The sequence below is a fragment of the Melanostigma gelatinosum genome (assembly GCF_949748355.1).
Source record: "Melanostigma gelatinosum genome assembly, chromosome: 14".
Taxonomy (NCBI): Eukaryota; Metazoa; Chordata; class Actinopteri; order Perciformes; family Zoarcidae; genus Melanostigma; species Melanostigma gelatinosum.
In genome coordinates this window covers 19394961-19496083 of record NC_136647.1, presented here as the reverse complement: position 1 = coordinate 19496083, position 101123 = coordinate 19394961, and the positions used below count along the sequence as shown (strand labels likewise).

The 101123-nt window shown below is 44.7% G+C and overlaps 2 protein-coding genes across 4 annotated transcripts; both read right to left on the bottom strand.

Annotated features, from left to right (window-relative positions):
* Positions 1-1685: 1685 nt before the first annotated feature.
* On the bottom strand, positions 1686-19859 carry ints2 (integrator complex subunit 2). 2 transcript variants are annotated; one of them, XM_079282813.1, is made up of 25 exons: positions 19605-19859; positions 18569-18877; positions 18298-18436; positions 17573-17675; positions 17217-17330; positions 16058-16188; positions 14150-14320; positions 13023-13243; positions 12774-12899; positions 12468-12539; positions 11563-11677; positions 11030-11098; positions 10113-10247; positions 9824-10000; positions 9326-9440; positions 8477-8581; positions 8054-8218; positions 7132-7333; positions 5799-5924; positions 5504-5705; positions 4998-5288; positions 3361-3468; positions 3069-3174; positions 2533-2709; positions 1686-2286 (listed from the first exon to the last, which is right to left on the bottom strand). In XM_079282813.1, the coding sequence occupies exons 2-25, from the start codon at positions 18859-18861 to the stop codon at positions 2105-2107; spliced, it is 3645 nt and encodes a 1214-aa protein (XP_079138939.1). In that variant the 5' UTR covers positions 18862-18877; positions 19605-19859; the 3' UTR covers positions 1686-2104. The 2 variants fall into 2 exon arrangements, with proteins under 2 accessions (XP_079138939.1, XP_079138940.1); XM_079282814.1 differs by lacking the exon at positions 19605-19859 and adding an exon at positions 19298-19430.
* Positions 19860-21367: 1508 nt separating this feature from the next.
* med13a (mediator complex subunit 13a) lies at positions 21368-86394 on the bottom strand. Of its 2 annotated transcripts, XM_079283900.1 has the most exons (31): positions 86057-86394; positions 85839-85941; positions 78712-78946; positions 71052-71220; positions 54244-54389; positions 48078-48278; positions 47761-47955; positions 47475-47637; positions 46109-46219; positions 43537-44292; positions 42327-42537; positions 39162-39192; positions 38397-38518; positions 37973-38063; positions 36373-36584; positions 35839-36035; positions 33016-33938; positions 32393-32560; positions 31692-31915; positions 31400-31589; positions 30761-31181; positions 30370-30601; positions 28626-28817; positions 27559-27782; positions 26391-26533; positions 26099-26257; positions 24732-24920; positions 24090-24232; positions 23640-23804; positions 22741-22841; positions 21368-22475 (listed from the first exon to the last, which is right to left on the bottom strand). In XM_079283900.1, the coding sequence occupies exons 2-31, from the start codon at positions 85902-85904 to the stop codon at positions 22343-22345; spliced, it is 6513 nt and encodes a 2170-aa protein (XP_079140026.1). In that variant the 5' UTR covers positions 85905-85941; positions 86057-86394; the 3' UTR covers positions 21368-22342. The 2 variants fall into 2 exon arrangements, with proteins under 2 accessions (XP_079140026.1, XP_079140027.1); XM_079283901.1 differs by having other exon boundaries at positions 85839-86394.
* Positions 86395-101123: the final 14729 nt, after the last annotated feature.

Sequence of the window (101123 nt, the reverse complement as noted above, 5' to 3'; positions counted from 1 at the left end):
ATAAACTCCAGAACGGAGTAACCGGAGGAGCTGCTGAACAGAGTTTGACCCGCCTAAACCTCAGGTGTCAGTGCTGGGGGCGGAAACATGGAGTCAGTGTATTCAGTCAACACAACATGATCAAATACACATCTTAACCGTGAGTTATGCCCTTGTATTTCAGTGTTTGCTTGTCATTCTGAGACCATGTGAAGGAGAATAATGTATCAAATACTGATGAATGCATGATCATGTTCACCAATTTATTTATTTGGGAAAACAGGTATAAATGTCTGCATTTATGTAGCGCTTTTCTAGTCTTTGCGGCCGCTCAAAACATTTAAAAACTCATGACTTTGTAAGTTACTTTGTTCCTAATGACTTCTTAATTTCTGGTTTAATGATAATTTTAAATGCTAATGTATTGGGGTCCTGGGAGACCACAGTCAAAGGCACCCAATTGCAGCAGTTGTAGTTTTAATCGATAATCGTCTTTTTTTCTTCAGATGACATAATTACATGACAAATAATGCTTTGAGAATAAATGAGTTAAGATTGGCTGTGCTGGTTGTTTGTCACAGTAGTCCTAGTATGTTAAATGTGTTGGTATGACGAGGGATACAATAAGGGAGATAGAGTAATTGTAAAAACCAACATTGGCCTCAAGTAACTATCACTGTTTATTCTCAAGAGGAAGAATGATTTTTTATTCAAACAATCTCCTAAATATATGAGTTCTGCTCCTGATATGAAGAAAAATGTTTTCTTGCACTTTCTTAGATTTTACAGTTTATTTAGTTTTCACAGTCAAAAGAGCAGCTGGCAAAATCTGTGTGTGTGTGAGGGATGAATGAAAAATAATCAACCCACATTCTTTTTTATTTGCTATTGCCACATTGTTTTTAAAGGACACTATTCCCAAATATTTCATCATGTCCAGCCCATATCACATCCATTAACATTCCATAAGGGCAACTGATGTGTTACATGAACGTGGGAACTCCTCTTCAGGGGACGCCGCGTGGTTTTGGTCCGTCTCTATTTTCAATTCAATTCAATTTATTTTGTATTGCCCCAAATCACAAATTTGCCTCAGAGGGCTTTACAATCTGTACACATGTGACATCCTCTGTCCCGGACCCTCACATCAGAACAGGAAGAACTTCCCCAAAAAACCCTTTAACAGGGAGAAAAGAGGGAGAAACCTTAGAGAGAGCAACAGAGGAGGATCCTCTATCAGGACGAACAGATGTGTGATAGACATCATGTGAACAACATAACCCTTCCGCTACTCTCCTCCTCAGAGTTAACGCGTGTCGAGTCTAATGTCGGTTCGCAGTGACATTAGCTAATGCTGACGTCGAAATTATCTCAAGGATCACAAACTTTCAAAAATCGCGAGAACCAGGGACGTGCGGGAGAAAACCCGAGTACACCGTGAACATAAGAGCCGTCAACGAACTCGTCCAGACCAGAGACTGTAAGAGGCTAAACGGGAGGCCAAAACACGAGCGTCTGAGTCTGGAAACCCACGAGAACAAGACAAGTTTGAGACCAAATACAGAGCATCTGGATACCAGACGAGATTTAGATTTCCAACCAAGTGATAGATGGACACAACCCATGCATACATGATGCAGAATGATGACCCCTTTGCCCCAAATAAACCTCGTCAATGAAAGGGTTTCTTTGTTTTACTACAAACAAACGGTACAAAAGCTCTTTATTTCAACATTTTCCATTTTCCAGTGGCTGAGAAAAGGTCACAGCTTAGAAAAATATGCCTGTAAAAAGATCAATAAAATGAACCCATTCAACATTTTGTATTTAACTTTCTACAAACTGGCAGAGCACATGAACATACATTTCTAAATAAATTGCAAATCATGATTTATTTACAGGGTGTCAAATGGTGGAGAACGGATTCCTCAGTCCAGGTTGAACATGGATATCCATTACAACAATCATACACTGCCTAAAAGCAAAGGACATCGGCCCATGTGTTCAAGATGAATGAATGCGTGTTGACAATAGCCCTCTCAGCAACACAAATGTCTTTCAGAGGCAGTGTTTGGAGTTGTTGGTTAAAGTCCAGTCCCCCCCTCTTCCTCGAGAAGATGTGTGTCTATAGTCCATGAAGGGTGGAGCTAATGATGTCCATGAACGTGGCCTCTACACAGTAGCAGAGCTGGACATCAGGGTCAGCGCCACCATGTTCCTCTGCTGTCCTCTGGGGTAAAGTCAGCTTGGCGGAACCTCCTCCTGGAGCCGCACCCCCCTGAGGCTTCTCCTTCAGATAGTGCAGGCCTGAGGCAGGAACATGACAAACGTCTTATTAATGTTCCAACTTAAGCACTGTTAGATCATCATAGTCGTTTCTTATTCCTGGATCGCTTTCTTTTCTTTTACCGGGACATTCTTATCCGTTTTATGTGGTCTAGCCCCATGAGTCGGTAAAGGTCCCAGTTATTTACAGTGAAGGTCAACCAATATTACCTCATGACAAATTGTACACGGACGAAAAGCCCCCCCCAAGTGACGAACTATACTTACGTGCGATAAGCGGGTCAACGTCCCTGGCTTTGGTGGCAACATCGGAGGCACAGACCTGGCCCACTTGTACTAGCAGACCTGCGACGTCGTCATAGAGCGGAGGGAAGGCCTGGCAGAAGGCCACCAGGCATGGCAGGATGGGCATGAAGAAGGAGAACCGCTTGGCACGAGTCAGCACTAAAAAAAGAGAGAGAACGCACGGTACACAAAAGAACTGCGTGAACAACGAATGCAGTGGCAAATCGGCTGATACACAGCGTGCACTTATGCAGTGGAGAGAGGATGCTGCACTAACAGCCGAAGGACAGATGGTGGCAGCCAAATATAGGGATACAATTATGAAGACATACTGTATCACAACAGCTGATACAGACTGCACTGCGAGGTACGGTATACAGCGAGTCTACTGGAAGCAAAGTCAATGATTGGGACACAAAAAGTAGATAAAAAAAAAAAAAAAAAGGTATGATGAGTGAAAGAGGCCAAAAGCATGAATGTATGAGATGTAAAGACAAGAAACTGTTCAGTTCACTGACCTGTGAGGAGGGTGCCCATGACACTGATGGCCAACCTGGCCACACTGAGAGACTTGGGTAGAGCGTACTGGGTGCACAAGTACGACAGCAACTGGATTGCAAAGATCTGTGTGGACACACAGGTTCAGAACAGCTACACACATTTTCCACCACATCTTTATGGAGCAAATATGCAAACAGAGAGCACCCAATAGGCTTTAGAAAAAACTAAAGATGTATGTGTAAGAGAGGCTCTGGCACAAGCCCAGGGCCAGCAACGATTCAAAGCCAGGAAAAAGAGGAGAGGACTCACCTGCTTTTCCAGCTGGGGCTGGGCCAGCAGCTCTGGGATGAAGTCCAGACAGATATGGATGGAGGGGATGCCTGCCACAGTTAGAGGCAGCAGACCTTGAGGGTAACCCTGACAGAGAGAGGCACAGAAGACGGCGGAAGCAGGAAATATAAATCTTAGAACGACGAATGGAGGGATAAGGAATCCACAGTAAATTCAACCAAGTTATCATTTAAGCACACACACGTACGTTTAAATGGAACACGCGTGTGTAAATACAAATGCACACAGCGGCTTCTGCTCGGCAGTGTGGATTGGTGGGTGGGTGGATTAGAGTGACAGAGGGGGATTGGTTTGATGAAGTTCACCATATGGCTGTCTGCTACTTTTGGGAGTGCTGCAGTCACTTACCACTAATGCCACGGCAGAATGTGATGACTAATGGGGTCAACATGACTCGGAGGTATTTTCAGTAATGCGGCACTATCCACCAAACGACTCACACAAAAGGGTATTTGCATGATCACATTCATTTCTAACGGCAAAAATTTGGAGGGGAGCAAGAAAATCTAAGGCTGCAGTAATGTGAGAAGAAAGAGGCTGACGAACACGTGCCCGTTAGCTTTTGATTCAGACCTGTCACAACACTCAATTATCAACTCATTTCAATTGGCTTTAACGGCATGACGGCCGACGTGCTGCCAAAGCACAATTATGACGATGAAATACAGTGAATAACATCAACAAAAGCTAAATAAAACGGAGCGAAAAACTAGTGAATAACAATTTTATATAATAGAATAAAATGGAAAATAATCGGGTACTTTTGTACGCCTCTTCTGTAGCGGAAGGAACTGACATATTTAGCAGCAAGCACTGCTCATTCTTTCTTCTGAGGGGTCATTTCTCCCGTTCTGCCAGACTTTGGAAATCAGGGCAATTCTCTTCAGATGTTGGGAAGAGTTCCTCCCTGATACTTCTGTCGGGACATTGTGTTGGAAAGTGTAATTCTGTCTCTACAGCTCATCACAATGACAGCACAGCCCGTCTTCTCTGTGTCAGACCGTCTCTCTTGACAGACTGTGGTGACTCAGTCTGTCTTGTGCCCCAGTATTCTGTCTGTTTAGGGACATGTATATGTTTCCAGTTTGTGTTGAGTGTGTAATATGTCATTCCAAGTGATGAGTTTTGGTTTCGCGTTTTCTTTGCACCGAGAGAATAGTTTTGCAGAGCTCTGCATGCAGGATTTCAACTCAGTTGTTGTCCAATCATTTTGTAGGAAGGGTCCCCATATCTCACTGCCATAACAATGCAATCGATACTATAACTGATTTACATATTTTGAGCCGTGTCCGAATTGGAATTTGGATATCAACTGAACACACGATGACATAAAAAGCCCCGTTTGCTTTCTCTTTGAGTTCCTTCACGGCAGAGCAGAAGTTTCCAGTGAAACCAGTTAGTAAACTGGGGTAAGTCGAGGCATTTGTCTGATCTATTATCAATGTTGAGTTATTTCTCTGTAACCGTGATCTTTTCTGGAAGATCCCTCTCTTTTATGTTTGTGACTCTGTAAACCTGCCAGCCTTCTGACTGTCACAGCGAAACAAAAAAAGATCAAGTGTACAGTCCACTTCATCGTCTTCCCGTTGCGTTACCTGAAAGTGGACCAACTTGGCGATGTTAGGGTCAGCAATGAACATCTGATGCAGCAGACAACAGATGAGACATTGCACTTCCCTCAAGTCACTGAGTAGGCCTCCCTCTGGCTCGCCGTCCTCCACGCCCCCTCTGGCTCTCGGCCCCAGGCTTCTCCGTTTCGATTTCCCTGCCAAGGGGGCCCTAATGCTACTCAGCAGGCTCTCTGTGTTGGCCCCCAGCTGCTGCTGCTGCTGCTCTTCGGAGGTTGGCAGACACACTTCCAGGAGAATTTGAACTGCTGCGCTGTCCTGAGGTTAAATAGAAAAGAGATGTTGCCACGGTTAGACGTGAAAGATAATCTCTGACATATTTGTTTGGTGCAATTTCGAGCCATATTATTTCTGCACCATGCTTCACAAAAAAACCCACGACATGAGATTATGAAAAAGAGTCCTCTAAAAAAAAGTGAAGTCTGAGTTTGTGCGAGAGACAAAGTGTGTCTGTGTTGGTGGTTCACACACACCTGCGCAGCGAGGAGGGCGTTTTTCAGCTCCTCCCTGGTGACCTCGGGTGTGTCTGGCTGTCCGGGCACGCCCAGGTTTGAGACCGTCTGGCTCTGCCGATCGAAGTCAGCCGTCTCCTTCAGGTGGCAGTGCAGGTAGGCTTTTGAGGCCAGCAGGTAGCCATTCAGCATGTGAAGCACAATGTCCATCAAAGGAGGACACCTTGCAAAACAAATGTTTATAATTGAACCTGCTATTCTATTTGTACTGAAAGTGTGCCCATGTACGGCCCTTTAGAACACGTCCCGTAGTTACCTGTACACCCGTTGGTCACAGCGCAGCACGATGAGAGGGTCCACCATCAGGTCGTTCTGAGTGTATTGCTGCTGCCTGAGCAGCTTAGCTGAAGGTTGGAGGGCGTTTACCGTCATCACCCACAACCTGCAACACAGACACCAGTTTCAACTTCTCCCCCTCATCACTCCTTTGCTGCTGCTTGTTTTTGCCCAGCGCTTAGAATAACAAAGAATTAACATTTGAAAACAGTGACAGCTCATAAAGAGACATTATTGCAATTTTTAAAAGATGATCGTAAATTGCTGGTTGACAAAATATCGTACTCATCCAGATTAGCGAATCATAAACTGTCAGCGTTTTTTTCCCCAATGGATTTATTCTATTTTGATGCTTCTAAAATATGAGACTCACTTCAGTAGGGGTTTGATTCAGTTCCTCACGAATTAGCCTGTGGCAGCTTTTCACCCTCAATCTCTCTTATCAGACCGATGCTAAACTATGAACAGCAGGGTACGATGTGAACGCCAAGCCTTCCTGCAGCTCTCCGCATCGGCATATATCAGTGGATCTGTGTGAAATTTGACACTGCTCCCTCCCTGCTGGGTAAATCAGAGCCCAGCCCTCTGCAACATTCAATACTATGAGAGGGAGTGAGGAAGAGGAGAGTGGAGGGGGCAACAATCCCTTACATCTCCCTCATGGAGAGTCTCCCTCAGTTTTCTTGCCCTGAGCTCTTCTGCTGACGGAACACTTTTGGATCGATGGCATGTCTGCTCAGAGCTTTGGGAACTGTGCTCCTGTGGGCCCCGGGGCAGAGTGAGGGTCGCCCTTTTCTGTCCAGAGAGTTTGCTCAGGCTGACAGAGTTGTTTGGCTCAATACCTCTGATCTATTCACACAATAATCAGTGAGCGAGCAGCCTCGGGTGAAGGCCAACAACTCTTGTTCCACAGGTCTCCCGTTAATCCATTTACCGAGTCTCACAGCAACTTTACACAGCCACCAAGTCAAGCGCTACGGTTAACCTTTCACTGAAAATACATCGTTACAAATCTAACCAGCAGGCAAAAGTATCACTTAATTCATGGATTGGATATTTATATTTTTCTTTGCCTTTTTTCTTATTACATTCAGCAAAATATGTCAAATGCTGATGAGTGAAGACAAGATACTACATCTGGACTATTGATTGATTTTGAGCCCCAAAGCTATATGCACTAGGTATATCAATGATATGGATCTCATGTGAAACTTAAGGTAAACTCATTTAAATTCCAATTACCACAATGTATTATTCCCATGTAGCCGTTTCTGTCCTTTGACACAACATTGAATGGTGTCCGGAGCATGTACCTGCGGGGCATCACAGTGTTGAGGCCCATCCAGAGCTTGTTAAGCGTCTGCAGTATTCGGCGGGGCACAGCGGGCTCCAGCAGCAGAGCCATGCTGGCTGTGAGGGCCTCCGCATAAGGGATCAGGTCTCCAGGTGAAAGCAGCGTTAAATGCTCCAGGATCCGCATCAGCCTGGGACTGCTGGATGGTAACTTCTGGAAGGCTGGGGGGGGGGGGGGGGGGGACAGCTTAATTCATCTTCAAATATGAACCAAATGTGCACATTGACATTAACAGAAAAAGGAAACTTCTGGATCATCCAATATACAGTTACAACATCTGGAAAACAGATTTTCTTTAGACTTAATGGTGGTGAGAATGAAATGAAACGACAGCAACGTTAACCTTAAACCTTCATCTATAAAGAAAGTGTCAATTCACAGTTGTGCATAGTTGCATAATAACAGAAAATATCAATTTGTAAAGGTATATACACACACACACATTAACCTGCATACTGGTGTGAAACCGATTATCTGTCACACGTTTGTATTTTGTCAAGAATCGCTCAAAGAAAAGCCAATTACAGCATAATCCTGTAAACCTGGAAGGATTAACTGTCGAGATAAGATCTCAGGTTGATAATGGCTTGCACCCGTAAATCTATTACACAATAGTAAGCGTCTCTTCCCCATTACACTCAAACACTGCTCTCTTACCTACACAACCCCGGCTCCTCGGTTACCATCGCTGCTCTTTAACCAGCTTTACTCTGAGCATTTTCTTTTCAATCTCAGTTTACATTTGAATTGCATCTATAATCCAAAAAATAATAATTTGTTTCTATTTACCTTATGCAAGGTCAATTTTAGCAAAGGCATGGGGGCTGAGAACTACCAGCCTGAACCCTGTGTCTTTCAGCCCTTATTCCCATCCTCCTCACCCTGGTGCAGCTGGCTCTCGGTGTATCTGCAGGTGTTGCTGGGGAGCATCATCTTCCTCAGCAGGGGCAGGGTACCAGTCCCCTCCTCTTCACACACCCAGTCCTCCACGAGACATAGATGGGGGTAGTTGGTGGCCAGCAGCCTCAACAGGGAAGAGTGCAGACCTGGGAACAGGGAAAGAGAAAGACGGGTTATTTGTAAGTCTATTACCCACAATATTGTAGTGTATTTTACTTTTTTGTGTGTTTTTCCAAACATAAGTCTTATTTGTTTCCAACAAGGGATGATCGTTCACAATCTTTATCACTTCCCACAAAGCACAGCAATTACAGTTATCCCTGCAATCTTGGTGTGTAACCTGTGTGCACCTTATGCAATACTATAACAGTAAAATAAAATGTGGATTTAAGTCCATGTCTCACCCCCTAGCTCCTGCTGCAGTCCCTGGGCCTGTGTAACCAAGTACTTAATGGGGATCTGGTCCATCAAAGCTGCAGAGTACGACTTTGGCTTCTTCTGCATCAGGGCTGAAAGAAGAAGAGGAAAACGTTGAGTGAAGCAAAGAAACTACAAGACAGGAAATAGAGGGTGATAACATGAAGCAAGAAAAGGACAAGCCGGAGCATAAGTGTTTTATTTGGCAGTGTAAGGACGCCAGAGCCACTGTGCCGATGCGTTAAGAGGAGCGGAGGTGATTTTTCATTGACGTGGGTTCATTACCACTGCTGATGGGCTTCATTACTCCTTCCTTGAAGGCTGCGGGAGCACTTGGGTAAACACAGCAATTAAAGAGATGGGCATAAACTCTCACATAAATCTGGCCTAATGAAGGGCAAGAGGAGAGCTCGTCATGGGAGAGAATAAACACTGAATAGGCTAACTGCTAATGCTCAATCTAACCTACAGCTGTCCGAGTTAGCTCAGTTCCCGCAGCCGTTGTACTTGGCTCTTTGTCAGCCCTCCATTTATTCTCTATGAAGCCGCCAACATTCAGTGCCAAGAGAGAAAAGGATGAATGACTGCATAGCCAGAGTGAGAGCATCTCCTACAACTTAACAGAGGACAAAAGATGCCTGTCTCCTCTCGCCGGCGGACAAATTCCCTCTATCTCACATACAATGCCTCCTTCATCGGAGGAGATGACAATGGATGCACTTTAGACAGGCAGAAGAGGAGGAAATAAGAAATGGAAAGGAAGTGAGCCGACAGCCCAGAGGGACGTCTGGCACAGCGCGGTGGTATATGGGACACAGTTATTGTCTTGTACGTACCCAGTTGTTTGGTGCTCGCCAACAGGTTCTCCTCGTAAGACAGGATGTAGTAGAGGATGAGGAGTCGGGTGGTGATGGAGTAGCGTTGCCGTCCTCCTCGACTCGCCTCCCCTTGCTAACCAACAGCAAAAGAGAAGCAAAACAACAGCTACAGGTGCGGGACAGGCAGCAAAGCAGGGCTCTGCATCGTCAGTGAATGAGTGATGGATACATTCAAAACAATGAATATAAAACCTGTTTTTAAATACAAAAAGAGTTTTAAAGACAAAAAGAAATCTGATAATAACAGCAATATCCTTTAAAGAGCCACTGAAGAGAAGGAACAAACTCCAGTAATGCTGGTCAAGGAACATGTTGTTCTAATGTTCTAATACTCACACACACTGTCAGAGATCATCAAAATTGCATTTGAAGGATTAAGAACACACCACTGAAAGAAAAAAAACTTTTAGTTTCAGGTTTTTTTGCAGTTTCCGTGAATCCCTGAGGCAGACTCACCCCCGCAGAGCTCTGGAAGACATTGAGGATCTCCTGCTCAGTGATGGGCTGGTTGGTGGCCTCTGGGTTGGCCTTGGATGCTGGAGTGAGGATGGAGTTGATGTAGACATCGATGAGGGGAATCAGTTGGGTGTGCATGGGGGTGGTTGTCTCACAGAGCTGGCGATAGATCCAATCCTGGAAGACGCACACAAGGACAGCACCGGATGGCAAAATTCATAAAACAATTAAATAAAAAATCTGAATAGACATCTACCCGTCATTGAGCCACCGAGCACACATGTCCTACCTTGATGGACACTTTGTGCTTGGTGAAGGCTCTGCTCCGGAGCAGCTGGTAGATACAGTGAATTGGGAGGAATCCTGTGATGTTGGCACTCAAGTTGTTGGTCACTGCAACCCTCACCGCATGTGCTGTAACCACCTGAACACCAGGAAATAGAAAAACAACTTATTTAAAAAGCAACAATGGAAAATACACAAAGCACAGCTACAAATTATGTACAGTTCAACGTCACATTTTAGTGAGAATGCGCACAAATTTAAAAGTAATTTTGTTCTGGCTGCTTCACTGCCTTCCTTTCCATCTGCTACTGAAAGTATGATAAGGTGAACATTCTTGATCGCTAATTACCATGAACAACATACGTGTAAGCAAACATAACTGACTGCACCATATGATGATTGAGGTATCCATGCCTTTACCCAAAACTGCTGTTTAGTGTTAAAAAATACATGAAAGTGATTTATGGCTACTTTCAGTGGGTCATTTTCTTTAATTTTACAAATTGTTAAATCATTTTAGAGAGTTTACAGTAGCTCTCATTAGAGAAAATAATTGATGGTTGATGATAATAAAAGATCAAAGCCCTGAGACGCAAGTGAGAAAAAAAAGAATTCTGGTGATCAATGTTCGAAGTCGGACCTGAGTTGTTTTCTCTCATGTGATTAAGATGCAAGAGCAGTTGAAGAATTATTTTTGCCAGGATTATCGGTCTAAGTTTCTGATTCAATTATCTTATTTTTTCTTCCATCTGTGAAACAGTTTTCCTGGGATCATTTTTCCATCTTTAAAACAAGGCAAATATCTGTTTTTGGTTCCGATAATTTTTTAACTAAAATCCGACACAAACTAATAAATCACTGAACAGTAGAATCAGCAGGACGAAAATGTGCATAAGGATTTATGGATGACAACTTATGTACCTGTTCTGTGAAGATCTCCTGTGTGAAGATCGTCTTCATCTTGCTTAGAGAGCTGGGCTTGATAGCAATCTGTAGAATAAAAATATACAATACAATACAATCAACAATGGTAGGTTTACTGTGAGTGAAAACAACCTGCAGGCAACAGTGATGGTATTTTGTAATTCCCTCTTTTCATATTTCATAAGAAGAATTCTACATGGCAGGCGCAACATTGAATTGAGAGGATTGCCCTCGGGGTGGAAACAAACAGGCTCTAAATCCAATTACATTACACATCTTAGTGGAAATACACTGAGACAGGAAAACTACTTAGCACACAGGCAGGAAACAATAGTGCACTGAATCAGAAATAAAAGAGCAAATTGGCCACGGGGTATGGCGTGTGTTGGTAGATATGTGTGTGTGCTGCGAGTGTTTCATCAGTGATATGGTCTCTCTATGCTCCACTGCTGCAGTGGAGGAGTCGGGCCAGGAGCTGGTCAGCCAGACTGATGTATTGATCACTGCCTCCCTCCCACCTCCCACCTTACCTTCATCCCCAAAGTAGAGCACACCAACTCAATAATGGAGCTGAGCTGGTTGCTATGGAAATACATGGCAACCAGTAATAGCATCTCTCCAAAAGAAGCGGCTACGCCTGCAGCACTGTAAGGAGGACACACACACACACACACACAAGCAGAGTGAGAAAAGACACTTAGACTTGTCGTTAATCCTGTATGTTACAGGACAGAATCTTTAACAAACTGATTCGACTAGTGGCATCAACACACACACACCTTCTCCCATCAACCTGCATCCCTGTCATCGCCCATAAAGTCACTTAAGACACACGCATTCATATGTACTGCTGCAGTTATAAGTCATCGTTAGGACAGGCCATATTAACTTCACTTTAACAAACAAAAGCTTTGCTGAATTTATGAATCCCATAATAATAATAATAATAATAATAAGACATTTGCTGAAGGCAGCAACACAATGCCATCACAATGCTAACAAGATCAAACGATTGAAAATATTAGACAGTGTTTGTGTTATAAGGAGCCTTGTCAAAATGAGCACGTCTGTCAGAACTACAAATCATTTCCTCAACATGTTCAAAGAATGCTAAAGTTGCTTAATGCTGCATTATAAGTCACTAATTACTCAGTAAAATGAACCATTCAATCATGAATGAAGTCATGATGCGAGCACAGATGTTTTTACGTTTTTGTTTTAGAGGTTTTCAGTATTAAGCAGCTGTGTTTCATGATTTATAAACAGCTTCTTTAGTTGGTAGAATATTTTAACTTTTTTTCTGCTGAAATGCAAACTGCATGCAAAACCCAGAGACACCTTCCAATCAATTATTGAATAATAAAGACACTGCTTCTTGAGAAATGGTGTTAATGGATTAGATATACAGTAGGTACAAAATGTACGTCGGACATACCTCTCAAAGTATTCCTCCTCTTTGATCATCCAGCTGAGCCACATGACCATCAGCTGCTCCTGCTCTGGAGTGCTGGACACACACACACACACACACACACAGATAATAATGCTCACACTCCATGTAACAAGGTGTTCAACTCCAAAAGCTACAGAGAAGAGTTCTGGCTGGCAGCTTACGTTGGCAGAAAATCAAAACTCAAAACCACTGTTAATTGAATAGGGTTTGTGATCCAAACCTACTGATTTTTTTGTGTGTTTGCCGAATAAAACAAAGGCTTCAATAAGACAGTCTAGCTTCATGTACCTGACCAGCGTAGGGAAGGCCAGCAGCTTGCAGAAGGACAAAGAGACAAAGCGGACGCCGGCAGGAGTGGCTGGGGGCCGGCTGGTCATCAACTGAAGGAGCTGCTCTGCCTCTTCATCTGTGGGTCTACAGAGGGATCATATTGAGAATACCATCATTAAGACATGAATGTTCTAGAGGTTAAACAAACTCGCTGACTATGGGACATTTCTAATCTAAAAACTAAACTCTGCGTCCCCTTTGACCTACCTGAGGCCGGCGATGCCCATGAGGGCACAGTAGAGCCGGAGCAGAGCGCTGGCCTTCACCACATGCTCCTCTCGGAGGCCAGAGTAGCCTGAGCTGACCTCCTCTTCCATACCGCCGTCATTGGGCACGTGGGTGCTGCGTGAGCGTGGCAGGATGGCGACGAGCTCCAGCAGCAGCTGTCTGCGCATCTGCCACAGCACCGAGCTGCTTTCTCTCTTTCGCTGGCAGCACAAAGGGAATGACATCAGTCAGCTGCTGCGCCTCACTTACACTTGGGCTCCAACCAGTGAATGTTTGGCTTCGTTTATGATAAATGACAAACATAACAGGTTTCAGTACATCTCCCCAATGCTGCGGAGAGGCTTCTCTACAGAGCTGAGGGAGAGTCTTATTGTCTACACAAGAGAAGCAAACAAACGATCGCATGGAAGGCTGATTGTCTCTCCGTCTCCATGAACTGCCATCAGATGGAAATATGCATGATGCCATGTGTATTTTTGTGTCATGATTTAAACATGAGCATAAATGTAGGACTATTCAATTCAAGATGTGAAAATTAAAACAGAAAATAATGGGGGTGAAGAAAAAACAATGGGCAAGAGAATGTATTATGTCAAGGAGGGTCCTCACAAGTATAGAAAGAGAAACCTACATGTTTGAGAATGTGTCCATGTGTTTCTACACTCCGGATGATGACATGACATACACGTTAAAAGCCCCAGCTTCATCCTGACTGAGGTGAAGCTTCTCCCACTACTACATACACACAACATGAACAGAATATCTAATCAAAGTCAAGTCATAAATCATGGAAACAACTAGTTTGACTAAACCCCATTACATCCAGCAGACTCCGATGAGGTGTCCGCCCTAACACGGCGAGACTCTTGTAACGCGCAGCGTGAATACACCACAACATCTCGTCCTGTCAGCTCACTCCAGCCTCTGCTCAACATGCTGGAACTAAATGATCTTTGCGGATCTTACTGCATCGCAATCGTCTCGGTGTTAACTTACCAAACTTCTTCTGCGACCAGTTTAGCGTCTACAAAGTGTTTGTGTGCGTGTGTGTGTGCGCCTAATCAAACAACAATTAATGGAGTACAGAACAAAGGCTGCTCCCTCACCTGTTGTCCATTGCGAATGAACATGCCGAACCAGGTGCGGACTTTGCTATTGGTACCCAGTAGCAGACCGCTGACATAAGAGACGAGCGGGCTGACTGCCTCATCTGGTGTGTCTGGTCTGTAGTCCAGAGTCAGAGCCACCCCCAGACCAGGCAGGTGACACTCCTCTACCTGGGAATACACAGAACAAACAACAACACTGTCAATTACATCATGTTCTTAGTAAATGCTTCTGATGGCATACGTTGATGTTGAAAAACAAACAAATGACACGCCACACTGTAAATTGGCATCTGTGTTTTGTTCTACAAGCCACTCTTTTAGTTGATGTCTTCTAGTGTACTCCACCATCAAAGTAATACTTCATGTTTGAGCTACTAAAACAAAAAAAGACTCAGAGTACAGTATGTGGAAAATCAAATATTTTGCATTTTTGCTCGACAGATAAGTAATTTTTAAAATAGTTGCTGATTAATTTTCTGTTGATTGACGAATGGTTTTATCTCTAACACCCATCAGTCTTCAGCATCCTTTGTCCCTTGTCCCTGCATGTTACCTGCTCTTTAATCCGTCCTCAGGACCGTTTTGAGCAGTATAAGTATATAGAGTATAAGTCCTACTGATGCGCTCTTCAGGAAGGCAGTGAATTTTTACTACCTCTTGGGGCCTCGTTCGATAACTGACCTCGTGCTATAACCTTCTTGAGAGTGAGGGGGGGGGGGGGCAAGAAGACCAATTTCTCCCTCTAGGGATAGTATCACAAAGTGTACCACAACATATATCAGTGAAGGTAGAAATCTTTCTAACCCGTGTTTGTGAGAATATAATGTTTCTGGCTAAACTGAGCCCATCACTATTCAATTAATGTGCTTATTATTTTCTTGATGAATCGATTAGTTGCTTCGTCGATGAAATGTCAGTAAATTGTAACAAATGCTCGTCTTAATTTCATGAAGCCCAGCGTGTTTGTTGTGTGAAAACCCAAATAATAGATGAAGTTTTCTATCACAAAAGACAAATAATCCTCACAATTAAGATGCTACAACCAGAGGAAAATTGACAGTCTTGCTAAAAAAAAGCAGAAACTTGATGACACGATTTATATCTGCAAAACAGATTTTTTTTTGGCCACTTGGGGAAAAAACAGCATTGTCATATCATCATTTTTTAAGTTAATTTGGCAACATTATCATTCATTGACATTGTGTTTGCATCCAATAGCTATCTAAACAGCTAGCTAATGGGAAATATCTGTCTCTTTAGCTGCTAAATCCTCCACTTTGGTCACTGAGTCTGTCTGCTGTCTGCTGCTGAGCAGGTAGTGTTGGTAACAATAAAGTTGTGGCTCTAAATTATTGTCTGAAAGTTGCTGTAAAGCTTTGTAAAGGTGCGGGGAGCTGCAGATCTCGGTGATAATTCTCTGTTGACAATGTTTGAAATCAAAATGTGAAACCTGTGACAATGTGATCATAAAATATCAATTACAGTCCCTTTAAAGCCATTATGTTCAGCGTTTGAAAATTCACGAGCGTGGCACTTCTGAGGAGGTATAAATGGAGAGGCTGACTTAAACGTCTTAGGTGTTGAGAAGCTGCGAAATCAAGAAAATGAAAACAAGTTACAGCAAATACTTGTGTCGAGATCATACTTACTGTTTTTATGCAACCATGTTTTTGCAAATAATTGACAAGATTCTAAACAAACATGTAACAAGTATTACTTTTAGTTTACACAAGCCTGATTAATGTGAACAGAACAGCAGGAGGAATTCAGCGCACATGCATCTCAAGCAGAGCACAGCCGCTTTGATGGATTCTCTCGGCTGGAATGGATCAGCTTTGGGAGGAGGTTATGTATTAAGTAGGAGGCTGGTGTTACATTTGTGATTGTATTAATAGTGTGACTGACCACCATAGCTCTGATGTTGAGGGCCTGTGAGGGGTTCATCTGACAGAGCTGCCTGAGGGCTTCAGTCCTGCGTCGACCGCCCACACTATCCTCATCCTGACGCTCTCCATTCTTTATCAAACCTCGACAAACTGCAAAGACACACATGCACATTTAAGGAAACAAGCAGCATAGATCACCCTTAGAAATAACACAGTGTTAGAGTTTCCTGAATTTGTATATTTTGATACTCCCATTAACAACATGCTTACTGAGTTGTCCCAGAAAGTAAAGGAGATATTATACAATCAACACATTATAATGTTATGTTTGCTTTATAATCCTTGCGTAAAGGCAGTAAGACTGTATCATTTCTCCAATGGCCAAGACATGTTCCTCCATAAATACCCCGAACTGTAGAATCATGACTCATGTATTTGTCTGTAAATAAGATTGAACAGTCATCCCACGACAGCACTGCCAGAGCCTTATCTCACATCCCCTTGTACTGTCCCACCGCTGACAGTTTAAAAGGAAAACTGCTCGTGGTTGGTTGGGACTATGGCATGCACTGAAGTTCCCATCTCTGCCACTTCTGGATGATGGCATGTGCCAGAGGAGTCAGTGCAGTTAGGTCTGGTAACCAGCTCTTGTTCAACATGACAAACCGTGATGCTTCTAGACAGAGACATTTCCCACACGTCACCCTGAGATCAATTCATTTCACTTTCAATTCAGGGAAACAAAGTCTTTTCCTGTAACAGAGCCAAAAGGATGTTGACTGCTATGTTGATCTGACCCTCTTTGTGTTATTCAGGAAGCACTGGAGACGGCGGGCATTTTCTGATAAGGAGTCTCTCAAAGCACACACACAGCACAGAGCAACACAATACTGTCCATCAATCAAAAGACAAATACAAACACCCTTGGATTGGACCAGTGGTATGCCTGGAATTAGAGGGGAAACAGATAAACTGGGAAAGAAAACATGATGGCAACTCAATAGTGATCTGCCTATAACTATTATGAAGCTATCACAGAACGCTTCAAAGGTAACGTTAAGTACAGTAGGAACACTCACTAACTATATGAAGCTCGTACTGGCAATTAAACAGACACTCTACCTCACACTATCAGCAGAAAGCATGTGCAGTGCTGCGAGACGGATGATTTACTGTACCTTCATTGAAGCTGTCAGGGACGTTGGCGACCAACAGACACAGAAACCAGTCTCCATTGCGGACATGCAGCAAAGCCTCTGCCACGTCCACGATGGGGAGCAAGGAAGGCAGCTCTAAGAAAAGAAATAAACACATTCATTTGTCAACTGCAGAGGACAAAAATCACTGAGGTGGGATATTTTCAGGCTGGCTTTACCATTAGGTAGTTTTGCTAATCTACAGCTAATGATGCAGCTAATGTTGGCTTATATAGATAGATATGCATGCGTGTACAGAAGCCATTATACTCAGCACCATCCCACTACCACAGCACATTTAAGGTAAAACTACAAAGAAGATAAAAGGAGTCGGGTACCTGCTTGTAAAATGCAGAGGACATCAGCGACCTCGTCCAAGTAAACGGGGCTTTCAAATAGTTCAGAGGACTTTAAGAAAAACTCTCCATTTGAGTCGACCACCTGAGAAACAACAAGGGAATGGGAAACATGGTGTGGATCAATCATCCGAGTCATCCTATAAGATGAAGAAGCGAGTGTTGAAGGGCAATAGCAGTACAAAGAAACATCATTTGTCAGTTAGTGTGAAAGCGGGAATCATTTCAGATGCAAGCTTAAGCTTTGATGAACAGGTAAAGGAAGCTGTGCAATCCTGTTCCTTTCATCCAAGACCCATCTCAACAAGTAGTATATTTTCAATCATTCAGTATTTTGTACTAAATCATTCGTGCTTCAATTTCCTTATATTTAGACAACTCTGTCTCTGTATATTCAGGCATGAATGGCGTCTCCTCCACATCTCTATACTATACAAAAAGCAACTGCTCAGACGGGCCGCTGAAACCACCAAATTGCCCCATTTCTGCAGCGTCTTGGTAACCTATCACCAGAGATAGCTTTAAAAACAATGGCTAACATCCTTTGGTTAGCATCATTTTGCACATATCTTTGACTTTTCTTAACATGGTTTTGGTATTCACTTCATAAGAAAAATACATGAACCATTTTGTTTTTACCATTCAAGCTAACGTCACTTCAATGTCCTTTGATGTACTGAACCATGTGGGGAGACCTCGTACCGTACCTTATTCATGATAGCCAACAGTTCACTGAGGGTTAGACGGAGTCTCCTGAGGGGATCACTGTGTTCAAACTCCAGGGTCAGGCCGTGCTGTAGCTGTGACACCAGGATGCTTTCTCCATTCGAGCCGCCCGCCTTGTGCCTGGCGGAAAAGACAGCACATTGTGTATCGTTGGACAGCTGTTTTTTATTGAACAAAGATGATGAACAACAGAGGCACCTAATTCTTAATAAGATAGTAATACTCATGTCACCAGGTGTATGTCAGATTTACCTGAGCTGCTGCTCTTTTCGTGCGTCCTGCTCCAAGGCGTGAAAGTCCACAGACAAAAGCGCTACGATGGAGTTGACAGCTTCCACCCCGGAGAGCAGGCGGAGGATGAGCTTCTTGTCTTGTGCCCAGGACTGGCTCTGATCAGCTGGGGCACACAGAGCCATCCTCACCAGGCAGGGCAGCAGCAGCCTCAGCTCAGGGTCACTCAGGGCAGCCAGCCCACCCACATCCACCTTCTGCATGGCTTCAAAGGCATAAGAGCTGACAAACTGCAGCCCTGCACTGTCTGCCATGTCTCTGCAACTTAGCCTGCACGGGACAGGCGAAGCAGACAATTTAAAAGGAAGGCACCTGATGGCATATGAAGCAAATAAAGTATACAGTCTTCTAGTCTGGGCATCTTGAGTGGTATGAGCAGATGCACCGATAGCATGGTTTAGCAAACACTACATATACTTTAAAACAACTCAGAGTTCAGCTGACAGAAGAAGCAGAGTTAACTTTCTTCGTGCCAATGCATTAATTTCTCATCTTACTAACGCTCGTAAATATCTGAATCGTACGTAATGTCAAGTCAGTGCATGTTCCCATAGTTTTGGTTGTTCATTTGCTACATAATGTAAAGGTTGTTAGTATAATTATAACGTTGCTAACAAAACAAAGTGTAGGCGGCTAACTAACGCTAATGTCAATGCTAACTAATACTGGGCAGGGAACACAATAACTTACGCGCAATCTTCCCACCCCAAGTCAACACATTATTCCGATTCATGTGTAACACTTAGTCGCGTTCAAAAGCAGAAGCAATATCGCAAGATACAGCCAACTCCAACTGTTAAGCTAACAGCTAACTGGCAGTAGCTAACACTCATTCACTTGTCAGCTGCTGTTTGAGCGGCGCATGCTACTAGCTAGCTAGCAGCTAGGCTAGGCTAGGCTAACTGGTCATAGGATAATACTCGCATGTGCTGTCTGGACCGTCTCTGCCGTGTACACGTTCAACGTAAATACAACAATACGACACGAATCATCTTACCTCAATTCTTAGGATGATACTTAAAACTAAATTTCACCACAGAGGCCTCCAGACCTCGGGCTGTGTTGTGTACCGTCAGCCTCTAATGTTATTGGGAGTCCAAAGCCAATGACTGAGAGAGAAGCTCGTCCTAGCTGTTCCGGTAGCTTTATGGAAATGTGTTTGTTTTTTGCAATGCTCAGTCTATTATGGTTTCCGTATATCCACTTGTATCTCATCTGTAGCTACAGTGATTACTATGTCAGTGTGACAGTGAGGGAGCCGGTCTAATGGGCACTGTGGAGCAGCACTGACTGACAGCACTGACTGGAGGCAGTAACGTTACAACACTCCCGGTGATGCCTCGACTGCAGGCGGGGGTGCGATCAACATGGGCTGGGCAATGTTGACACATTACACGAGTGGAATAGAACAACTTATTTCACATGCACAACAAAACAGTGGCTCCAGTCGTTCGGCTCTTTGAATAATGCAAACAGACCTCTTGCTGTGTGAAGATTAATTTCTGCACCATAAATAACACATGGAAAATAGACAATGTGGATACTCGCTGGTTATCTTTTCCCTAAGCTGGCTGACAGCCCTTATATCCATATCTGGTTCCGGTGCAGATATTCATATATTATAATATCATTGAAAGGTCATTGAGTGTCAAGTACATTTTCTTAATTATATATGATGTGACGTGGCATATGTTTTACAGTTACATGAGAGGCCAACCAATTACCTCTGTCTGATTACAGTTCTCTCTTACATTGTGTAGAGTTTTACCCGGCCAGTCACTGACATGTCAGGGTAAATTCCACTCCGTTTTCAAGGGCACATTGACAGCAGTTGCTCAGGGATGAAGGAAAGCAGAGCGGGACCTCTGTGTATTTAAAGGCCGCTGACAGCGAAGAAAACTGCAGCATATTCTCAAAAGAATGAATTGCCAGCTGCTTCAACACGACCTCGGGGCAATTCAGCAATTTACACGTTAAGATATCCGACTCTGTTTATTATGCATGGTTATTCCGCTGCCTTTCCCACTCGTGAATACAAAAGTGAGTGTGATAACAAGCTTGCAGACTCACTGTATTGTAGAAGCAGATGGTTGCTGCAAACAACCATGATTTCTCAAAAAGAAAACATGACAACGGACTGGAAAATAATTTTCAGGGTTTTATTTCAAATTCAATGTTTTATTTCAAATTGAATGTTTGAATGAATGAATTTTCTACACTCAAAAGACCACATACATTTTGATGGTCAAATATCTCAAGCAAACAATTATTGGCAAATATGCAAGGTTAATAGCAATAGCAAAGCACAGCTCAACCTGAACCTGAACAGGAGAAATTCAGACAGTAGATGCTCCTCAGTGCACAAACACTGTATGTCCAATGGGCAGCCATTCATAGCTGGTTAGAGTTCATTTACACCACACATTTACTTTCACACTGAAGTAAAATGGGACTGGTCTAAATGTATCCATAACCAATCTGAAGTGGTGCCAAAAGAGCCTGACCTCAGCCAATCAGAGTAAGGGAGAGGTATAGTATACTTTAGGGATGTGCTGAAGGAGACACTGCATGTCTGCCATTAAGGCAACTGTTCTCATGTTCTCACCTAAAAAAAAAAAAAAAAGGTCACACCTGAGGTCAGCTACCTCCAAGAGATGCCAATAGTTCTCCTTCCACTCCACTGTTGGTGTTCTTGTCCAATTGCACATCACTGTCCTTCTCCCTCCCCCTCCCCAAAGCAATAATCACAAGCACAGGGAAATAAGTTGACGCACTTTATTCCTAAAACAGAAGCCACACCACCAACTGCTGGCATGGCATTCATATATAATTATTTATATATATTGCCGTTTGGTTTTTGTGTCTAAATGTGTGGTATAAAATACTATATACAACAATGTACCTCTTTATTTGAACACAGTGAAGTTCATTGCTGTACAAGTCCTCTGTAGCTACAGCTTTGCTGTAAGTCGTCCATGCTCAAAGGCATGGAACATAATTCTCCACTCTCATTCTTCTGTACATTGTGACAATACAAATATTCTGTCTCCATTACAAAAAATAATACTCTAAAAGCAACCTACTGGGACCTTGTTTCATTTTGAATGGGATTTGTTTTCCTGGTTGTTTTGTAATTAAGACGATTACATATATCTTAAACCGATTGCTTTAAAGCAGGAAGGTGATATAAACCTTCTCCATTTTTTATATATATAAAAGAGGTTAAGAAATAAGACAAATTATACATTTAAAAACGTACAATAAATAAGATAGATGCAGGCATTTCAATTGGATACTATTTCATCCAAAGGAATTTCAGATCTTAAAATCAAAGATCCATTTTTTCCACGATCAAATATGTCCCTTTTCTTCCAATAACTTTACAAATAGACTTGTCTCTCCGGTACACACTGGCCAGTGACTGTGCTGCCATGCTACATACCATGACATCCAATCTGTCATTCTCTCACGTTCATTAATTTGCGACTCAACTTCTGGTTCCCCCCCCTCATCTTTATTCGCTTGTCTCTTTGTGCATGTCTTTGATTCACACGGACTGGACCGTCTCAACCAGTACCAGCCGTCTAATCCCATCTTGGTGCAGGATCCAGCTCCGTACGCCCGTCTGGTTTCTTGCACTTTCCTTCAGTCTTGATGAAAGCTCCCTCTCGAGTCGTCGCTTTCCTTTTTCTTTGAAATGTTTCCCCTACATCCCCGCCAGCAACAGGCTGTTGGCTACAACATGTTCATGATGAAGTTGTACATCTGGTTGAGCACCACAAAGTGAATGGGTAGACACGATCGTCGGTCCTGTGTAGCCGGGTCACACGTCAGCCAGGAGAGGGCGTTGTACTGCTCCAGCACATATCTGTTCAGGCACACATCAGAAATGCATCTTTAAATTGGAGGTATTTGTCGGGTGACACGCTGGGTTTAAAAAGATTAAAAAATAAAATAAGCCTTTATTTTTTCAAAATGATCCTGGGCCATTTCAATGCTCATGAATATCGTCAGTCAGTCATCATTTGTATCAAAAAACAACTTCAGCCTGAATGAAATCTGCAATACAAACCCCCACTGAAAACACAGTCAGCGGGTTGGTCGTGGGATTGCGTGTGTGTTCCGGTGTTTACCTGAGTACATCTGAGGTCTGATTGGAGTCGAGGGGATGGGAGTGTTTGCTGTGCAGTAGTTCATCTGATTGCACTGAAGACACATGGAGGTGCAAAGAGGCCTGAGAGAGGGAGCCAGGGGAAATGGCATCATAACAAAGTTATTAACCTTTTATTACATCTCATGTAAATAACTCCAGTTCTTTTCACAGAGCGGTGACAGCAGCAGAGGGGATATCCGTGCAAATCAAACCTCTGCCGTCCTCTTGTATCTAACATTTTTCGGTTACAGGGTTCAGTTACCTCAACAACACTTGCTGGGGCTGAGCTTCAAAATGCCACAGAACAGGTTAGCGGTTCATTTACAGCTTACATATTAATAACTGCATTTTTAAAAAGGACTGTTGTGGTTCAATGGGGAGTTGCGTGCGGAACTATTTCTCGGTCGGAGGCAATGGCTTCCTGGAGTCTTGTTGTCACAGTGAGGTTTCCCGGCAATCAGCTGTGAATCCATGAATCATACCATATAATCCCTCGTAAAACCATGCGTGCCATTTTTACACGACTGTTTTTATACAAATTAAACAAACAAGACATGTTGATAAGTGAGCTTTTAGAGGGGCTGACAGGTTAACCAGGCTAGCCGCTTCCCTGTTTCCAGTCTTTATGCTAAGCTAATCAGATGCTAGCTGAAGCATTACATTTAACAGACAGACATGAGTGGTACCAATCTGACCCTCAGCAAGAAAGCATATTTCTGAAAAGTAGTGAATATCCCTACAGTTAGTTATTGTTTTGTAGTGCACTACGTTGATGTTTCCATTAGGTTGTCTTTAGTGTAATTTAGTCTTCACTGTGTAAAAAGGCAGCACTACACGAAACCCATTAAATAAAGACGTGAGAGGGGCGGAGCCTGCTACCTTGAGGAAGAGTGGACACTGGTTCTGAGCCTGCGGACAGGCTGACCAGAACCAGTCAGGTAGTGGGCCGGCTTTCGCCGTGGAGACAAAGTAGCCAAGTGCCAGAGGCTGCTGCAGGAGGTTCGGAACCTCTTCATGAGACTCCATACGGTCAGTACTCTGGCCCTGTAACAAGGGAGAAACTCAAGGTTAGCATTGTGTCCATGTGTCGCATCTTTTAAGATAAGATAAGATAATCCTTTATTAGATAAGATAAGACAATCCTTTATTTAGTATTTTGTCGTGTCTTCTGATAAGACGATCTAATGTTGTTGTATTCTGACTCATTTAACAACATACAGAGGAATGGGAGACATGGGGTGTGACATCAATCCAAGGCTGCTTTCAATGTTGCAACATAGAAGTATACGGAACACACCGTGGCCCGTGTGCATGTACGGCTTGACTCACCTTACTGCCATCACCCCCGTGGTGGTAATGAGAGCCAGGGGAGTGTACTGGTGAGGTGTTGGGCGAGATGTTGATGATGTCTGGGTCCACCAACTCGTTCTCCTGGTCCAGCAGGTCAAAGATCCCGATGGCATCGGACCCATCTGAGGACAACAGGAGAATAATTCAACAGGTCTGCACGGGATGATGTGGGAGGATTGTTATGAAAGAAATACACTCCACGCGTCTCTGAAAGCATCGAAAATACTCTTAACGAAAATGTCCCCTCACACATACCTGTGAGCCAAAATATGTATTTTTCTGTTGCAATATACATTTCAGAAGATATTATTTGGACATTCTGCTAGTTACTGAATAGGGAATGTGAGGGACCGTGCTTAATATTACTGTCATTAAATACATTTGCACTCAGGAAATAAGCTTAAGACGCATGAGGTGCTGTAAAGGCACTAAGCATGTACGCACACACTACCCGGTACTTCTAAACAGACTCTTAATAGCCTGGAAAAGTAAACAGGAAGGATTTGGGAAAAATAGTACAGATTAAAAAGGGAAACACAGTAATGGCTACATTTCCCTTTAACATCTGTGGCTTCGCTTAAAGTCCAACGACTGCAAGACCGATGAAGGAGCCCTACTGACCGTTGGTGGCGTTTAGAATGTCGATGTTTGGGTCGATGTTGGTGTAATTGGAGCTGGCCACTTGGACGAAGGCGGACGTGGGGAAGACCAGGATGTGGGTGCAGGAGGTGTCCTGTGGGGTGTTTAGCTGGGACGTCTGCATGTTCAAGGTGGTGCTGCGGCCAAACACTGAGCCTGTCGACACAGAGTCTAAAGGGAGAGGAGGAAGGAGAGAGCGACCGGTCAATAAACAGTGCGGCTAAGAAGACTGCAACTAAATAAGAATGCTTGTCAAAATCCTTTTACCTACTGCGGGTCAGATCTTTAAACTGGTGAAGCGTCATATAACTCTCAAAGGAATATAACAAACTCTGCTGCCAAAGAAATGACTCAAACGTTACCCTTCATCAATCTATATACACTCAGTTGTAATAACAACCAGAGTGGCTTGGTTCTATAGCCCTTGTGATTTGTTTAGCAGCAGCCGTGAGCTAACCAGTGGGGCACGCTCACATGCACTGAAATGCACGTGCAGCCGGCCAGGCTGTGTCAACACAGCAGGAGAAGCTCTGATAACAACACACATAAAGGAAGAGCTCGGGTAGACATCCCTCCACTAGAGATCTAAACATAGAAAACAGTTGTCTACTGCTATATTAATGTTCAGAATGTTACATACAGCTCCTTTAAAAATATACAAGGACCATCTTCAACCGAGCACCAAGTAACAACTTTCCAATTGTGATTAAAATAAAGTCATTTTTAAGTACAGCATACAATTTCATGACTGTTGAAGTATTAATGTCTTAATTTTACAATTCACATCCGCATATGCATTTCATAATCTAACTGAAAGAGCCATTACGTCTAGAGCCAGCAACTCTCTTGAGTTAGTGTTCCACGTTACAGTGATGTAACCCCCCCCCCCCCCCCGTCATATCCATCTGAGTCTAACACAGCCTTGCTAACCTCTTTCAGCTTAAAGAGCTTTTTTAGAAAGGAGATGGCCTCAGCCCGGCATCGCTCAACACAATCCTGGTATGATGCACTGACAATCCCCCACTCCTTTCCCAAAATAAACCCATTGATCTGGCTCTCCATCACACCGCATTGAGATCAATGGGCATCTGAGAGGTCGTGCTTTATGAGCAAAAGGTACATGATCTTCCCTGCCATCAATCTGCCCTGGACAAGGAGGAGACATGCATTGTGATACGCTGCTGCCATCCATCACGCTGCACACTCTCACCCAAACACACACACACACACTCACACTCAAACAGACATGAACACACCTTTCTTAGAGGAGTAATCGACTCAGATGAGAAGTGCATGTCAATACAGATAGTAAGTGTACTGATAATCTGTCATTTGCACACACACTGCACCTGGCATGATGATAAATGATCCCTGGGGCTCCATGGCAACCAAGCACACGCTGAGGATGCTGGGAGTATCCGAGGCGGAGATGCCGCACATTCGACACATTTCCTTCAGCCGGCGACTCAGTGACTGGAGGTTTCTCCTGCTCAGCAGAATACTCCAGTCTGGAACATTGAGAGACGAGAGCAACAGGGATGAATGTGACACGCTGGTGTAAAAAACACCCGAATGTCTTGAATGCTTTCTTTTTTTGGTCATGAAAAAGCATTTTAGCATCATATAACTAGTCCTCCTTACCCTTTAACTCTCCGTGTCCTATCCTGCCCAGTCGGCCAATCACCACCCTCCAGGGGAGTGATGTCATCTGCACCAGCCCCAAGCACCAATCCCACAGCTTCTGCAGGCCGAGCCGCCGAACAGAGCCCTTTTTCCTCCGCGCCCTGCGGGACACGCATCGACTCGCATGTCAAAACCACTTGTCAAAGTATGCAGAACAGACATGCAAGACAGGGAGTCAAGTGTACATACAGTGAGTTTAGCTGCTAGTCACTAGAGCTGGTTTAACAGTTTGTGGAGGCAGGTGAAGGTGAACCTCTGGAATTTGAGGGCCTGTGCAGAGATCATCCTTGACTGACAGCTGTGTGCTTTGCCTCTCAAACCTAATTTACACTTGAGTGAGAAGTGTCATTTGACAGCCGGCTTGACATAACTGACGCAGACACATTTTAAGTGTTGGTGACAGCTGCCGTGCACCTTTTTGTAAGGTCACACACATCTGCTGTGCAGCTGTGTGTGAATGAGGGGTATTCACAGAGAAAAATGAACCGATGGAGGATGTGGAGGATGATGGCAAGTGGGTTTTTAAAAACCACTGGTTGAGTGCTACCGGCTACACAGACAAAGATGGACCAGATTTTTAAAGATACTTTCACAACAACCACACTATGAACAAAACACTTGCGTGACATGTTTAATAAAGCAGTTTCACAATGAAAATTGGTGTTTTGCCGATGCTGTGGGAAGCGTGTATCGTAAAAATTTGGCTTGAAACTGGATAAGAAAGTTCATTTATGACAGCCTCTGGCAGACAACCACAAGGCTGCTCATACGCACAGGGGATCTGACGCCATCGACAGGCCACCAAATAAAACGGACCATTACCGTGAACAAAACCATCAAATTTCTCTAGGTTTGAAAATTGCTGGGAACATTTGGGATAATGCAAGTACACAACTCAACAAAATAGATAACATAGCTTGTAGTTTTTACACATTTTAAGGTGGAAAAGTTACACCTTTAAGGAAAGACAACTTGAAACTCTTTCTTGACTTCTTCTAGTACACAGAGTTTAATAAGCTCAGTACTCGTGTGAGGGTTGAGTTGTGTTCAGTGATACTTAATGATGGTAATAAAAGACTTTGAAGCTGGTAGGTTTAAATATCGTGCAGGTGGGTGGTAGTCATACCTGTTGGGCACATCGATGTTGATGATGCAGGTCTCCAGGAGTTCCCCATATAGGTCAGTGCATGTAGCCAGGATCCAGCGTTGGTCGTGGGACAGACAGTATCCGACAAAGAGCACGTTGTATTTCTGCGATGCCTCCCCAAACGTCTCTCCGAGCTCCGTCTGCTTGTCCTTCACTGGTGCTAGAATGAACGGGGGTGTATACAGGCGCAGATACTCCGGCCTCTGCAGATTGGGAGGGGAAGATGTTCAGGATAAAAGGATTTAGTATAAATGTTCAGCCCTTCTAAACAAATGGAGAAAGACTGGACATGCTCCAGATGTATTAAGTTTCTGCATGCATGCCTGGCTGGCTGCTGGACTTTCACAAGAGCAGGACATCTTCTCTTTCAATCCAAATTTCTGCTCGTTAAGAGCCAAGCTGACCCAAACAATTCACATTCTAGGCATCTTTACAAGCAAATATGTTCGGTGTGACACTCAAATTGTCCTATCCATATCCCAGTCCTCCCAGCCAGGCAGCTCAAGGTTCGCTAGTTTGTCAAAGGGAAAGGGTAGCGCTGGCTGGAAGGAAGGAAGTCCACTGAATAAGGTCCTGATCTTAAGTGCCCCTTTGTCTAAACCTGGAGTTGAGATCCCATTATGGAAGGTCTCAGGGAGCTAGCCAAGCAGATAATGGAAAGAAAACTCTGTAGTAGCAGAGGGGTTACAAGTTCCCGTAGTCCTGTTCCAGAAGAAACAACTCTGAGGATGGTTAGCACTAAAAACTCCATCTCATTGCCTTCTTTCTCTTCAGTGGTAAAGTGAACACAGCCGGGGGCAAAGGGCTGGGTCACATCAGGTCCGGTTCATTATTGGCACGAGAGCTGAAAGCAACTGAAATGCTGCTGCGAGGGCCACAGCGTCAGCCTCTGTTTACTCGCCTATCGATCAGAGTACAACGCTAGCATGTTGCTGATCAGCTGCAACCGCACGCCGGAACAACACCTCTCCGTCTGCTTTACAGATGGATCATGTCAAAACAATCAAGAGTGCAACTGCTGCAACTTGACTACGCGTTGCATTTACCTCTGGGCTCTTCAGTGCGGTGTCGATGGCCAGGCCCGGGCCGAAGCCCGTCAGCGACTTGACATTGGTGGAGGTGGGCAGCGGCCGTCGGCACTGAGCGAAGACGGAGAAGGCCAGAGACTTGAGGTGCTGGGCGTAGATGTGGCGGTCTTCACCTCGTACTGGCTGAAGCAGGTACTGGCAAGGGACAATCTGAGGGGAAAAAAGACAAGTTGTTCGACAAGAGACACTCAAACAACGCTTCTCTTAATGCAATATCTTGCTACTAGTTACTACCGGTACTCTAGTGCTACATAGAGACAAGTGGCAAGTGTACATAAAAGAGTCCGGCAACATTCAAATTCACTTCATGTCTAATTCTCAGGTGTGCAACTTAAAATATACTTATCATTTGCATAAACGTTCACTGAGTGACCAATATATAAAACGCTCTGCGCACTGCAATGCAATCCCGTACAACTCAATTAGGGCTGCTCCCTAAATGTTGATGAATTGAATAATCAGTCCAGAAGTTGGGCGAGTTAAACCTCATCTCGTCAGTCGAATCGCTGCCCTTTTTTTATTGCTGCGTCATTGTCCAGAGTAAAGCAGGATAACACAATGACAACTTGTACAAACAGCCACGTCTCAAACCGACGTAACTACAAATCTAACGAATGGAAACAGAGACGAGTGATGGAAACGGAGGCAGGGATGCAGAGCAGCGGGACTTCTTTTGGTTTTGTGTGTTGTTTTTCTCATCACAGATGATGTACGAAGGAGTCAAACATTTATGGTCAACAGAATAATGAATAGACAGCAAATAAGTGCCTTTCTTCCATAGATTTTTGCTGGAAGACCCAATGACACATCCGTGGGCTGAACTCAAATTTAACACTAAAGAGTTCCTTTAAAAAGTTATCACTTTTCCAAATATTTACTTTTTGAAACCCACAAGAACCACTTTTCCCATCGGCATGAATTAGATCCACCACACAGCACTTCTAAAACACAACACACACTACCCATGTCAGAAGAAACCATGTCACTTTTAAATCTGGTTCGCCGGTCACTGCAGTCATTTCCTTCTTCTGAAACAGTGGCGACGATCACCAGGAGCGAATGCCATGGGGTTACTTTTACTGGTGTGTACCGCTGGCCAAATTACACACACATTGCCTCTTAAGTTTCCATATGACCACCGTCAGCACGTTAGCGTGTCTTTCACGACTGAGCCTGTTTGTGACCGGCATCGACAACATTATCTTCTCTTCACTCGTGCTCTGTGAGCGGAGAGGTTTAGCCCCACAAAGGATATTAAATGCAGAATGAATATAGTGGAAACGTTGGGCTAGTACACTGCTTTTGTAGCTGGAAGAAGTCATCTGAAGATAAATGTGTACGTGTACTTTGAATATAATGCAGTCAAACACAACACTCCCAAAATACAACCATGGAACTCTATATATACACAACACTTGTAGAGCATTGTAACTTTGGTAGTATCCATTGCTGTTGTATTGCTTTCCATTCCATTGTTAAGCCGTTTGTTTTCTGGTCACTCAGGGTATGATGGTAATCATGGACAATTTACTGCTTCTGATGATGATGGATATGTCAGCAATGATGCCATTGAGCATAATCTGTTAAACATTGAAGAGTCATTGACACGCTGACATTGAATACACAATTAATGCATTTCCACTTATGCCTTCATGATAATGAAATACAATAAAAATGTGGCTCTCCTGGGAACTTCGCTTACCTGTACAGAAATAGAGTTGCGGATGTGTGGGGGCAGGAACTGAAGCATCTCAAGGTAGCAGCGCAGCAAACCCAGCGTCCACACACTGGAGTGGGCCGGCACTGGCCCTGGGCCACCGTCGGCCTCCTCGTAGCTGAAGGGGTCCACGATGTAAACGACTATGGCGGGTGGATACGTGATGGCGTGGGACTCCCCATCTGTGGGCACGCCTATCTTCTCTCGTTCCAAAGTGCTGAGGAAAGCACAAGGAAGATTACACACAGTATTATTAATACAATCTGGCATCGCCTCAGCTCTTCGTAGATCAAAGCTCCCTGTGACGGACTGTCACTTAGTACACAACACTGTTTTTTAGAGTTGAAGGTCTGCAGCCTTGTGTGTATTGCGGTACCTTTCAAGAGGCTCTGTGGGCCCCTGGGCCTGGCTGCTGGAGTTGTCCCCTGAGGTGCCAGTATTCTGGGTACCAGCCTGCTGCCCCAGCTGTCCACCTCCCTGGCCCTGGGTGCCCATGTTCCCAAAGGGGGAAAAAGAGCTGGGCTTAGCAGATGGTATGCCGCTGCCAGGCTGGCCCGAGGACGTCACCAGACTGTTGGATGACGCGGAGCCGTTCCTGGGCCCACTGTTGCTGCTGCTGCTGCTGCTGCTGTTGTTGTTGGGAACGGAGGAGCCCGCAGCGTTGACTGAGCCCTGCTGGCCGACTGAGCTGGAGGTGGAGCTAGACAGTTGTGTGGATGGGGACTGGCTGGACGATGGTGGGAGACTGGGCTGTGTGAGGAGGGAGCTGTCCAATGGCTGTGATGCGAGGTATGGGGCTAAAGGGAGAAAGCACAGCATTGGACTTCCATTAATGCCATCAATCACTATTTGAGAAAATGAAAACATACTGCATTGACTCCATTTCAACTTGACCTTCTCCTTCACTGACTTCAAGCTCTCGTTCAAACAGTCAAGGCACTCCAGCTAGGCTGAGCGGCCGTGTAGAAAGAAAAGAAATGCAACAGTAACCCCGCAGGCTGTAAATAAAACGTACCGAGGTTGTGGCGGCACACTTGTGCATAGAGTTTGAGCTTAGTGAAGGCGTCGCTGTTGCTGCTGGCAGCCTTGAGGAACCAGTCGCTGACTGGCTGATCCACCAGGTTCTTGGCCCCATTGCCTCCGACGAGGACAATGCCATCGGGGTAGCCTTTGGAAATGGGTCGGTGCTGGCCCAGTCGACATGACTGTAGAAAAACAGATGGAAAAGAACATGAGTGTGTGAACTGGTACATGAATCACATCTCATAAAACCTAAGTGCGTAAACACCCTTCTTCAGAGTCCCTACCTCGTAGACAGCGGTGAGGTCTCGGAAGAAGCCCTTGGCGCCGCTGAGCAAGGCCTCGTTGTCAGGACAAACCACCAGGTACCCAATGTCCCGTTGGGAGCCGAAGGGATCCAGCAACAGTTTCTCCCAGTAGGGCAGACCAAACGGAGACAGCACCACAAAGTCATACTCGTAGCCCACCAGGAAGGTGGGGATGGGCAGAGGCTCTGGGGACTCGTCTGTGCCTGTGGTGGTGGTGGTGGTGAGATGGAAGGAGGCCAAAGAGGGGAAAAACCAAAAGTGTGGAAGGAGGTCGAGAGAAACACAAAGAAAGAAAGAACAGTGAGCGAGTGCTGTTTACAGGTGAGGTGTCAGCCACCCTCCCTCCTTTTTTCACTCTCCACTGTGCATCAGAATGTGATGTCGCCGGACCATCTGACAGCTCCTCCCAACAGAGCTGACATCTGGACCACAGCAGAGGTACCACACTGTCTATTGAGCTGACAAAAATCCAGAGTTTTTCGACCCCAAGACTCTCATTCCAAATGTCACCACACACGAACACCATCTGCTGTCATCACCCTCATAGTTTCGCTAAGAAACCTCCATTGCATATGTGGTGCAAAACACGGATTCACTAACTTTTCTACAGCTAAACTGAATGGTAAAAAAAACATCAGTCAGAACTGTGTGGATAAGTGGATAAACTTCCACAGCTTTACCGTAAGAGCCCCGTCCAGCCATCTTGTGGAACTGCTGCCAGGTGAGGGGACCCTGAACGCCCCACGACCTTATTGTCCTCTTCTTCTGGATTGCGTCCTGGAGCACGGGCTGGAGGGACATCAGCACCCGCAGCACATCCTGAGAGCACAGCGCACTCACCTCCACCGCTGGAGAACAGACGAGTAAAGGAGACGCTTCAGATTCCATCACAACATGAGAAACTCATCATACACAGGTAGCACTTAAATGAACAATAAGCATTTATGTTTCTCAACTGATCATAAGTGAAAATACTGAATTACTATATGTCAATGCATTACAAATTTGAAATCACAGCATATAAAACACGAACAAATTCAGTTCAATGTAGTTGAAGATGTGCATTTAGGGAGATTTCTGATGTTACAAGTGCTGTTTCATTTGGTTGAACAATATTTTCAGTTGTTGAATAAATTATTTGGAATATTGCTTTCTTGCAGACGGCCTTTTTTTCTTCTTTAAAAAAATAAATAAATAAAAAAAAAAATCTGGCGAAAAATCTTAAACGGCCTGAGAAAACATAATTTGGAATCCAACAGCCTTTTTTGGCAAGCATGAAAACCTAGACTGCCACATCTCTCACCGTTCTGTTTGGCCCAGTGGTGGAGGCAGGTGCTCTTCACCAGCGCCTCGTCCACCTTGCCGCCCGACATGTTGTCCATGAACTGCCTGCCGTGCTCCAGGGCCATGTAACAGTCGCTGTGGTAGTCCCTCTCCTCCACCCTCACGCAGGGCGGCACGGGGGCCCCGCTTGGCCCCCGTGTCACGATGTCATGCTCTAGGATTGAAATGGGCGAAAAGGGGTTGGTGCACTGGTCCTGTAGGAGGAGAATAACCTCATCTGGGACACGGTCACCCCTCCCTACTCCAGTTCTTTCTAGCGAGGAGAGCCGCAGCGCCTCAAAGCGCTTCTCCGCCTCTCTGCTGACGTCTGAGCCGCGGCCGATGATATCCAGCTCGTCCTCCAGGAAGAGACCCGAGCCGTTGCCGTAACGCCGGTTGACCACGGCGCTGAAGCCGCAGCTGCAGGTTTCCTGAGCCTCGCTGACGGGGTCGCTCAGGTACACGCCCACATCAGCTCCTTTTATGTTCATGTTACACACGCAGATGCAGCAGCTGTCGAAGTTGCAGTCCTTGAAGAGGTTCATGACCGACTCGGAGAGGATGAGGGTGACGTAGAGGCTGTGGGCCTCGGGGATGGAGGGTACGGTGGCCGGCTCTACCGAGTTCAGCGGTCGGCAGGTGGAGGGGGTGGACGCTGGCGAGTACAGGTCGGAGTTCTCGTACTTGAGCGAGCCCTGGACGCTGGAGGGGCCCCGAGGCGTGCGTGGGGTGCGTGGTGTTCGTGGGGTGGGGGCAGAGAAACGCGGGGTGGCAGGGGAAGGCAGGATGCCAGCACCACTGTTACTTGGTGGAGCACTGTTGGACATGAAAGGCGTGTGGGTTTGAGGGGTGTAGGTCTGGCTGTAGTCCTGGTCCATGGTGCTGCCCACACTGGGGATGTTACTGAGGGCAGAGAAACAAAAGGACATGAATTAGAAACTAAAGAAAGAGAGAGAGCGAGAGCGAGAGCGAGAGAGAATGAGAAATGGGTAGCGAAAAAGAAGCAGCAGAGGGAGGGAGAAAGGCATTCAATAAACATTTCAACGAGTGTCCCTCTGAGGTAAGGGTTATTTTAGGTCTGGCAAGCAACAGTGAGGAAGCAGGGAGAGAGAGAGTGCAGGGAGAGAGAGGGGAGGAGGGAGAGTGAGCACATCATGTCCCTAGCTGTGGGGAACAACTCCTGGCACAGACCTATTAGAAGGAAGTCCCAGCACAAGGCTCTCTCCTGCAGCCAGGCCACGTTTAACATGGGATGCAGACACGCATGCAGCACAACGTTATACGATCTTTACCAACCACTCTCTGGACATTAGTCAAAGTACAGACACCTCTCCTCCGCCTGCAGAAGCAACGCGTCTGGCTTTTCTCATAAGTCAAAACATTTTCCAAACATGACCACAGCTGAAGAAATGAGTACGTAGTTGAAAGGCCTTGTGTTGTTCGTTCAAGAATCGAATGGTTTGTAGTGCAATGAAATTCAGCCACACACACAAAGTGAGGCTGACACCGTTAAAGCTAAAATAAGAAGTGCATCACGAAGATCATCACTGCTCATAGCAGCAAGATTAGATATAGATCACTGGTGAGCCTGACACATTTTAGATTCCCTGGCGGGTGAATGAAATGCAGTATAATATGGTAACAGCTGCACATGCTGCGTCCAGTTCCCACATTTTTGTCTTAATTCCTGTGTGTGCGTGAAAAGTAGCAGAGGTTCATGTGCGTGTAGTTAAGAGGAACAGTGACGGATATAATGGAGACTCCAAGCTGCCATGAGCAGTGAGGCGGCATGGAGCCGCTGTGGGGGCCCCAACTCACCACTCCAGTGATAGTCCTCATCCTCAACCAAGACGGCATGTTACACTCATTTCCCTGCTCCGCCTGAGGCAGCCATGCATGGGAAATTGAGCAGCCTGCTGAGGGGGTGTCCGGGGAGAGACCAGAGGGTGTGTGGACAGAAAGGGAGCAGAGTAGGAGTACCGGTATATGCTTCTGTGCACACAAAACGTAAAGAAAACAGCACCAGGCAGCACAGCCTTGGCTTTTTCTTCTGCAAGTCTAAATTAGAATGCCTCAGTAACCAGATCATCATGATAAAATGATAAGGAATCTTTGAAATGAGCCAGATAGGAATTACACGGAAACAAGGCATGTAAACGAGTGTCAGCATTGATATCACTGGAGTCACTTGACGGGCTTCTGTTAAGCTGTGATTTAAGTGGATCATTTCCCTTGTTGCACGGTACTGCCTACCCAGTTGTTGGTACTCTCTTATTGAAGCGAGTTTCTTTTTCCTACATAGAGAATAACGGGGCTGACATCCTCCATCAAATGCCATCCCGCCTCCAGCTCTCAACAAAGCTCTGATGGCTTCTGTTGTATGGTGAGATCAATATTGTTGAGAAAATATTATTTGCCAGTCGAGTCAAAATGTTTTACGAGATATTTAGCATTTCAGTGTTTGTGGTCTCAGCCTCAACCATGTCATGTGCTACTTCAGTACACTCTAGGAACAAATACTACTGGGACCACTACAGAAAACTTTAGATGAACATTTCACATTGACAATATAGACACTACCACTGACTGTGACTATGAGGCTACAATTTAGCATATTGACCATATTCACGGTCCAGGACGGTATGTGTGCACATGATTGGGACGGTACCACCTCCTCCTCATTTTGAGCCGGTAAAACAAGAAACCCTGGTTAAAGATCTCCGTTGTGTGTTACCAGCAACACGTGAAGATGGCAAACAGCCACTCATTAGAAACCTCATGGGAAAGCACGACAGCAGCATACCTGTCCTTGTTGAGGAAGGTCATGACAGGCACGGGGTTGAGCATCTCCCTGCCCATGGTCCAGCTTGGTCGGTAGATGCAATCCTCTGGTATTTTGACCGGCGGGAGACACTGGCTGGGTAATGTCTTCAGAGGGGCAAACATTGAGCAGCCGACGAATGGCTGGCACAGATCTGGCTTGTACACAAACGAATAGTCCTACAAGACGGAAGGAAAAGAAGACTTACGTCAGGCAGAGAAATGAGACTTTGCTACCTTATATTCCTATAAACTCAAACATCCGTGGCAGCTTCTTCTCAATAACTGCAGAACTGGGAGGGTTTAGCATGTCGCTGTGCTCCTCATCTGAAGAGCAGCCTCTGACCACGTGTGAGCTGGTTAAAAAATGAGCACGGTGAAGAAAACCCATCAATCAATAACTTCACTTTGACTTCTGACATCTATTGGTTTGGGCAGTAAATCCGACCTATTGGTTGAGCCAGTTGTAATCCGCCACTGCAATAAGACCTGACAGATTTACAGAGTCTAGACCCGCCTTGATCTCAGCTGGCTTGGGACTGCAGAAGCTCTCCTCCACCTCGATCTTAAAGTGGCCTCCCAGAGACGAGTTGCCATCCAGTGTGGACATGCCCGTGTGGTGCTCCATGCTGCCGTACTCCTTGCTGCACATGTTCATGGGCGAGTAGCCCATGATGTGCTGCTCTAGGGAGGGAGGCGTGGGAAACATCTGGTGCAGGTCTGCCGAGCCTGGTGAGAACAAGAACAAGGGCCCATCAAAATATGACATGGATTGTAAAACGTGTGAAGTGCAGAAGATGTTTCGAAAGTCTATTCCAACACCCACAGCACACACAGCTTCCACTGCTAAACTGCTGATAATGAGATAATTAAAGTCTGTTTCCAATATATTAGATTAAAATAACAATGTGGATGACTTCATGTAATCTTAAATTGTTTGTTACTACGGCTCCAGTAGAGATGCATGCTGATGTATGTTTTCTTGTTCTGCAACCACATATGACAAGCAGCTGTCATTATAGGCGGCTGCCATGTAAATACAAAACATATGAATAATTATTAGACACACTTTAAGCCCGACAGGCGTCTCGCCCACGACCGATGACATGTTTACATAGTCTGTCACAGTTACCCTGGCATGTTCCTTCGCATTTTTTCATTTTCTTTATATATATGAGCGAGATTATTCACAGGGCCCAGCAGAGCTGTTTATGCAGAGTCAGGAGCGCCTTTTTATATTGCTTTCACTTCCCCGAGATCATTCTGCTCTACACGAGAGGGACACGTTTACTGGTGAAGAGACGTACATCTCGATGTAAAGATGGCCAGAGACTGTGTGTGGAGCATCCAAGGCCTCAAACTCGAAAAACACGTTTATTGCGAGGTGCTTCCAGGGGGCTCACCAAACACAACTGATGGTAAATGGGCAGAGTCTAGTACTGCTCAGCATCTGGTCATTAAAATAAAGCAAAATGGTTGATCTGAGACCAATTTGCCTCACAGTAAAATATAGACTGTCCTTAAATTCTCTTTAGCTCTCCATGTGCGTCCCTGAGCTCAAACTTAAGAATAAATAACTGAATAAACAGAAAAAAATAATGTCTGGTTCAGTTGTGTTCAAGTCAACAAATAGGGTGGAACATTGAGACTGTGGTGTTAGCATAGAAACCTCACAACATGGTAACAAAGCAGACAACAAGACAGCAGGTAAAGGGAGACTCAGCTGAACACTGATGCACTGTGAAGTTAATGACAGCCATACTTTTCACCACTAGGTGGCAAAGCCAAGAGTGAGCACCACTGATGCTGGAGTAGTGAAAGCTTTAATCTTATTTCGTGGATTAAAAGGACATGATGCAGTTTCACTTAGCTTTAACTGTGAGCAGAGGGAATACTATGCTTTAAACTGAAGTGGCTTCTGGCAAAATCCTAGTGTCCCATTTCTTAATGTTCAAGGGGCTAACGGGTATGACAAATCTGATTCTAGATTAACTAGATTTGAGCTAAATCCATCCCACATCGAACGGCACATCAGTGTTCAGGGAAGAGAGAGAGAGAGCGAGAGAGCGAGAGAGAGAGAGAGAGACATCAGTAGACACAGATGTAGAGATACATACTAATGCAGGAGACAGGGTCCAAAGTGGATGGCTTTGGTTCCTTGCTGCCAAATTTCTCATCCGTTCCATTCACTGGTCGCCTGGAACCAGGCTGTGGACAAGAAAAAAAAGTTTTTTTTTTCTTCTTTTTTTTAGCACCGGACCATTTTGGTAACTCAAAGTGTCAGTTAATAACACTGCTCACACCTGTGGGGCCTCCAAGTCAGTATCACACATGACAACTTCTTGGAGCAACTGGTAAGTGGGTAGTGAGAATTGTCAGCTGATGATGGGCAGAGTGACGACACTGCTCTGGCACATGCACGCCAGAGGGGACGGACACATACACACACACACACACACTCACTCACACACAAATACTGTGCCAGAACACGCTCTGTGTCATGAGACATTCATTGCACTGGAAGAAAAGGTCTCTACTAACCGCCAGATCATCCTCATCCGAATTGAAGAGGTTGTCCAGATCGTTGATGGACACCACCAGGTCCGTCTCGTGGATCAGGCTGGTGGAGGCCATGCGGTTGGAAGCGGCCGCCCGCTGAGCATCTGCATGAACAAACACGCCGACTGTTAACACTTCAATATGAACAAGTAGATATTGGGGGCTAGAGAATAAATATGAAATGCTTCCTGTTTCAGTGGCAAGTGTACAACAATGCAGCTTATAACAAGCTAGAATATTAATAGGCAACGTGTTGCTTTGGCAAAGCTCTTCTTCAAACTTCACAATTCAGAAGGTTAGTGTTGGATTATCACTATTGGAACAGGATGAGCCCATATCAGCTGAGCATACAATGGACTGATAAATCACAGTTTGAACCTCTTCAATGTAGTAACCCATGAGGAGCCTGCAGAGGGCCCAAAGAAAAGCCGCGTCCCTAAATATTTAGAGCTCAAATGCACCGTGTTGTGGTTCAATGATGATCAAATGTCATTTATACATTTTTAGACCGGAACACGAATTCAAATTTGACGGGTATAAAAACAGTATTCTCCCCTGTCATGCAACAATGTAGAGATGGTGACGAAATGTAAGTTTTAATAATCAAATTCTTCTTTTGGGGGCAAACTATTTCAAATGTAAATAATTCATTTGGTGTCTGAATTTTCCAGTTTTTTAAAAAAATCTCTGGTAAAATAGTTATTATTAAAGGAAAGAAGAAAAACATCGACATCACAGGTTCCTCACCATCTGACGGACCAGCTCCTTCATCTTCACCCTGTGAGGAAGAAGAAAGGCGGGAAAGGTTAGGAGTGACGAAAACAAACCACACGAACCCAAGCAACCAGACGGCTCCATCACACAGTGATTATTGAATTAAACAATGCTCAGAATGTACGGTCTAGACCAGGGGTGCCCAATACGTCGATCGCGATCATTTGGGGAAGATATTGAGGTTGATTCACTCTCCTCACAAATTTCAACGCCGTTTCACCTCAACTCGTCTGGAGTGGAGGATGAGATGTTGACACTGCAAGCTGACATAAAGCTGAAGTCCAGGGCTCATGGACAGTTTCCTCACAGAGGAAAAGTCCCCAAACATGAGGACATGTGATACCTTCCTGACTGCATTATTCAGCTCTACTCATTTATGTGAGTCAGCCTTTTCCCACATGAAGAACATTAAGTCATACACCGTTCCACCATGACTGATGATCATTTGAAGTCTGCTTGAGGCGGATACCAGCAGCTACTGTCCGGACTATGCAACTCTGGCCAATTCCATTCAGTGCAATCATCAGAGTAAGGTAACGACCAACAATGTACAGAATTGTATTGTGCCATAAGGGCTCATGCAGTTATGCAAGGTACGCCAACATATATTGTAAATATAAAGTATACTCAGTGTATATAAATATATATTCAGCATTTTTAATGTAGGTAGATCATTTTGACATAGTAATTTTAAAAGTAGCTCGCAAGCTGAAAAAGTGTGGGCACCCCTGGTCTAGACAGACACATTGTTTATAATAATATAACACCGGTCCCATGCCGATGAAGCTTTTTCTTGTGCTTAATGAGGAGCCGTTAGTGAGCAAAGTCTGCTCCATTACGGTGTTAAAATGTGGGCGTGTGAAATCCTTTGAGCCCACAACTGTGATTAAGAACGAGACAAATACATTTGACTGGACCCGAGTTGGGATTAATCACAAAACAGAACACAAAAATATCAAAGGGGGTTCCTTTCTCCAATCAAGGCAAACATACCAATAAAATATCATAAATAATAGCCATAATAAAAGGAGAAAATTGGACAGGAACAGAAGAAGAGAGGTACAGCTTGCCTCTGCTGTGGCAAATGAGGTTCCCAGTGTGGATCAGAGCAAAATCATGATCCAAGGAATGGCCTCTTAGGCTCCCACCCAGACATCAATATCTGGGAGGGCTGGCCTTCTGTCTGTGTGTGTGTCTGTGTGCTCTCTTATGACGGGTTGTGTGAACACTGTGTGCTGAGCAGGTCTAGCTGGAGAACAGGAATGTTATGTCCCCGCCATTGATTTCATTACGCTCCAGGGTGTTTCTCTGAGTAACGCAGGCTTTAATCCGTCTCAATTAAAAGGACCAATCCACAGCAGCGCACAACATCTGCACCAAGGCCACAATCTATAGGTGGTAATGATGCCTTAACCCCTTATCAATAACCTGGCCTTGGGTGGGGAAGTGTGCACGTGCGGAGCCTTAACATATTGCAAAAGCTTGTTCGACTCCAAGGCTGCCTGCATGAAGGCCTTCCATCACCCATTTCCTCCATCTCACTTGCTTCCCAAAGGCTTTTTTTTTCTTCCCCCAAGCACGTATCTAGCACTTCATAATTCAGCAGGCTCTGACATAGGTGTACCACTTCTGTGCAGTGGCATATGATGATCCTCCAGCGCAACACGTGTGTCACATGGCCCTCAGCAGCAGAGTCAATAACTTTCCAGTCGGAGGATTTTATGGTCTGATCGCTGGAGATGCTCATTTACGGTTCACGCTAGGTTTCTGTACTCCGCAGTGAGACACTAAGTGGTTTAAGAGTGTGCTGAGCAACGGCTTGTCAAGCTGTAAACACACCTGCATAAAGGGCCAAAGTGGTTCGGAATAAATGCTGGAATCTTAAACCTTTACCTTGATATACTAAATTCATCAAGAGGAAATTCTCTTGGTGCTCCAGGTTTTTATTCTGCATGAGCCAGGCAGGAGGTTAAGTATCTCAAGTAAAAAGTTACACACACACCACATAAAGCAGACAGTGGAACGGCTCCGCTGCACAGACTGCTCTTCTGGGACTCCCCCCTCCACTGAGAGCTGCCTTCACCCTTACATTCCAGCAAAGACCGGGGGGACAGAGGAGAAGGGATATATTTGAGTGTGCTTTTTCAGCTTAATGGTTCAGTGAGCCAGGTTTGTTGCCGCGGTTAGACTCCAGGCTCTGTGAGGCTTGCTGCAAACATGCAGGCGAGGAATGAACACACACTCATCGAATCTCCCTTTCAGCGCTGCGGGCGCTGTGCGGCTAACAGGTGGTCCTCGTCTGGAGCCAACAGCCCCCAGAGGCAGATGAATATGGTGGGAAGGGGAAGGAGGAAGAAGGCGGCAGATCAAATAGGAAAACTTAAAAAGGAAATTGGACAGGCAAACTAGTTGGTGTTCCTCTGGGCTCAAACAACAATAGAGATCCAGGGATAGCTTCCTGTACTGTTAGACTTAGGCAGTGAAAGCGGATGTATGCAGAAAGCGGCCGTACTGTTTAGTATCGCAGAGGATGCTGATGGCTGATTTTCTACCTCGCCTGCTCACAGATCTTAAAATCAGCCCTCTTGTGCCTTTTTTACCCCGTGCAACGAGTGAGGAAGGTGTGAATGAAGTGGGTACTCTCCATGTTGCCTTTCAGCAAGACTTGTCACGGTCTTTTTTGCTGCTGATTAAATCCAACGGGGTGTGGCTGCAAACTGGATTGAGCGCAACCAACTTGGAACCGGCATTGTGCGTGGCTTATTTGTTGGCATAGCCGAGTTCAAACAGCAGCAGACAAACATTTAAAATATGCGGGTGCATCAAAACCTGCGTGCAATGAAAGATCTGATTGTGTTGTTAGAGATAGAGTTAAATGAGAGTTGTACCAAGGTAAGGTTTGCCAATATAGGGAGGTACTGTACCGCAGTTTGTTTTTATGGAAACAAGTGGCAAAACCTGTTTTCATGTAGTTGATCAGACACACGTAGGAAAGCGTGTAATAACTCTTGGCCAGAGCAACAATAAGCACGAGGGACCATTTTAACAAGGAGGTACAATACATCCATTCGATACTGCAAGGCTTTGAGGAGTGACACTCCAGCTCAGAAACATTCTTCACCCCTCTGCTTGGCTTACCTTGTGTTTCTTGCCTGGCTCCCGCTCCCCGCCCGCCTTATCCTTCTTGTTGGAGAATGTGAACTTGACATCTCCTTCCTCGAAGGCGTAGGGGTCCACCTCCGGCTCGCCGTCTGTTATGGCAGCCGACAGGTACTGGTTCCTCCTGGCTCGATACATCTGGACACGTTCTTCAGACACCTTAAGGGACCAATTAGATGCGGACATCACCCTGGGAAGAAGGAAACACAAGAGGTGTGAGGACTCTGCAGTAGTGTTAGACCACTATCAGAGATTTACAATTCACAGGCAACAGACAGTACCCAACAGTTCCACAATGTACACTCGACGAGCTACAACGCAGATCATTTGAAATCAATATGCATCGGTCCAAACTGAATCGGTTTCATGAAGCCAATTTGTTCTCCGGACAAATTTACACACGGTGTGGATTATCAAGTCTCACACACAGGGGCACAGACAGGACACAACTGTTTTCACACCCACTGTGTTGCCAACTTTCTCACAGGACTTTGCAACTTTTGTTCTAAAAGAAAAAGCCACCAGCGACAAATTGGGTGACTTATTCAGACCATCAGTGAGAAAGCAGGACTACGTGTATTCAAACAAATCGTAATGAAATTCATTCCCATGATGCTGCTCAGACTAACTGCAGTGACCGGCACCTTCTGCCAACAGCGCGGGGTCTCCCCCACTCATCGGTCAGTAGATGGGAGTTAATACAATACTCACAACCTTTACATTCTTGTAAATAAATACTGAGTCATGAATATTTTTGGATAAATAAACAGTGTTAGATGGATAATAAATAGGCTAGTTGACCTAGGCCTACATACACAGTATATAATTATGTCAGACTCATCTGATATGTATAAACATACAATTGAATTTTCCATGAAAGAAAAGTTATAAAAATGTTTGTGTATGCTTTCAATTATAATTCTGAAAGAGAAAGATAATTGCATCTCTTATTGTAAGATGTCAGTCTGATCAGTTCCCAAATAATACAAAGAAGAGTTGTAATTGTGTTTAGAAACAACTACTTCAAAATGATTCTTGCTTTTAATTTGGCCAACAGGAACATTTCCTCAGCCGCTCTGTTTTGGCCTCATGTTGCCAGCTATCATGTGTCGGAGCTGCTACCGCGTTTATCTGCAGAAACAGAAATGGCAGCGGTTGCAAACAACTCTGACAGCTGTCAAGCACTCACTCTGTGACCGACACCACGTTGTCCTGCGACACTAAGGGCTCGTCCCTCAGCTTGTCCCATGGCAGCAATGGTGTGGGCATCTCGGCTTCTTTCCTGCGAGGTAGGTTGAATAACCGCCACGGTGCGTGGGAGCCGTCCTCCTCCAAGTTGACCGCCGTGCCCACATACACAGTGGGCTCCGGGGGCTCGGAGTAAGTCGAAGCTCCGTGGTGGGAGTGGGAGTGATGGGAGTGGAAGTGCTGATTCAGGCCCTCTGGGCCTCCGGGTTCCTCGCCGCCCCCCTTCACCCCGACCAGGCAGGGCTCCGGGGGCGGCTGGTAAAAGTGTTGGCTGTTGGGGGTTGAAGGGTTCTTCATGCCCTCCCCTGACTCCTCGCCATGCTCGCAGGGGTGGGGGCTAAGTGGTGGGGGTTGGGGAGAGTTGACCAGTTCCGACGACCCAGCGCTGACGCCCCCACTGTGTAGCTGGGGGGCTTTTTGGATGCCGGACACGTCCGTGGAGCGCATACTAGGGAATCTTCCTCCGTCCTGGCCCCTCATGGCTAACCTTTGGCCAGCTGTTGCCTCGGCCTCTATTGACGCATCATCGCTGGTCAGGCTGCGATGATGGAAAGGTGTCTGGGGTCTTTTCTGCAGCTTGTCACCTTTCTCTGGCTTCTCTCCCCCAGCTTTGTGCTTGGTAGGAGTCTGGGAGGGCTGGCCCGACGACGGAGTTTGGCCTGGGGTGCTGCCTGTTCGCTGCTTCACTGACTTGTATCTGCAGAGAAGAAGACAAACAGGAAAAATAGGGAGACTATGAGGCACCGGTGACACCAAGCAAAACAGCAACAGAGACAGTACATGAGAATGTTTCATTGTCGTGATACGCAGCGATCTTGTGCAGCTTGTGTAAAATCTCCTTCTAAACCCCTTACATCTGCTTCGTCAAGAAACCAACAAGCAACTTAATCCTCTCACCTGCAACGTGACAGCCCCACGTATTCATCTCCAATCAATTAGCACGAGTGTGAGACTGTCTGCAACATCTAATCCACTATGTGGATGTGTTTGTTTACCTTTTTACAAAACATCCAAAAAGAAAATCAATAAAGCAAACAACCCAAGTGCTGACAGATGAAAAGAAATACCTCATTCTTAGCTCGACTGCCTATTCGGCAAGTTCAAATGAGGCTGCTCTGATGATACATTACACTGGAACACAGTACAACAAGGCTTCGCCGTGGTCATCAGGATCTGTTGGTTGCCGTGTGGACCACCTCACCTGAGACCACCTGACGAACCAAGCCAGTTGGCCCACCTCCTCTTACACCACCGCCGCCTATCTCCTGGGTCAACATCAGTGTTTCTTTAGCCTCTCCGTCGCGGGGCCGCCGCTCAGCCTGCTGCCACGGTTGTACATTAGGGTGTTGGTGAGGAAGCTTTGTCTCTTTGATGGCCAGGGCCCTAGCGTGTGCTGACAATTAGATGTCGAGATAAGCACACACACGGAAGGCTTCCATCTACGAAACAAAGCTAATGGCCAATAAAACTGGCAACGCACACAGCTTCCCATATCTGTGTCGCCAACGTGCTGGGTGGCTTCCAACTAATTAGCACGCTCCAGCTGACTGGCCCGATTCCACTCTGCGGCCCAAGCCAGCTCTCCTCTCGCTCAGTGGGGAAAGAAAGAAAAAAGCCTTGCGCAAAAAATTCCCAAATGGAAGTACGCCCACACTTGCAAGGTATCAACCAATCAAAACACACGGGAAAACTGTTTAGATCGTACTTGCTCATTAAGCATGAATCTTAACTGTGTTTCAATCTATTGGATTTTGGACAGTACAGGCACCTTTTATAGACTGAACAACTAATCGATAAATGGATTAAACTATATCGATAAATAATATATAAATTAAAAGACTACCGTAATCAACAATAACAATTATAAGTTAGTTGCGGCCCAACTGAAGGATGCAGGTTACAGCTGATTTGCCGTTTCATTAAAGAAAGCTTCAAAGAAAGTATTTAAATCAAAATGTGATGAACAATAAAAACAAACATACTGCTGAAATCAAGCTTTTGCAAGTGTGAGGCTGACTGTAGAAAATGGTCATGCTGAATAGAGGTGTGAAGGTGGAAGCATGCACAACAAACAAAGAATATCATTGACGGTACGGTGTCAGACTCTCGTGACATTTAAACGTCATTAAACATCTTTTGAGCCAATTCGTCAACGCTGAGAGCAACGCGCGGGGTCCTTTCTACACCGCAGCGTCCCTCGAGTGCGCCATCAGAGGTCAAGCTGTTCTTTCTCCCTCACGTTATTCCCATCAGTGCAAGAATAGAAATGTCTGACTTACAGAAACACACCGCCCCGGCAAGGCTGTCACTTAATACAAAATAGTGATGAATTGAAATAATATGCTTGTCAGACTAGACGTGGATATAACTGGCAGACAGTTTACTGACTGTGGCCCTCTGTGCCGGTGTTCAAAGCTCCATAGACTGTGCTGGACCTCTTTGAAATGTCTTTGAGCGCACGTATGAGCAATACCTGCACATGCTGTACAATATCCACGTGGTAAGTGACTGACCTGGAACAGCTGCAGTATGACCTCTGTGAATGCTCCACAAAATCCCAGGCTCCCGCTTTCTCAGCCCGCTCTTCCTCACAGGTACCGTTGGTTGCGGCTGAGAACTTTCGCCTGAGGAAGGAAGGAAAAAAACAACACAATTCTTAAATGGCTATTTTTGTCTGTGAGCATCGCAGCTCTTTAGTCATGTGAACAGACTCATCCTCTTTTTTTCTCATTTTTTTCAAAATACAAATCCTAAAATTGTGACACCAAATCCTAAAAAAGGGTGCACGACCCTTTCGGCCGTTCCTTTGGTATACAGTGGTGATTGGTGAGAGCTTGGTGCCGAGGCCGATTTCATCGCCCTGCTTGCAGCAATAATATTTTGGCTGACAAGCCCAGCAGCTAACACCAGCCGACATCCTGTGCTTGGTCAAGAGGCAACAGACCCCGGGTTGCTCCCAATGTGTCAGATTCACTGATGGTGAATAACACAAGAGACCATGTATATGTGTGTGTGTGTGTGTGTGTGTATATATGTATATATATATATATATATATATATATATATATATATATATATATATACACACACACATATATATATATATATATATATATATGTGTATGTATGTATGTATGTATATATGTGTAGGTGTAGGAAAAGTACACCGAAAGGCAACAGGGTTGTCAGGCACACAGGTCAGTGAAAGACGAAAAAATAAAAGAGACTAAATTCAGGGAAATGTTCAAGTGTTGACCAGCTTCACTCCAGTGGGAAACACGCACCTCATTCAAAGTTAATTCCGATGTAATTAACCAAACATTGGCATCTGGGCTTGTGTTGAACCCTGAACCAGTTCAAGTAGTTCTGTTAATTGTATTGTTTTTTTAACTGAAAATTAAATGTCAGACTTTCGAGGAGCACTTGAACACTGCTGCACAACCGCGCTCTTCTTTACTCGCCTTGTTACACCAATAACTTGTGAATGCTCGTAAAAAAACAAGTACCGTCAGGAGAGGCTGGCTGGCTCTACTGAGATGAAAGACTCAGCAAATGGTTTGAACACACTGTTGATGATTTTACAGTGCACCAATTAAGTGGGAAGACGGGCAAGTAGCTGTTCTTATGGAGGTTGTTTTGGTATCTTGCTTGTGTGCTTCATTTACATAAACCACAACCCTCCCACCTCGTTTTCTTTTCAAACTCTCAATCCCTGCTCACTTTCTGATGTTTTCCCAGATACAGGGAACTCTCTCAGCCTGTTTAATCTAGCGCAGCCCCGATCAATACACAAAGACAATCGTTTGGGTTCAACTTTCATTTGAAGCAGGGCTGATCAATCCGCTCTACTTTCCCCCAGAAAGAAACAAACAGACTTACTTCTTCTGGGCTCGATTGATATTGCACTCTTGCCAGACGCGCTCCACTACCTGACTGGCTTGCCAGCGTGGAATCTTGCCCCCGTGGTGACTTTTTCTGTCCACGCTGAACGCATCAGACGATGAAGGCATTTTAACCCACTTCTGGGCCGAGTGAGAGTCCACTGGGGAAGGCAAAGAGCAGGGTTAAACAGACATTTGACAACATTTCTTAATGATGAATCAAATGAAAAGCAACCCCGGCCCTTTATAGTCTTTATAAATTTACGCTGTGTTTACACCACTACCTGTCTGTGCCTCCTCAGGCGACGTGGGAGGGGTGAGGGTCACCAAAGACATGGCGGGCTCTCGCTGGGAAGCAGGCACTTGGTGGCCACCCGGGTAGACGGCAGTGCAGTGGGAGGACCCCACAGGGGCCACAACGGGGATGTCTGACTGGGGCACCAGCACAAGACAGGCAGGGTACACCATCCGCACACCACCTGCACATGCAGAGGTGAGATGTTCACGACACCAAAGCAGTCAAAACCAACGCAGTGGCCTCTACATTTAAAACAGGTCCCCTCACCAAAGATTCATCTCAAATCATATTGCAAAAACTGACCTACGAGGACCTCCACAGAGGCCAGAGAGTCATCCTCCCAATCCATGTCCTCCGCTTTGTCCTCCGACATGCCATGCTTGGCGCTGGGGCTGATGGGATAGAACTGGTTCCACTCCTCAATCAGCTTCTGGGTGGGCGGGTCTGACATCTTGAACGACTGACCGGTCAGTGTCCCATTCAGGCCGAAAGGACTCAGGATCACTAGTCAGAAGGAAAGGGTGGGGAGGAGAAGAGAGGACGGCGAGACAAGACAACGTTAGTCAGCATGAGGACATCTTAAACTCACTCATCCCTCTCACAGGACGAGATATTCTTCAGGTGAGAGGGCGTCATATGCTATTCAGATTCTAACACCTCAATTTAGGATTTGGGATACTTCTTTTGTTCAACACTGTTTCCTTTACCTCCTGCACTTCCCTTTTCTCGTTCTTACTTCCATTAATCTTTCCTCTTCTCCTTCCAGCTTTATATATTTTTTAAATCCTTAACTCATTTCTTTTTAAAAAATCCAAATTTTTGCTCACATTTTGAACCTTTCATTCCACAGTCCTCATTCAGCCTTCTTCTTCCGTTTCCTCTTCAAACTTTATTTCTACCATTTCACTCTTTACCTATTTTCTCCCTCCTTATTCTCCTACCTTGTCCAAATTCCTTCCTATCATTCGTCTTTCCTTATGCCCTTTCCTTAAGTTCTGGCCTTCAATTCATACCTTCTTACTTTGCATATTTCATTCTTCTTTCCAGTTTCGCTATTGCAACAATCTAATTCTCATTTTAATCATCCTCCCCTTCCCCTTCCCCCCCCCCGTATGCTTTCATCTCCGGCCGAATCAGCAGCGACCTTTCCAGAGCGCCGCTGGACCGAGCCGGTCCCGTCTGACTCGCCAAATACTTAGAGCGCAATCCAGACGCCAATTATTGGCAAGCGGCGGCCTCTCAGAGCCCATAAACAGAGGCTTATAAAAAGGGCGACTCCTCAGCAAACACACTTGACTGCACAGACATATGAGAGCACACAGAGAGCCCATCAGTCTGCCTGTGGAACAGACCTCCATCCATCAGGGAAGGTAGATAGTACCATAAACGACATACATAATGCATGCATATGAGCATGGAAACCATATGCATATCATTCTTAGATTTACACACCAAGTGTGTCTATATAAATAAATAAATAAATACACACATGACAAACACACAACCTGTCGACTTGTTACGCATCCATTCTCTCTCTCTGTATCATGCATTTGAATGTGGAGAGGGGGAATAGAAATGGTTCTACTGTATGAACAGACTGGTTGTGTGTGTGAGTGAGCATTAGTTAAGGTCCCTCTCTGTGCTGCTTCTCTAGACTCATTACTAGACTGGATGGCCTCGGTCCGCTGGTATTGAGCCTGCGGCAGGACCAAAGGACAGCTCCCACGATGGGAAAATGGCGGGAGTCAACGGGGTGACAAAAAAAAGAATGACATGCATTACCTCCCAGAACCTACAACACTTAAAAGTTATCGCAAAAACAAACATGGTGCAAATGTTTATACCATGCACTCACTAAATATAGATACATTTGGCAACCTCGTCGCTATGTCGTAGTTTTGATTGGTCGTGGCGGAGTCCACCATTCCTAGGCAGGATTCAGATTGTCTTCCTAAGTATGAGGGATTCAGTGTTTCTATCTGTTCCATTGTGATGTGTATGTTATGTGCCTCAGTGTTATACATGTGCTTGTACTGTAGGTGGGTTTGTTCTGCCTGACGCATGCTGCAGCCTGTTATGTCTGCTCTGGTGTCGTACACTTTTCTTTGCTTGTATGTGTATTGGTTTTATCTATACGTTGCTGTCTGTTTGTCTATGAATTTTGATTCCATTTTCAGTTGAAATTTTGTAATTTTAGGCAGCCGATGAAAATTAGCCTCTCTGGCTCACTTACAGTGCAACTGTTGATTGGTGTGCATTGTCCCTGCAAAATAAATAAATAAAACAAACAGCGGATCAATCCAGCGCAATTGTGTCCCGTCAATGTGGGCCTCAATGTTTACCGTTCACTCTCTCAGCACCATACACCAACAAATACATCTCTCCCGTTGTATTTCCGACAAATGATTTGCTCAGGCTGTAGCATTAAACCGCACTTGTTGTTACCATGGCAACCACCGGTGTCACCAAATCAACCAGGACTGAAATCTTCAGGATCACAACATTAAACGGGGAAGGTTTGGAAACGATGAAACACTTCTGGGGGTGTTAAGGTCGTGACTGGCAGGTGTAAGGAGGTAGTGGAGTGAGAGCACTGTGGAGCATCACCAGTCAAAGGCTGGTGCTCAGAGACACAATGCATCCTGGATGCCCACAGAACGCACTGTCTCAGCAACAATGAACCCGCAGAGGCAAGGCAAGTTTATTTATATCGCACATTTCAACAACAAGGTAATTCAAAGTGCGTCACATAAAACTATTAAAAGCATCAAAACATAAGGCAAAAGAAAAGGAGATTTAAAAACAATTAAGGACATTCATTAAAACATTAAAAAACAGTGCAAGAAATAAAATGCAGTAGTAAAATGCAGAAATGCAGGAAATTGATGAATATATTAATTGAATGTGGTTCAATTAAAGGCAGCAGCAAACAGAAAAGTCTTCAATCTTGATTTAAATGAGCTGAGGGTCTCAGCAGACCTGCAGCTTTCTGGGACTTTGTTCCAGATATGTGGAGCAGAAAAAACTGGGAAGAACAAAAGGTTACGTTGCGGCACACAACAACATCCAGCTATGGTCGATCATATTAACCTTAATTAAATTCAACCCAACTTTTTCCCCCCAGTTTCATTTCTCACCGCGCACACACACACACACACACACACACACACACACACACACACACACACACACACACACACACACACACACACACACACACACACACACACACACACACACACACACACACACACACACACACACACACACACACACACGGCCTGAGGCCAGTTGTGGAAGAGAGATCAAACGCAGCACAATTATGGAAATGATTTACCGGTTTCCCCCATAACATCCCCACCGCTCCATCCGCTCTGGTTCTCTCTCTCTCTCTGACGGTGAGCCTATCTCTGGCTCCCTGAAGACATGTCAAATGTGCTCAGATCAGTGTAATGGGCTGAGAGTTCATTACATTCACTCTGCGCCCTTTTATGAGGTCACATCCTAGAGAGGTCTGCCTGCCGGAGCGCTCTGCCGCGCAGTAAACCAAGCTTGGCAGAGGCGAGGGGTAGGGGGGGGGTGTCTCGATGGATGAAGGGGGATGGAAGTCAGCCCTTCCTTGATGCCATGCTTGGTTAGCCAGGAGGAGATGCACTGCGGCGGTGAAAACACACACACCTGTGTATTGACACTCGGTGTACTCAATGACAAAACACACAGACTGTGCTGAACGTAAAATGCGCGCGCACACACACACACACACACACACACACACACACACACACACACACACACACACACACACACACACACACACACACACACACACACACACACACACACACACACACACACACACGCACACACGCACACACGCAACATCGACCCTCCAGGGGTGCCTCAGGGTTTTACAGTTTGTCCGATCAAAATGAGAATTTTATCATTTTAATCGTTAAATTTCAAGATCGTCAAGCAATTCTACTGAAGCGATGTCATTGGACTAAGGAGCTGTGTGTGTCTTTATGGAGGAACGTGACATGAAGATTTTAAAGGCAAAAGGACATTCATTGACCAATAAAATGAGCCATAAGTAACTATCGACTAGTTGGTGACTGGGGAGCAATGTGATCATCCTAAATGTCCAGCAAACCCCATCACCGTCCTTACAGCAATCCATACGCCAAGATCCAATTATCGTTTCATTTTTATCCAAGGCACCGGTCTTTAACTAGACGGGACATTATCACCTCCCTTCAGGAGAGCTCACACAGTTAATGGGTGGGCTATAGAGGAATCACTGTGGTGAGTGGAGGAAGAGATCACCGTTATTACTCTGGAGGGGGCGTGAGGGGAGGAGAGGGCTGCATCCCGTCTATTTAACCGAAGATGAGCAGGTAAACTCATGAAGTGCTCCTTTGTCAGTTTTTCGAAGCAGCATTTCTATTTGGAACCACAATGCGTGTATTATCTCGAGTCTGGCTCAGGCGGCATGTTGTTGTTAAAGGAATACTTCGCCCGCAAAATAACTGTTACTCACACCGTGTCACCTGGAATTCGCGCCTCAGCAAGGGTTACTTCTGACAGGACTTCAAATAGTTAGGTTTTAACGAAGATGTACGAGTTTGTCGAGCAAAGCAAAGTTTTCTTCAAGACTTCAAGGTAACGAGGGGTGAGTAATTGATGTACAAATGGTCATTTTGTGGGCAAAGCACCCCTTTAAGTCAACGACAGGGTCCACGTCTGTGACATCGGCTGCAGAGGGAATGAGCACATATACGGACAAATAATGCATGAGGGATATTCATAGCTCACTCTGTCACGAATACAATCAGGGTGATTGTGTTGTTCAGAGAGCTACCTATTTCCTCCCCTCCACAAAGTAAATGGTTGTGACATTAACATTTGCTTGTGTGAGAGGAAACGAAAGCAAACAATGGTTTTGAGATTATATAGTGTTTGGTTTAGGGCGGGGTAATGAATTTAGAGCCAATGATGGAATATCATTAGAGCCAAGCATTTTTATAGCTTCACGCCGCCATAATTTAAAGAGACTACAGAAGCTTTGCTTTTTTTTGCTTAACTGGCTGCAGGCCAATCCGTAATGAAAGACAGCCTGACAGAAGATTGTACATACATTATCTTGGCAACAGCACCCAACACAGCACACACACGCGCAGCTTAAGACATTTAAAAAACCTACACTCACGCTGAGCAGTTAACGTTAACATGAACAAATTTTAAGAGAAATGCTTGTGAAGGCATAATTCTCTTATCTACTTGAGTATATTCCACCTTATCTCCGTGGGCCAACAGGCAGTGTGCTTTGCTAAATAACAGCCTGAAGTTATTTGGAGCAAAGTGGGGTCCTTGAATCCTGAGGATTAACTCGTGTTTTAGAAGATGCTATTTCTTAGATTAATCGCAAGCAGTAATGTGCGTACGAAAACATGTCGAGCTTTTCTTTTTCTACTTAAATTGGCGTGCTGAAAGTAAACGTATTATCAGCACGGCCACTAGAATACAACGTTACCTGATGTCTGATTAGCATACTTATACTTTACTTTATTTTTGTTAGCTAGGCAAAAGCCATTTAATTCACAGCTGATTTTTCAAATGTTTAAAGTTCATACTCTGACAGCTGCTGTGGTGCCAGCATGAAGATGATTCCCATATTCACAGTTTGGTCCGACTGAGCCATTCTGCTTGTCAAAATAAATGTTCGCGTTTGGTAATTTATCCCTAAATGTATTTTTACTGGGCCGCAGTGTGTCAAGTATCCTCCTCAGCTAACCCGACATTTTAGCTCACATTGGAAATCACAAAAAAAAATAAAGAAATCTATAAATATGCTACCGTTTGAATGCACACGCATGCATGTGTACAAGCATGCAAATGTCAGGGGGGCTTCTACTGGATTCTGTCAGCTGATTACGGCTTTTCGTTTTGGAATGAGGAAGGCAGTCTTAAAGCAAAGAACTAAGGAGAGAACCAAAAGCAAGACAGAGTAGCTGTATTTATTCCCTCCCACAAAAATCACTCTGTTTATTCATCTGTCGCACGCATACTTGGAGGGTAATGTTGTGTCTCACCATAACTGTGTGGCGCTCCGCTTGAGGGTCAAATCAAAGTGACACACTATAGCGCAACACTGTGTGTTTATCCAGCCACTGAGCTGCTGATCAGCTTTTCAGGAAACATGTGGGTATGATGCGTACCAGCAACAAGATTTCTTTCCACGGCACCACAATTACATACGAGGTTTAAGTCACATTCTGTGTTTGTTTCTGACTGGCCCAAAGGGGGGCTGCAGAATTCCCCGAAGGATGCAGTGTTTGCTGTTGCCATGTAACATGTTTGCTTTAATTGTTTTAGCTCCAACAGTGCATTTGGACTTCTCCCAGTGGATTCTGAGCCGCTCACAAAGTAACGGCAGTGTACGGCGGACTAAATAAAAAGGAAATAAACCTACCTTGGAAGGGACTGGACGCTTGCTGAGCCAGAGTGAGGTGCTCCTCCGTCAGGTGGTACACGGGCTGGTGCTGGTTGATCTCCACACTGGTGCACACGTTGCTCTCACCGTGCAAGAAGAAGGTGAAGGCGCAGGACAGGTGCTCACTGTGAGGACGGAGAGAGCGAGAGAGCAAGAGAGAGAACAGAGATGAGTCGTTTTGGATCACGCTACTTTAATATGCACCTTTGAAAAGAACTACTACGTGTGCAACGATTAACTCCGATAGAGAGTGAGGTGGAGAAGTGACTGCAGCGGGGAAAGGGGAGCAGATCAGATGAGTCTAGTTCATGATGCTGCTCACAGGGAAAGAAAAAGAGTTGGCAGGGAGATGTAGACAGAATTTAATTTTTTTGTCTTGGAATATCTCCTCTCACTCCGTTTCGACATAAACGGAGACTGTTGAGCGGAGAGATGAAGCCAGAGATAGACACAAGGGAGTAGAAGACTCTGTGCCCTCTGGTGATACAAAGACGCCTCATGAGCCTGCGTCACATCGTTCTGATGGCTGGACAAGTCTATATTCCGATACCGCTGCAGACAATAATTAAGAGCTGCATCCTTCCAGCAGGATGTTAAATAGTAATCCCCTCAATAAATGTCACATATGGGTGGGAAATGTGAGTTTAGAGACTTAAACGGCAAAGTAAGTCGACTAAGCGGTGCTCGCAGGTGGTGTGTGCGAGTGTGTTTCTGTCCTTGTGGTGTGGATAGCACTGTGGGTGTAAAACAAAGGGGCAAGCCCGGACTAACCCTGGCTCTCTAGCCAATACGCTCAGCTTCTCTCTCTCGCTCTGCTTAAACAACGCCTGTCTGTGCCAGTCTGACCTCAACAGCACACAACAAAAGTGACAAGTTGAAGAAGAAACGGAAAGCAAGGACGAGGCAGACGGAAGGAGAGAGAGGGGCAGAGCACAATGCAGGTCGTTGTCTGCAGGCTTTCCTCTCTCCTTCAGCCCGTCCTCGTCCATCTCTCACACACTCACACACACACACATACACACGCACGCGCAAAAACACACACAAATGCAGAGAGTGCAGAGAGACGCCGCAAGTGGCGGATGAGTGAATGAAAGTGAGCGCTGTGAATTTGGAAGTGGATCAAAGAGGGTTGCCTCCTCCGAGGATTTGGTTAAGCAAATATCAGTCTTCTCTCTCTGGCACACCTACTCTGCAGAGGATTAAAGAGACGGAGCAGGAGTGGGAGAGCGAGGCAGAGAGAGAGAGCGCACACTTCAATAAGACAATACCACCTACGTAGAGGAGAGATGCCCTAAGCCACCCCAGAGCGTCACATTCCTCTCACACTTCCACTTGGGTTTTTTTCTGTCAAAATGAGGTGGTGCTAGTTCGTGAATCTATGATATTCAAATTGGACAGCTGGAAGCAAGTAGGCCAATGAGGGTGAGTCAGAGCGAGAGGGACGATTAGATATTCAGGTATCGGACTGCAACTGTCGGGAAATTTAAGGATATGTTCAGATTTTTTTCCTGTCGTGATATATATGTGCAGTGAAAGCTCTGCTGCATTGAACAAACCAACAACTGGATGTGCCAGAATTTTCTTCAATTAAACAAAGATAAAACAGAAGTAATTGTTTTTGGTACCAAGGACGAACAATTGAAAATCACCGCTCAGCTTCAGTCACTGATGTTAAAACCCACAAACCAAGCCAGAAATCTAGGTGTAGTTATGGATTCAGACCTAAACCTGAACAGCCATATCAAGACAATTACAAAATCAGCCTACTATCACCTGAAGAATACATCAAGGATTAGCGGACTTATGTCTCAACAGGATTTGGAAAAACTTGTCCACGCATTTATCTTCAGCAGACTGGACTACTGTAACGGTGTGTTTACAGGTCTCTGTAAAAAGTCTGTCAGAAAGCTGCAGCTGATTCAGAACGCTGCAGCTCGAGTCCTCACTAAGACCAGGAGGGTCCAACAAAGAATTGACTTTAAAATCCTGCTGTTGGTTTACAAAGCACTGATTGGTTTAGGGCCAAAATACATCTCTGATCTGCTGCTACCTTATGAACCATCCCGACCCCTCAGGTCGTCTGGGACCGGTCTACTTTCTGTTCCCAGAGTCAGAACTAAACATGGAGAAGCAGCGTTCAGTTTTTCTGCTCCACATATCTGGAACAAAGTCCCAGAAAGCTGCAGGTCTGCTGAGACCCTCAGCTCATTTAAATCAAGATTGAAGACCTTTCTGTTTGCTGCTGCCTTTAATTGAACCACATTCAATTAATATATTCATCAATTTCCTGCATTTCTGCATTTTACTACTATTTCATTTCTTACACTGTTCTTAATTGCTGTTAAATCTCCTTTTCTTTTGCCTTATGTTTTGATGCTTTTCATGGTTTTAAAAGGACTGCACAATATATCGCCATTTCCTCCGGGACCGAGTTCGTGCAAGGCGTACACTATAAAAACGCAGATCGGCAGAGATATTTTCCAGACGTGGTTTGTGTGCGAGTAATTGCAGAATTGCGGCAGTGTATGGTTGATTGCGTGCAGCGTAATGTCTCAGGGAGACATCGATTATTGTTTCAATGTATGTTTTAAATCTCCTTTACTTTTTACTACTGAATTTTATTTCTTACACTGTTTCTTTAATTGTTTTTAAATCTCCTTTTCTTTTGCCTTATGTTTTGATGCTTTTAATGGTTTTATGTGAAGCACTTTGAATTACCTTGTTGTTGAAATGTGCTCTACAAATAAAACTTGCCTTGCCTTACTGGTCGCCGTAATCATTCCTACGGTTCACACTAGCCATGGAGCGATGCTGTGCTATCGTCACTACAATGCAAGTCCACAGTCCTCATCCCGTACAACTAGTTGGAAAGCAGCCCTCCTTCCTGCGGGTTTTCACTCTCAACCAATATACAAGGCTTTTGCAGTCTGAATTAAACAAATCAATTGGGTATCTTTTAAAGTTATGGTATTTTTACTGCTAACTTCTCTCTTTGGGTTTCCACAAAGTGTTTCCTTGCTGAGCTGCACATAAAGGGACTACAGAAAGGGAGCTGGACACTAAAAAAAGACTAACTTTGGAAGACATCCACTTAATTTGTCAATTTGGATGACGTTACCGCTGCTGCATGAGGAAGCACAGCCGCCTCATTCATTTGAATGAGTCCACTGTGTTGATGCAGAGTCAAATAACGCAGGGTCACCCAGCAGAACAGTTGGACCCGACTCCACTTTCGCCAGACCACAATGTGGCATCCTGGACGACCAGAAAACGCTTAGGCACACATTCCTGGTAGACTACTGAATAACATGAACGGCGTCTTTCTACCGTTTGCCTCGTATATATCGGCACGATAAAAGATGAAATCCTGTCTTTTTTTTATAAACTTTAAAATTTTATAAACTGCTCTGCAGTGTTTTGGCATCTTTCAGCCTGAGGCACACCCCCCCACACCAACATTGATGAACATTGTTGCGCAGAACAAGAACCCTTCCTAAGTCAACATTAGAGTTGAGAAAGCCAATTTACAGTACAATCCAATCCTCCAAACTCATATTTGTGCCACAAAGTCAAGTAATTACATTGTGATTAAAACTGAAGGAAAATTTAGTCGAGACTGTCAAATATTATCTGCACAACAAATATCAGCAAATTGTTTGACTGGAATACTCTCGTAAAAAGACTGAAGCATCAGTATAAAATCTTACAATAGTGTTAGATTCACGGTGAAAACAAATATTCATTTCAAAAGAAAGAGACGTTAAGTGCAAATATCCACTTACTTGAACATACAAGTCTGCCTGTGGGACGCTTATATTCAGTCTTTATGCTTCCTCACGCAAAATGCTAATAATGTTTGATGAAATAAAAGTTACTGTGGTTAAGTATTGTTTTGGGCCTTAATTTAAAAGAAAATGGTTCTCGGCCTTTAAGAAATGAAGGTGTCTGTGCTGTGCGTTTTACACAGGAGCAGGTAACACTGCGGAGCTGACCGACGCTGGGGTGTTTTCATGTACAGGGAGGAAAAGAGGAGAAAGGGCCTCGACAGCGACAAGAGGAGAGGAAAGGAAACGCAAGTGCCACCGAGAATACAACAGAGGAAGACCAAATGTGTTGCTCGTGTTCTGCAGACATAAACAGATCTACCGTTCTCCTCTCGCACGCGCAGCACCGCTGATGCTACACATCTGCAGGTCACTTGGAAGCTCGAGCAGGAGGGCTGCCATCTGTGGCTCAGCAGGCAGTAGTCCGGCCGGCGAGCGCGCACGCACGCAGAGCAATCCGTACACAATCACATTCGTTAAGAATGGATTTTAAATCCGCTACAATACTGTTGGTGTCAGTTGATTGGTTAAGAAGATTATCAGACGTGCATGCTGTTGACATTACATGCTAAATGATCACGTTACCGTCGTGATTAGAGGACGACGTGTTCTATGTGAACGGATCACTTTACATCTCCGAATGTCACCTCATGATTCTGAAATCAGTTTGTCTACACAATTTTGGATTATGCAACTGTAATATTCCAGGTCACATGGAACAGTAGAGATAATCCTGGACGTCATAAGCTGTGATTTCTATTCACTTTTGACCCGACCGAACAGCTTGACACTTAAACCACTAAGTTGCAGAGTGACTGCCGACAGAGCAGGGGTGGTTCAAAAGCAAACAGGTTGCTCGCTTAGCACTTGGCCGAGTAGGCAGCGAAACGTCAACAAAAAACGGCAGCACATGACACGTTTCCTCACCGCCGCGTCTCCCAGCGACACACAAAGGCAGCAGGATTTACGGAAGCTTGTGCTGTGACAAAACTGCAGACGCAAGCCAATCGGATGAGTCAGTCCGTCTGTACACAGGAGTGTTGTTCACTGCCCTGTCCACACGCGCGAACACGTGCACCATCGTGCTAGATTCATGCACAACATGTGCAAACAACAGCTGGTAAGCATGGTGGGAAAGTGTGTGTGTGTGTGTGTGTGTGTGTGTGTGTTATCTGAGCAGGTCTAGTGAATGCACGGGGGAACCTAAAACACTGATTTATCAAGTATATTCAGTCACATCTACAAAACAGAGAATAAAAAATATACACATTTATTGTTGTTTATGGTTAAACAAAACACTGAATTGTTTTGTTAATTAGTTGAAATCATGAAAGGAACCACTCAACATTTGGGGGAATATATTCTCTCTTGCCAAATTAGATTCCGTTTATTATCCTTTCAGAAATTCTTACATCCTTATGCATTTTAACAATCTTATCAACTCTGTTCTTGTCGACTACAGACAGTGAGAAATATCAAGCAATAAAGCAGAGAGTGAGACATGATTGACAGAAGAGAACCATAGTGTCCTCTCCATAGTGTCGAAAGCTTGCACATGAAGTCACTGGAAGCGGAGTTGACCGCCCCAGAGCTGAGACTGCAGCTAAGCTCACCCAGCTAGGACCCGAGGGTATGCCGCCACCCAGTCGGCTGATGTCCGCCGCAGCCCAATTCGGGCTAATCTAGCAACGGGAGGTCGGTGACTGTTCTAACAGGTTGTGGGATTGTGGGATCAAGCTGTACTTGACAGACGGGCTGCAGGATGAAAAGATGGACACCACTCATGTCCGAGTCGTAAATATGAAGCTGCAGCAGGCAGCCAGCCTCGGCCAGGCGCAGTGACATACTGACCTATCCCTGTAAATGAACACAGGCATCCCTGACTTAACTCCAAATGAAACCATAATGAAATCATGATTTCATTTGAAAACTGTGTCTTACTTTACCTAAGGGTCCCCAGGAACCCCCTGAGGGACCCCCCGGGGGCCTTCCCCCATCGCACAGTCTGTTAAAGTGGCAAACCTGCCTCAAGACTCAGGTTCTCAGGGATTTTAGAATGTCGTCTCCCCTGCAGCGAGATACTGCTTACGTTACAAAAAAAGGGCCAAAACCCAAGGCTAGTGTTGAGCACCACAGAAAACTGTGCGCGTGTGTGATTAAAATACCACCTGTCAGCAGCACACTGTGCATGAGCTAATGGACGGACGCATGAATCCCTCTTTAAACAACTACATATTTCTCATCTTGTTTGTTTGCTCCATTATCAGAGGAATTAAATACATCATTTTAATAACGAGAGATTATGAGATCATGTAGCCATAAACAGCCTTCAAAACAACTAGACACTTGTCAGACTGCTGTTCATCAATGAGATGTGTGGCATCACATTCTCGCTGTCTCTCAGTCATGTTGGGAGAGAACATAAAGGAGGGAGGCTTACCGCTGGAGCATGAGAAAAAAAAGAAGCCACAAGATCATTTAATCATCTTTTCTCTGTCTGTCTCCACCTTTCCTCCCCTCTGCTCTTCCATCCATTAATATGGCAGATAGAGCGGGCTGCTCTCTGATCTGCTCTCCTCGCAGTCACTCACAGCGTACGCTCACTCGCACACCACTGTGATTGTCCGCGGAGGGCACTCCCCGCTCCACCTCTCGGATGCAAATGGCCGGTGGCCTTTGGCTCGGCAAGGAGACAATAAGATAATCCAGTGAGGATTTGGAGCGTGGCCCGCACACAGGGGAGGGCAGGTGGGCACATTTGCCTTCAGCTGGCATGCCATGGAAATGAGATGCCAAAGGTCAGCGGAGCTCTGCACGGCGGCAAAGAGGGAGGGAGCGGCGTGGGATTGACAGCCTCCATCAGTGTCAAATGGGCGGTCTGCTGTGTAGCACACAAACAGATGACCGGCCATTTAATCGTTCCAAAGTTTTGATATGACATGTATTTACAAAAAAGGTATGTATACATTGCTGCTTGTGTTTTTGGCACTGACTGCATCTTTGTCCTCAAACGTCTGTAAGCTGCACTGGACCATATATTCCGCTCGTTTGCCACAGATCTGAAACTCTCCATGGCTGCAATTGAGGATTATTTTCATAATTTATTTTAAACCCGGTAAAGCAAAAATAATATGTATTCAGAGTTTATAACACTGCAGATAATGAAAAGACAGATAAAAATGTCGGCAATTATATGAAAGTAGCAACGGAGTCGGCTGCAGCAGTGCTAGCCAGCAAACTGGTGAAAAACAGTTCTACTGTCTAACTCCACAAGTCAGTACGATATAGTTCAGTCTTTTCACAGGTTTCCAGTCATTATTTTCTGGCGTGTGCAATGCATTTAGAAACAAGTCTCAGATTTCTAAAGAATCAATTTTCTGTCGATTGATTTATCAATGAAGCAAATTTTCTAACAAGCTTGGCTTTCAATAATTAACTATTTACTCAAACTTTCATTCTTGGAAGAATTAGTTCTCACCTGATGAAATCTTTCTATGATTTGAAAATGGTGGCAATGATGGAAGGAAAGAGGGTTGTTGTTTCTGAAATGAACTATGACTCTATGAGCGACATCATCTCATTGTCTTCCGTGAGTTATCGGTGAGGCTTGCCAGCGGATGAATTTGTGGCTTGTTGTCGCACTAAATGGCAGTAAAAGCAGTCGCCCATGTAAATCTACAGGGACAGGGCATCCCAGCTCGTTCATTTACGGTCCGAGCTGCTATAAATCCATCAACACTCTTATTCTTGGCTCACAGGACTATGATGTTCATGCATTAGTGGCATTTTCATTGAGGTCTATTTCCCCAAGTCCTGTAAAGTTGTTTCTAAAATATGTTCCGTTTTCACAAGCCTCTCTGACATTTTTAACTTTATTAACATTTATCCTGACATAATCACTCATCGGCATCGTAGCAGTATTTTATTGCTGTGGTTTTAAGGCATCAGATAAATGCACGCACACACACACACACACACACACACACAGTCCCAGAGGCAATAGGAAAGTTACTTGGAGGAGAATCAAAAGCCAAGTGAAAGCCAAAGGACGGTGTGTGGAAGATATGGAGACAGAAAGGCGAGAAATATAGGAAGGCGGCTGCCGAGCTGCAACATTCCACAGATGTTTGTTGGACTTGGCCGGCGGCGCTCTGAGAACTGAGCTTCCGTTTAGCTGGTGTACACTTCCTCAGCACAACAACAACAAGTGTCCCGATTACTGGGAGGAGCCCCCCCCTGCACCTTCCCTCTCTGGCCATTTTGCCTCTCTGGACACAGCAGTCACCTCTGGTCTGTCGTGTGCAGCAGCTTGTAGTTACAAGTAAACATGTTTTGACTGGTCACGCGCCGCTGCAGTGACAGGACGCGCTGGCACAGTTTCTGGCACAATATGATCAAACAATGTTTCTGGAATTACAACAACAATCAGCCACTGCACAGGGGATGACTTGTTCCGACTGTGGACAGTGAGGTAACAGACGTACCAAGAACCCATGTTAGTTATCAAACGCTTTTCTTGGAAGGAGCGAGGAGGCGGTGGAGCGATGGAGTTTGTATTATTGTTTAAATGATGTAACGAACCGTGGTTAATTTGTCATCCACGCAGATTAAAAATCAAGAACAAAGTATGGAGCCTTGTATACCAGCTGCTACAACAAAACAAAACGACAACAAAACCGGTCTGCATCGGCGGCAAAGAAACATAACAGAGGCATCTCTAAAAGTTCTATTAGCTCTTTCCATTTTCTGCTTATCCAATCTGTGTCTCAAACCCGAGACACGATCTGAGGCGTGAGTTTGGGGCATTCGGTGTACCCTGACCTGTCAGCAGATTATTTCAAGCCAGTGCAAATTTGACTTTCATATTAAAGCCACATTAGGAATTGACATGGGACAATAAACACGCAGAGCCATAAAAATGGCAAATATATTTTTCATTTGATAATGAGGTGACATTCAAGAGTGATAAGACAAATGAGCAAGGAGCGACAGGAAACAAGAAAGAAGGTGGTAAACAGCATTGAATTAGACGACACATATCCAGGGCGATAATATCTTCCTCACTGTCCGGCCACCTGGGAAACAACAACACTGTCTGCTGCTAACACACACACACACACACACACACACACGGCCCTGCGAGACGACCAAGCTGCGGCTTTAGCACACGGTTCACACAGAAGACTAGGTGCTATAGAAAACACTGAACCGAAACTCTTAAGGCCAGCACATTCACTTACGCACACTAGGAGCTCTATTACTTTGAATTGATTTCCCTCCGCCACAAAACGGAGAAGGGGTGAGCCTCTTTATAAACGTCAGATTAAAGTAGGGAGGGAGAAATGGAAAGAGATAGAACGACGAGAGCACCGAAAGAGGAGAGATCAGATCCTCTGCAAGCCTATCGTAGCCACTCACCAATACAGCTGGAGCCAGCTCAAGATAATACTGCCATAACCCCCGACAACAAGTCAGGCTCCAGCTGCCTCCCGGGTTAGGATACGTCTCACTCTCTCACACACACCCCAGGGTTCCTCTAATACACCTGCTGTCAACTAAAAAGAAACAGTCTCAACCTGAGCCAGATACCTTTGAAAGAATATTTTCAGTAATTATGCTCATTACCATGTTCGCATAATCACTTTGCAACTACGCCGTGATTGTGATGCCACATCTGTTGCTTCTCGTGAAAGAGGCACTTAGTACATCACTGCAGTGAGATAGAATGAGTGCATTTAATAGCCGAAAATATGCATTCAAAGAACATAGCAGAGCTGCAAACAATCTAACTGTGGAGCATCCTATTTACCTGACAGTGGGAAAACTCCTTTTATGGTACAGTAGTGCGTAAAAGAGCCAATTGAAGCTCGTCTTAAGCCGTGTTCCCGTTAGGTCATCGTGCCATTAGTGATATGAAATGGGCAGTTGTAATAACAAAAGGTTCATTACCCACAGCCATGGCTAATTAAGTCAGCGTCACCCTGGATTAAAGCTGGGATTCTGCAGCGAACCCACAAAGACGAGGCCTACTTCTGCAACTTTTCTATTTGCTGAAACGCTTTTTGAAAATCACGTTATACCGTAGTTACTGTGCTTTAAAAATCGACCACCAGCTGTGACACAGAACTGTGACTAAATGCCATGACTGTATTTATGGGTTTTCCGAACTGTATCCCAGAGAAACTATCCCTGTGTTTTACTTAACAAATGAATTAACCTGCAGAAAGTCACAATAAATACCAGCGGTGGGGACTCAATACCAGGTTCACAGCGCATGGTGCATGCAAACATTTACTGAATGGATGATTAAAAGCCTCAAAGATGACCAGGCATCATGTGCTTTATTCAATTAAATATTCAGCTGAAATTAAAGGGAGATTACAAACAGTATATTCCCTTTTTACTTTTCAATAGTATTAGCTGTCAACATTAGCGCCAGTGGATAAGACTATGTAAGCTTTTTCCAAGTAAATCAACGATGCGTGTTGGCCTCAGTACAATGCAAGAAAGGCGACTGATCAAGTGTCTTTGTGGACAAATAGGACGTTCTTCATGCTCTGTGCATGGCAGTGGACGTTCACTTGTTGACGCTTTGATAGCATCTGTTACACTAATCACACTCTGAAATGATGCCGAGCATAACGCGGTACAGAAACCGGTGTGTACCGGAGAGGTAACAAACACGGACTTAGAATCAAGCTGCACATCAGAACCACTACCAGCAGTATTTGAATGTCGTGTTGCCAAGTTCCATTAATGAAGCTGGAAAAGATGTGTGCAATGAGCTCAACTCAGCTGATCAGTTTTGAAAGCCACAAAGTTGTGTTCCAATAGGCCGGATGTTAAAATGCATCTTGGATCACTCCACTGACACTGCATGACATTCACTTCTTAGATATTACTTCAAATTAAACACAAAAAACATTTCAGAAAACGGAATCAATCTCGGCCCACTTTTATAAACACTTCAAATCAATCGAGCTTCGAGGATGCATCGGGAGCTGTTTTGGCCGATGGCTGCGCAGTCTTAACAGTGAGAGGAAACATAAAAACCAGATCACTTACAGCCCCCTGATCCCCGGCTCTAAATCAGGATTATGCATTCCGCAGCCCTCAGGTGTGTCTTAAGGACTCTTTAGCTGCATTATCAGCCTGTGCAGTGAATCTGAACTGTTTGGAGTAACTTCACTTCAAGGTTTCTCTGGCGTTTGCCGTACGCTGTGGCGAGGATCCCGTAAATCTGTAAATACAATGCAGTCACCTTGTAGTCTCCAGCGATGAGGTGAAAGGTTCAGCGCCACATGAGGGATTATCTTTAAATGTGGCCATCTGTCTGAACCTCTGGATTAAAGACAGCACTGCAGCAATCACAGTTACTGAGAAAAAGACAGAGAGGAAGGCAGAGGGAGGGACGTCTGGCGGATTAAGTATGACGACTTCTTTGGAAATTCGCTCTGCCATCGCCTCTGGTCCCGTAGGGAGGTGGGAGGAATGGGAGCAATGCAGCGGCTGTGTGAAGCGCGGGGGAACAAAGAGCAGGCGGAGGAAATGTAAGGACACAGGATTCCCTCTCGCGAAGAGAGAAACGTGTCCCTGCCGCTACCCTTGAATTCCACAATACGGGTTTCCTCAGTGCTACGACACACAGAGAGACCCTGACGCCTGTTCACTTTGGTAATGAGAGATAAATCCCTTGTTCTCTTGAGGCCTCTAGCATTCCAAAATCTGGAATAGGAGTATGCTACTCTTTCACTACCCCATTTAGTTAACCTGAGCAGAACAACTTTGTTAAATGACAGATTCGATATACTGCGATTTTTATACTCCTGCCATTTCATTCGTCAAGACTTAATTAACTGCACGTTAAAAAACAACAGAGGAATTTTCGTCTCCAAGAATGTCTCCTTGTCAAAACACAAATGTACCACAAATGTGTCATATCATTTCAGTTTCTCTAAAAAGTACATTGTCCTACATACATTTTTCACACTGCTTATTTTCATTGGAAATGCAGTTCCTTATTCACCATGATAGAAAGATATAATCCATCCTTGTCAACTGAGAGGAAGCAATTTTTACAAGAGAAATTATGACTTATTTCTGTCAGGTAATAACACAATGGATGAATACTCTCTGAACCAGTGCAGTCAACATAAATAATATGGCAGAGTTCAAATGGGGGGCATAGGGTTAAAGTAAGTACATTGACAGACTAATTAAAGGGTCTTTGTAAGGTCAGTGATGCAAAAGACTTTGCTTTAAATCATAACACCAAAGAGAAGCAATGGGAAATGGGCTATTAATAACATAATTGTGCAGCAATATTTTTCCTTTAAGAGCCATATTTATCTTCTGGACAGGATCTCTCCAGCAACATGATAAATCCAGAGTGCCGGGTCACATGGTCCCACAGCCGAGTGTCCCCGGAGTTCCTGCGGCTAGAGAGACTGATGAAGTCTAGGGGAGACCAGGGCGTCTCCAACACCACATGTTAGAGACGCAGTTTCGTCTGGCCGCATTTCTCGTGTCTCCCGCCAATAATTCCAACCAAAAGCTTGTGCGCCAGCTCCTCGACTGCCCTCTGTGTGGACCGGCTGGCACGCCGATTGTTGACGAGCATGTTTTGTGTGGCCGTCTCCCTGTGTGTCTGTGTTGTGCTGGGAGCAGGGAGGGGATAATTTTAGCGCTTTAGCCCCAGACTGGAGACAGTGGCCCTTTATCCTGCACTGTCCTACTTAGCAGAGTGCTGCGCTCTGCTTCAGCCTGACACAGCGCACCAGGACTCACACACACTCGCCTTCCAACGTCGGGCCAAAACAATAGAAGGAGAATGTGCTCGGCGACACAACACGCAGCAGCCCTGCAGGCGAACGCAGACAGCCGCGTGTGTTTATGCAGGCATATTTGTTATTGTGTAACTATATTATCGTTGGCTCTTGTAATGTGAGCTGCGGCACGCTGGCCTCGTTTGACAACAGCTTGATTTGTTGATGATAGTTTCAGTCAGACAACAGCGACTAAATGCACAGCCAGCTACACATCTTCAAGTACAGTGGAGTAGGAATCTGACTCTCTCCTGATTGCAGCGCAGCGGGACCACGTTCCATGGTTTTTAAAACGGAGCGCATATCAAGCAGATAAAAAATAAATAAAAAGAAGCGACGTCCCTTTTGTCCCGATCAAACTGAAACATCAAAGCAGGCTGGATTTAACGTTGCTCAGAATTTCGAGAAGGCAGCCAATTAGGAGCAAGTCGACGCCTTAGTCTGCCTTAAGCTGACCAATAGAGCGTGGGCATCCCGCTTCACCTTGGAAACACACCATCCCGTGGTGCATTTCCCTGCTGCCATGACAACCAAGAGGAGCTCTGCCTTGCTCATTCCCTGCCTCCCTCCATCCCTCCCTCCCTCCCTCCCCTGTGTTCTCTCCCGCTCTCTCTGTTTCCTGAAGACAGTCTACCTAGCAGCACAAGGTTCACACAGAAACAACCACGCTGCACAACTTGGAGCTGCCTGCACTCCAGACAAAGAGAATTACTGTCAGCTGTAATCAACACACACCGCTGCATTTGCAGTCCACATAAACAAACAAAGGCTTCAACCGATCGATGTGCATTGATCTATTTTTTTAACACATATTAAAAACAGTTAATTTCTTTTTAATATTGCTTTTTAACTCTCAACGTAATGTAAAATATATATGGCAGATTCCTTCTAACTTTGACATGAAAAGGAGATAAGAGCAACTGGAGGCTCGATTAGAAGTTATCGATATCAAAGAGTCTGAGAATTCAGTTTGCTGCCTGCTGCTTACCACACACATCAGGCTAAAACAGAGAGCAGTGTGTGTGAGTGAGTGAGAGAGAGTGAGAGAGTGAGTGAGAGAGGATGTAAGCATTTTAACACAGGCTGAGGTCTGGGGTTGAAGTTATGAACACTGTCAGCTGGCCGCAGCCTCCACCAACTGGAGACTCTGGATGCTGCAGAGGAGTTGCCTGATGGTCAGAACAGCAGCCAGTGTTTCCCAAACGCACATGTGATCTGAGCAGCCTGCGTGACTAGCGCGCAACAATGGTGCATTTTCACAGTCCGTTGATCCGATTGCTCTTATTTAATTTATTGATAAATTGATGGGTTCAGAAAACCTATATTAATGTCTGTCAACATTACCTAAAGCCCACAGTGATGTCATCAAATGAATCTCTTGTTTTGTCCAGAACTCAGAAATATTGAATTTACAACAATGTTCTAAGATAATTGACGAATCAATCAAGATTCTCTCCAAAAGGCAACATTTGATGTCTGATGTCTGATGTCGCACATAAACAACCACACCAACCTAAATTCTGAACTGCCGTTATTGAACACTTGTCTTATTAGGACCATACAGCCAATGCTCTTAAGAAAACAATTTCATTATACAAATATATTTAATGACAACTTCGAGGTCACATGTGCGTTTAAAGCCTTGCCGACTTCCCTTGCTGTTCATCCATTTCTGACTGAGACAAAGAGCCTGACCTTCGTCTCCATGAAAGGCAAACAAGGTGCTTTGAGGAGACAGATGAGGTGATGGCAAACACTGTTAACTAATCTGTTTAATGTGTGGTTCTGTGTTAAGGGAGGAAGGAAACGTATCCAGGAACGACAGGAGTGAATCCACAGTTAAGTTCGCCGGACAATAAGAGTGGGAATTCCCTGGAAAATGCTCAACATCTTTCCCTGTGGAATCAGCAAGTCATTGAGACTGATGCTAGATCTGAGCACTGACATTAAAGTCTCCCCAAGGAGTGAACACGGAGCTCTCGACAAACGTGAGCATCTTTATGTTGACAAAACGCGTGAAAAAAAAGAGAAGAGGAGCTCTGGATCACATGCAAGCATAAGACAGTGGGACGCACAGAAACTAAAACCAGCATTCCTAGAGTGATTCAAGAATTACAAATGCCACCGCCCCACATCAATAACAGCTGAGGAAATGTTTCACTGTCACACCAGCTGGTCTGGGCGCAGTAGCCGGCAGATAAAAATAAAAAAAAAACACACAAAAGGGGTCTTGTAAATTTCCATCAGTTTTGTGGCGCTTTGTTTGTCAAAATCCCAGCGTGGCTGGAGCCCAGCGGAACACACCAAAGGGAGAGGGAAAACATCCTTGACGACAACTAAGATTCAGGGTGGTTGCACCACTGTTTATAACCTGCCCAGTCTGCTCTGTGACAGCAGAGGGGGATGAAGGGAGGGAGGGAGGGAGAGAGAGAGACAGACACACAGACAGAGAATGGCCTGTGAATTCTGGTGCAGAGGAAAAGACCATTGTTCTGTTTTTTTTCTTTCCCTTCACTGGGGCCCTCTGTGATCTGCATACTGGTTTAAGAGGCAGTACAGCTCAAAAACAAGCCATGAATATCGCTTAAAAGAGAAGTGGCTCAGCGTTTGTCTATTATTCTGCCAGTTAAGTGGGAATCTATCACACTTGTCCTGACAAATGAGCGTCATTGTGGACAGATGCAGGGCCGACAAAGATTCTGCATTAGCGCTGCCAGCCTGTTAACAAACACACGCGTGTGTGTCCGTGTACACGCAGGATTATGTCGCTGCAAGGCCCCCGCGGTCACCTGACTGAGAAATCTGGCAACAACTCCAAAAACAATAACACCGAAAAGTATGGAAGCTATCAACTGCATTTAGAACGGCCTCTATGATTCTAGAGACACTCTCACAGTTTAGACGCTGCCGTCTGCTTCCTCATCAGACACAACCCTGCAGGTGCTACACAATGAGAGCGCAGAATCTGTTACACCTCACACCATCGTTATATATTTCTTTACAAACAACAGCAGTGTGTTAAATATGGAGACTGGGTGAGGTAGGGAGAGTCGGGGAGTTGGTGGAGGTTAAAAACTGCTGCGGTCATTTTCTCCTCACTACCCGGCGTCTCCGTCTCTTATCAATAAACCCAGACTGCAGGGGAGAAATCCAGCTCAGCCGATAGCACGGAGGAGGTGGAGGACGTCTCAGCTGTACACAGACACACTCAGAGGAAGGATAGGAGACACACAGCACCTCATATCACAACTGTAATGTAGTGCACAATACAGGGAAGTCCTGAGCTGATCCGCCGCTCAATCCAGACTTTTTTTTATATGAGACATCAGTAATGTTGCATAAAGCTTCATCCGTTTAGAATCCTACGTTTGTTGTTTGCCTCGGGTACAGGAGCTGTCAGAAGTGAACCACTAAAGAACGAGATGCAAAGCAACCTGAAAGCAAGGGAAGGCTCCCGAAATAAAAACACAGCAGCCAGCGGTTTCAACTGAACTAATGATACAGTGCTGTGCCGCTTTGGGTATAAGCACAAGATCACTGTGTTGAGCTACACCTCTAAACTCATACCGTTGAAAACTGCTTGAACTTCCATGTTTAAAAATTAATTTTTACTGTCAAATTATAAATATATATAGATATCGCGTTAATATCGTTATTAACGATTATTTATTTATTTATTATTTCCGTCATCTGATATGGTGACAGCCTCAGCAGGCACTGTGCAGCTTAATGTTAAAGAAGGAACACAAATGTGCTCAAATAGACTGCATTGGACTCATCGAATCATAAGGTACTTGAATCAGAGGCACATAATATATGATAAAGGAAATCCCTGGTACAATATATGCGGTTTAATATCTGCCTCTGTCCAGAGCATCTATATGAACACATATATTTGTATCAAGTGTGGCCAGTGGGAACAGAACCCCCAACCCAGCAAGTGTGGGTTCAACAGCATCCACATAAAAACTGTCAATCCTGAGTCAGTTGGAGCGCTGCTCAGCCAGACCACGTCCCACAAGAGACATAACGTGCCTAAAAGAAAGAAAACACCCATTTCCAAAGAGCAGGTCCACGTGCAGAGCACTGCCATAAAAGGGAGGAACAACGTGGAGCAGAACAGGTGGGGCCAACGTACCTCTTGTTGATGGGCTTCTCATCCTTCTCGTAGGGCTTGACGAACCACTTGCCGATGCGAACGAAGCTGCGGTTCATGAGGCAGCGCTCCAGCAGGTTGTGGATGGCTTTGAACAGCAGCGTGCGACACTCGTAGGAAAGCCCGTTCTCCCACAGCCCATCATCCTCGGCTGGAGAGGAAGAGAAGAGAGAGAGAGGGAGAGAGAGACAGAAAAATGTCAGAGGAGTGGAAAGCTTTCAGAGTTTTGGTGCCATTTTCTCAAACCTGACAGAACTCTCCAAGCCAAACAATGTCAATCTTGACAGCACATAAAACTCCATTCACTTCTACAGCGAGAATGGTGCATGATGCTGCTGGCTGTGGGAGAGGCGTAGCATGAAGCAGCCTCACACATCAGATGGCAGTCACCAATAGGGATATCCAGTGTTTACAAGATGAAGTATGGAAGCACAAACTGTCATACCAAACCTATTGACACGTTACACTGGATCACCAATATCAAGCTTTAACGTAACTGATGATATGTTATCACTAGGCTTTGAATTGAGAAACAAAGTGTCACTTAAAGTAACAGCAAACATCACAAACTCTTTTTTTCTGTTTGGAAGAAGGCATTGATTGAACTCAAACTCTCCACATTGTAGCTCAAGAGTATGTTTACACACCGACTGCTCCTGTGGACGACATCAACTCTGAGCACAGTTCCACAATAACAATGTCACTGACCAAACACACTCATTGAATTCATGAGCTGTAGCTGTGAGCAATTACGTTACAGCACACACAGACACACACACACACACACACACACACACAGGTAACTGTGAATAGGCTCTTGTGCTTTCACTGGCGGGAACAACAATCACTGAAGGAGAGTTGGGACATGGTCACCCTCTGGCAAATCCAATGCTTAAACGCAGGAGCTTAAAGTTTCACAGTTCAGTAGTGCCCCGCTTTTGTTTTGTGAGCGGGGAAAACCAAGGTTTTATTTCCATTTATTGTGCCGTAAATATCTACATTGTCCTTTGCAAATGTGTCAAAAAGACATGTGGAATTACAGAAAAATAAATCTTTGTGCACATGCAGGAACATTGCATTGTGACTGTGCATACAATGTATGAATACCATTAGTTTTTACTAAACTGATGACATTTCCGCAATTGTGTAACGGTGCGTCTCCCACCGACATTGTTGCGGTTTTAGCGAGTCGCTGCTTAACCACCATGGGGGAATGTTTGATGTCGCTACTTCCAGAAACAAAGATGTTCCCGGCTTTCGGTTGACCCTTGGTACCACTCAATGAGTACCCAGTGTGCCAGACATTGTCCAGTGATGCTATGATTGACTGGCAAACCATGATGCCTTCAAACAGTGAGTGATATGGGATGATCTCCACTGTCCCAGCCTGTATAACAGTGCATGAGAGAAGCCAAACCAGCAGACAGAAAGCGACAAAACTGCCAACACTCTGGCACAACTTGCACTTCTGAGTTTCTGTTCCACACCTGCAAAGAGTTACAGTGTAATTAGACTGTTAGGCTCACAGGACTATAATTATTTGGTTCATGTGGCACACCGAACATGCACCGAGCTGTTCAGGATGAATAAATGCACTGTTACACCCATATCAGAGTCGCTTTCTGAATCCCATTCTGCGCTGGCCTGAACGCTGATCTAATCTCATTGACGGCCACTGCTCATAGCCTACAGCACTTAAGCTCCTTTCAGTCAAGTCTCCGGCAAACATCTCCCCAAGTGTGCCGTCTCTGTCTGAGCACAGACGAAAATAAATACCGGGTGTGTGAGTGTGACCCACCCATCGCGTCAGCTTGGCAGGCACCGGGGAGGCCCACGCCGGTCCAGAAGCAAGTCAATCGAAACCTATTCAATTATTAAGAGAGTAATGCCAAGGACGATATAAAAGGTATTTCAAATGTGGATGATTCAAAGGCTATCAAAAGAGGAAATTGCATTGATTTCCTTCCTTAAACTAAGGACACACTGTGAGCCCCTGTGCCAGCCTTGCAGGTCTAAACGCTGGTTTGAGGAGATGCTGAGAGCTTTTATGTTCTCCTGAGCTTGAGCAGACAGACGGCAATGTTGCATGGACGCAATGTGAGTGCTCAACTAGCCTCGAAAAAATGACATGCAACTGAGGGGAAACAACCTCAGGCTAGCTGCCAAGTAAAGAGGGCTGCATGCCCGATAATATTGAGAGCAACAAACTAATTCATCAGGTGCACACACACACACACACACGCGCACACACACACACACAGTGGGATAAGATCAGGAACACAGAAAGCAGGGCAGAGGCAGGAAAAAGGAAGGAAAACAGCAATTTCCCATAAAAAATTCACAGCAACTGCAGAATAAATGTGAATCAACAACAGTATAAAGACAGTTCAATTTCTAGTAAATGTGGATGGGATACAGTACGTACGAGAGAAGAACTTTTTCTCCCCTCCCTAAGTTTGCTTTGAGTGATTCGGCAGCTGGCCTGGCCATCCTGAGAGCCGTGGCAGGCAAGAGGGCAAAAAGTCAACAAGAAAAGAAAGCAGGGGCACCGAGGCACTGACAGCAGATTAAGAGGAAGGACGGGAGAAGAAAGAAGAAGAAACTAAATAGGATTTAGGTCAAACTACTGCTGGCTGAAGAGACAGATCAGTGTGACTGATAACATTTCAAAGACATGAGAAAATGAGGAGAGCAGCAGGGCTCAAATCTATGGCGAGAGAGACATCAACCCTGTTTGCACTTTGCAATTAAACCGTCAGTCCTGCTTCAGTGCTCTGTGGACGATGGCTCTTCTGTAAAAGTGGCAGAAATCTGCCTACACATACTTTTACATCAAGTGCCACGGCGATCCCGTCTGCTTTCCTCTGCCAAGACCACTCCTCCCTCCTCCTCCTCCCTCTCCCTGTCACTTGTTCCTGCTCAGTCTCTCCCTCCAGCAGCTCTCAAACATGCGTCTGGTTTACGTCAAGTGTTCCTAACGATCTCACGTTCATCATGCAACGCCTGCTGCAACACTCCCCTCTTCAGACAGACACACAGACAAAAACAATGTTGCAGTGCAGGTCTATGTGAGTCCAATGGAGACAATGTAACACCCACGAGGATTAGTCATGCAAAATAACAAACAAAAACAAACATCCTGGGCAGGTAACAGGACTTACTCAACATTACTCTACAAAAAAAAACACATTAAAAAAACAACACCATCTGAATGGAAACCGATGTGAAGTACCGAAAGATTAAAGATAATCAGCAGATATAGCGAGTTAAAAAGGAGCATAATTTGTACCGTCGTGCGTCGCTTGATGCAAGCTGTAAAAAAGTAAAGAGCAGCACAGAACTATTCAACCAACACAACGGAGCAAATCCTCCGTTTAACCGTCTTATCTGAAAGTGATCGCTATGGATGCAGCTGACAAGTACTTTCAGTTGTCATGATCTGTAGATTTTCTTGATTCATTGATTAATGGTTCGTCCCGATATAGGTCATTTCACATGTAGCATGTTTCCAGGTAATTAATAAGAGTCATTATAAGCCTGTTTTGGTTTGCTCCTGTGTGGATTCAACATTTGAAAAATGAAAAGTACTTCGTATTTTAAAATTTTACTGAAAACTTGTGCAAAATAATTTCGTACATTTTGAGAAATAACAAATAAATGAAAGCCGTGGCGACAGATGATCAATGCATTTCACAGAACAGTTTGAATTGTCATAACTCACCGATGATATGAATATTACTATTATTATTATAACCGAGGTTAGCTGTAGAGAGAGCCGTCTCCTCAGCTGCTTTGCTTACATTTGGTGTCATTGCTGTTACAAGTAATGGAGTTAAAGTAGTGTGAGAGCGTCAGACATTCACACCAATCCAAAATGAGCCGCTATATATTTAATTGCCAACACATCATTTTAAAGTGCCGTCTGTGGTTATAAAGAACACTTCAGGTACCCAAGATTGTTGAAAAAGATGATATAAATAAATAATCCGTGACCCGAAATTCCAGCCTGGTGATGGATCTGTGAGTTCACACGTGGTGGGAGGATGGGACGCGGTGGTCAGAGCACGGGGGCGTTAAGACGAGTGGCCTGGTTTGGACAAAGATTTATGAGCTCAGCTGATGGGCTGGGACACTTTCACGTTCGCTGCCTCCCTTCACAGTGTAGAGCGGGGGGGGGGGGGGGGGGCTTACCCTTACCCTTCCTTCAATGGTGATTAAGCGGCAGACATTAAAAGATCCCTCAAGTTTTTCCCTTCACTACTCTCATCTCTCCAGCTCACTCCTTCTCCCCTCATCTCCCTGGAGAGAAGGGATTACTGGCACGCTGGTATACAGAAATGGCACTTGCTCAAAATTAAAAGACTTTCACAGGCCGCTAATCTAATGAGGGTGGAGGGGTGTGTGTGTGTGGGTGGGGTGGGATGAGTAAGCGCCATTTCGGCTTGCCGAAATGAAAGGAAAAGAGCGGATTTTCATGTTTACGCCAACATTGCCATAAGACTAAAAAGAGGCTGAATACGCAAAAGGAAAAAAAGCTTTTTAATCCCGAGCCAGGCTAGGACAAAAGGCAGACAGAAAATACTTTGAACAGTGTGCGGTGGTTCAAAGGCAACAACTGTTGGGACATTTCAGTCGGGCAGGTCCTGTCATTGTCTGCATGGACAACACTCGCTGGTATAGAAACGCTTTAGAGCGTCAGATTGCACTCCACCTCATTTGTTTCAGGGGAAAGAGTTCCAGCACTTTTTGACGGCTGTAGTCGTCTTTGCATGTTTCATCTGTGTGTACAGCAACATCGTAGCACATCTCACAGCGCTGTAAAAAAGCTTTAACGCCTTCGTGAGGAAAGCACCCAACTGAGCCAGAAGACATATAACTTGCACTCCTCGCTCACAGCGCAGTTTGTTCCCTCCCGTCTCCCGCGCAAACTTTTTCATAATTTAATGACCATTTCAAAATTCGATATCACGACCCATCCCTACAGAGGACCAAGAAAACCTAATTCTATCAGCATTCACATGACATCCCCTTACTCCCAATTAGATGGTCAGACCCAGCAGGAAATAACGTGGCTCTCAGATAGCGGTGCAACGCATCATAAGACTCACCGTTCGGATCGTCTTACAGATCAGAGTCACGGATCGGATGAAAGAAAGAGAGCCAATATAACTTTTACAAATCCCTGATCACGGTTTTTTTTGTGTAGTCCACTGCACGAAGGGTGGAATTACTGTAGAGCGAAAGACCCGGTTCGCACGACGTGTTCTCGAACCACGGCTGAAGGCGATTCATGGCGATTCATGGCGATTCATGGCGGGTCAGACCGGCCACACGAAGGCAGGGTGGACAGCTGATCGTCGCAGAGAGGAGGAGATGCGACGCACATTTTATAGACAGTCTCTCCTGACAGGCATTCCTAGTGTTGTTCTCAGGAGACGAGACAGTAAGTAGTGTGCAAAGAATGAAAGGGAGAGCGAGAGAGAGAAGTTCAAACCCTGGCTCCTTTCTCACCTAGGCATAGCTAGCAATCACAGCGTGAAGTGGGTGTGAATGTCAGATTGACAGTTTGGGGAAAATGACAGAAATTGACAGACAGAGGATTCGATAAGCTATTTAGCCATCTAACAAGCAGTTCTGAGTATACTCACGCCTTAAAGGGCTAGAAGAGGACAGTAGCGTCCTCTCCCCAGGTGCACATACACAGGTAATAGCCATCCAGAGAGAGGTCCTGACATTCCTCCATCCCCATCTCAGCTGCGTTATCAGGTCTCAGGACACACCGATCAGCAGCTGCAGAGTCGAGGTTGGAGGAGGAAAAAGAAGCCCTCTGGCTGCCTTTAGATTCTTCTAGAGAGGCTGCTCTGCTTCAGTTCACCGACAATGCAACACAGCGGCTACACACAGAGCAGCTACAGGAGGGGGAAAGGCTCAAGAAGTAGGAGGAAGATGCCTTCCACTGGAGAGAAGGGAGCCGCAGCTTCCAAAACAGGAAACAGCGATAATACCGCCCATCTGGGAACCATTCACACAGAGACACTGTTGAGTCAGGGTGCAAAACACTTGACAAACATGGGGAGTGGGGAATGTGGAAAAAGCTCATCGGGTGCTCGGCGTGCACGTCTCTGTGGCTGTCCACGTCAACATCACCCTCAAGAGGAACACATGTGCTCTAGGTGTGGTGTTTTAATGCAAATTCAAGGAGGGCCACATCAAAAACAAAACCTGCCAAAACATGATTCATGATTTCGTTTTCCGAGATCTCCCGGTCAATATTCAATTATGCAATTTCCATCACCTGACGCTCGAACAACATCACGTTTAATCTCCCCAAAGGCAGATTAAGAACACAGCAGTGACTCCCAACATCGTCCAAATATAGATTGTCCATACCACACTCTCCATACCACTCTCCCACTTGAAATGTAGCACGCTCTATTAGCGGGCCTGAGCCAGATGCTTCAGGTAATTACCAGGACCCGTTAGGGCTGAACGAGCGGACCATCGTAGCCTTCGCTTCCCATTTTGAGTCCACTTCAAGCACAATGTCCCATAATGAAGGAGGGTCACAGACGGGCTGTGCTCGGCTCAGACTCCAAAGTTCAATTCACATGGCAGAGAGCATGAATAAAGATGGCCTTTCCCCATCTTCCACCGCTAAATGTTACCGTTACTGAGGAGGGAGAAGAGGAGAAAGTGGGGAGGGGTGGATGCATTTGCCTCGTTTCTGCATGGCCGCTCCCGCATGCTGCGTTTCTCACTTGAGTTATAAACGGGACTGAGCCCAGCGTCTTGCACCTTTCTCTTCATCCTTTGTGGAAAGACAGCATGTGACTTTAGATTCCTTGTTCTGCTTGGTCAAAATAAAATGCACGGTGTTGCCTCATCTGCTGTGAAGCCCAGCGTGTGAGAGGGAGTCACCCTACAGGTGTCGGCACTACCAGCCTGGCTGGCTAGCTCATCAGTTAGAGGAGGGTGCGTGTGTGTGTGGGGGGGGGGGGGGGGGGGGGGGGGTATTAGATTACACAGATTTGAACACTTCCCTGAGGCTCTCACTTACAGGGTGCCTCCCCTGTGCCTACCTGACAATCAGGCAGCAGAATCTGTATCATTTTTCATTGTACGACCAATAACGTATCTTGACAGGGTGATCGATGTTCAAGTGAGTCTCGAACAAAAGCTGCAAACCCTCCACACCTCCCGTTATCTTTTACAGCCATCACTCTTTTAGCTTTATAACCTTGAGTGAATCCAACAAAACGGTATGGGGAGGGGATTTCCATATTCATGGATTTCTAGTCGAGACTAAACGTAGAACAGCGGTCCTCTCTCGCTCCCTCTTTTAAATCATCTAATTTGCCAAAACTAGAAAAACTAACTTGGCTGACCACCTGCCTGACTATCATGCAGCAGCAGGGCAAATGACTCCTTCACTTAGAGAATCCCCTCTGTGCCAAAAAGCCCTTGAACTCAGTCACTGAATCCCTACAACCTACACCCTGGGTGTTGTTCAGCACCTGACCCTGACCTCTGACCCCCACGTTGTGTGACAGCAGCGCAACGCCGACGTACCTGCACAGCTTAATAAAAGACGCATCGTTGTTTAGCAAATGCCCGGAATGTGTATACGACAAGGAGCCCCCACCTGCGAGCTCGTGGTGGATGAGGTCGGCGAAGTTGGGGTCGTCCCCCCACCAGAAGAGCCAAAGCTCCCTCCACCCCGGCCGCTGACTGCGCCGCCATACGCTTAGCACGTCGGCCTTCAGGCAGCGGCTGAAGCTGCATAGGATGGGGTCCTCCTCCGTCACTGGGAAGAGGATGGGCGCGGAGGTGGGACCCTGCCACACGAACCGCTTCCATTTGATCCCTGTTAAGTCAGCCTGCAAGACAAGGGGGGGGGGGGGGGGGGGGAGGGGAGAGAGGGGAGCGAAAGAGACGGTCAGTGTGCAGAGTCGCTGCTTCAGGATCCACTCAGCACCTCGGAGTAAACGTGTGCTGAGCACAGTGTAAAGAGCAGGTATTAATCGTCTTTTACGGGGCAGTTCACCCACCAAGTACTTTCAATGACAAAACACGAGCCTCGTTGTGTGTTGATGGGAAAAAAGAAAAAGAAAGAAGGGAAATTGCCCTTAAAAATTGGGACGTTTGTTTGTTTCTGCAAAGAACTGTGTATTTAGTGCTTTGGTAGCTTTCAATATCACCACAAACAACATGTACAGAACACAAATAGGAAAGAACTAATGCTGGTAAATGTGGTCTCTCCACCTTAATCCTCATTATTGGTGAGTGCTGGTGGGGCCTTTCTATAAACGCTGTCTGGCTTTTATAGAGCGAACAAAACACGCAGGAAAAAAGCCTCATAGGCAGTAAATCACCGGCGGGGTTATTAAGTGTTAAAGCAGGAACATTCCGCTCCGCTGCTAGCTAGCACTGCTGCTAATCATCCAAGCGCCGACAGACAACCCATGTCGACCTCAACATGTAGAAACGCGCACACACACGCGCACGGGTCTGTAGGCGTACAGCCCCATTTCCGCTGCCAATCTTGGTCCTCTATCTGTCTCTGTAGGCATTTCAAGTAATCTGTGCGAACATGGACTGTTCATTTTCATGCTGGTTAAACCTATCCCGTTCAGGCTGAGTTGGCAACCAGTCCCTCTGTATATTCAACCAATTAATCCATTACAATTCAGGGGGATATCTTAACTCAAGAGCAGAGGCGCTGAGCCTGAACAAGTGATTTCCCGTGGTTGTGGCGATGCGGTGGTGTTTCGCCTGGCTAGGGATAAGCTGGGAGATTTGTGGTGCGAGTTGTGATGGTGGTTGGGGGGGGGGGGGGGCGGACTGTCAAAACAGAGCATTGTGTGGCGTCAGCTGGAGCAGAGCGGGATCACAACAACAAGTTAGTAAGCAATAAGGATGGAGAACACACACACACACACACACGTGGACAAATCATTAATAAGCCAGAGGTTAGAATAGTGCTGACTATATTTATGACTCCTGCACTTGTCCAATTAATACACCACAGCAGCATGCAGGCTGGTTTATGAAGTGTGCACGGTATGCATCATCAGAAAACAGAAAGCATGTGTGTAACTTGTTCTTCACCACTAACTCAAGGGAATAAGTGAAGGGCAAGCACACAAAAGCCCAAGGAGTCATCCGAACTTTATTTTACTTACGTGGACGTCTAATCAGTGTTGATGGTAAATGATGGTGCTGTATTGACCCAGAAAGCTGAGTTTGCGGCTGAAAAATCTGTTGTTTTCCTGCATCCAGCGGCGTCATATGACGCGGCAGTGACGCAGTCGCATGCGAGGAGGAACTACAGGCTGCTATTCCAGCTCGGATCGTTCATCTCCGCCTCTGGGATATTCAGCGGACGCGGCCGAAGAAAGTCGGCGCAGAAAGGCAGAGGTCACAGCCAGCGGGAACCCTTCAGGCGTCAGAAGCTCAGAGCAATGCATCCTGGGACATCTATGCACTGCCGGCATGGCTCCACAAGCAGAAGAACTCTGCTTTACAGGTCAATATAGCACGCACTGAGGAAGTTATTGCTTCAACACTGATTGGACATCCGCATATTTCCCTTAAACGCAGCAGCTGTATGGATGCATGATCAAAGCATCATGAGCTCTGATGAACACCCCTAAGGAATTCAAGAGGTGCTACACATGCTGAGGACAGGCTCCAAGGGTGCAGACAGCAGAGCTAGGTCTGTGTGCGCCAACAGAGCTGCAGCAGTTAGGCTGCTCCTTCCTGCTGGAGTGTGAGAAGCACCACAGTACACCTGCATCTCGCCAGGAAACATCTGTGCACACAATGCAAAGGGAGGGCGGGAGTGACGGTTAACTGTGAAAGCAGACCGTAAGCAGTGCACATGTGAACACCCCCCCCCCCCCCATCCTCTTACTGACCAGGCTCCAGAGGTACGGTGTGTGCTTCATCATGTACAGGGCTGTGTTCAGGAGTTCCTCGCAGATATTATTACGGGCCTCATCCCCTCATACATTTTGGCATCACACATTTCTGACATGATTACGTGCTGCACACAGCAGGGCTGTCTTGTATTTGCATCATCATGAAGTCGTACGAAACTGCCGTGACACATATAGAGTGAGAGTAAAGAGCTAAGAGGCCACCCGACCGAGACATTTCCTGCTGTATCATCTTCCAAGTAGACGTTACATTTACAAGAACAAAAGAATATAGGGCAAGGCAAGCTGCTCTCTATCCAATCTCCAACTAAATCTAATTCGAGTACAGCAACTAAGCAGGTACAATCAATTACTATAGTCAATCAAGTGAACATTAGCCCAACTGATGACAACTTATACTAATCAATTACGTGTGTTATTCAAGTAAAGATAGAATAAAAACACATTTGACAATAACACATTTTCTCAGCTGGTTAACTGGAGTTTAAAGAAAAGGCAATCAAAGTTTAATAAACGGCCAGCCTGGTGTCAGGTGACTTTTTAAATAGCCACGCCTGTTGTTATTGACCACAGTGACTGCGGTTCAACTGTTCACGCAGGGCAACTTGAACCAACCGACCACATCCTGTGGGCACGGAAACTTTGACCCGCCTCCTCTCTGAGACTTGGCGGCTGTAGTAGCAGTCGCAGCTGGAATGCTGATCAATGCCGCCGCCGCCGCTGCCGTTAATGTGCGGATTGAAATACAACGTCTACGAGAGCAGAAGGCCAGACGATTCATCTTACGTTACAGTTCCATTCATCACCTCTTTCTGGGACCGTTTCTGCCACCATCAGGACATTTGCATCTATGCTGCAGCTTCTCTGCCAAGTAGGCAATTGAATACATTATGAATCTTTCCTTTAGAAACACGTGGCACAATGCAAACCTTCACTACAGCAACTGTGGTATAGAGGTGTGTTACTGTCAACAAGAAATCCTCAGTAATAAATGACTTATTGAACGCTTTGTGCCTATTATCTGAAATGAGATAACTAGATTATTATTAAAAGCATTACATCTACCTCAGCTCTTTCCAATCATTTCTCTGAAACAATGATCACTGCAGGTGCATCTCACACAGCACAGTTATTACAATTAAGAGACTTTTGAATCAACAGTTTTCTGTTCAGGGGCTTCAAGTGCTGAAATGACAGCAATAATACTGAATTTCACCGGAGAAAAGAAAAGGTGCTGCAAACGTTTGTTACAGTGAAAGAACAATGTATGCGATACATGATGTGGCCCGGCTGCAGTGTGGAGCTGAAAAGTGCTCACTGACATTCAGAGCTCTCTTTTCTCTTCTGCACTGCTTGGATGCCAGAGAGCGAAAAAAAAGCCAACGAGTTTTACCTCACATTCCCAGCGAGAGTAGCTGAGCTCAATACTGTGTGGATGTGGTGAGAAACTGAATCTCTGTGAAGTTCAAAAGTGACAACACGGACGTTTGTGGGGGTTCTGGTCAGTCGGTAGTCTCACCACGTATACAGTATGGCCGCATGCTTGAGAAAGTGAGGATCAGCGCTAGAGCTTAAAGAGCTCATATTAATTACTGTTATTATGAATTAAACAAAAAAAATGTCTGAAGACACTTTCAACGAAACAGCTCTCCCTACCCATTTTGTTTCAGCCAAGTATTTGCACTGCTGATTGTTAAGAGACAAGACGTTTATCTTTATCTTTGTGTTTGCACATCATCATCTGGACACACAGATGATCCGTTAAGGCTTGTGTTTCACTGCTTGGTGGCAACGTTCTGGGTTTGAAAAAGAAAAGCAAAGAGTGATTGCAAGCATTGGAAGAAAAATCTGCCTTGCCATTAACTCCAGTCACATCTTCTACAACTTCCTCCAGCTTTAAATATGACTTTAGAGGTCTTTGAAGATACTTCTTCTGAAACAAGCCACCTCTCTAGCTGCACAGCAGGCGATATCATTTATGAAGTCAACTGCCATTAAACTGCATTTTCAATAGCACTCCAAAAGGTCATAACAAGTTACGGTGTAGAAAGTCACACTGCCTGTAGCTTTGTCCCCCTGCTCTGTCATGGAGTATAAAACCTCTGGATCATAGATAAGAAAATGAACTTCTGTCTTTAGGTATTCCTGAGCCTGAAGAGGCAGAACTGAAGAGCCCCTCTCTCAAAGACTTCATACTTCAGCAAATGCTGAAGTATGCGAGCAACTGCTCGTGGGTCATGAGAAGTTTTATCTTTCATACTCGAGAGCCAAAAACAACTCTGCTGCATTCGGCGGGAATCTAAGGCCAAAGGTGCTGGATACAGCACGGGAGTGCTCCTTCTTTGAGGTGACACATACTGGGGGTGGGGGGGGATTACAACCCCTGATTATCCCAGCTGCTCATCTTCCCTCTGGCCACTTAGGGTTCTGGGTGTCAGTAGGGAACGCTGTGTTCAAACAGCTGCCTTCCTGCCTCTCACGATATGCGACGAGCAACAGGTGAAGCCCCTCAAATCATGTTGCAGATGCTCCTCTCCTACCAAGTCTCTCTTCCCGTCTGTCACCTCTCCCTCAGCTTCACCCGGTCACTGACCAAGCAAGTGTGTGTTTGCATTTTTGGTTGAAGAAGATTCAAATTGAAATTAAAACAGAGCTCTTGTCACATACGATGCAATCACCAAACTGATTATTTTTGCTGAGTGCTTCTTTAAATCGGAGAACCTTCGGGGCTGAAATGCATGGAAGCTCAAACTACAAATGTCAGCTACGTAGGTCCATAATAATACAGAAACAGCCTAAACTAAATTTACACATCAAGTTAATTCCCATAAACCCACTTGAAATGCCCCCCAAATAAAAGTATGCAACAAGTAGAATCATACTCCAGAGAACACTATCCACTGAAAAACGGAGGGGGAAAAAGTCCCACAATGTGTTCGCATTCTTTCACCATAAAACCACAAAGTGGAGTCTGTTCAGTGAGTGAGTCATAACAGCAGTGGTGTTGTGCTTAGTCTCAGTGTGCAGGAAAAAGTCAGCCAGACAGGCACAGCACCACAACTACCAGCCTCTACCTCTGCTGTCCACTGTGGCCAACGCTGCCTTCAAGTGCCGTCGTAAACATTGTAATTACGAGTTCAGCACACACAATCGACCCAACTAACTAGTGTTGAGAGAGTGGGGATTTTTCTGCAATAAAATGTTACCTTTGGGGGGGGGGGGGGGGGCGGACAGATTGGAGGCTGTGTCAATTTGTAGCATGAGCGGTGTAGTACTTCACTATGCTGTTATTATACTACATTCTGTGTCAACATTACTATTGAGACCTTTCTACTCCTGCTGCTCACTTAACGTTGAACAACATTTCCTTTGCATACACAGTAAATCAATCTAGGATCAATGTACTTTGTGGTCTCTCACTTGTGGCACTGTACCGCAAAGTGGGCGTGTGTCATTTAATCTATAACATAACTCTACTTTCTGGAAGGGTGACATTTTAGCCTTCGAGAAAACACATCTCCAGCTTGGGAAGCAGGATGTTGAGAGGAGCTCGAGCAGGTAGGCATTACACTCTTCAGCTAACCTACAAGTCAAAGTGTGATTAAGCCTGCCGACAAGCCTATTAACTGCAACAACAAACACATTCCGAACCATGTATTCGGTTATACAGCCAGAGGAGGAGCTGCACACACAAGCAACACCTTTCCATATGCTGCTGGTGTGAAGACTGGACTACAGGGTGGATGCTCACTGCACTACATATCCCACGTGTATTTAGGTTAATGTCAGCTGGCCACAACTGACAACATATGATAAGATAGAGAAAGGTACACTGTGTACACTTCATCACAACCTTATAGAGTAGCAGACAGTGTAGCTCAGATATGTAGTAACCTAGTTGTCTGAAATGCCCACAAATGTCACAGATTATATAATCAGCCTGGGGCCTGTGCCCTAGTTGGTGTGAATACTAGAAAATGAAGTCCGAGGAGATTAAGCCCGCACTGGCAAACAAGATGATGAGATATTACATCAATAATTAACGCTTGCAAACCAACACTGTTACCACAAAAGATCTTGTTGCAACAACAACAACAAAAAGAGCTTTCTGGGCAAAGCGTAAGGGGCGTGTTTTTATCGACAAGGTGTGCAAATTAGGCATTGACATTCGTCCCTCCAGGAGTTGTCAGAGTTGTGCAAAAAAACAACAACAACACAGCATTCCTCAGCTAATGCTCAGTGGTTCTCTCAGTCTCCGCAAACTGAAGTTAAAGCTGCAAACTGAAGTGCATGTGGTGTTTGCTTTAGCGGGTCACTACTTGATAAAAACATAGTGGAAATGTAATGCGAACGAGATAGCAAGTTAATAATAAACAAGGTGTCGAGGAGAGACGGCGAAAGTGCTACAACAAGTAACTCACTGGGACACGCAGTCGGGCTTTTTGGCAGTAAAATGCACAACATTGTATTTCCGTGCTAACAGGCGATATGTTGATGTTTCTATCCAGAGCAATGTAGTAAATAAAGCTTAACAAGAGAGTGTCGTTAACCTTGAATGTTTAGTTTTAGAATAGAAGAAATGGAAATGTAAGAGGAAGAAGATTGTGTCAGACAGACCGCTCCAGCCAGGTTTAAGTGACAAAGTGTTAAAACAAGGGAACAAGGCAACACGAGCGACCTGGGATGCCTTGTTGCCCTGAAATGATGTCAGCTCGACAGGCCGTAAGCCTAGCTAAGCTCCTATCAACTGATGCCTGTGTGGCTAACGTTAGCTTAGCCCCCGTTCAGCTAGTTAAAAATGGCTGCTTTCCTTTAGTTTTAAATCTCTTACCAGACAGAATAGATTGGAATGGCAATCCTCCAAGCTGGCCCCGTTTGGTACATAACAAGAACTCATCCTTCTTCACTGCGAGATCCAACTCTCCATCATTTCACTTCCCAGGAAAAAAAAGAACAATTGACGAATTTGTGTTTTCAAAAGATGTTCAGGCTCAATCAACGAGAAATATTTTTTGGAACATTTGGCTGGAGGATAGTTAATTCAACAACCTTCCGATTGCAGTTCCCCCGCCGGAGCTAAAAGCGCATAAAAGAGACTGTGTGGGCTCTACGTCGACATCTCAAAAGCACACAGTAAAAACTAATTAAAGGCTGCGAAAAATGTTCATAAAACAAAAAGAAAAGGAGAGCAAAGAAGCAACTCTCCCCCTCCCCCTTAGCCCCAAAACGGTCTCTGCTTAAAAAAATAAAGACGTCCTGTCTTATTCCTTCATCGCAAAAATGTGTCTAAAAACGAAATACATCCTGTAAAAACCTCTTGAAATGTATATTTTAACGATTATTTCGGTCATAATTTCTGCCTCGGTTCCTGTTGGTTTCCATTTGAATTCATGGATTCCTTTCTTTAATGGCGGCCACAGGGACAACTCTGCCTTCCACAGCCTATTGGCTCATTCGTGGTCAAAGCTTTGTCAAGCCGCCCGAAGACAGACAGACACACGTCAGAAAGTAGCCAACGTTTCCGGAAAAGTAAAAGTATGACATTGTTTTGTTTAATATTATGTCTAATACTATGATTATTGCTGTATGAAAACCTGAAGCTGTTAAATATATGTAATGGCTAAATACTATATTTTAGTTTATTGTACTACTTTATGTCACACAAAGTTGCTGCTACATGCAAAAACCGGTGCACGTTTTATTTTGACAGTCCTGACAGCAGGTTCCGTGTGTTAGTGCGGCTACCTTGATACTGTCGTGGTCATGAGGGCTGTAATAACACAAGACTGATAGGTATTGCCGCTAGGCCAGCGCAAGTGGCGCTACTGAGCAACAGATTTTGTTACCAATGATCAAACCACATAAACTTGCTCATTTACCACCTTTCGCACCACCTAGCGCATGTGATGTTGCACTTGCAATTGAAATGTGCAACCAAGATGCACTGATGCGCCCTTTGTTTTGCTTAATTTCAGTCAAATACATTCACTTGACCCCAATTCCACAGAGTGTGGGTTGAGTGACATAAAGGAAGCGGTGATATCAAACATTTATTACGAATAAAACAAATGCATATGATTGAACACACATTTAGGCAGCAATTTAAACAAGAGGACAAACTGAGTTCAACATAAAAATGAATAAAATGCGTTTGTCAACACGTTTACAGAAAAGGATGTATGCGTGTGTTTCAAAGCCTTGCAATAAAAAACGCCACATCAAATACAGTTAGCGGTAAATAAAATACAAGGGCAAATATATGAAATCGACAAATATACATGTCAGTGTCTCTATAAGAGGCTCAACAGACAACAGCTTTTCACTGACTTCAACACAGTATGAGTTACTTTGTCATAAAAACTTCAGTAGGTCTAAAATACACACATTTATCCAGCTATTTATTTAGATGAAGAAAAAATAAAACCAACTCGTCCATATTATTACTGTAACTGTTATGCACAACAGAAATCAATCCAACTTAATTTGTCACTTTTCTTCAGCTAAGGTTTGACATGTTTACACAATATATATATATATATATTTATTGCCACTGTCGTTCCACGGCAACGACACAACCAGCACGTTGCTCAAGGACACTTTAGCAGGATGGATGGTTGTCTTCAGGATATGATCTGCATTTCTAGATTTTTAGCAGGTTTTGGCTGCAGCCAGCACTTCCTTCCAAATTACTTCTTACTGCAACCTGACAGTTGTATATCATTTAATGTCTTTTTTTCTTGCTGTGGAACGAGCCGAGTTATACATATAATTTTTCCAAAATATTGCCAAACATCACACAATTGAGAACTGCACCTCTGATCTCATACAACTACAATCCACGCTGGTGTTGGGCCAAACCAAAATGGCTTCAATTACAGCTGCAAACTGAAAGAGAAATAAGCCAAATAAAAACAGATTTTTTTTCAGCATTAAGCTTAAGGCTACCTGACTTCAGAGGGCCTCTGTGTCCAGTTGGATTTGCGTTACCACTGGGTATAGTTTTCCTGTGGGCTGTGCATGCAAATAATTGGTACAGTGCTATTGGAGCTGACATTCATAGCTCTTTTCAAAAATGAAAAAAAAAACTCTTTTCACTGTGGATGCAATACTATTACAAACTAGAAAAAGCATTTCCTGCTGAAAATGCGTTGGAATGCTGAAAGCTGAAATTAATTGTGAAAAAATTGATGAACATTAAGAAAATGTTGAAGCCCGAAAGCATTTAAACTGCACTGCTGAAAAACCTTCTAGTTGAAATGTCTAACTATGGTGTCTGTAGCTGAAAGTATGAGGAAGAAGAAGGCTTTGAAATGTTGAAGAAGTATAACAGGATTTGAAGATTTTCTCCATAGAGATCCCATTCAAAAGAAAATTGCAAAAAGCTTCATTCAAAAAGTTTAAAGATTACAAATATGAAAAGTCAAAGCACCCCTCTCCTGAAAGAACTGAACATTTTGATATTTGAACAATTTCTGTAGCTTAAACAAATTTCAGAAGTAGTGATATTTGTAGTAATAGTAGTAGAAGTTGTAGTTGAAGTAGAAGTATTATTAGTAGTAGAAGTATTAGTAGCATTAGAATAAGTAGTAGTAGTAGCAGTAGTGATATTTGTAATAGTAGTAGTAGAAGTCGTAGTTGTAGTAGAAGTATCATTAGTAGTAGAAGTATTAGTATTTAGAAGAAGTATTAGTATTTAGAAGAAGTAGTAGCCGCGTATCAGTAGTAGTAGTAATAGCTGTAGTAGTGGTCATGGTATTTAATATAACAGTAGTAGTAGTAGTCGTCATAGTAGTAGTAAAAGTAATGGCAGTATTTGAAGTAGCAGTAGTAGTAGTACTAGTAGCAGTCGTACTAATAGCTGTGGTAGTATTAGTACTGGTAGTAGCATGAATAGCAGTAGTAGCAGTTGTAGTATAAGTAATAGTAGTAGTGGTACTAATAGCAGTAGTGGTAGTAATAATATTGATGGTTGCAGTAATAGCACTAGTAATAGTAGCAACAGCAAAAGTTGTAGTAGAAGTAGTAGTAGTAGTAGTAGTAGTAATACTAGAAATATTAGCAGTAGTAGTAGTTGTCGCAGTATTAGTAAGAGCAGTCATTATTTCAACAAAAAAGCCTAATTTTGAGCTTAATGTTTACATACAGTTAATCCATGGGGCTTTTATTTTGAAAGGGTGGGACTGGGTGGGGGAGGGAGGGGGAGAGGAGACATAATCATCATGTTTGACACATAAACAGAGGTTATTAAATGACAGGCTTCATCACAAGCAGTTCAGTTAGAATTCACTCCCTGGGGCTTTTATTTTGAAATGGGGTGTGGGGGAGAAGGGGAGAGGAGACAGAATCATAATGTTAGATAAACACAAACCGGTTATTAAATGACAGGCTCATCACAAACATTTAAGTTAGGATTCATTCTGTGGGGCTTTTATTTTAAAATGCCGTGTGGGGGGGGGGGTGGAGGAGGGGGGAAAGACCTCTAAAGATCCCTAAGACCTGAATGACTGTATGAGAGACACAGAGAGAGAGAGAGAGAGGAGTGTATGTGCGCGTGTGTCTGTGAGTCTGTGTGTTTATCAACATCACTAATTGGCTCAATCGCAAACACCTGTGTGCCTGAAGCCATTTGAAAATATTCTCCATAGAGATCCCATTGAAAATAAAAACCTTAATAATTCCAAAAGTTTAAAGGTTAGAAATATGAAAAGTCATAGCAGACCTCTGGTGAAAGAGCTGAACATTTTAATCGTTGAACGGTTTCTGTAGCTTAAAAAATGAAGAAGAGGTGGGACGGAAGAAATAGAAGTTGAATAAAGATTCGAAGAACAATAGTTGGAATGCTTAACAGCATTCCAACAATTATACTGCACATACAAAATAGTTTAACACATTCTTCAATCACAATCCCTGCTATTTATTTATTTCGGTTCAAATATTCAGTTTTATACAATCAGTTACTCAGGCAACCCAGGAATTTGAACTAGATTTAGCCAACAGAACTTTCCCTCCATTTTTACCCCGGGGCACACTCTCAGCCAGAATATTACTTCCTCTAATTCCTAGTGTGAGTGCTGTAGGTTTAATGAGTTTTTAACACGTCCTTGTCTCATCATTGTGTCAAAACCTCCTAATTATAGTACAATGTAAGCTGTCTTTAGTCAAGGTAGTTTCTTTTTAATTCATTCTGCCATCCCTTGATACACTACTGGTGCATAATCACTCTCCCTTAAAGCGCAACTTTTATTTCGTAGTTTCTAGTAGTAATACCTTTGCTGTTGTCATGTAATCCCAGCCTTACAAAATGTCTCTGTTATCATAAACGTTTATTCTTATGAAGTCATTGCTGCCTTGTAATGTTTTACATCAGGTAAAAGCAGTATATGGCAGTGTTCCCATAAATCAGAGCTGCGTGTGACAGTTCTTTTGTTCTGTGCCCAGAATTAAACAATGCCATAGAATCATAAGTGGCATTTCCTGTTTGTAAAACTGAAAGTGAGAGCTGGGAAAACCAGGCCATAAAGGTGGTGATGACAGCAGGTCCTGGGGCCAGAAAACAGCTGGCTGCTCCTGAAACACGGATGGAGTTGTAAAGGTGTGCCAGCCTGAAGAGTGATACTGTACAGCAACAAGTAATGAGATCAATTTGTTCCAAGTATTAATGAGGGTATCCTTCACCAACATGACTTGCAGAGGATGAAAACACTGTGGACAGTTTGAATGCTCCAAAGCCAGAGAAGCGTCACATGAAACAGAACACAGGAAACATTCCTGATCAAAATGATATGATTCAGTATAGACATGCTAATTATTTGATCACTTTGAACTAATTACCAACACAATGTATAACAAGAGTTTTGTGATTGTATTGTGCCGTCTCCATGGCTTTGCGGCATGAGCTTTGTGTCTTTCATCTCATCCCAAAGGATCGAGCAGCTTTCTCAACCTTAAATCTCCCCATATAGGAATCAATGATCAGCTCACATTCAGTGCTTCCCACGCTTTGTCACCACTGTCCTTGATACAAGAAAACGACAACAAAGGTGGCGCGATACCATCTGTATGAGATGGTTTAACAGAAAAAAAACATTTTATAATAGCACGGCCGATGAGCACAGTTGTCATAGTGGGGTAACTAATGTGGATCCCAGATTGCTATCATATCTGCTGATGGTTTTCTCTCACTAATCTCCAGCTCCCTCTTATCTAAATCCCACGGGGACATTCTGTCATATATATATATATATATATATTCTCTCCCTGAAGCACTCAAGAATTTTGGGGAAATGATAGTGTAAGATAGTTTGGAGTTGGCCCAACTGCTCCTTTGACATTTGCTTTGACATGCTCTGTGGTCCCTGCCATTCTGCTATAGGAGCATTTGCCAGAGAGCCCCACTGTTGCGTGACTAAATCCTGCATGAGAAAGGGAATAACAAATCTGAGATTTAGCCAGAACATGGGCTGACTTTAATGAGTGCCTGTGATCAGATCGGACAGAAGAATATATTTAACCTGCTCAAATACTCCAGGTGAGAATAGTTTGAAGCAATGTGAGGCTTCCCCCTCTCATATATATGTGTGTTCATGTGTAGCTGTGTATGCCCTTTGACCTTAGACACAGGGCGAACAGCGCTGCTACCTAGAGAACACAAGAACCACGTGACCTATTTGAAAAGCTTTCTGCAAATCAATACAATTGACCACCCAGACAGGAGAGGTTTTTCCCCCTCACTGGCAGACACAGCCGAGGCATCCAGCGGTTAAGAGCACGACTCCGAGGTCCCAGAGTTCAACAGTTTAACTTGTGTTTACAGAGGCTAAGTGGTTATATCCCATTCTCGGCCTCTGCAGAGGAGGAATAGTTATGAAGAGGGTCAACAAGCGTGACGTGTTCACATAAAGCAGCCCTCCTCCCAGCCCCCACGCTGAAGCACACAGAGATATGTGAGCTCTCTCCTTCTCTGTCACACACAACCATACACACTGCTTATTGAGCAAAGATGGATTGACGAGAGCTTTTAAAAATAATGAGAAGAAGCACTCATTCCATTTATTTACTCAAATAATGGCACTTGGCCCTGATTGCAAAGTTATTAAAATGTGGAATAAAAACATTATGAGAGCCACGGTTGAGTTTAAATTATAATGATGATGTTTTAGGAACCACGGAGGGCTGATATGAAATATAAAAACGTATGAGACTCCAGCATCCACTCTATTTGCTTCATATTCTCTGGATGGCAATTAACCCCTTTGCAAATATACAGTTTTTTTGGTGAAACAGTGTCTTATTTAATTTAAATACGAAATTCACTTTTAATTGAAAATAAAGGCACAAGCTCTAGAGTCTGCTGAAGAAGTTTCATGTGAGCAGAGTAAATCTAGCTTGTACTTCAACATAAAACATAATGATGCAGTTGGCTCGTAAGCCAGGCAAGGGAAATAAAAGCTGACCTGTGAACTGAGGGAAACAGAGAACATCATGCACAGCATTTAATTGGCTCTAGTTTGGCTCAAGCTCAGAGGTATTTAAATGTTTCTGGTGATGGGATATTTGTGAAGTGATCATGCTGTCAGCGTTTCGCTATTGATGGAATATCTTTTGGTGTTGCATTGGGTTCAAAATAAATAGTTATTATTTTAGCTCACATCAATTTGAGAAATATGCACAGGAAGCGTAGAAATATTCCACTCGTACAGGCCCCAAGGGAAATTCAACTTCTTTCTTTTTTTAAGTTTCAAGACCTTTATGAAGATGCAGTCATCTCCTCTTGGTGAGCCATACAGAACAAACGTTGCTCCTTTTGAATAGCTTGTAAACCTTGACATTTAAAACCCCATCAAGGAACCCTGTGTAGAAACCTAACTATAATTTGATGAATAAAATGCAATATCTGCCACCGGTGGCCGTGAGCTGGAGGCCAGCGGGTCCAGTGGCTGTTCCTGTGGTCTGATCTCTGTCAGATCAAGTATGTTAGGGGGCGGCTGATTGGCTATAGGTCTTATGACGCAACAGCAGGTTCTGAACTTTACTGGAACATTCCTCAATCTGCTGCCAACCGTAAAAAGGGTCGTCACCACCTGAACGTGACCTCCCACACACAGACACGAGCACAGAAATGGCACGTTGAGAGTTCTCTGCATGACAAAGTGGGAGCAGCCCTCGTCATTAGCTTGAGAGGGCTGCAGAGTGCTGAGGATGCAGAGGGGCTGGCTCCGTGCCCTCAGCCTCCATCTGAGCAGCCGGGTGGAGTGTGTAAAGGCTTGCTAAGTGAGGGGTCAGGCAGAGAAGATTGTGAACCAGGAGCGCTCTAACAAAGAGAAATAAAATACTAATCTCCTGGCAGTTCTGCGGGTCACCAAGGCATTGTAACATGAACAAATAATGGCCGCCTGCTTGTACACTGTCCTCACAAGGGACGTGTAAGTTTCAGTTCTCTCTCAGCTGACACCTGCTCAAACGCCTGCAGCCTGCTCTGTAACAGGACCACTGTGCTACAACAAGAGTGTCTTCAGAACAACGTCAAACAGGGTCATTCAGAGGCAGTTAGGCAGAGAGCGGCTCTTTGTCGAGTCACGTCTCTAGTTAAATAGTGTGATGTGCTTGTCAGCTCTTGTTGTTGCAACAATTCTTTGCCTCTCAATCTGGGGTGAGGTCTGGCCGAGGTTAGCGCCACGCTCCCTCCCTTGATGGAGCCGAGGGGTTAGTTGTTCGGGTGCTGCCGCTGTGCGCACAGGAACATTCCAGGCGCGTAAATAAAGCCATAGCTGTGCCTTTGTTGCAGTGCTGACGAGACAAGAGCCTTTCTGCAGGGCTGCTGCACTTTAAAGAGACGAAGTCGTGCATCCCCGCTGGTAAATGATCTGACACACTTTTTCCTCCCGCTGCAGTCTTTTTCACAAGCCCTTGTTGTTAGGGCTATTGTTGTTATTCTCCCTCTCCCTTCCCACCTTCTTGGTTCCTTTCCTTCCCTCCCTCCTCTTTCATACACTTTTGCACACACATTGCAAGCAGATGGAGGGAAAAAGGTGTCTATGTCGAAGATATCCCCCCTGTTTCTTGAGCTGCCCCCACCCTGCAGAACCAGCATGGGATTAATACATTTAATATGAATTGAAAGCTCATGAAATGTGCTCCTCCACCTCTCCCCCCTGACTGCCAGCCGCTGGGAAGAAGGCTGAGCACAGAGCTCGTCGAGACCAGGCAGGGAGAGGGAGAGAATGAGATCATTGTCACAATTACACCATCAAAAGCAGCAGTCAGCAAAACCATAAAACTGGCCCGCTGTCAGGAGGCTGACCTGGGTGATTGGCTACAACATGCCCGGCATTCCTATGTGACATGGTGCTTTGTAATTTTCTTCACAGTGACACTGAGGTAACGGGCCCCATCCAAGGAAACAGGAAAGGTGGTGTGATTATTCAGGTTTACAACGTCTGCTTCTATGTGGAGCTATTATTTTTCCAGAACATGAATATTTGTCACGGTAGTTTCTGTCTTGGAAAAAAAAAAATTCTCAATTTAAAAGTACACGTGCAAGAGGCCACACACTGAGATATTGGTGCGGTGCAATCCTGAGTCCTTAGTTTTGGATTACCGCCGCTCGTGCCGTAATAAAGGACCCAGCAGCCTCAGGAAACACACCCAGGTTTGCAGACACTGCAGTTTTTCCCACCATCCATATGGACTGCTGCAATTAGATCAGAAAGAGAAGCAGAGGGAGAGACAGAGAGAGGAGGGGGCAGTGAGACAGAGAGCACTGGGGATGTTCGAGTTCAACCCCAGGGCATGCTGAGTGGCATTGGAATAGAGTGGCCAAAGGGGCTGATGATGGAGTGGAGGCCCTTGTGCAACAGGACCAGCCATGTTTCCAATTAGAGCAGCCTCGGCCCCTAATTGTTTAATTGGAGGCTGTGTGTGGGAAGGAGGAGGCTCCAGTGTTCTCCTCTCCTCCTCAGCTGATTGATATATAGGCCTGTTTCCCACCTAGTAGGCCTCCAGTCCTTATGATAGGATTTCATTGCCCCATCAGCAACCCCACCCCCCTTCCAACCTCGCCCCTTAGCTTCCTGCATTAAGCTCATTACATTAGTTGATCGTGCTGGGGAAAAAATTGCAACAATTGCAGAAACGTGTAAATTGAAGTAGCACTGTGATTGATGGGTAGCTCCATTTCAAACAAACAACAGATGCGAGACGCAACGGCCCCTTGTTTGAGTCACTCAACTCATCAGGTCCAGATCTCAATCTAATTCCCAGCTCATGAATGTCAAAGTGTGAGCTCCATGTGTGACACCCCAACTCAAATCAACTCACAAGTAGGTTGTGAAACAAGTGGGGTCAAATCCAGTCAGCAGAGAATGAAGCCACTCTCCCTGTGTGTGTGTGTGTGTGTGTGTGTGTGTGTGTGTGTGTGTGTGTGTGTGTGTGTGTGTGTGTGTGTGTGTGTGTGTGTGTGTGTGTGTGTGTGTGGTAATCTGAGTTTCTGTATGTTTTGTTTACATAGCCAGGTCGGAACACTTGCTTTTAGTGTTTGTAAGCATCCCCGACTGAGCTCACAGCCGCCGCTCTGTGCTGTGCTCATACGGCGGTCACAGTTTCATCGCGGAAGCGTAGCGGCCAACCTCCAGTTCCCCTTCAGGGAAACACTGTCAGCTCCGTCAACGCTGTTGCTGTAGATTGCACTGTTAGCATCCTTAGCTGCTAGCCGCCGGCTTAGCTGTCGCCATGTTGAGAGCCGTTGAGAGGCGATAGATATGCTCCCAATCCCGTATTATGGACATTTAAATGCATATAAATTTAGCATAAATTGAATCTATTCCTATTCCTTATATCTATTAATACTAAAATCATATGTCCCTAAACTAACATTCTGAAAATAGATTATAACTTGCAGTTTAAGTTATATTAATTATCCTCCAATATCTTACATATCGCTATATAAAGTATCTATGAAAAACAGCCAAGAACATCCTATAAACTAGTTTATTTACACTAGAAGCAAGACGAGTTTCTCATTTTTCTCCCACCTTGTTCTTGAAATCTGATTCATACATTTATATGATTGTAATCTTAATTAAAAGTCATTAAAGTTGAATGCTTAATGACCTTTACTAAAGTTGTATTTGTGATAGTTGTTTGAGCAGTTTGCTTCGTCACTATGTTAAATCCATTATGTTAAATCCACCAGATATTCAGGGGATACTTCAGGATTCATTAGGTCTGTAAATGAAGATTACATTTTGAATAAACATAAGCCATTGAACCATTAAATGATGAATGAAATGTGAAAATAAATTAGGGTTTTGCAAAGTGTTTTCAAAAACTGTCTCTTGGGAAACAACTTCAAAGTTCTTATCACACACGCAAAAAAAACCTATTCTTTGTTGTTTTAATTTTTAATTTCGGTAAAGAATGACGTTTTGACTATCTACAGCAGATATTCAGCAACATTCATTCAAATACAGTGAAAGCGTGCCATCCATCCATGCATCTGCAGGTAAACAAACAAAATACACAACCAGGGATCCAGCACAGCACAGCTCGTCAACATTTTATGGGATATCAGTCAACATTCATGAGCGTTTATTTGAACATGCTACTTACTGGTCAATAAGTTTAGCAAGTGCAGCAGCCAAGGCCTCCATGTGCAGCCTTCTCCCAACAGAGAATACCGGCAGATACAGTATCCTCCTCGGCTCAGTGATCAATGGATGCAGTCCACTTAATCTGTTCTGGATGTAAAGAACAGCATAGTAATAACTTCTCCTTATTAACACTGAATAGAACAGACAGTCATGGCGAGGACTGCGGTGCACATTTATATTAATGCATGCAATAATACAGTGTACGTGTCATTACTGGCTCGGTGCAAGCCAAGCAGGTAGTTTGGTATGGGTTATAAGCTGCCAAGAAGACATCCGTCTGTACTGGCAGCAGACACTAGCTTGCTCAGTGTGTGTGTCTGCAGCCGTGTGAGCGCCGGTGTACATGCAAATGTGTGTGTGTGTGTGTGTGTGTGTGTGTGTGTGTGTGTGTGTGTGTGTGTGTGTGTGTGTGTGTGTGTGTGTGTGTGCGTGTATTCGAGCCTTTATTCCTGGTACAATATGCCATAAATACTCTCAACATAGCAGACTCGCATTGCAATGTGAACACTTGCTCATCACTCATGCATTATGCATGTCTGCATCTGTGTCTTACATTTACTGTGTGGAGTGGCTTGTTCTGAGGGGCAATATGGTTGGCATACTGTAATGTGTGTGTGATCAGCTTGAACCATTTACTGCACCGAATGGGATTGATGAACATAAACTCAAGAGGCCCCCGCTTCGGTTGTAGTGTCTCGCATCGCTATTTTACCAGAAATGATCAGCATCTGAAAAAAGAGGCACGTTAATTTCAAGAATGCATGTTTTCAAAATGGTCAGCCTTGATCGTGTGAACTTCCAGTTTATGTACAAAAAGCAGAGTGAGGAAATTACAGCATGATTACAGCAGCAATATTCTCTCTTCTAAAGCGTCCCTCACCCTGATCTCATCGAATAGACATGTGTAACTCATTATTCTGACATTTCATCTGCAGCTTGTGGCAGCTGCTAAAAGCCTGTGTACACAGTGTAAGCGATATGATTCAGCGTCAAATGGGTTCTTTAATATACTCCACTGGAGGAGACCGTTTCTGGCTGAGGGCATTTGGTTTGCAAATCAGGTATGCCCTTACATGTTCGAGTGCTTTCATGATGCCACTTACTCAGCCTGGGTAGGGGCACAGTCGGCTGCCATCACTTCATCATCATCGTCACAGCAGCTTTGACTGGACCACTGCCACTGAAGCTCAAAGCTGCTCAGTCAGTCCTACCCCCCCCCCCCCCCCCCCCACCCCCTCACCGCAGGTAGCGCGGATGTCGACAGCATATTTACAGGAGCCACGCTGTAATAGAGGACAGATGATAAGACTGTGCTGTAATCTCTTTGTGTTCATATTGATGAGAGATAAACATCTGCCGGGCCGTCTGTGCCACAGAGGATCCGTGTTGACACACACACACACACACCATTCACTCTGGCCTTTTCTCTGACTCATTCTTTTCTCGGATTCATTACATGTTTAGAATAAGACCTGATTCAACATAAGCAGAACTGAACCACAATATGAAAAGTGGATTCAAATGAAAAAAGGTTTTCTACTGATCCATAGCTGTGGTATAAACCTCTATTACAAGGCTATTATAAATTAAAACTACAGATAAACTAACAACATTTAAATATATATTGTGTATATATGACTGGCAGCCTGATTTTTACATCCTGCCTGTGAAACACTTTGTACGAGGTGCGCACATCGAGTTATATCCATTTCAATTTTTCATGCTGCTGAAGCGCCACCCATAGGTGAAATGCCATCAAATATTGCCAGGATCACTCGGAGTTGACAAACTACGTCTACATGTGCTGTATGTAGTTGTAATTGTACACAATACGTCACACCTCCACAAATTTAGTCAGCGATAATATGGCACACCAACAACAATAACGAAAAGCCTTCAGCCTCATCAACGTGTTATGTAAATATATATGTTATGTACCACATTTAGTGAGGATTGGAAGAAAGCAACAAAAATAGCTATTTTAGGCACTTAACAGTTGGGGTTTGCAGACCTTGTGGGATCAGACCAACAGGGAGGATGAAGCAGCTCCCTGTGAGCCTGTGAATGCAATTTCCATTTTTCTCCAACCATCAGTCACAGCAGGGGGGGGGGGGGGCATGCAAACCGGATGCCCGCTACCTGCCTGCACCAGGGTGCGCTCCAGCTTAGAGTCAGAGAGGCCTTGCAGCACTCAGCTCAAGATTAACCCTTCACAGAACAGGGACTGGCCTTGAGACAGAATTTAGAAAAATCTTCACTCACTGGCATTCTAAAGCTTCTTATGACAAGATCAGCAGTGAAAAGTCCAGTGCCAGTAAAGAGGGACACAGTGGTAGAGCCTGTCTGCTTCCACCTATCACTTTGAGAGATAACAGAAAATTCTGAAGGATTTGCAAAGTAAGAGGAGTTAGACCTGCCCCACACATGATCGTCGGTGAAACCGCTCTGCGCTGGCTGTTCCTTTGGGCTGCCGAACGAGGCAGAAGAGCTACCCTTGGCCTATTCAAATGATTTCAACCTTGATCTTGGTTGCCGCGGTCCTTTCGAAGCCCCGTCATTGAGATAACAGCTGAATGTGATGGAGCCGCTTTTTGAAGACATACACCTGCACTGCGCATTGCCTCTGCAAGTGTCGACAATATGCTCTGCACCCTACATCGCGGTGAGGGAAGAGCAAAGCTTTTATCTAAAGGCAGCAGAAGAAAACATCGAGGTGCTGGAGGGCAGACACTGAAAGTCAGATAATGTGATCCCAAACAGCTGTCTTAAAGCACCCACGGAGGTGTTTTCAGTTATGTTGCCACACACACATTTTGGGCTTGATTGACTTCTCACTCATGTCTCCCGTTAGCTTTGTCCACCTGTTCGGGCGGGACAACTTACCCAGTTATCATTCCAGTTAGTACATAGACATAAACCTTTGTGACGTCACATAATTCCCTGGATAGCAGCACCACTTCAGCCTTCAACGCCTTTAAATAAGCCAATACGACATATCCTGCACTGCTTAAATGACAAATCCAGCTCTGTAATAAAGGTTGTAGATAATGGATGTTTTTCTAATGGATGATATACAACACTTCGCTCTCTGCAGGGATTTTTCAAAAATCTGTGTGTGTGTGTGTGTGTGTGTGTGTGTGGCAATGCATTTTAAATATTGGTTTATACCGTCAGCGGAATGTAGATTTTACTTCCCTATAGAAATAGATGAGGCAACGGAGTGAGTGCTTAATAATTTAGAGGAAATGTTCTTCGCGTTCTAAGAAGCTTTTTTTTCAGGACAAGTGGACATTTTCTGACAATCTCGCATGCAATTACTTTTATAACTGCCAGTGAGTCAGGCTGCACTCAATGCACGCTGCAGGATTACAATGAATTCCAGCTTGCACCTGAAGTGATTACTGTAAACATAGGCTACCTTTTGGAGTGAACCTGGAACAAAGTTCATGTAGATCTCACAACTTTTGGTGAATAAATTAACTCCAGACAGCTTGCTCCAAATAATGAGAACAAAACCATGCAGTCAGCAGTTAATGTAAATAGCCTGGATATTAAATTACATTGTGATTCTTGGTATTTCCTTCAGGTTGTATTCCCCCACATATTGTGACTCAAAATTAATGAAAAGAAACTTTCTTTCTTTGCACCAATAAGTTGGCATGAATACGTTTCATGGTTGTAATTATTTGGGCAATTTACTGTATCGGGAGCACAATTTCTTGAAATCAAATAGAGTTGAAGCCACATCTAATGAGAAGTCATGTGTGCCGTAACTATTACTCTCCAATACTATAGAGTACAATATGTGAGACACATTTGGTCTTTTGGTTTCAGATCTCAGAAGGGAGAAGGCAGGAAAAGTGATTTACAGAGAAGATATGTAATGTATGCTGTCGTAGACAACAGAAATGCAATTTAACTTCAGTTGGACGGGATCTGGCTTTGGTTTATGACCAAATGTCTGCAAATGTTTTCTCATCAGCATCATCTGTAGCCTACTTTGTGTTTAGTGCCAATTACCAATTGTTAGCATGCTAACATGCAAATCTATGATGGTGAACTTGGTTTATATAATGTACCTGCTAAACATCAACATGCTATTGCAGCTTGTTAGCATGCTGACGTTAGCATTTAGCTGAAAGCCTTACAGAGCTGCGAGCATGGCTGCAGACTATAGCTGGATTTATACCTTCTTAATACTTTGTTTTGGTGAATCCAGTTTCCTTCAAAATATGTCAGAGATTTTCTACATTCCATCATCGACCAGAGAATGAACCTCAACCTGTTGCTTTCAGCTGTCGTCGTACATGAAGGTGGAGAGAGAAGGAGAGACGGTGAGAAGGAGAGACAGGGTTTTCAGTGTCACCTGTTACTCAAGAATCAACATGTTTTGTAGTTTTCCTGCCTTCTGGGCTACTGAGGCTACGGCTGGTGGCGAAATTCATTTCGCTGCATCCTGTACGACGTAT

What these genes read in the sequence shown, in the direction of transcription:
- ints2 (XM_079282813.1), bottom strand. Translation starts at nt 18,861, where the DNA reads ATGGCAGACAGTGCAGGGCTGCAGTTTGTCAGCTCTTATGCCTTTGAA. An exon ending in CCCTGACAGCTTCAATGAAG is followed by an intron (nt 16,189 to 17,216) that starts GTACAGTAAATC and finishes GTGTCTTTGCAG; the next exon opens with TTTGTCGAGGTTTGATAAAG. An exon ending in AGCCCCAGCTGGAAAAGCAG is followed by an intron (nt 3,175 to 3,360) that starts GTGAGTCCTCTC and finishes GTGTCCACACAG; the next exon opens with ATCTTTGCAATCCAGTTGCT.
- med13a (XM_079283901.1), bottom strand. Translation starts at nt 85,904, where the DNA reads ATGAGTTCTTGTTATGTACCAAACGGGGCCAGCTTGGAGGATTGCCAT. An exon ending in ATTCCAATCTATTCTGTCTG is followed by an intron (nt 78,947 to 85,838) that starts GTAAGAGATTTA and finishes CTTGTCTTGCAG; the next exon opens with GCTGACTTAACAGGGATCAA. An exon ending in CCAAGCCAGCTGAGATCAAG is followed by an intron (nt 36,036 to 36,372) that starts GCGGGTCTAGAC and finishes TCCGTCTTGTAG; the next exon opens with GACTATTCGTTTGTGTACAA.